Source organism: Anser anser (genome assembly GCF_964211835.1).
Source record: "Anser anser genome assembly, chromosome: 1".
In the NCBI taxonomy this organism is placed as follows: domain Eukaryota; kingdom Metazoa; phylum Chordata; class Aves; order Anseriformes; family Anatidae; genus Anser; species Anser anser.
In genome coordinates this window covers 128,542,412-128,648,190 of record NC_139720.1, presented here as the reverse complement: position 1 = coordinate 128,648,190, position 105,779 = coordinate 128,542,412, and the positions used below count along the sequence as shown (strand labels likewise).

Genomic DNA, 105,779 nt, shown 5'->3' with positions numbered 1-105,779 from the left:
GCCGTTTCCCCGCATGACACGCATTTACTCCCTCTCCTTAAAGCAGCTCAAAGCAGCCACTGGAACTCATTTTCAGTGGACAGTCTCATGGCACAGGCACAAACCTGGGAGCTGTCTGGAAGGAGACTACCAGGGAGCCCATCCCTAACCATGACTGACAAATGTGCCTTTAAAGAAAAAAAATAATAATAACAAAAGGAAAAAAAAAGGAAGAAAAAAAAAAGAGAAAAACATCAAAGCCTTCCATAAACTCGCCCTGCGCTGGAAGGGTGGCAATTATGCCATTCTCAACTCCGAGGCTATTTGCAAGGGAAAGGATCAGGAGACTTGGGAAGGGTGCTCGGGTGGCTGAGGTTTATCTTTCTCCGTTCAGAGAAAAGGATTACAGGCATAAAACTGTCTGTCACCTTGGAGAAGCCAGAGTCTTGAGATTTTCCTGCGAGGCCCTGGGGATGCCGGGAAGGAAGCAACTTTGTTCAGATTAAAGAGAGAGGCAGCTTCCTGAGCAAGGCTATCATCTCAAATTAGTGGATATTGTAAGACATTTGTCTCTACTGCACTAGCCCTGCACTAACTAGGTGCAAACGAGATGAGAATCAGGGTAAAAGTGTATTAAAAATACCACCTGGTTACCTCCAGTTATTCCTATTCCTCTAATTTACATTTCCCTGGATGTTTCACACTGCATTAGTGATTCACAATGACGACATACATTTAGAGTGCCGGGGAAAAATTAATGAATTCCATCACTTCCCTTGTTTGGGAGACTTTGCCTGAGATAGAGCTCCCTCATTTTATTATGCCTTTTGATCTCCACAGAGTAATCTGTTTTCCCCTTGGCAGAGCTGTATAATTCTTGCTAATTTAATATGAATTACATTTATGCACTTTGGGCAGAATGAGCTTCATTATTTGTTATTTCTCACACCCTCCCTTAAAAGTAGGCCACATTCCACCTACCTGTCCCCCGCAGGCAGGCATGCACATAACATGATGACTCGCGTAAAGTGCTGAGGTAGTGTATGGCACACAACATACATGCAGCAACTAAACAAGAGGTTCAAGGCAGCGAAACGGGGAGAAAAAGCTTCCTAGCCTTTTCTCCCTCATGAGACACTGCTTATTGCATCACACAGCCTGTGCTAGGCAGGAAATCCTGTAAATAAATAATTATGGCTTTTGTTAGGTATGTCATAGTCCCATAGGCCCCGCTTGGAGCACTGTCGTAAAAAAAGTGGCAAATTCCTGTGGCTATGTCTTTCTCCAAGATACCACCAGTAGCTCCAAATGATTTCTGAAAAGACACACACAAAAAAAAAGAAGTAGGGAACGTTAGGCATTTATGCTTATGTATTGGGGAAAAAAAACGAAAAGGCCTCATGATGATTTTACATTTGTGTTGAACGCTGAAAGCAAGCCTCTGTTCCCTCATTAAAACCCTTACTGGGATTGTTACAAGATACACATGACTTAGTTGGATCGGCCTAAGTAAACAAGGGACATCTAGCTTCACAAATTTTGTCATTTTTTTTAATACTTAAATAGCGATGATTTTAACGCTTCACACTCTGCTTTCACAATACTGTTCTATAATTTGGTAGAGCTGCATGCAACTAACCTGGACGTGAACTTGGTCTCTGCCTTACTGTCTGGCGTGTACACAGTGTGGTCTCTGAGCTGTTCTGTTTCTGGCAGCTGTACCCGCACAGCTTTTCCTGACTTTCTGCTGATAGAGGACTGAATGCTTCTTCTCAGAGTGGCTTGTGCAGTGCTTTGGTAAAGCGAAAGTTCTCTTCAATCTGCCCACTTATTTCAGAGCTTGTTAGCAGCTATGATTTTGTCCCCACTAAATCTCCCACAATTCTTAAATTAGTTTTCCAAATATATTTCCAGAAGACTGTGAGGTGATTTGGTTCTCCTTCGTAGGGGCATAAGGAAAAAATCATATTCTCTACACACCAAAGAAGGATCGGGGGTAGATTTCAAACGCGAAGGCTTCCCTCCACTGCCCCTTGGACGCACTCACCAGTTCCTGCAGAAAGAGGTCGTTGGCCATGTGCACTATTCGATCCACGTGGATGATTCCCCCGATGCTGTTCACCTCGATGTCGGACAGGAAGGTAAGAACGAGAATAGCTTCCACCAGGAGCTGCCGGTACTCAGGCTGGGGTACGTGGTTCAGCACCGACTCCACGTGCACAGCAAACTTGATTTCGCACGGGGTCATCTGGCGAGTGAGAGTGGAAATGGAAATTAAAAACCGACAAATCCAAAAGACCAGGCACTTAAATATACGCTCCTCTCTTCACGTGGGGGCAGCCTGACTGAGGTGAACGAGACGTTTGTATGGCTTTAGCACTGACAGAAAGTTTTTGTGTCGCTAGGCCCTGATCCTGCACACAGTTATGCAACTTCCAGAGAACTGCTCCAGCCCTGCAACCCATCACACACACATTTTAATTGCACACAGGACTGCAGATAGCGAGCTTGCAAATTAACTCCCTGCTTCTAATGCGCCAGTCTCGGGCATTCTGCCTTCCGAGTACCCTTCTGGCATTGCAGGTTAGTCGCAAAACTGAAATGACTGTAGAGATTTAAAAATAGCCACCTGCTTAGCATGAATGTGCTTCCACACAAGCAAATACCTATATTGTTTGTAGAGCAGCCTAAATCTCGCTGGCAGAGCTGTATGGATGTCATGTGAAATGCTGACACCCTAGGAGGTTTGTGCTTATTTAGTTTGATTCCTTTAAACAGCAAAATTAGATACTGTCTAGGTCTGACAGGCTAAAAATATAAGCTTATTTATCTACACAATAGGAATAAATAAAGCTCTCCATTCTGCAAAAGAAGGTTTAAATTTGGCAGAAAATTCCAGCTCTTCTCTTCAGCTGTTACCACCACCCCTCAGAAAAGAAGAAAGCCAGAGACAAATCGGGTGCAACCTGACATGAAAAAAGTCTCAGGCATGCAAGTATCTCTCTTCTGCTGAGAGACCTCTGTTCACAAGAGTTGTTTGTTTCATATTTGTGAATTTAAAACTTGCCAGAGTGCCTAAAGGCAGAGTGGCAATCCAATGGAGGAAAAAAAAAAAAAAGTATAAAGAAAGGTTAAGGTTATGGATTTAACGAGTGAAAGCTTTGGTGAGAAACAATCATCCTCAACTGGTGTTTACTCTTGAGGCTGTGATGCCAAAATACATTGGCTGCAGTGGCAGCATTTGAAAAAAATGGGGGAGGAACAAGCAATGTGTCTACTTTATTCCAACAAAGCTGAGCTTTTTCATCACTCTGCCTGAATGACTGTAACCAGCCACCCCCTTTTCAAGCAGTGCTCTGTGGGTGCAGCAAACTACTGCCATGGAAGCGTACAGAAAGCAGGAGCAGCAAAGGGGCAAACCTAACACAAAACCCACCCACTCCCAGGCCTGGCTGGCAGAAAAACTCATCTGCACAGCCCCGGTGAAGCTGGCAGGGGTGGTGGAGGGAAGATCCAGACCTCAGCTCCCTCCTGGAGTAGCAGCCACTTCTGTTTTTAAAAAAGGTACTGCAGCATTGGCCCTGCTCTGCCTCTTAAGCTGTGAAACCAAATGTTCAGTCATATGGCTAGAAAGTCCTCGGCGTTTTACTGTACCTCTCTGGTGGTTGAAGAAGGAAGGACGTAACCATCAATGGACAAACCATGACACTGAAACAAAAAACATTTTGACAGTGAACAGAAATTATAGTTCTTGCAAGTAAATCTGAGTGAACTCTGATCCAAGCCAATATGTAAAACCTTTCAGTTAAACAAACAAAAACACCAAAAAACCACCACCAAATCTACCACAAAAAAGAAAACCTGTTAAAAATATTATTTCACCTTTACTCAAGAGGTTATTATGTAGCCTGCCAAATGTTAGAAATAACCTTACGTGACACTTGCATAGTGTCCTGTAGTCCATTTTAGCTATTGAATGGGAGGAAAGAACTTGGAGAGCCTCTACAGGAAGGGGCAGACAAAGGACCAAACCAAATCAATGAGAAACTTCTGTGGAAAGGATGTAGAAATAAAAGCTAATGCAAGAACACGACAACAAACCATGAAAATGAGAACCTTTATTTCCCATTTTCACTAAAACAACATTTAGTTAAGTGTTGCAAAACCAGGGCACCTCAACTCAAGCATGTCATGGTGCTTGGAAACGGGCCACAACCAGTGGTGGAGAGGTGGTGTTAGAAATAGCAAGTGGTATAAAAGAGAAGGGTGACAAAACATAAATGGTGAGAAGGCAGGCTAAGGAATGACATATCTGGGTACCTGAGGTTATAAAAAATAAAAAATAAAGAAAAGGGCACATCGAGACGAGTGCTTTTGTGAACAGTCCATAGTGTAAGAAATATTTAAATAACTTTAAATAAGCATAATTAATTTTAATAGCCAGAAAACCATTAAATACTCCCAGCTACTACAGTAGGTCAGGACAGAAGTGATGTTCACTGTTGAACGTATGTTGAACATACTAGAAGATTCCATCAGTAAATCTAGTGGTCATATATGACTCATCTTGGCTGATACCAGCTTCAGAATAACTGATTTTAGGACAACCAAGAGTGCTCTAAGCTGGTGATGCACATCTTTGCAAGGGTGTAGGCTTGAACAGCTCAGTTTTGCAAGCTGCCAAATGCTGTCTGTCATCCAGCAAAGGAGAACAGGTGCATCACTTTGAAGTAAACAGAAATTCTGAATTCCCCTCTTTTCCTTCCTGGAGATCTGTTTCAGTATATTTCCATACCCCTGATCTCCAAGTTGCTACACAAGCACAGTAAACAAAAAGGTATCAAGAATAGCATGCAGCTCGGAAGAGCCAGCAAGAGATCTCAAGACATTCTGGAAGACTGTGAAGTTTCCAACCTCATTCCCTGCAGCCTTTTTCAGCTGGAGCACATGAAGCGTGCTGCATTACAGTGCCCCGCAGTGGCAGTGACCACAACTTGCGTAAGGCCAGGAACAATGCACAACAGTGGTGAAAAAGAATTGTTCAGCCAAAATGCGGTGCCTGGTGTTTTCAGAGAAAAATGCACTTTCAGACTAACGTGTGGAGTTGCATTAATGGAGCCTTTATATGTTCGAGAGACACGTTCCTACTCACAACTCTAGTTTCCACTAGTCTTCCAGCTGAAGACCAACTTTAACCAGCACCACAATATCTCTGAAGCACCACCTTCCCATGTTCCCATACATATTTTTTGCTTCCTGCCTTCCATAATTGTCAACCTACCTTCTGAAGGATCTTCCACACCTTCTCATAAAAGCCAACAGGAACTCTGTTAATGGCACCATCAAGCCTCCTCCTGCGCAGCCACTGCCCTTTGCGGTCCCCCCAGCTGATGTCTCTGTCAGAGCCAGTAGGAGAAGTGCTGGTGGGAGATGGTGGAGTGCTGCCCCTCTGTCAGAAACATTAAAGCTTTTGTTAGTTTCCTTCTACCATCAGAAGTGCTTCTGCTTGTGAACACATTGTTCTGTTAAAACGCTAGCTGAGGACCAGGAAAAAAAAAACAAAACAACACAGGCCAGGACATCATACAAGGTGCTGGAGCAGGACTGATCCCTCTCTCTACCTTTCATAACAAGCTTCACTTCTCCAGCACTTCAGTCGTTTCTCAACAAAATAAGCAAGCAGTTCACCAAGGGATAAGTCAGTAAACTTCACTGCTTGGTTCAATACAAGGCACGACTGCTTTGGCAAGTACAAGTTGGCTGGCAGGGCAGTGTCACTGCTCCACCAGATGGTGGAATTTACTGGCTGGTCTGATTTGGACTTCAGGCTCAGGGATGTGAGGGAATCAATGGGTCCATGATGCCAGCAAGAGAGGTCCTCCATGCAAATAGCTCCATTAATGTATGTTGATTAAAAACTGACTTTATGTGGTCATTTAATTACCATGCCCACCTCTCTGTAAGTAGCCACCTCGTTTCCTTTACTGTCACTATTGTTCTATTATTTCACTCTACCAAACTTGGAGACTAAATTAGGCAGCAAATCTTCTTCCAAGTTGTGGCACTATCAGCACATTCTCACTGTCACTTCCACACCAGGGTATGTGCAGTCTGCCTAGTCCTTGCACTTCCAGACACTGTGTTATTCGGTACCCTCGTTCCTTTTTGCACACCCATTACTTTCAGCCCAGAGAGGACTTCACTGACAGCCCGTTCTCAAATCCCATGCTCTCTTGAGCAAGGAACTGCCTAAACAAAGTACTGGGGAAAATGCGAAATAAGACCAAAAACTGCATGTTTGCAAAGGAGAGGCTCAGGGACCCCACACAGCCAAGCTCTGCAAAAAGAAAATGAAAACAAAGTCCATTTTCACTCCTGTTGGTGTCAGTGAGACATGAGTGGCGTTCCCTTGATGGTCTGATGCACCCTATTCCTTTACTGCATGCTGACTCTGATAGTCAGAATTTCCTCCACACTGTTAGCAGAGCGAGGGGATGCAGGAGGGTCAGTGCCAAAGCAGAGAAATCCACCTGCACACAGTAATTACTCTGGCTACTCAGGTAGTTCAGAGAGGCAAGGATCTCCTTCAACAGTTCTGTGCATTTGAGTCAAACACGATTCAATTCTGCCTTTCTGCACTGGGATGTGGGAAGAGTGAGGCAGCAGCAACCTGGCAGTTGTCAGGCCAGGCCACGGGGCTAGGGGAATGTGCACCTGGGGGTGCTCTGTAATTGTGTATTTAGGGCACCTCAGTGGTGTGCCAGTGACAGCAAGTCTCCAGGCGCAGAGATCCTCTCATCACAGCTGCCAGTTCAAGGTGCAGGCGTAGCTGCAAGCCTTCTGTCTCCTGATGACAGATTCGGAGCCTCAGACTTTAAACTGCTGAGGTTTCTGCTGGTAAAATATTTAAACAATTGTCTCTTTTCTTAACAGCGAAAGCTGAAGAAGGGCTACAATTCTCTGCCTTGAAAGAACATGACAGCCCGAGGAGACACCCAGGCCTGTAAAACCCCTGCCTCAGCAATCTGAAGCAGTGCTGGTTTCATTACTGTCCAGAGACTGCCAGCAAAAACGGTACATTACATTACTTTTAAATACTGATGACACCTGTAATATAATCAAGCAACTAAATCTGCAACAGTGCTTTATCTGCTATGACTACTTAACCTTCAGAAGAACTAAGTGGATCTAAATGAGACTATTAAAAGATTACTGATGAGAACGGGCTCCCAGTGAAGATGAGCTAAATGGAGAGGTAGGGTTTTACAACAGGCTTTCACACAGAAGAAGCTGCAGGTGTTCAGAGCCGAGATTCCTGCACACGCATACACACAGAGCTGCAGGCAGTGTTTTACCGTGGAAGCGAACATGCTGCTTGACATGGAGTGGCCCTCATGAAAGAACTACAAAACAAAAACAGACACCAGCAGGTCAGATAGATGGCCACGACAGAACAGGACGCAAACAAGGTTAAGTAACCCATCTGTGCAAAGACGAGGAGCATGGAATAAGCTCAGGTAATCAGGGGAAAACCATGGCAGACTCTGGCTCCTGCAGCGCTGCACTTCAGCTGACTTTGGGACAGCCACGTCCGATGGCCAGGGTCACCACGGCATGGCAAACACAAACCACCCCAGTTAAGGAGCATGCTGACGTTTTTCTGCAATTCAGGGTCAGAAAAAACAAAACAAAACAAAACAAAACAAAACAAAACAAAAGAACCCAAGCTCCCCACTTCCATTCTCCCCTCGTTATGTCAGCTTCTTCTCTTTGCAGTGGAAGGCCATCGTGATGCAGAAAGCCTGCAGGATGCCAGAGGGGTTGGCAGTGCTGAGCGAACAGCTGCAAAGCAAAGCTTTCACAGAAACACGGATGCACCCCTTTCCACACTGAGCACTCTTCTGTAGCTGTCCCCTCCCAAGCCATGCCCTTTAAGTAGTGTTAATGGTTCAGACCTAGGCAAAGTCTTGGGTTTCAGACTCCAGAAACATCTGCAGTAAACAAGAGAGCTGCAGCTGCTCAGCACACAAGCTCTGGTGTAAAGAAATGTTGGTGCAAGTACTACAAGTGTCCTTCCTGACACAAAGCTGATGGTTCTCACCCCAACCCAGTATGACATAAAATCGGAATTTGGCAAGTTGTTTAGAGAGTGCAGTGAGAGCAGGCAGGAAGCACCATGAACGGACAGGTGGGGGGAATAAAAGTAAGAACAGCCCATTCTTCATCTGTGCAAAAAATGTTTCCATCTAATGCAAAAGCAATGCAAGGAAATACCTTTTCAGCCTTAACAAACTGCACAGGGATTCGGCTCAGGTCCACCTGTGTATTTAAATAAAATAATGCTGCCGCCTAGTGCCCAGTCCCCCTTCCTTCTGGGAAAGGCTCTGAAGTCAGACATCCACGGTCAGCTGTAAGACCAACAGCCACGCTCAAACTGAGTTACTAAGGTCACTTTGGAGCCTGCATTAAGCACCTAACAGCGTTTTCATAGACACAGCTGTACCAACGGTGGGGACAAGGCAAGCTCGGCCACAGTAACACCAAGGCACCAGCACGGCGCAAACACAGCGACCAGATCTCACGAGACACAAACCGCACGTTTCGCAGGCACCTTTGCTTCCCTGATTGATTGTATAACAAAAACAATTATTAACTGATCTTTATGTCAGCATCAAATACCTTATGTCAAGCTCATACAGAAATTCCACTCCTCTCCAAAAGCTTAACAAGCAAACTTGTTTCATACAATCAAGGTGAACACCACATACTTTCTTAGAAACTTAGAGATAGCCTCAGAGTAAATGCAAGACTTGCTTATTAAGCCCTCAGCAGAGAGGGTAATTTTGAAATGTTTGAGATTTCTTACATAAAATACTTCATTCTCATAAATGCCTTTTATCTGATCACTATCTTCCTGTTTATCTACAGCAAAAGAAAATTACTGATAGAAACACAAAAAAGAGAAATCAAAAACACTTGTAGTAAAACCATCAGTCACAAGAAATTCAGAACACTTTGTGTGTGTTTTCTATCACGTCTCTTCATATGTTCAGTTGCTGTGCTATTTAAAATACTGGACATATATATATACATATATATATATATATATATATATATTCTAGCAGTAGTCATTCTCAGTTCCTGAAGAAACAACACAGGAAAAAAAAACAAACCAAGATTTCTCTTCCAAGTGTATCTTTTTTCCCCAAAGGCACATAGACCATATTAGAAACCCGTGCAGAGTACAAGAATGACAATGCATGAAAGCTTTGTACATCTGACTTTGCCTTAGCTAAAAAATTATAAAAATGCTGTTTTAAAGTCGATGCCATGAATGCATTACAGTTTGCTCAAGTTCTTCTATATGCAGCATGTGAAAAAGAACAAAAAAGGAACTACAGGTTGGGAGGAAACATCCCCTTTGTGCTTTCTATCAGCTTTAAATCAAAGGATGTTTGGAAACTTCTGTGATTTACCATGGGCTTATTCAGCATTAAAAACAGTCTCCCAAAATGCATACACAAAAATCTGACTTAACACAGCTCCAAAACAGCTGCATTTTCTGATGAGCACTGACAGAAAAACCTCACCTGCTTCATCTCGCTCTTTAATTTAGTAATACCACTTCTTCCTGTTTTGGTTGCTCCTGAATGCCCCATTTCATGAATAGAAATTGCAGGGCTAGATGAAGAGGAATCCACAGGTCGCACTAGAAGAAGCAAATGGACATTTTAAAAATTATACAGGTAGGAAAACATACAAAATTGTATCTAGAAGTGGCAGATAAAAGCAAGTCCTTTCACAAGCATACAATGCTCTTTTTGACAGCATCCTTTCAAATCACATCAGTAGTTCAAGCCTGACTGCATCAAGCCAGGGTGTAGATCCACAGTTGGATATCAGGGCCTGATATTCCAAGACACTGAACAATCACAGCATCAAAAGACACTGGAGTTGCAATGAGTCTGTGAGGGCTTAAGAATGAACCCGGAAACCTGCTAAAGGGCCAGCTGGGAATTCTGAGGATCACAGACACACTCCTTGAAGGCAGGCTGGATACGCCCTTTTTATGGTCTTTGTTCTGGTCACATAAAATTTCTTCATTTTAAAAGTTTGCCTGATACAATCTTGATACAAGTGCAGGATAGTTTCCATCATGTGTGGTTTTTTTATCCCTCAGCAGCTAATATACACAAGTACTGGCAATCTATGTTTAATACATTACCAGTACTTCTGTTTTACATGCATTGAGAGTACAATCCTGCTTATATGATGATCTAACTCTATATTTACAGTACTCACTTAACATATGGACCACTTACAGCTTCTTTCCACACCAAACTCTTTTCCACTGAGAATATGATGTAGGAGATTTTTCATATCAAAGGGGCTTAGATTCATCAAACTCTCTGAAGCTTCTTCACCTAGTGTAAACACAACCATCAACAAACATCACTATAAGCTGGTTTACAAATTGTTTTCCTAACTGAACTGCTGGCTGGCTGGTGTTCCACCACATTTATTTTTGTAGCTAATGCTTCCTTTTAAAAAAAATTAATATGTTGTCATTTCAAAGAAAATACATTTCAAGACTAAACAACAAACACTGCATGGAGATGACTCTATTTGCATTACTGAACAGCCTGTGCAGGTTGTGTGAAATCTCACTGAAGCTGATGATGAGAAAGCAGTTGCTCCTTCACGGAGCAAGATTGCTTGAAAAATCACTACAGCCATCTCCCAAAAGCAGACCACATAGATCTAAATTACAGAGCCAGAGTTATTCCGTAAAGAACAGCATGCAAATGGAAGGCTTGTGTTTTATTTGATTAAAGGATTGTGCTCGTAAGTGAGAGAGAAGCACATACATACACATGAGCGCACATGTGCACGCAGACAAATCTCTCAAAGGAGAGGATGGAAAAGGCAGCAATGAAGCTGAGAGCAGTGTGCAAAGAAATAACGAAAGGAGCACTGCAAAAAGAGGCTTTGAAGTATGAATGAAGCAGCTTCTGGTTCTCAGCTTCAGCTTTGGGGGAAATACGGTTTTCTGTGCACTCCTCATAGAGAAACAGGATTATCACAGAAAATTACTTAGCTGCATTTATCTACTTCTCCTAAGAGACAAACCTGCCGCTTCCTCAAAGGCAGGTATCCACCTAATTTTCATAGAAACATAGAATCATTTAGGTTGGAAAAGACCTCTAAAATCATCTGGTCCAACCTTTTGTCAAAGAGAGCAGCAGTGTCCAAAGTGGGGACCCTTTAAAATATGATTCATGAAGTTTTCCCCTTTGAGGTGTACTAGTACATTAGAAACAGCGATGAGCTAAGCCACAAAAATATGGTCCAGACCATGCCCCTAAACGTCAGCATTTGAGACTGTATTTTCATCACATTAATTTGATCACTTCTGATGATGGTTTCTTCTTGACTTTTGACCCCTTTGAACTCCTCTGATGTGGAAAAATCTTCAATGTTTTTTCAGATATTTCATCAGTCATTCTTCATTCAGAAGATCCTAATCCAGGGTCCTAATCCTCATTGCAGTTAATAGCACTGGGTCCCTAAATACACACGCGTACAATTTGATGATCAGCACCTCAAACACTTAGTGAAAGTCAGGGGACTTAAGTACTTACTGTCTACTTCAGACTGACAACGTAGGGGGAGAAGAGAGGCAGGGATCTTTCATTAAGTGAAAAAGGGAAGTTATTTTCAAAGTTACTAATTGTATATGTTGAATGAAGAATTTAACAAGTAAATGAAAAAACAATGACTAAGGTGAAGCAGAAATAATGCCACAAGTATCTCCTATGATAAAATTACACTTACCTGAGCATTTCAGACTCCGAGCCAGCTCAGTGGCCATCACCTGAATTATCAGACCGATGCGAAGCCTGAGCATCTCCATGAAAAGACTAGGCTGTGATCGAACGTACATTGCCAAGTACATAATTATTTCCTGTAAGGACAGATCCATAAAGGCACCTATTCAAAGTGGGTCATCTTAGGTTTCCCAGTCACAGCAGGAACACTGGCATCATACTGGGCACAGCTTAAAGAACCCTTTTTTTCCCCATGTTGCTTACCTGTGTCAGGACAGCAATACTGATGTCTTGGCCACTGGCTTCATAAATAAGATCTATGAGCTCCTCAGGTGGCAGGGGGCTGTAAGAAGGCAAACCACAGTTAGCAGTTAGCTCAGGCACTTGCTGTTGACTTCTTGAACGTGTACTGGAACCAAGTCACCCAGAAACATCTTTGCACTACAAGCTTTTCTGTCTTGGTGGCTGCAATCCTTTCTAAGGTTGAGCAACAACTTTTAAAACAAGATGATAGTAGCAGGATGGTACCAGCAAGATGCAGAAAGGCAGGCTGCTTCTACTGAGACTGAGCTCCAACTTACGTGGTAATGATTTTCTCGCGGGGTTCTGGTGGCAGGCCCACAGTAAGTTGCTTGTGGTGGGACAGGAGGTCTGTGCATGCCTATCATGATGTGACAGAAAACAACAGACCTTTCTCTGAGTCATGCAAAAGTGATACAGCTTTTAATTCTGGAAAATTAAGCATTTCTTTAGCAATTTTAAGTGCATTTCTATTAATTACCAGACGTGCAGATCCAGCAAAATGCTGTTAAGCAGTTGCCGAAGATCCCCTGATATCAGCAGGGCTATGAGTCTGCCTAGCATGAAAGCTCACACTGAAATCAGCAGAATAATGTTTATGTACTCCATTGGGGCTGGAAGATCAATAAAGGACTTTACCGTAAGATAAACATTTGATTTTTATTTAAGACAAAAAAATATATATATTAATGGAAAGCTTGGAAGTATTAGCTAAAAAAATGTATCCTGTATACTAGTATCTCTCTTTAAAATAAAATAAATAATAAAAAAAAAAATTACATCGCATTCCCAAATTATGTACCCTGAAATAGGTGCTTCCTCCAGTACCAGCGTTTTACTCTTCTATATGTACTTCCTACAAAAGAGGGTGTTTAACTTACCTGTTTTAGCATCCTCAAACACAGACCTCACTGACCTACATTCCTCTGATTTCTTTAGGAGTTTATTTTCCTTCCCTCACCGTGGAACAAAATCACTACTACAAATCACCCCTACTCTCATCCTCCCCAGTTCTTTGCCAACATCTTTGAAATTTAACATACACAGCTTTCTGTGAGCATGTCTTTACTGCTCATCCATAACGTCTTGAGGATAGAAAAGGTACCTAGTGAAGTACCATGCAGGGTGACTATCAAAAATTGCTCCCTGCAAATATGACTGTCAGTAGAACAGGTCATTCTAGGCGTGACTATCAAAGCTTTGAAAATGGCCAGGAATTAGAGAAAAAGTTATTTGGAAAAATGCAGCGCTACGTACAAACTGCTGTACTTAGAACAGCAGAGAGGAAATGTTTTTGTAATGTTCAAAATGAAATCTGTGCCCTTAAAATGGATCTTCCTTGCTAATCTTGAGTAGTCCCAGATATCCTAATGCCTCTGTACACCTGCAGCCACTCACACTACAGATTGCCTGCCCAATGGGACAGGAATTGCCTGATCATGTTTTTGCATAATCTCTAGCACCACATCACACTGGTGCTCCAAAAGTGTTTATGCTACGACAATAGCAACAAGCGATTGCCAGCGACCACTACAACTTTCAAAGCACATAATTAAGCTTCTCGGAAAAACAGAGATTAAACAAAGCCTTCACAATCATTTGCAGTTTGACAATCTCAATCCATTCCAACACTAGCACAGTTCTCAGTACGGATGAAAGGTAAAGATGCTGCAGTAAGATTTTAGATCAGAAAAACAACCAACGTTTACTGAAAATTGCTGCACTAGGTATGTTGTGAAGACCAGAAGAAGGCAAGCACAAGCCCCACAGGCACTTGTGCCACCCATTGGTAGCCTTATCTCTGTTTCCAGGCAGGAAACTGAACCAGCACTATTTGTATTTCATACCTCTGCCAGGACTTCCACTCGCTTTTTAAGTATACCAGAAATATAACGGATTAATCCCCACTCCTGATTGAGGCCTGCCTTTCTGTAGAGCTCGTTGAGCAGGCAATGAACAGTGACGCCATATTGTCCGTTCAGCTCTGTATCCCAGTCAGGGCCTCTGCCGGAAAACAGAAGATAATTTTCATTAGAGAAAAAAACAAGCAGATCTCTAAGGGCTCTTCTATGAAGGACAGAGAGAGAAAACAGGAAACTCACAATACTACATCGCTTAATCTTACCACAGAATGAGCAGCCTGATTTTGATTGAATTGCTCATTTTGGTGACAGACTTAAGTACACGGGACATGGGGGCCCCTTCACCAGAGATCAGGTGACATCTTGTGACAGCAACTCTCATATTAACTAGAACACTTAGTTAGCCATAAGACCGTGACCCATGGAATTTCCCATCAGACTTCAAACTGAACATGCACGCAGATAGTTTGCTAGAGGAAAGCTCCATATGTTGCTCTTTAAGAGCAAAATTCAGCACTTTCTTCAGTACTGCTGAAGACTGCACCCATTTTTTCACACGCTTCAGGGACCTCTGAGTTTTTGTGCCCTGCCTCTTTCTTACCTACTAATTAGATTTCCACACTGCTTATGCCATTACTGATAAATCAAAGGAGATTTCTGTTCTTCTCCTGGTTTTAAAATTCACTGCATTATGGAAAAAAAAAAGGCACTTCTTGTTGTCAATGTTTTGAAGCACCACAGAATGACCTTTCAGCTCCTGTTAGAGGGACAGAGTTCACCAGAGCCCAAGAGAGATATCAGTGGTTAAACAAATCTAGAACAGGAAATTAAACGTGTTTTACGTAGTTAAACAAAAAAAATGGTAATTTTTCAGGATCTCCTTTAATCTTTAATAGAGGCTGCTAAACATTTTGCTTAGGAAAACAAGATCAAAGAAGAGGCCCTCACAGGAGAAAGACTAAAATAAACAAAAACGCCATCTCTGTAACACTACGGAAGACCATCTGTGATCAATAAATGCATGTCTTTGCACCCTTAAGCTATCTTTCTGCCAGATTCTAGCTGTATTCCCCTGCATAGGAAAAAAAAAAAGCCCAGTAAGAATATGACTGTTGGTCTGTATTTGCATTTTGTTCTCATCAAACTTATTTAATGAGCAGCTGTTTACTAACCCCAGTAGCTTGGGTTAAACTGTTCCCAGAAACACTTTAAAGAGCACTGAGTTTTAGCCAATGATGTACTTAAGCACGCAAGGATTAGAGGAAAAAATAGTGACTACTCATTAAAGTTGCATCTGTGCTTTAGTTAGAAAATGACAAGATTAAGTATCCCTCCACTTCCCTCCTTGTGTATAAAAATCACACCAAATCTTTGTGAACTTAATAAAGTGCCACAAATACAGCAAGGGGTGTTCTTATTCATGTAAAGGATTTATACGTTTCACGGGAGTGCTTGAAAGCCTGTATGTATGTGCAATTGTGTGCCGATCAACTTTGAAATTTGCACAAGCATTTTTGTATTTATGCTAATTATTTATGTAGTCAAGATAACTGAAAATATTCCTGTTAAAGCAAAAAGTGTTTTAACCTGTCCCCTCCAAACACAACCCTGAACACTGGCAAGCTTTTGCACAAGAATAATCAAATACTGGGGCCTGGGCCAACCTGATCTAGTGGGTGGTATCCCTGCCCATGGCAGGGGGGTTGGAACTTAAAGAGTTCTTTAAGATCTCTTCCAACCCAAGCCATTCTATAGTTCTATGAAATAGCTGCGACCAAACTTAAAGAAGCTGAAGTTTATATTTGGATAACTCACTTGACTATATGCAAGATATATAAGATATCTGCTTGATCATGGAGCGTTGGGCATTCGTTCAGGTGCTCAACAAGTTTCCTGCAATCCAAATCACCATGAGCATCTTTAGGTAAGTTCAAAACATTTTCAGAGTCCTAATAACAAAGAAGGATGAAAATCAAGTAAGAGACATTGAAAAAAGTAGCAGATCAAATTCAAACTGTAGTTTTCCATTAAAGAACACAACAAACATGCAACATAACTCTGCACTTGAAATATAGACGTATCATGTAGTTCTTGTCAGATTACTGCAGGCATGAAGAGGAGGCTGATCCCCAGAAACAAAACACCCAGAATGGAACTTTTGTCTCTAGTTTTGGTTGACTCAACAAGAAAAGCTATTTTTTCGACAAAACAAACAAATACTTCATAAAAGAAAGAAACAAAATTATTTGCATGCTTTTCCTGTCTTTTTCTTGTCATACACTGCTACTTGCAAAGACACAAAAGCAGAATGATACTACTTTTATTTTTGGTTGAAATCATTTGAAGTTCTGTCTCTAATCAGTATATATGTGGTGCTTTAGGAATGCAGATGTTGCCATCATAAATTTTCCAAGCTTTTGAAACTAGCATGTTAACTAGTCAGATGATGCAATACAGCAGTGAGTTCTTAGATGAAGAGAAGTTTCATTTAACAAGCTATCAGCAGTATGTATGGCCCTAAAATACCATTTCCACAGACACAGCCTATAGAGCAGAGTCCTTCAGCAGGCTGGATACAACCTCACGTAACTGCTTTCAGCCCCTGGTCACATACTAGGAGAGATCAAACGCCCAGCACAAACCCATCCTTCACGGCTTCCAGTGGTATTTGACCGGTGTCTTAGGACATCAGGGGTTGGAATTAGGTGATCTTTAAGGTCCCTTCCAACCCAAACCATTCTATGATTCTACGATCTGTCCTTTCACATACTATCCTACTGAACAGAAATCCCTATAAGTGCCATTTCTTGAAGAATAATTCTAAAGGCTATGAATATCCTACTTTTCCCTTTGTGAGTTCAGCTAGGACCAAAGACGATGATATAAACCTTAGCCAGTAAAAACGAGCACTTATTATTTTGTTTTGTACACACTATTAAAATATTCCACGCGATAATGTCTATTTAACAAAAAACAAAAACAAACAAGCAAACAAAAAAATCCCAGCAAAAACACAACCACCACAAAACAAACAAACAAACCAACAAACTGATGGAGTTAACTTTTCATTGCCCCAGACAGAATGGGTTGGCTGTCAAGGTAACAAAAATGACAACTAGCATACGGCTTGGCTAGTAATGACAGGGAAGGTCACAGTATTAAGTGTTAAAAACACAAACAGCATAAAAAATCCCACAGTTTACCTTTCTGTCAAAGGAAAGGGGAGTATCAACAAGATTCAGAGACTTCCGGTGCGTGTTCAGAACTTTAGTCGGAAGAGACATGGAAACAGCTGGAAAGCAAAGCCAACGACAACAACAATGAAAAATCGCCCATTTCAGTAACACGAAAAGTAAAAACACCTACATAAAGTAATTGTACTAGGAAAAAACAACAGAAACAAAAAAGCTTGAAGGTTTATTAATATACACTAAAGTTAAGGGAAGCCTTGCCTTAACCCTGGGCAAGGCTTACCTTAACCAGGGCATTGGACACTACGTACCTACATGTAAAACACTGTATGCTGGAATCCACTTACAAATTCAGTCAAGGAATTATTTGTGTGAAATTCCTCTCATCGGTCTATCAGTAATGTAACATTATAAGGAATACTGTCTTCCCTCTCTACACGATATATTCTTACGGATGTAGAGAGTACATCTGTATACTTATGTTTTCTGCCACTGAAACATTTCATTTCACCACAGCTTCACTAAAATAAGAATGTGTGTTTTGCCTGTCTTTGTACAATAGCAAAAAAAAAAGAGAATTCACTGACTCAGGTTCTAAAATTCTATCCAATCAACTAGTTTTCATAACATTAACTTTGAATCACTGCAAGTTATTTATACACACGCCGTGGCATGGAATACTGTGGGAACACTACACAGCAACAACTTCAGACTCATTTTTATTTCTTGATAACTGCAATACAACTTGTGTCACTACCTTTTTTCGAATAGCAGAATTTGGAAATACTTGAGTTTACCCCTTTTAGCACCCAAAACCAGTATTAGGGAGAAATACCTGGAATCTCCAAGCCCTTTGCCTTGGCCATTATTGACAGTATCTCTTGTGTGGAATGGTTTGCACTGAACACGGGTGGTTGATTAGCAGTCTTGGAAGTTGGAGGCAGGTATGACTTCAGTGCTGTACTCTGCAGGATATCATTTATATACTGATCCAGCTCATCCTGGCTTTCTAGTGAGAAATACATAAAAGAAAAGGAGCATTAAATATAAGAAAACATATAAATTATCAGTGCTTTCTTTTTCATTACACACCATTCTATTCTTGTTTATACAGAAAGGCATGCAAAAATATAAGAATATCATAAGCAAGAGACTCTTAAGCTGAAAAAAAATGAAAGAAAATAAAAATTAAACAGTTTTTGATACTTTTTAAACAGTTAAATTTTGAAATTGTCTTTCCCTTTGAAAAGGATCAGAATGGTTTTTCTCTTGCTGGTAGTCCAAAGATCAGCTCTTCCATACAAACCCATATGACTCCTCACACTCTCTACCTCTCTCTAGCATCTTTCACACAAACCCAATGTGCTGATTCCTCTGACTCGGTTTTACCACAGCGGTTACCAGTCAATGCCACACCAAGAACACGGGAAGAATATACACAAACTCCTTCTCCAAACTAAGTCATGCACGTACTGTTCTCAGACTGAAGCATGAGAAACCTGAATGACTATCAACTGTGCACAAATTAGATTCTGCATAGTAGGGCAAACCCAGGCTCTAACTGACAGAACATTATAGAGGAAAAGAAAAAAAAAAGTAAGAAAACTACTACCTTTTTCACAGAAATCTGCTGGATAGCCTCCATATTCACTGTCAGGGCTACAACGGCCTTCATTAGGGTCATCAAACAGTTTTACATCACAGTCTGGATCCAGAAAGCTCAGATGCGTATGAAAAGAGGTGGTAAGAAATTCTGATAGCTTGCCTATCTTCACCCTGCAAACAGGAAAGCATGCCAGAGGGAGCTAACAGACATCATTTTGATACTGGTTAATGCTCACTGAGCTTTCAACAACTCCAAAGTCTATAAGACATAGCTGTCAAATCCACCTTGGGTAAGTATGAAGAAGTAAATAACCAATATGGAGAAAAACAAGTACAAAATATCAGTTGCGGATCCAGCTGGGTACTGCTCTATCTACTAATTGCACTTAACTGTGCCATGGTAACACTCACAGGTCTAACCCAACACCAAATTATGCAAGGTGCTGTATGTATATATGAGGAGAGGTCCCAAAGAAAGATCTAAACTCCGAGAACTATGCAAGACATAATCAGTCTGAGAAGTCCCCAATGACAGCAGTATCTTTTTACAGAACTGCAGTGCTGCTAGAACAACAGAAAGTACATCTGATTGTCAAAGAAAGACACTGACTGAGGGAGGGCAAGCATAATGACAATAGGGAGATGCTGTGCCATCATATTAAATCACTTTTATAGGTAGATAAGTGGAATACACAATCTTACAAATCGTAATTTGTATTTAAAACAGGTCCAATAATTTTGAAAGATAATTACTTCTTAAAAACGAAAGCCCAGCCAAGACCAAGGTTTTGTATTTCCAAATTTTTAGAATAGAATAGTTTCAGTTGGAAGGGACCTACAAAGATCATCAAATCCAACTGTCAACACTACTTCGGGGCTGATCCAAAGTTAAAATATATCATTAAGAACGTTATCCAAATGACTTTTAGACATGGACATGCATGGGGCACCAATCACCTCTCTAGGAAGCCTGTTCTAGTGTCTAACTACCTTCTTGATAAGAGGTTTTTCCTAATCTCTACTTTGAAACTCACCTCATGCAGCTTCAAGCCATTTCCATGCACCCTGTTACTAGATACCAGAAAAGAAAAAGACAACCACCTCCCACTCCATTTCCCCTCCTCAGGAAGCTGCAGAGGGCAATGAGGTCACTTCTTGACCTCCTCTTTCCCAAGCTCGATAAACCCAGTGTCCTCAGCCTCTCCTCACATGACATGCCTTGAAGCCCTTTTACCAGCTTTGGTGCCCTCCTCTGGATGCTTTCTAGCACCTTAACATCCTTTTTGTGTTGTGGAACAGAACTGCACAGAGTATTCAAGGTGAGGCAACACTAAATACAGCAGGAGAATCACCATTTTTGACCAGCTGTCTGTGCTGTGTTTAACACACCCCAAAATGGAGTTTGGCTTCTTAGCTACCAGGGCACAGTGCTGGCTCATGCTGAGCCTGCTGTTGACCAGCACCCCCAAGTCCCTTTCTGCTGAAGTGCTCCAAAGCCACTCAACTTCCCATGTGTACTTCTGTCCAGTATTACTCTGTCCCAACTGCAGAATCCGTCATTCTTTCTTGTTACATTTCATGCTGGAGCACTGGGACATCATCAACAATCTATCTAGATCCCTCTGCAAGGCCTCCTATCCCTTCAGTGGGTCAGCAGCACTTCCCTCCACAACCATCAGCAAGCTTGCTGAGGATGCACTCCACTCCTGCATCCAGATAACTGAAAAAAATGTTGAACAGGACTGGCCCTAGAACAGAGCCCTGGGGAACATAACTAGTGACCAGCCACCAGCCAGATGTAGGTCCATTCACCATGGCCCTTCGAGCTCTGTTGAGCCAGTTCATCACTTAATGTAGCATGAACCTCTTCACCTGACAACTGTGGACTTTGTCCAAAAGGATACTGTGAGGGACAGTACCAGAAATCTTGCTAAAATCCAGAAAAACTACATCCACCACCTTCCCCTCATCCACTAAGCGGATGACCTGATTATAGAAGGATATGGAGTTAGTGAGACAGGACTTTCATTTTGTGAACCCTTGTTGGCTGGGCCCGATGACTGTGTTATCATTTCAGTGCCTTTCTGTGGCACCCAGCATAATCTTCTCCATAAATTTTCCAGGTACTCAAGTTGAACTAACAGGTCTATAATTTCCAGAGTCTTCTCTCACGCCATTCTTGTAAAATGGGATAGTGTTGGCTAGTTTTCAGTCAGCGGTGACCTCCCCAGATTCCCCAGACCTTCTGTAGGTAACTGAGAGGGGTCCTGCTATAACATGGGAGAGGTGTTGGAACTAGATGATCTTTGAGGTCCCTTCCAACCCAAGTCATTCTATGATTCTATGAACATCCACTAGCTCCCTCAGTACTCTGGGATGAATCCCATCAGACCCAGTAGACTTATAAACATTCAACTGATGCAACCAGTTCCTTACAATTTCAGTATTAACAAATGGGAAGTTGCTGCTCCCCCAGCCATGGTCCTCCACTTGAAGACAGGGCAACCCAAGGCCTATCATAAACCTTAAAGACTGAGGCAAAAAAAAGGCATTAAATGCCTCTGCGTTAATCAGCTATCAATGGCAGTGAGAGATGGTGCACCTCTTGGGAAATGGATTTTTCCTACTGCATTTGAGGTCCAGCTACCATCTGACTCACACATAACCATTAAAGCTGCTCTCTGTCTCGAGTTCCAGCACGAGATCTACGCAATACCACAGGTTCAAACCTGAGGCTTATATATGATTTAATTAAAAATTCACAGAGAGAATCATTTGGTGGTTATGGCAGTACCTTGCACCTCCAAAATAACCATCCTCTAATTTTCGTATGGTGGCGAGAACTGCTGGATGAATGTCAGTACCATCGTCAACTGAAAAAGAACAATAGAAGAGTCTGAAGCTTACCAACACATTCTTAAATTATCATGTCCAAGTGGATTACCAGGTGTTCTCTACAAAGTAAACTAAATTTAAAACAGAACCCACAAGTGCTATCAATACCAGATTATTAAAAAAAAATAATCAAAACAATCAAAACAATCCCAAGTGCCTCCACCCATGACAAGTTCCAACAGGCCTTCTATAGAATTTCTTTGGACAGAAATAGTATGGAGATGGTGAGGAGATGCAAGGATATTAAGGAGTAAAAAAAAAATAAATAAATAAAAATATTACACATCATCCAAGTTCAGCATAGACTCGAGAAAGTTTAACCATACTTTTGATGTTAAAACTCAGATGTTGAAACAGTCATACCATCTGTCTCTGCTCAAGCCTACCCTCATCCTACTCCCCCACAATAATTATTCTGCTTGCAATCGAGAAAATCAGCTTTACCAAGCATCGTGTGGGTGATGGGAAACGTCAGGGTTGGTCTCCCTGTCATCCTCCAACAAGAAGTGAGGTAAGCCAGCTCTGTCTTGAGCATCTCCACAATCATCTGATTGTCTAGAGCCAGATAGAAGTGATGCTGGTCAGTAAACTAGAGAACAGAGAAATATGGTATATAAGTACTTGTCAGTGCTCTCCTCTATTTTTTTTCCCAATCAAAAAAAACCTGACTTTTTTGGTTGAATTAACCAAACAAGGCATGCTATTGGGAAAAAAAAAGACCCATGCTTGCGCAGAACATGCTTTTTCTTACATTTATAGGTTGACAGTGAAAAAAGGAAGCTATACAAATAAAAAGTAGATGATGACCCCCATGAAGTAGAATTCTCCCAGTGATAAATTACAGTAACCTATGATCTGCAAGATCAAAGTAGCATAAATGTGGGAGAAAATACAGCAGCAGCAATACAAACAATAAACAGGCTTAAGTGCGTGCTGGGGACTGGAAACTAGTAACCATATATCTCTTGGGAACAACCTAAAACACAAGCAGAATAGGAACAGCTGACAGTTACTGTGGAAAAAAAAGGTATATTAAATGTACAGTGGTAAAGGGTGGTGTTCTCTCTATAAAGGAAGGCCAAGAACCACAGTAAGAGACTATTATGGCTACATCTTAAGCTGGAAAAACAGTGAAAAGTATGTCAAATCAGCCACAACAAAAGTTAAAAGCACACAAGCATTAGGGAGGGGTTGAAAAGGGAAAAGGCTGGGATGTAAAATAAACATCAATTAGTAAGACATAATGGACACGGAGAAAACCTTCTGTAAACACATCAAAGGTAACAGGAAAACACAGAAACTGTGGACCTGTTAATGAAGAGAGGAAGAGGATAGGAAGAGAGGACACAGACAAGCTGAAACATTTAGTGCCACCTTTACTGACAGATGACCTGTAATACTACTTTGAGAAGAGAGACAGGAGTTCAGCCTGAGCTTGGGAAGAAAAGGTTAAAAAGCACATAAATTCGAGCTGGCAAAGACATCGTGTCTTTAGAAAGGAAGGGCCAGAATAATGTAGACCAGACAACCCCATTTCAGTGCCTGAAGTCAATTTGAGAGTGCCAAGAGAATTACAAAATGATAAAGTGAGATGGCCAAATGGTCATATCAAAAATAATCTCTGCAAATCAGTCTAATTTCCTTCTTTGGGAGCAACTAGATGGTACACACAAAGAAGTGGCAGACAAATCTTGACATTTGCAAAGCCTTTCACACTAGCAAGCTGAAGAAAAAACATTTGAAAAGTCGAACCACTTCAAAATTGCGTTCAAACAGTAGTTATAAACCATTTTCTCGAACTGAGAGGGTATCTAACTGGGGTCAGCCTTTGTCCCATCTCTAATCAATGTTTTCATTAGAGAACTGGATGAAATACAAACTATGAAACCACAAAATCTGTGGACATTACTCAAGATCAACAAAGACGAGTTAATTGCTAACCATAGGAAGGTGAAATTAAACATAAATTCCACTCCATCAGAAAAAGGGGTGGGGGGAATGTTTGCCTAAGAAGTACAACGGAAAATGTTATAGAGCTTTGTCAAATAAGGAAAGTGTGTTGCTGATGCAAAGATAAATGCCATTTTGGAAAATATTAGTAGGTATGTCCATACTTGACACGTGCCAAGGTTTCAGCTGGAATACAGGGTCCTCCTATATGTATAGCAAGATGTGGACAAAGAGATATTTAAATAGTAGTCACAACTCTGAGGAATTTTTCCCTAATTTGCAAAAGTGGATATTGGTGTGGTGAAACAACACGACACAATAACCAATCTTCTCATGCACAAAATATCTTGTATAAAGCCTGTTGTGATCAATTGACCTGGGCAAGAATAGAAACGGATCCACACTACTTGCAGTAAAACTGATGAAGTTTGGTCATTAAGCAGCACTACAGAAGCCATCTGTGGAATCCACTGAATCTATTCCACTGGAATTTAAAGATTTTAATAATCAAACATATTTAGGAGGGTGTGAGCATTCTTCACCCTGCTCCAGTTGCACGTTTGGTGTAGATGACCCCTTGAACTTCTAGTATAAACGGTTACAATAAGGCTACAAGAAGTGTGTACTACTTCTTTACGTGTACAAAAAAAACACAACAACAAACAATTAACTGTAGGAGGATCCAAACTTCTACCTACATTGAAAAAGCCACTAAACAGAAAACAAAGATAGAACATCGTTTTCTCAGCACTATTGATCCTTTCCACAATGAAAAGATTATGACTTAGTGTCTTGGGGGTTATAGTATTTGGCACACTTAAGTGAAACTACATTTTCCATTTAAGAAATCAGAAGAAAGAAAATATTAATGGATCTATTTTTGAATAAATTATTTAATTAGCTAGAATGTTGGTTCAGGCAGCGATCGGTAACAACTTTGCACTATTGATTTGCTGTGGCCTTCTGAGCCAAAAGCCAAAGAAGCCAGACTCTGTATGACAGAAGAGACATTTTTCAGTATGCCTACTACCTTGATCATCCAACGATCCTAAAAACCCCACAAAGCAAAGTATGTCTGCTTTATTAGCCCTGCTCTATCTAAAGTGGAGTGACAGCACATGAAAGCAAAGTTCTTCATTAATGATTAGCCATTAAGTACACAGGGATTCCCCTGCCAGCTTTACGTGCTCACCTGAGGGGTGAAGGCAAAAATTTGATTTCTTATCACGTACAGCTTGGAGGTACCCAGCACTCCAATGTGTCTATGTGGACGTCCACTTAATTTCATGTTCTCATTCCTACCTGTAAAGAAAAGAGGAAAAAAAGTCACCTAACACTTGCTCTTTGGTTTTCCTTAACAACCATTTTAGGCCAAGAGATCTACTTCATTCGTATCAGCAGAGCAAAAGATAGATAAGAGTGAGATGCTACAGACTGGTGTGCTTTGTATCAATATAGATCAAATTTTAAATCAATATAATAGCCAGGGTTCTTCAAAGGCCTGATTCAAAATCAAGATTTTGGCTTCACCAACCACGGAATTAGGTCTTTTATTTGTATTCATTTCTCAGCCCACAAAACTTCACCACAAAGAACAAGAGGTATGCCCTTTCAAAAAACAGGCCATCAACATGTAACAGAAATTTCAGTGCCTTTCACTGCAGAACCTTAAAAGTTCTTGACCTTAAAAGGCTAAAGCACACCTCAATACAGAGAGGGATTTTCTTTTCATGGGGGTAATAAAAACCAATTTTCTCAGTGGGGCTTATTAGCTGATGTTCTGCACTGCACCCTTTGCTCCAGCACCCAGAAGCTGACTTGAATCCGTCTGACAAGGAGAATAAGCCAAACAACTATGTGCCTGAAAAGAAATCCCTGTGAACATTACTAAAAAAGTCACTGTTAAAAACAGTACACCGATGTGTCAAAGCAGCCTACTCACCCCCACTAGTGAAAGAAAGCTATTTCAAACTATTACAAAACAACTGCAAACTTCAGCAAAGCCCGGAAAATGTTTCATTTGTTAGAAGTCCTTTGCAAAAAGACAAATTCTTTTTAAAAAAAAAAAAATCAGCATAAGGAATTTTCCTTCTTCACATAAAAAGCACGATCTCTAAGATTTATTTGAAGGCTGTTACTTTGGATGTTTCAAAGCTTCCAAAAAACCTCCTATTAAAAACAAACAAACAAAAAAAACATAACAATGAGGAACAAACAAAAATATGAACAGTCTCATACTTTCTTCCACATTATCCATTAACCATATTGGCATGGGAACATGCTCCAGATAGACAGAGAAGCATGGTATAGCTCCTCTTATCCATGCTGAAAAAGAAATCTACCAATGTTGATCCACCTCATCAATTTTACTTTGTAGTAACATCCATAGTTTTGAGTCATGAATTTTTGGCATGCTTGAAGTTGTAAAAGTAAGTTCAATTAGGAATACATGTAATAAATTTTCACCAAGACCCCTAGAGCCAGTGGTGGTTGAAGGCTTATCTGATTTTCAGCTTAACTATAATCAGTTTGAGGTTTTGTGCATTTATTTAATCCAATTGTCAGGCTCAGAGGGACAACAGGCCTCTAGGGCCACTGCTGAGGAATTGGAACTTCATTTAAAGTCTTCAGGTTAGAAAAGCCCTAAAGGCTTCTGGGTTTGCAGCAGAAACAGAAGGCTTCAGCAGCCCCACTCAGCTCAGGGTTGGAAGGAACATTAGCAAGAACCTGACAGGCCAGAGTTGCTCTGCTAACAGCATAGCTTCCCTGGTTTGGAACAGAAAACTTCCCAGAGAGTCTGCTAGTACAATGGCAATCATACTGCAAGGTCTCCAGACCAAAGAACGAAGTATTCTGACTTCTGAAAAGTGAAATATTGCTTTTTCTACATTTTTTCGAGGCTTTTTTTTTTTTAAGCCACTTTTTCTCTTTGGAAGTAGCTCCTGCAGAACAAAGAGTCAGTGCTTGCCTAACCCTTTCACAACTGGGCACAGAGAAACTTGTATTTTGGCCATTTTTCTAATGAGGCAGTTTTTTTTCCCTATTGGAGACCCTTATTTAAGACTAAAGTTGTAATCTTGATAACCTGCCTTACACAAGGAAGGTGGTTGATGTTGATAACCTTCCTTACACAAGGAAGGTGTGGGAAGGTGGGAGGTTATTTGTGGTTTTGGGGTTTTGTTTTTTGCTTTTTTGTTTGTTTTGGTTTTTGAAGTCAAATAAATTGAGACAGTAGGAAGGAAAAAAACAAAACAAAACTAAAAATACGTTGTACAGCAATCACCTACCCAACTTGGTGTAGAGATTACTCAGGATGCGAGCTGGCTGCACTCTCAGTGGATGGATATCAGCAATGCTCTGAACATCGATTCCATGGTCTTGCAATAGATTCTTAATTTGATTAGATTCTGCCAGAATAGTTACTGCATAACAGAAAACAGAAACACTAGTAAGAACCAAAGTTCTTCTCTTTTTTAACTGGCTGCCTTTATTGTCACCTCTCAGCTACCGTGTAATTGACTAAAAATGCACAAAGACCTTACTTCTTTCTTAATTTATGACTCCATGAGATCTAAGGGGATTACAAGGGGATTTGAGAGATCTTTAGGTTCTCTGCTCCTCAGGACATCTTGTCATTCTTTTCTACTCTGGATCGTAAAGTAATTCAAATTGGAAGGGACCTCACAAGGCCTCTACTCCAACCTCCTGCTCAAAGCAGGGCCAGCTATGAGGTTAGACCAGCTTGCTTGGGGCTTTATCATTTTCTTCTGATCTTTTTCAGTACTGCAAGTTCGGACTGTGCAGTCTCTTTCAGGAGACAGGGCTTTGCTCCTGCAAGTAGTTTTTCCCCTGATTTTGAAAATATTTGTTGTTTTAGTATGGCACATCATATCAACATAGTCAGGTCAATGGCAAACAGGTGCTGTTATTTGTATAGCAGTAAATGTTACAGCAGCTGTAAAATGGCAGAGGTAGAAAAAATAAAAAAAACCCAAATTGGAGGAATTTACAATCCAGGGTCTGATTCTACCTCTTGTCCTGCATGAGGTTTTGCCCATGCCAACTGGGTTATTGGTTTGGGGCTAACGACTCAGTATTCTTCTTTGCATTATAAATAGTTGTCAAAGAATGCTAAAAGTAAGAGTGCATTTATATTTCTGTGAGAAATCAAGCACTTCAGAGTAAAAAAACACCACCACTGTGATACACCAAGAGGGGGTAAACAAGCACCTGTCCAGGTCAAAATACCACTGATGAAGACTGCTTCTGCTAAATGTGCCATTCTGGAAAAGCAACCAGGTCAGACCCTGGAAAAGGCTTTATCCCTGATCAGTTGGTGTTTGCCCTCCACTTAATTACTGGGTTTGGCTGTTCCTGAACTGATGAATGAAGCTACTCCCTGAAGCAGACAAAAGGCAGCTCTAAGTCTGGCTGCTTTCTGCTCTCTAGCTTGCTCCTCACCTCCAGGAACAGAGATCCACTCCACTCATTGCTCTTCTGCTTCCCCTGAAAAGGGGCTGCACAAAAACCTGACTGAACTGACCGGTCTCCTGTCAGTCCTGCTCTTTTCCGCTAGTATCTGCCATGACCTTTCTTTTCAATTTAAGATTGAGTCTGCCACTCTCCAGTCCCCAGTCTTAAAATTTTAAGAAGTATTTTTAAGAGGTTTGTTAAAACTGATCTTCTCTTATGGAAAAAAGCAGCCAGAGAAACACCCCTCTTCTCATTCTCACAGTATCACCAAAGCATCCATGCACCATGTGAAAACCCACATCATTTTAAAACATGTCTTTCTTCATTCCCATGCATACGGACTTCACTGTCACATACTCCAATTTACCCAGAATGTTTCAAAAAAAAAATCCCTGACCTTGTACCACAACATCAGGTTTAAATCCAGTGGAAAATCTTCTGTTTAAGGGATCAATTTCACCTGCAGCCAGAAATCCCTAGAATAAATACAAAAGAAAGAAAAAAGAAAGGACACAATTAAAAAAATTAATAATAGGCTCTTGATGACATCTACAAGCTATCTTAACCAATGTTCATTTTTAATGGGAAAGCGAGACTTAAAGTCTGGTTTCCCCATCCCGTCCCCTAAGTAGTATATTCAATAAAAACAGTGGCTGCAACATTTTTCAGAACAACAAGAAAATGGTTATGACTGACACAATCTGCATATCCTTATTTCCTATTTTAGAGTTGCAACAAGTGAAGCAATTTTGCCAGGTCAGTGATTTTTCTGCAGCTCTGCAGAGATATTCAGTTGTTCCTTTAACAAGCCCATGACCAATACTGGACACTTCTACAGGCATTTTATGCCACGGAATAAGGCACAACCCTCTGGAGCTGAAACAGTGCAGAATCTTAGCTCTGAAGCAGCCAAGTCAGCTTGGACTTCATATTCCTCTAGCCTAACCATATATCCAGTCCATCTGGCAACTTACTCAGCTTGGTAAGAAACAGACAATTTAGTATCTACCTATATATATATTAAAAAAATAAAAAAGCTCCTGAAAGCTCAGTCATCCCCTCATCATCCGTGTGCATATTCTGGAAAACACAGTGTCCCCTGCCTGACAATCAAATTTTACTTAAAGCCTAACCCAACTCAAAGCAAAATGAAATACAAACTCCCCTACTATACAAGAAATAATTACCTCTGCTAATAAGCAGCTAAGGACGTACATTGACTGGCCCCAAAGGTGAGGCAGCTTTCCCATCGGGGCACGATCCACTGAGTGAGGATTTTCATACTCCTCATCCACCTGACAACAAAAGCACAAACAAGAAAATTACCTTAAAGTTCTGAAGAACAATCAATAACGCGGATTTGAAAATACAAAGTCTATCATCTAACCACTCTAATCTGTTATTATTATTATTACTGACATCTCTTGATTTTACTTTTGAGACTGCATGCTCTCTAGGACAAGAACTATGCTTCCTTAATGTAGACCACCCCGATCTTCAAAGCTGGAGCTTGAATGGGGACTCTGCATGCAACTAGAGCTTTGGTGTTAGCACCTCCCCTTTCTTCTCAGCATCCCTTCGCTGCCTTCCCTCTGGCAGCTTGTAGGGAATTGTGTCTGCCTTCCAACTCCTTTGACAATGACGCCTGACCTTCACTGATGACCATCTAGCTTCCTGAAAGTTCACATGAAGGTGCTTTCCAAAAATGAAGGCTATTCCACATTTCTTGAGTTAGCAAGAATGTTCAATGGAAAAATGAAGACATTCAGGAAAAACAAACAAAAAAAAAACAAAAACAAAAAACAAGACCCTGCAACAATAACAACAACAAACTGACTTGATTTTGCAGCATACAGATCTTTTGAGGGAAGGGGATAAAACCTCCTGGATAACATCTTTATCCATCTTCAAGCCATTTAAAAATATATAAATAGCAGGCAAAAACTACCCCATTTGTTTGTCGTGTTCATCACATCATCATCACATCAAAATTCACAAGAAGACTGAACTCTTACACGCTTGTTCCCACTAGGCAGATAACTCAGAGCTTCAGCCTCAGATGTCTGAGCAAAACATCAGCCTTCGACATTCCTTCCCTTAACTCAGACCAAGCCAGAAGGCTCCACACCCTTAGTGCGTGAGGGCTGAGAAGTCTGGAGTGGGAGGAGAAGTGGGCAGGGAGAGATACAAAAGCAAATACCATGGAAGAGCACACAATGTTGTCTGAATTTCTGTCACAATGGGAGAAACAGTTAAAACAGTGAAAGCAAAAATGGGAAAAACAAAAAACAAACTCACAAAAAAAAAATCTAACAAATGCCAATTCATCTGAAACCTGCATTTATCTTAAATGCAAGCTCTAGAAGAAAAAGAGCACAAACTATTGACAGAATAGGCAGGCAGGAGAGTCTATATTTATTTCTTCTTTGAGCTTCAGTTTGTAAATCAGCAACAGCGCTTCTTAGATATGCCTTATTATAAGAACTTAAAAAAATTTTAGATCTGCTCTAGAACTTCCCTAGGCACTCAAGATTCCCAGCTCCAAGATTCGATCATCTGGAAGCCTAAAGTTTACCATTTCTTGGCAAGAGCCATGAGAGGTCTGTTAGTTTTTAATAATGCATAGTGGTTTTGTTTTTTTTTTGCATTGCTAGTCTTGATTTATCAGCTAGAGGAAAATTACTGAACTGACACTGATTTTGTTATCTATACTTCACATACAGAAGTGGATGCTTCATTTTCACAATACCTTTTCTGGAGGGACTGCGTACAGTTCAGGCATTAGAACTATTCCATTCTTTTCTCTAATAAGTATTCCTTCCAAAGCCTCTCTGTACTCTTCTACCTGGAAATATTTACAGAAGGGAGAACTGACAATACATTCAGCAAAACAGAAACAGTAAAAGTTAAAATTTCAGTAATTTTCTGTTGAAAATTAGTAATAAATAAACAACAAGGGTGGTGGTAGGGTGGATCACGACTTGCTGATGGAAGAAAAGGCTTCAAATTCTCAGATATTGTTCCAGCATCTCAATATTATCAGCCTCCAAAACATGAGCACACATCTTTAACCAGCAACAAACTACTGAAGCACTAAACATACTACAACTGAGAAGCTACTGGAACAAATTCTGCACGCAATTTGATGATGATGATGCAGTGACATGGAAGACGTCAGGACTGACAATATCCATGAGAAGTGTAAGGTGTGTGAATTATTAGCTTTCTACCAAGCACATTTGTCTATGATTTTCTGAATCCTGCTTTACAGGATTGGGAATTCAGTTTCTCTTAAAAATTCACCCTGGGGAAAAATTAAAATAGATGTAAACTGATTAAAAATACCTAAGTTAACCAAATGGAAAATCCTCTTGTTCTTGTGTTGCTAGACAACATATTACAAACAGGAATACCAGGCTGATACAGAATGAAAAACATTCAATATTCTTTTTGCCAGATTCCTTATTTTGACCCATTTCTTAACTATCGCATTCCAAGCTTTTACTTACAGGGAAGCTGTCTTCCAGCACTACCAGAACTTGATTTTGAAGTCCTATTTCTGCTATACCTTTCTGAGGAAGTAGCTATAGTCTACAGCACAAGTTAAGGTACCCACATGTTCTGTCATGGTACACTAGTATTTTCAGTACTCTATCCACTCTGAGTCCTCAGGATGCTTATTTTCCTAACAAGTGCTGCCACTGCAACTACATGTTTCCCACAGTAACTGGAAGACTAGACACTTACCTGAGTGTCTCAAGTCTCTCACACAGCTATGTTTAAACTGTGGGAACTGAGGGCAATTGTCCACTCTGAGCACACCCTAGCACAGACCATCTACATACCATAAAGATAATCAGGTACAGACTGTCCTAGATCACCTAACTAAATTCTGGAGACTGCTTTCTGAAGAGATAGTTTATTGCCTTGACTAAAGTTTCAGTAAACTCTGACTTTTCTCCTCATGAAACAATGCCTTATCTCTCCCCACCAGACTACTTCTGCTTTGTTCAACAAACCAACTCATATTTCTCATAAATATCTCACTTGATTTATTACATCTGGTACAGAAAGGTTTTTTGGTCTGAAATTGCCTCCTTTGTTTCTGATGGTATTTTATTTTTAAGGGATTATATTTAGCAATCTCCAGTCCCTCTGCATACTGGGCAATTTTAGATCACATGTATTCGTTACTTCCTTCTGCACCAATCTGCAGAACTCTTGGTGTGAACACATTTAGTCCTTGTTACTTACTGCTCTTTTTTACGTTATTTAGCTCCCATGACCACTGAATGCTTGACACAGCAAAGGCATGAAGTAACTTAGGGAATCAGCAATTAACTTATGAAATCAGTGAAAATGAAATGGCTCCTCATAAGGGTCTAATCCACCCCAAATCTCCCTTGAATGTATGAAAGTGAATTCTTGTGAATCCCAGTAAATTCCCAGTAGTGTTTGATGCCAACAGAGCATCAAAATTGCACGAGATTCAAATAGTAACACCCATCACACCACAGCCCCAGAGCAGCATGCAAGACCAGAGGCTGCATGTCCTCACTCAGCTACTGATATCTGCAGTACGTGATCCATCTACACAAATACATAATTTGTCTACACCAATATTGCACACGGTGAAGGATCTGCCTTCTGCTGGGATCTACTACAGGAACGGGTCATTGGGACTTCCATGGAGACAACCGATAAGCAAAATAAACATAGAGCAAAGCTACAAAATACTTCTTTGCATTTCTATTCAAAGGCGTTTCCTTTTTCCTCACCTGAATTTTGTCCTCATTAAATACTCCGTCAATTAGGAAGTACGTCCAGAACACCGGCCACTCACATTCAATATTCTCAAACAGCTTGAGCTCAGCAGGATCGTAGTGCAGCCTGCTTGGATCCTGGAAATTCAATCATGTTCATTTAGTCACAGTGCTAAATTAGTCACTCAAACTCCATACATAATGGAAGCCTATTTTATACAAGTAATTAAAACCAAGAAACCAATAAAAACACAGGAACCAGTTTCCACGCAGCCTCTTGATTTCTTTCTCACATTCAGTCCCAGGCTCATTTAATCTGTTTCCAGACAAATCAACCCTTCCCAGGCTTAGAATCTAGGTGTCACCCAATAATTTGTCTCTGCCCTAGTTCAAAGACACCCCGGGGCACCTCAAACACATTGCTTCCCCTTAGGCACCATAAGCATGTCACTCCTTGTAGAATGATGAATTAACTTCTCTCAGTAATAAGTGGTTTTCAGACCATTAGTCTCCTTCAGACATGAGTCATTCCCAGGGCGGACGCCTGGATTACTACCAAAGATGTCACCACTAAGATGTCTTAACAATGATGCAGAACTTCACCCTTCATGTACATAAGACGAAAAAATTGTCCATAAACAAGAGATAATATTCTTCCTAATGTCTACTGAAAATACACATCAGAAATACCTCTCTGGGTGTCTTGTAGCCATCCCGGAGAAAACGACAGCAGCCATAGCGGCCCTATAAAAACAGACAAAATTACAGAAAACTTCTCATACCATTCTTCCTCATAGACTGACATCTGTGTATAAGCAGTGTGTTTTCAATGCCACTTAGGGGTTTTCTTCCCTCTGTTCCATGCACAGACCCACCAAGTCTGGCAATCTGTTTAATTAGGATTTTCAGTTAAGAAAGGAAGTTCTGCTTCTCTTTCTCTCTGAAAAAATAAAAATAAAGGAAATCCTTACCTGCAGTTTGGATATGATTTCGCTCTTGGTTACATTAACAAGGTTTATATCCTCCACTGCAAAAGCCGGGTAAGAAATAATAGAGAGAAGGCCAGCATCTATCTCCTTTGACGTGGATGCCCTCGGCAACATGGAGTAAAGTATAGACTGAGCAAAACAGGAACAAAGAGAGGGATGTAAAATAATTTGTCTTGTTCAAAAGACTATGTAAAATGCAAATGGAATATACTGTTTGCCAACTGAGAAAGAATTCACTGCATAATTATTTTAGCTAGGTGAACAGGAGAACACACTTGTATGTGATCTACTATAAACAAGGTGAACAGCGCAGTCTGAAGTCATCCTTATTAAGTTTTCAGCTCAGTTAATCATCATTAAATTTAACAACAAAAGGGAAGGGGAAAGGGACATGGGTTTTCTCCTAGCAAAGGAAACAGAAAACTAGTTTTTACCTGACAATGTTCTACTTCATCAGGAAGAACATGAATCACTGATTTGTGCCCTCCGTGAGCTCCAAAAAGATCTAGCTCATCTATTGCTTCCAAAGCAGCCTTCAAAACAAACAAACAAACACACACACCCCCAAAGTAAAACAAACATTAAATAACTTTTAAGTCAAGTATACACCCTAGCACATGTACTTTTCTTCAGAATGAGATTAGGTTAGAGAGGTTTGCTCCACAGACATGTTTTCAACTTCAATGGGAAGCACTGAAGTATTTTAGAAAAAATAAATATTTTTGCCTTTCCACTGGAAGGATACAGGACTGATGTGCTGGTGACCCTTCTCACAGTTAAAATGCAATGCAAAGCAATGGGCAGCGCTGCTTCTGCTGAGATAATACCTAAATAGTATTTAGTAATAAATTTTTCTGTCCCACAGCCAAAATAACTCCTCCATTTAGTAGCCTTTCAATCCTCCTTCCTGCAGGGCTATTCACAGAGAAAGGCTTGCTCAACATGCCCAGGACCATCGGAGGCCGGTTCCTGGAGAAGAGAGCACTGCCATCTACTTCTCTTACTGATACCAGCACTTCCCGAGGGAAAGAGAGATGAGATGTCTGCTCTCTGCACTCCTAATGGCCAACCAGACACATCATGCCCTGTCTCGGCAGGTGAATCAGCATGTCTTGTACCTCTCAGCCATAATGCGTATGCCTAGGGAAGACATTAGCAGCCCAACCACTTTGTTTGAGCATCCCTACTTTAACCCAGAAGGCTACAAAACCCTGGCTTTGCTGATGTGGGGTTTGCGGTGCTACCCAGGGACTGGGGCAGGAAGAGAGCAAGGACTGGGCTACCAGAGCCAGCTTAGCAGAGCTTTCCCCTGAAACTCCAGTTCGCAGGGCTGTGGCCACACTGAGTGCAGCTCCGTGTCCATTTGTATCCTGCAGCTTCACCCTAATGCAAATCCCTGACCAAGGGAGTAGAGCAGAGAGCAGCTTGCCTGATCTCCGCTGAGAGGCAACATCAGTTCCCTGGCTCTACAAAGGCTCTCTCTCTAGCAGACCAATAGAGCAGCAGATGTTTCTGCTAACAGCAGAAAGTTTCACTGAGGAATTTACAGCCAGGACCACAAGCAGCCTTAATGGTGAACACAAGACACTTGGATCCATTCAAGGAAACACATTCTCTGCTGTACTGCTGCCACGGATTGCAACAAAACAGATACAAGAGACAAGTGTTAAGGGGGAGAAATCCCAAAACATATTAAGAAAACAGGATCAACCTCTGCAGCAGGGTATTCAGACCACAGCAACCCCCACCAGACTGTTCAAGACAAAAACCTCACACTGAGGCACCCCCACTGAAGCTGCCTTGTCACTCTTTGACTCAACCGCAGCCAACACCAGCAGCTTCTCCCTCTTGCAGCCAGCCACGCAAGATCTTGGTTACTGATAAATCATGCTGAAATGCAACTGCACCTTTGATGTTACTAATACTCGGTTTGTGTCAGTCCCCCAGACACTATGTAAAAAGGGAGTCGGAAACTACACTATACATTTATGGCCTTTAGAGCTTCATTGAATATCTCTGTGACCTTGCAATACAGAGGAACCAGAAATACTTGCTTTCTTTTAAATAGATCTTTACTCATTTTTCTGCCTATTTTAGTTGTGAATAATTTCTGTGGTTGATATCCTGCTGTTTTCCAGAATTTACATCCGACTCAACCTTAACATGAAAACATCCTGTATAATACTGAAGGTAGATAATTAAAAAGGAGGGATTAAAAAAAAAAAAAAAAAAAGAGGCCACTTCATAAGACTGCACCTCACTGAACCTATCAGATTCATGCCTCAATGACCCTGCTAGATATTTTGCAGTCCTTGGAACAACTGTATTAAGGTCCTTCAATGCTAGCCATTATCACAAGGATTTGGCACTGAATACTCAACTCACACCCAAACAAAAATTCTTATACAATCAGTTAACAGCTGCAGGGGCCAAGAAGGCTATGCAAAGGAAGCTATCGGGTTCACTAGAGCCATTTAGAGTAACAGAACAGCCAAGAAGGAGGAGTCAGGAAGACGTTCTCACTTTGGCCATCCCCACGGAGCTTGCATTCAGTTCAGGGATGCCCTGGTTTGTCTTATCACCACGTTCCCAAATGCCATAATCCTGCAAGAATAACATAAAAAAAAAAATGGCATGGTTACCTAGAAAACTATTTCCCTCCCTTGCCTCCACATGCACAGCCCCACCACAAAACCGGACCCTAGTATGAAACTTGTCTATTGGCCTTAAAAAATGAAATAACAAAAAATTCCCCAAGTCTCTGAAGAGCTCCCCCTCATGTCTGAAGAGCAGTACAAAGAGATATATCCCAGCAGGATGAGGTCTGTAAGCATGAACCACTTTCTGCACTGACCACACAAAGCCCTTTATCCTGCACGCTTCTCCCTCTACCTCTTCAACTTCATTACTTTCCAAAAACGTTTGATAACACTTTGCTCTTTTTAGAAAGGCCCATAAGATGAAACATCAAGAGTTATTATTTATTATCCATAAAGATCAAAATAATAATTTAAGAAAACCTATTATGATGATAGAACAAATATACCTCACCCAGGCAGCAGTAAATCCCTCCACAGCCCTCCCACCATCTCCAAAGATGCTGCTCACAACATAAAGTACTGACAGATTCTGACATCCTCTCATGGAAAACGAAGCCCATGTTTTCATTCACCATCAATAAATATTTTTCCACCCATATCTGAGCAGTGTTCAGACGTTTAACACTTAAATAAGTACTTACAGCAACTTTGTAGGCAGCTTCTATGTAAAAAACAAGATTCTGAATAAAAGCAACTTCATCAAGGGTAAAGATGATACGTAATCCTGATTAGAAGAGGGGAAGAAAGTAATTACACATATTAAAACAGAAATATTTACTTTTCAATGAGTTTCAAGCTTTTGCCTATTTGCTACAAAATACTGTCCACAGAAACCAATGGAAAGACTCACGCTGATTTCAAAAGAAGCAGCAGCAAGCCTCAATATTTGCTGCTGATAAACTATTTCAAATGCCACCAATACACATCACCTGTTTCAAAGACCAGCCAAAAAAACACCCTCAGCAGGAGAGTGGCATTCATCCCCAGAGGGTACAGAGCAGAGATGCCTGGGCCAGCTCTCGCTCTCAAGAACCGCATGGCGCAACTCCAGCAGCAGCCCCACCCCACCATCTGCTTCTCGCTCTGCCAGGAGATCACCAGGATAAGAGCCTTATCCTCTCAGGAAGAGCACAGGTGAGAAGAGCACAAAGTAAAACAGCGCCAGCAAGAAAAGGAACACAGATAGGCTTAGTGGCACCTGACTCAATGTGGTCACTCTCGGAAGAAACCTGTTTGTTCATCAGCACAACCCATGTAGTCTTCAAACACAGCTCTTCTCTGATGCGACTCTGTGTAGCTTGTGTATTTGTATGCCAACAAACTTTAAGGGAATGGACGCTGCCTGGGCAGTTACTGTGTGTATGTCCCAGTTTCACATCCACATCTCTTCCACAGAAACATTATTTTCTGAGTAATAACTACGCAAAGATCTTTGAAGCTAGTTACAACTCTCTTCCATTTAAATGAAAGCTGGAATACAAAGACTGCAACAATAGCCAAGGCTAACATAACTTCTGCTTACCTGATGCAGTCATCTGTGCCAAGAAGAGCAGGTAAAGCGAAGTTGCATCTACTTGCAGATGTCCCCACTGGTCATCTCCAACCACGGTGGCACAAGTAGCTGAGTTATACTTGGCATGCAGGCAGTCTTTGGTACTCTGTGTGCATTTGAACTTCTCTACCTTATCTACCTGAAAAACACCAGAGATTTAGAATATGAATAATGTTGGAAGAAATTCTCCAAGTAACTTCAAAACAAGCACCTTGTCTTAGGCAAGGTGAAACACAAGGTCCTAATTTTTGTTACCTCAGTTTGATAACAAACGAGAGAACAAAAACGAGATAACAAAAGAGAGAAAGTGCTTCAACTTCAGACTCTAGCTAAATCCATGTCTGTTTGGGAAAAAGTAAATTTAAACCACCTCAGATCTCTGTTACGGGTATGCATGTTTGTGAAAATCAGTTTGCAATGGCTAGACTGTGATTTGCTACAAGCCTGATCTCAAAAAGGTGCAAGTAGGATCAGTTTTGCTCAAAGAAACTACAGAACTTTAAAAAGACTTCCCATACCACCTTGTACAAGTGCACAAACACACAATCATTCTGCAGAAAAAAAAAAAAAAAAGGAAAAAAAACCACAAGGAGTCTCTGCTTCAAATGAAATGCTTTGTATTTACAGCACATGCTAGTTCAACTCATACCGACGCCAAAAATTTTTCAACCCCCGCTGGCAACAAACACACAAGTGGAAGTCAATCAAACCATTCACTGCTACTTGCCTGCAAGTCTGTGGTACTACGCTACTGCCAGATGGACACTTGCCATACAGTAATGGCTTGGAGAGCTAAGGCTCTTCATTCTGGGCACACGCATTTTCCAGAATACTTTCCTTCTCTCCCTCCACCTACAGCCCTGCATCTCACCTTGCTGCTACCCGCAGTAGATGTTGCTGGGTTATAACATACCTGTCTCATCATGCACTGCAAGAGCCCCCGCATCAGCTTCACAACGTTCTGCAAGAACAAAACAAACCAGTGACACTTGTGCATCGCCAGCCTTATCAGATGTTACAAACATTCAAAAGCCACGAAGTTCACACTCCCTGCTAATGTCCTCCCAAAGACAGGAAATTGTATTAGACTTAAATGCTTTAAATGCCTTTTTTTTTTCTTTTTTAATTTGGTTGATCCCTATCTAGGAGAATAAATCTTTTCCCACGGGTCCTCTCTAAATAGTGGAGCAACCCTCTGTGGTCTTTCTATCTGGCTAAGAAAGAGTAATGTCACATGTTGTAAGAACAGTAATAATGGTTTGTGGAGCACCAGATCCAGGGAACACTGGTAAATAACTGCAAGGCATTGACACAGTAACCTGTGGAGTCTCTTCATCTCTTTATACAGCACAACGGCAAACAGATGACTAATGTAAAGAAAGGGACTTTAGTGTGCACAAAGAGAAGCACAAGATCTAGTCTGAAATGAAGAAATAAAACCCATTTTTATCTGTGACTAAAACTAACTGTGTGAGCTACCTCCCCTTTCAGTTCCCTCCCAGTCTGGAGATCTGTGCCTTTGTTTCTGACCAAACATGTCTATACACCATGTATGACTTTCATGAGACTACACACATGCACATTTCAAAGACAGCTACTTTAAAGGGCATGTTTCTCCTTAAGGGAAAGGACAGTTTAGCAGATAAAATGATATCCTAGGATTCAAGCAACCTAAACTTGATTTTCTGCTCCAAAATATACCTCATGAGGGATCTCAAGGTTTAATCAAAGAGGCTTGTCAATCTGGGTATAACATCTCTCGGAAGCCTAGTTTTCAACAATCTGCCATGCAATGGAAGTTTGACTCCTACCAGTTTGTGTTTTGTTTACATTTTAATTCAGATGTTAGCCTGTCTGTTGTTCAGTTCTCCAAATCTTACCTCCTGGGAGGCAGCTGGAAATACAGGCCACCTTGTGGCACACAGACACTACTGCCAAGGGAACAAAACATATTCCATGCTGGGAAAACTGTGCCAGATCCTAGACACAGCAGCAATGCAAGCACACCATTCACAACCACCCCCCTAGGAAACAAGAAAACAAACAAACAAACAAACCAACAGCATAGCTGGTTTATGCCAAAAACTTTGACGTACCTGCTCAAGCTCGTAGGCTTTGGCCTTATCCTCGTCCCGGTCTGCATTCTTTCGGTAAGCCATCCCGAGCCCCCACACCGCCAGGATGCTGTAGACGTTGTCCCGTACCCAAGCATCCTTATGGTCTGTACCAGCTGAAAGCAGCCCTGTTACTGGATTCTAAGCAGAGCAGAAAGAGTACAGAACAAACATCATTACCTGAAATCCCATCTATCAATATGAACTGATTCTTTCCTTATTAAAAGAGAAAGAAACAGAAACAAAAGACAGAGCAAGGATGATTTCACACTGGTTGCACACAGTGGCTGTCAGAGTTTTACAATAAAAGAGAGGCCCAGTCCTTTCCCAAACTCGCACAAGTGAAACACAAAATTTCTTTCAACACTTCAGGATGTAATTTACAACACCTAGCTGGGCATCCTCATCCACCCAGGATGATTAGCTAAGTCACTAGGTGAAATCTGAAATACACTGAGGAAATATGAACTTAAATTTTGCATATTTGGAAGGAAAACGGGGTACTGAGTTAACACTAGAAACTAAGTTTGGGATCTGTTCTTGCGTGTGGCATGACCTCAGTCTGTGGTATGACCTCGAGGAAGTTAAAGAAATACTACTTCCCTTCTAGGAGGTGAAAAAAAGTATTTGTTTATTTAGCTACATGGTTTATGAAAGCTAAAACACGAATGCATGCAAAGTCTTTTTATACCCTCCAATGTACAGAATGGCAAATTCTGACGGTGCTTAATAGCAGCGCTGCCTGAAAACCAGCACACCGACTCCTGCGTTCCAAACACTCCATTAAATTTTTCATTTAATCGCTGATTCCCATCACTTCATTACCATCAATTTTTAAGACTCTCTTTGTCAGCTTTGTGTGTTCAAACAGAGAGGCTGGGACGGATGTAAGACCAATTGCTGCTAGTGAGATGTCTGACCGCTGGCGTATCGGACACGTTTTCCTCACGGCCAAACGCCCGCGCCCAGGCCGCGCCCTGTCCCGGCCGTGCCGCTGGGAGCACGGGCTCAGTGCCCGCCGTCACCGCACGCCAGCTCGCGTGCCAACTCTACACGTCTGGCACGCTCATGGATGCAAGGTACAAGGTCAGTCGCGTATCGAGCCCGTGCGACCTCAGCAGCATCTTAAACCCGTGGCGGGGGGTTGGAAGCGGATGGTCTCTGAGGTGCCTTCCAACCCGAGCCAGTCCGTTTCTACACGCCTCCTGCTCGTGGCCAAGCAGGTGGCTCAGGCTTGCCCTGGCTCGCTGCTCCAGCCTAGAAACCCATCCCGCAGCATCTCTCTAGGCCCTCCTGAGCTGCCTGCCTTGCTGCGACCCGGCGGCTCGCTCTGCACGCCCGAACCAGAACCGATCCGTGTCACGCATCGAGGCAGCCCAAGGTTGCCCCCCCGCCTCCCCTTAAGCGGCTGCGGAGCCCCCCCCCCCAGCGGCTCCCCCCCGGCTCCGCACGGCTCGGCTCGGCTCGAATCCCCCTCACCTGGTGGCAGAGGATGGTCCGCTGGACCAGGCGGGCGTAGCCGTCCAGGCGTACCCCCGAGTTGCTGCGGCTCCTCATGGCCGCTCCCGGCCGCCCTCAGCCCCCGGCCGCGCTCGGCGCGGCGGCAGCAGGAGATGGCGGCGGCCGCGGGCGGGGCCCGGAGCCACCTCCCCTCGGCGCCCGGGGCGGGGGCAGCGCCGAGGCCCAGAGGGGCGGCACGGCTCTACCTGACCACGGAAACAGTCCTGTCGGGAGAGCTGCTGGCTCTCTTGCGGCTCTCAGACAGCAGTTGTGTACGAACTGCACAGCAGGAGCGGGGGCAGGGCTCTCCTCACAAGTTCGTTAACTCCCTCAGTCACAGCCGTGCAGCTGTAGTTCAGTGAAGGTTTCACAATCCCAGAAGAGCAGCCAGTTCTTTCTCCCATAAATCTGCACGTTTACCGCTTCAGGGCATCACTTTCTACCATAGAAGTCAACAAAGATTGCAGACACCCAGGGAATAGGTTTGCTCTCCGAGATGGTGCCAGCTGCACGCCGGGTGCTGCTGTTTACCTAAGCCTAAACTCCAAATCTCTTGACACGCGTCCTGGGCTTAGCTCCGCAGCCACAAGTTGATGCGCAGTCTTCCACTCCGCTTTCTCCCAGAAAAGGGGTTGCAGCTTTCAGCAGGCTCTGAGCTGCCATGGCTACACCGCTAGCAGTGCACAAAGGAACAAGTGCCAAGAGGACATGTAGTCTGTAGGCCATAATATGGCTTAGTTGCAAAGCTTTAAGTGAACTACTGGGACCTGGAAGCCACAGAGCTGTGTTAATCACAGCATGCCAACTTGTTTAATTGCATGCATTTTTTGCCTTTTTTTTTTTTTCCGCAAAATTAAAAACAAATGAAGACTCCAAGCAGTGACAGTGGAGGTCCTTTTTACTGTGGAATTTAATCACTGAAGCCAAACTCAGCTATGTGCTTTTGCTCACAACATTCTGATGGAAGACTTTCAGCAGACTTGAGGACAAGCATTGAGCAGACAGACACATCAGACCTTTTCTCTGCTACAAACAGATCTGCCAGAACCATGAAACGTGAAATATGATGTAGGAAAAAAAAAATAAATGCAAGGGCAAGGTCAGCATTTTCTCCAGCTCATGTCATCTGAAGAATTGTAACACAATCCCATATAACGACACATTTATCTAAAAGACAAAGTTTATGTATTTTATGTGTTTACTTGCTGTAAATTTATTATTTTTTACAGTTGAAAATATAAATACAAGAACATTAAATAAATTTACAAGAAACAGTGCAAAGGCAATTCACCAATAGTTAAAGCATTCACAGAAATGCATTCCAGCTACTAGCATTCCAGTACCGTCTTTTATTAACATGCAGTTAAAACCTCGTGGATAAATACAACAAATACTTTAAGTTCGCACTTCAAAAGCATATTCAAAGTAGTCTCAGACACAGGTGACCAAAAGAACCCAGGCATTGCATATAGGACCACAAGAGGGTTTGAGTAATGAAGAGGTTCAATTGCTGAACTACAAGAGAGACCCAGAAAGGAGTTGTTTAACTGATGGATTTGGTTGAGAAGAGCGTTTCCAGGGCTCCCTACTGAGTCCTCTGGGAAAGCAAAGTACTCTTTCCCCTGCAGCGTATGCCTGCCTCAAAAAATTCCCCTTCCAGGGTCCATCAGTCTGCAGTGTGGCACTAAGTTTGTTCTAGCTCTTGCTCTGGCAGCATCCAACCTTTCTCCAAGAACACACCGAGCAGAAGAAATGGCCGCAGCTGCACACCTGTGTAAGAAGTAGGCACAACCAGGGCTCCCGCTAATTTCTCTTCAAAAATCTTCACGATGTTGGATGGGTTCTATTTTCGTTCAGCTGTTTCACACGAAGAGCCCAAATCCATCTTTTCCAAACAAATAACACAAAGAAAATGAAACTTTGCTTCATGAACTACTGAGCTAGAGCCTCAGGATTTGGTTTGCCAAAAAAGGAACAAAGTACAAACAGAAATACATTGTAACTGCTCAAGAGCTGCCCCTTAAAAACAGCCACACGACAAAACGAACAATTTACTAGACTACTAAATACAGCAGCTAGCATTTATTTTGTGTATTTATTTTTTTAATTCAAAAAATAACACTTTGCTACTTTATCGTTGCAGATGAGAAATGCCAGTGTGTTTAATCTCTGGAACCCACACTCAAGATAAACTATTGACCCTGCTGAAATCAATGGCAAAAGCTTCCATTGACTTACTCAAGCCACTAAGATAACTTAGCTGTATTTAATAACCTACTGGCTACTTTACTTATCAATCCCTCATTCTTGGCACTCTCCTTTGAAGACACCCAGTTTCTTACCGCTCTCTGTTGTAATAAGAGGTCGCTAAAGGTTAAAGACCAATAGTGTTTGTATTTACAGTCCTGTATCTGGTGAATGAATTTAAACCACTGTAAGTGATTTCACTTACTGAACAAATTAGCTTCTGTATCATTCTATGTTAAAGTAAATTATTTCAATTAAAGACAAATACAAAGTACAACAAAAGTTAAAACAAAACAGCAATTATTTTTCTATACAAAGGAATGTTTAAATTTACAAGAAATAAATACAAAAGTATCACTAAGATGCTTAAAAGCAGACATTTTCCTGCTTATGTACAGCGCTATAGCCTGCAACTACAACATACAAAAGTTGAAGACAGTATAGCTAACATTTTTAAAGATATCATTTGTATGCAGAAGTTGTATTTTCCTACATTTATACAATACTACTATGCATTATAATTATATCCAGATAAACTTAGATGTAATGAAAAAAGCTCTAAACAAAACTTTCCTTTAAATGTAAAAACCCTCAAAAAACCTCTAATGAAGATTCAAAATGGGAACATACCAGCTGTAATTCAACATCTGAAATACCTTGTCAAAACAGTAGCTCCCTCCCCACTTCTTTTTTTTTTTTTTTTAATTAGTAATTGTCCTTGTCAATACATTACATGCTGCCTTGAAGTTTCAGTACCATATATTAAATAAAATCAGTTTTTGGTCTTCTCACATTATGTAAAAACTGTTGAAGTAAATCTCTACTTCACACTGTACAACAATGTTCTGTTTAAAAGGAAATCACATTTTCTCAATGAAAGTTAGGCTTCCCCTCTTTGAAGTCCTTCTGAGTGAGATACGGCTATTTTGGCTGCCTGTATCATCCTTTTCTTGGAATACAAGTTGTTTGCCTGAAAAGTCATGAAGACACACATCACCGTTCTGTACGCTGAAAGAAACACCATTCTTCTCACTGGAAATATGGCCTGTAGAAACAAAAAAATGCATTCCCTATCAGAAAAGTAGGAATTACATATTTTCAATAGTGAAAGTCACAATTCTCCGAATACAGACTTTGACTTCGAATAAATATCACTAGGTAATATGCAAAATAATTCTAATTCTAGTTTTGCATTAACTAGTTAAAAAAAGGTTTCTTAGTTTTGCTATGTATATGAAACAAGAAACTGTTGGACTAAACGTGATATTTTTTTTCCTTTGAAGCGCACTCATCTTGCAACATTTATTTCTGGAGAACAATCAGAATATGGCCTAGCTCCAAATATTTTTCTAAGCCATATTTAGATTGAGAATCTTAAACACTTGGGTAACCCTACAGTGAACATGTGTCATACCACTGCTGATTGCTGCCTACTAATGCAATGGAACACCAGCTCCACAAATGCTTGATTCTCTGGATAGAATCTCCTATGTCTAGATAATTTTGCTGTGAATTAGGATTTTTTATTGTATTTGTGCAAACACTTCCAGTTGGATTTTATTCTTTTTTATTATTATTATTTTTTCAGAAAGCATATAAATTTAAAGGATGTGCCATGATCCTGATACCATATGTATCATAGGAGTAGGACTAAATTGTAAGGAATATCAGGACAGGAAAACCCCCAAACAGAGCTGGTATTTCTTCCGGGAGACAATCATTTTGTTAAACATAAAAAGTAAGCTCATAAACACCGATGCAAAACTGTCGTTTATACCAGAAACAGCAAAATAATAATAAAAAATGTTTAATAAAAACACAAAACATCAGCTTTTGCTGTTTGTGTTAATATAACACTTCACAAACAAACATCATCAGAACTGGCTAACGTTAACTCTACTGAAAAGACACAACAATCAATGAAGAAACCGCTTGCCACTTATGGTTTTGAGAAGAGTAAAAGTACTGGTGAGAAACACTGAGACAGTGAAAGATGAGCCTGTTACAGGGATCGAGATCTGATCTTCTCTAGTACACCTGGCTTCAGTTCATCAAATACCTCGAGTATCCTGGAGCAGAATCCTGCTATAGCTCTGCCCTCCCCTTTCACTTTCCTGCTGCCTTGGGCTTCTGAACAACCCTCACAGAAGCAAGTGCTGGGCCTGTGCAGGGCCACATCACCCTGTGCAGGGCCACATTACAGGATGGCTTTTAACTAGTTCTTGTTGAGGTCTCCAGGGGGAGAAGTATGTGGTGACATTCTTCCCCTGCACTTAACCCTTCCTGCAGAAAGGATTCAGCTGCTTGAGTGACTGGCCTGGACTGCTCTTCTCTCTTCTGCTTTAGCCAGGGCCCCCAGGCACACAGCTTTAGTATCACTCTACCCAAACAGTTCCTCTACAGCATAAGCATTCACTTCAGGCAAACTGCATACCTTTCAGCAGTTAGCCTACTCACTCAAGCACTCAAGCATATGTCAGTGTATCAGCTGCAAAGTCTCATTTCTAAACTTTTCTTTGGAATGAGACAGCATTTTTAAAATAAGATGTGAACATGTGTAGGTTTCTAGTTAATAAATCTTCCTAGCAGTTTGAAAATGTAATGCATATACAACTAAATCTAAACATTTCAGAATGAGAGTTTAAGGAGGTGAGCTTATAATGATGGCTGTCAAATAAAAATTACAAATTCCTTGCCAAACTACTGAGGTGGCACTGGACCTGCGAAAAGGAAACAACGTCTCAACAGATTATACAAAACCTCTTATAAATATAAGTTGATGTTTAATGATTAATTTAAAAGGTCATCAAGCACTAAAACATACACAAAAGTAAAGAGGGTAATATGAGCAGAAGAGCTTTCTTAATCAACTCAATTCAGATAAAGACTGAAATGGCAGAAAATAACCACAATTGCTGACATTGTAATTGTGCAAAAATACAGGTTTAGCCCCCTGCCTGACTGCCACTGATTTATTTTAGAAGCAGTGTTCTAAGCAGCTACGCCCTAACGTTAGTGCAAAATCTGAGGAGAAAAGGCTATTTATTCAATGAACAAATTCAGAAAGGTTGTTTCTGTTCCTCAGAGAGGCAATTTGCAGGTTCAGTCATGTGATACCTATCGGGAGTTTCCCAAACATGCAAATCTGTAATAGAAAAACAGAAAACGAGGAAATATTAATATGCGATGAAAAGATGAAGTTACATAATCCCACAGGCAAGCAAAACCACATTCTGCATAGACAACCCAAATATACCATGGCAAGTCATTCAATCCTGCATCTGGACTAACATTTCTGTGGAAGTAGTAGGGCCAAAACCATTAAGTGTTTATAACTTAGTATATTTATGACATAGGTCTCAATTTGCAGAATTGCTTTGTTTGTTTTTTGTTGTTGTTGTTTTTTTTTTTTTGAGCTCATTTTTAAAAATAAAAGTATTACAAGATTATTTTGCAGTTCTAGCTGCGAGAGCAGGAAAATCAGGTATAGCAGATTTTTCAGAAGGTTCTGTGTTCCTACCCAGCACTGGTCAACTACCTTCTGGAGGCATTTGTCTACCTCTTCTGAGACACAATTGCCCCATATTTAGAAGATTAAGTGTAAGGAATTGTCTCAAAGAGCTTTGCCAGGAAGATGAACTTAAATTTAGACTCTTTTTGTAGAAGTCCTACAGACCCAGAAGAGTCAATCAAACCATACAGGCAAGGTTTCATAAAATCCTTCTGATATAAACGGAGGATGTGGTACTGGGTTCACAGCATTCGAAACATACAGTAAAGTGGAAGAGGAGAGGAGATGGGTCATCTGAGACATCTGTGTTTACAGGTGTATACAAAGTTATAACAAAATTCTTTCAACTGCTTTGTCTGAGATACTTATGGCTCAGGCCATGAAGATTCTTACACTGGAAAGATTAATCAAGTAAATAAACTAGGACACAACAGGAGCATGTCACATAAAATTGGCATCCCTCAATGATTTAGACCTTCAACTTTGCACCTTGTTCTAAAACACTACCCAAATCAACAGTAACTTGTTATGGAAAGCCACAACAGAACCACGCAGTTGCTATAAAACCCAAGTTCTATAAAATATTTGTTAATCTTTCTTTCTGTTGAGAAAAGTAGCCAAAATGCATTTGTAGTTGTGTATAAGCACATCAAATGTTGCAGGGGCAGATATCATTCATCAGAGTAACTAACGTAGCTAGACAAAATGCTACAAGATGTGTAGGCTTTTGCACCTGAAAATCTCTCTCATTTTGAAAGATACTACTTTCAACTAAAAATATTGCCTTGCTTTGTATTTGATGACAGCGAGAGTCTCTCAACTGGCCTGTTAGATGGAAAGTATGTTAATTATTGCATTGTGTGGTATCCAAACAGAGGTTTTACAAAGGGATGGCAAAAAGCAAGGAACTAATTTTACAGAGTGAACATGGAAAGCTATTGAGAGCATGTCCAAATGACACTTGCTGAAGTCTTGTGATTTCTTTACAATATGCAGCTCACACATCCAAATGCACAGTGTAACACATTAAGGGGGAAGCATATATGAATTCCATAGCTTTTACTCTGTACATCTGAGAGATTATAGTGTTTTCCAGTTGACTATCTGCTTTCTTCTGACAGCATGTGCCAGGAAATGAGGACAACCTAACCTTTGTAAGCATATTCTACAACTTCATACTAAACAATCTAGCTGATGGCATGACTTCTTAGCCTCAACTCTTGATCAGTTGGGAAAAATACCTTAGGCCCACAAATAATTTTACTTCAGAACAACTGTTTCCTGCAACAAAGGTATATTTCCGTCAGCAAAAAATATCCTTAGCACAGTGAATATAAAGAGCTATGGAGCAATTTGGCTTCAATACTTACTCTGTAGCCAAGAGTGAGGCACACCTCTCAACAGTGCTCTCTTCACTGAGGTGGTTTTACAGGTCACATTCTCCATTTCTCTCACTTTTCTCCTCCTCTCATAAGCAGCTTCCATGTGAGTGTTCCATTAATGTTAGCAGGAGTTCTTCATATTATCTCCTACATCCTTTCTTTCATACTGTCAAAACATCTTCATGGGGTACCCTACATTTCTTTCTTCTTCAGTTTATGTTTATTTTTATAAGTTTTAAAATATGAACTGTTTTTAAACATTCTTTAAGCTTATTTTCGTATCTTCAAGTGACAAGTAAGGTGTTAACAGCAGCTTTGGGTAAATAATAGCTTTGTAAGGAATATTACCTACCGTTTCATACATAAATCAGTAGTTCCTACTGAGTAGGATAAATTGGTATTGTAAAACTTTGTGTACAATCCCCTAAAATAGATGTGTGGTATTATTTGTGAGGACATCGGGAAATATTCTGACCCTGTATTTATAAATAATAATTGGTCAGCAATTCATTTTAAGTCAGTATGAAAGAGCATAGCACTGTATGATACATACCATTTCCATTTGCGTGCACTGAATAATCATTATTCATTAGCAATGTTGTAGAATTAGTGGAGTTACTGTTTGATTGTAAGGAATTGGAAGAACTGGATACACCTTGATTTACAGTCTGCTTCTTCAAACCATTAGTAGCAGTTCTACTCCAGTCTACAACAGATACATGTTACAGAAAATTGTGCAACTCAGACAAGCAAAACATATAGTTAATAATGCAACTAAATTAACATAAAAAACAAGGCTTTACCCACTCTCCTCACAGTATTCTAAACAGATTAATATTCTCCAACAAATATCATGTTTCTTGATGTTTACAATTTTTGTATGTAGTTCCTTTTTCCTCTTTGGCCCTTTTTAATACAAGACAACTGTCTTAGTTTTATGACTGCAGACAGATCAGAATTTTCCAGCAACTAAAGTACAGTTGATCATCTAAGTTGAAGCGTATAAACAGTATATATATAGCTTTATGAGAAGTCAACCACTGAATAACAAATAACATAAACCTATTTCTAGATTTTTTGGTTTAAAGTATGTTTCACCTTGCTTTTGTTGAAGTAATTAACAAAACTACACTTGATATAGAAGCTAGAACCAATCTTACAGGTTCTTAATGATGATCAAATCTTCTGCAAAGACATGCCCATACACTGCAATGGAAGAGATCAACTGCAGTTAACACCTTAACGTGACAGCATGCAAGAACTGCATCAATTGCCACCTTTAAAGAGCATAATTTCAGAGGTTTTAGCATATTACAAAATACTAGGAACTTAACACTGAGTATAAGTATTAAGAAGTAAAAATAAAAAAAAAAGTTTCCATATTTACCAGAGTTTTCAGCCAGCCTGAATTTCCCACAACAAAGGTATCTTCTCCACTGTTTACGGACATTTTCCTTTGTTACACAATAGAAGATAAAAATGAAGAATCCTGCAAAGCAATGATTGACTTTTACTACTTCTTAATAAACAATGTTTTGTTTTTCCTTCATTTGTTTTTAATTTCTAATCAAAAGGGATGACACCTTTCTTTGGTGAAAAAGTTGAGATCTCTGAATGCTGGAGAATACTTTTCCATTGAACGTAGATGAAAGGAATCATACACACAAATGCATGAAGAACAAACATAACCAAATCCACAAAGTTCAAGAAGTTTCTACTTTCAAATAGGAAGGGAAAAATTCTGTGGATTCTGAAATTTACTTAGCACTTTTGGAAAAGAATTCAAAGCAATGTCAATTCAAAGCAATGTATCAGGGCACAATACAACATTGTCCGGCTACACAGCTCTCAACAAATGTCATGACATTGCCACAGCTTTTATTAGCAGATGACCTGTTACCACCAACTGTAATAGAACCAGTAGTGAAAAAAAAAGTTTTTAATTCTTGTATTCCTAGCTCCTGAAGCACCATTATTGAACTTTCCACAGATTCAAGGAGCAATTAATTGGACACAAAATCATAGCTATGTCATTTAGAGCATCATACAAAGAAAATAACTCATATCTAAAATATTAACAAATGGTGCCCCCTTTACCACAACTTTAAAACCTAACATTTTCTAGAAGGGATAGGGCTCATCCCTTGCCAGCTTTGCCATACAGACATTACCTGCTTCACATTCACTTCTACTGACACACAATGGTATGTAACTCTTCCTGCTTATAAAAGCCCGCCCTCCTACTTTAAGGAAAAGTGGCACTTGGTCTTTGCAGTTTTCCAGCTGCAATGTGTCCTCGAGAACATCAGTGATAGGTTTATAATGAATGGAAAAGAACAAGAAGGAAAACTAAATGTTCAGGCTGGCACAGACTCACAAGTATGTTACGTTCACTCTACTTTTAAGGTCAGTTAAACACGTAAATTCCTACTAGGAGAGATTACTTACATCTTTGGTAGCTTAAATAACTTCTTAACTTTGGCTTTCAGGATGAATATTTGAATGTAACTACATGTTGCTCTACTCATGGTTCTAATATCACTTTCAAATTCAGTTTTGAAGCACTGGCATAAGCTTAAAGTCAACACAATTTATGCATCCTATATTACTTTTAATTTCAGGATTTGTCCAGCATCTAAGTTAAAGCTGAGCAGAAGTGGAACTTAGCCTCACATAACAGAGTTCTTTTACCACACAGAATCTACAGTCCTGAGTTGGTTTTACACAGTTCTATGTGAGACCTGTGAGCATAAGGGTTCCTCCCCCCTGTTAACCAAATAATAAGGTACTCAAAAATCAAGAAACTGATGGGAGCAGCCATAAAGGCAACCTGACCATGAGGAAAATACTGACAGAAAATGTCTGCTAAAATATTGACAGGTCTGCCAGCCTGAGAACTACTAGCTTGAGAACTAGACCTGTGAACCAGAAGCATCCTTGAGAAGCGCAGCTGACCTCTTTGAAGGGCAGTTGAGTACCTAAGAACCAGAGACATCCTGGAGATGTTAATAATAACAGCAAAACCAAGGAACAGTAACCGCAAATTATCTGGAAAGGGTGAAAAATGCTCTGGAACGAAAGTAAAACACTCTGAGAAGGTTGGAATCAGTAACTGCTACTGGCTGTTTTAGTCAAAAGAAGTCAAGTAGTCTGGGAAAAGTAAAATTGTGTCTGGAAGAATAGAAACTGAATGATCAGCATCATCTATTGGCTGCTCTAACCGGTGGTGTCCTACACTGTCTTATGTCTCTGTGATATAAAAATGACTTGTTTTCCATGCAAAATGGAATTTCTCTCTCCGAGAACTTCCTGTGCACAGACTTTTCCTACAAGATTTACTCGCTGGGGACACCTGGCTGACTCCAAACTCCATGATGATGATCATCTTCAAAGTGAAACTCTGTCTGTTGTCACTTCTGGGATCAGTCCTGCTTCTGGGATCAGTTAGATGAGCACTCGGTACAGGTAATGTTTTGAATATATATGTGTATACATACGTATGCATGTGTATATGGAACTAATTGTGAGCATATTCACTACTTTACTAGTGCTAAGTTTGTAGTAACCTGTAGTAACCTCTCTTTTGATACACTTGCTGCTGCTATTGATTGCAGCTATATATATATATATACTGCTTTTTTGTAATAGCTTGATATATACTTAATTAATCATAGCTACACTTGCTATTACACTTGCTAGAGGTGATTTATGTTAATCTGTATTAAAGTAAACAAATGTATGAAATAAAGCCTTTGTGTCCTTGTGTACTGTGGAAGCCTGCAAATCCACTGTCATGATCTCTATGCACCCAAAGGCCGGGGAACCATTTAAGCTGTGTCCCATACTAAATAGGGGAGTGGTATATACACTGAATTGCAATTTTAATTGCTTAAGCCTCTCTGGAAAATTATTCAGCTAGTCACCTAAAATGCCATTTAAGCAGAAGTTTGTATTCAAAGTGCAACAGGACAACTCAGGTACATCCAGATAACTGTAGGCAACTACGGTACCTCATGTTTATATGAAAGCTTTTGAAGCTTCTGAAATCTGCTTTTGGATATATCCAGTAGCATCCTGGCCTCTGCAAAGCTGCATGCCTTCTACGTACTAAAGGCTATGCTCAGGAGTTGGACCACTAACTTTACATGTTGCAGCCTTGCCTGTCTCAATGGCCCTTTGGTGAATGTCACCCCTCACCCCTCTGGCTTAGAGGTAAGCAGAGAAATAACGCAGTTTTCACTACATTAATTGCATTATTATGTGAGCACTTACAGTAACTGAGTATTTACAAGTAATCTATTGACTAGAGAAAGACAGTCACTTCCACTGGTGTCTGGTTTGCCTACATTTAAATTCTAATATTTATAGGTATAAATATATTATACATATAATTAGTAGATAGCTTTTCTGCACCTTATGGTAACATAACAGTAACATAAGATTAGAGTAAAGCAGTATCATATCAAATTTAAGTAACATCTTAAAGAATGTATCAAAATTACATTTTTGTTGCTAAATCAAGAAAGTGCCATTTTCATATGTTTTGTTCATTATAGCATAGGCAGCAGGCTGACACACAAAACATGAACTTACCTTGCAATGTGTTAAAAATGGTAAAGAGGTAAGTAAACACATCATTTACTGTGAAGAATGCAAATCCCCAAGTAATTCCCAACAAGAACGTGAGGCCAGCAACACTCCTGAGGTCTTGAATACTTGTTTTTCTTTGAGCACCAAGTTGTTTTTTCTTTTTAATGCGACAGAGCTGAATCAGCACAACAATGAACATGCTGATATTGATCAGGAATATCACACAAAAGTATCCCACAGCAGTAATATAGAAGACAATTCTGTTTTTAATCCAGCAGCTAGAACACAAAAATAAAGTTTGTCAGCTACTATCAGAAAAAGACATTAAGTAAAATAAGTATGAGATAAAGCCATACTTTGTTGTAAATACAAACCATTTTTGTCTCTTCTTTAAAAACTTGTATGTTTTTGCCAAAGGGTAAGAGCGTTCACGTAGGCAGATACCACAAAGCACACAAAATGCTGTAGAGCCATACCATTTCAAAGCTCTCTCATTGCTTCCTTCCCTCCCCCACCTGTACTTTGAAGAAAAGCAATTTGGTAGGACCTTCACCTCCCAAAAAAAAGTGCCTCCTTGCAACTTACAATTCATCAGGTCTTGTTTTTGAAACCTTTCCAGTGGATATAAATCCATAATTATCTGGTGATACCGCCAACACAATGGCAACAACTACTGCTGGTAACCCTAGAAGATTATGAGAAAACACGTAAACGGAAATCTTGACAAAGACAGTACTATGATAATTTGAAATTACTATATTTATCAGTGAAATCTAGATTCTGAAATTTGCCTGTTGAATTATGTTGACTACTAGCTGTCTGAAAAAAAATAATAAAAACTGGGGCATTCAAACGAGCACAACTTGGAAAGAAACCAGAGTTCTCCTCAGCTAACTCCAAATCTTTCTCAATTAGGCAACAAATAATATCACATCAAACTTATTTAAGACATCAAATACGGCATACACAATTTTCTTTCTTACACCTGTTCAAAGAAAACGATCATATTGATTTTAGTGCCTTCACTTGTGTTTACTCAAGTGGCCAGAGACAATAATGAGGTCTAGAATCTCTCTGTCCTTTAACTAGTTATATCTATTTCGACACTTTTTGTTATAAACAGTGCTATTGCAGGAATGTAATGTATATATTTCATGGCATTTATTTTCAAAACAGAACTGATGCCATCTGTCTGGTAAATGGAAATGGAAGTAAGCACATTAAAAATTGGTTCTATTATACTTGCACAAGGAAAATCCATTATCCATTTGCATTGAGGTAGCCTAAGTTTTTCACTTTGCGATCTAAAAAAATCTGCACTTAGGGAGAAGTTCACTATCTCAAATGTGAATATGAATTTGGAATTCATACAATCAGATTTACTGATAATGAATACTTCATCACTGACAGGTCATAGCATTTAATGACTGCTTCATTTGCACTTCTGAACTGTGTCACATTCACTGAAATACTTGGTAAGATGATGCATCTATTTAGCATCCAAAAAAACAAAAATACATACATACCCCAACCAACAATGCAAAATTTAAGAATGTACTTCCGCACATAGGTATTAAAGACTTTCACGAGGGCAAGATACATGTGGAAAGCTTCTAGGCCCATCCAGGTGAAGGAAACCAAGAGGAAATAGTGAAGAAATACAGCAATTGCAATGCATAGGCCTTGTGTATCATACAACGCAATCCATGAGTCAAGGAGGAAAACTAGGTTGAGTAGAAGTAATGCAGCACACAGCTGGATTAAGATTTTGGAGGGGTAGTCTCTCCGGATTTTCCTAAAAGGTAAAATTAGTGAGATGACATCAATAGTCCCTGGATCCCTGGCTTACTTTCTCTCTTGTATTTGTCAGTGCACAAATGTGAAAATGTATTTTTATATTTTCATTCATATATAATGATTCTTATATTGCATTTATACATGGGACAGTGTTTTATAAAACATTTCCAAATTAATGGTCTGTATGCATAAAGTTTGTTATATTAAGATTACATAAATATGAACAACAGCTTGGATTCCTAGGTATCAGTACCATAATTTTTTTACATTGTATGTTGGGCTTCTCCTTTTTGGAGTATTTCCAAAAAACAAAATGTGAGTGTTCTTTAATGCTAGTCTAGATTAGGCTTTCTACTGGGCTTCTAAAACTGTGATAGAGCCAAATAATTCCTTAACGATAGGATAGAGTAAACGGGTGACAAATCATTTCTGGAAGGATTTCCAAAACATACTGTAGAAGATTTAATAGTTAAGCCCCAATCATCTTAAGAAAATGTTCAAAAAAAGAAAAAAACAACAAAGAAAGTTAGTATGCCATAATTGCACTTCATTAGAGAATACAAATGATTTCAAAATGCTATAATTCAGAAATGCTCTCTGTATGGTCTATCAAACACATTCCTTCACTCTTCTTCTATGATAATATACTGTAAAACACTTTAAAGTATTACATCATCACTTCTTACTGCATAAAGCCTCATGATTAATTCACCTCTCTATAAGATTAACCCTTGAGCAAGACTGAATCAACCCCTTCCAAATTTGTACACTATTAACTGAGACAGAATCTATAACTACTGGATAGGACTTTGCAGTGGAGGTTAAAAGCTATCATCACTGAAGAACAATGCAGCTTTGTTGAACAGGTACTTACTCGAAGGCTATGTAGGTCACAAGAGTGATAGAAAGAAAAATTGCAGAGAGGCCACAGCCTATATAGGATATAAAAGTCTGTACCAATTCTTGTGTGGGACTTAAAGGAGTATTTCCATACAAGTTCTAAAATGGAAACAAATAGAAGTTAATGTCAGAGAGCGTGCTTATTAAATAAAAAAACGCATAACAACCAAAAAAAACCTTCCCTCCTGCATTAAAAAATACATTTTTTTAATAAAAAGAACTTGTTAAATGTTAATGAAAAACAGAAATGCCAATCTAATTGAGAAATCCCATCTGATTAAAACACCGTTTTAAATTTGATTTATACTAATTTCCCTTTTCTACAGAAAAAACAACTGCCTAAATATATAAGGTGTGGTATAATAAGCAGTTAAGCGATTTTGACTTCAGTGGAACTCATGGGCCCCAGTTCAACAAGCAGCTTAAGTACATCACTAATTTTATTGCTCTACATACTAACACTGAAGTGAATAGAACCTGATTAGTATTTAATAGATCATATGTGCTCACTGAATCCTCATTTGCTGAATATGACACATGCTTTAACATTTTCTTGAATCAGGGTAAGACTATAATTTTTGAAATACTTACCATCAAAACTGCAAAGCTTGTGAGGTGGTTGCATGAACAGACTGTTTCATTTACTCTACTTTCTTTAACAATGCAACCTTCATACGACCAGCCTCCATGTCCACCTGTTAAAGAAAAGAGCTTTGTTATTCGTTAAAGCATGTCTTTATATTATTAACATGAGTTAGAATACCTAAAACAACAAGATTATCTTGGGTGATATCAAGTACTCACCATTTTTATTAAAGTCCCAAAAAACACATCTAACTGTTGAATTATCCTGTTTGGGAGTTTAAAAAAAAAAAAGAATAAAAAGATGTTTTACTAAACAGTGAGTTAATGATAAATATATATTTACTTTAATTAAATGCAAAATGAATTTAAGTGTCAATGTCATTGCAGTATCTCCCTAGCAACCCCCACTGTCAGGCTTTTATCTAAAAGGTTTATGCTTTGGAGAATAAAACAGAAGCATAGGTAGGAAGGATAAAACTTCATGGATGAGTGATAGAGCAAAATTAAATTACATCAAATCATTAGAGAATAAAAATTAATACCAATGATAAATAAGCAAAGATGAGTGATTCTGAAGGTCTAGTTAGAAATGAATTGTGCACACTATTAAAGCAGAACCAACTGATCTGTATTTTTGGTACAGTATTTCTTCTACAACAACTGCAGTGGAGGCAACAAAACTACACTTTGTCTGCCAAAACATAAATCATACCTGATTAGGTCTGATATTCTGTAAAGTGACGGTAACATTTGCCTTTAAGTTTTTAATTGTGAGGTTAGCAACACTTGATGATATAACATTGCTGATTAAAGATGCGTTCTTCAAGGATGGATCCTGGAATGACAAAAAGTAATCAGATTTTAAAAATAAAAGAAAATGATGCAGAGTACAGCACGCACAAGTTCAGGTATTATGAGGAGTGAGTATCCAAAAAAAATAATTACTTTTTAAATCGGGAAGTTTTAAAATGTGTTTTATGGGAAAAAAGTCTGTATTTGATTTTGCTCTATTCTTGAGTTTAAAACCCTTATGAACAAAGAAAGGATTAAAAAGATACCTGGAACACAGCAGTCTTTTTAAAGAAATTGAATATAATTCTAGAAGCCAAGCCCAGCTCTTCAAGAGGTAAATTTGTCAGCAATGATGAAGGAAGTGTAATTGATCCAAGATTATTTAAGTCTTGAAGTGCATTAATGCCGAGAGAGATCTGAAAAATAAATGCACAGATTATACTTGATTTCTGTCACTAAAGAAAAAAATAAATTATACCTTATTTTCAGTTTAGAATTTTGAAATACGTATCTAAGGACTGCCAGGAACTTATTCCTGTTCTCTCATTCCCCTCATGTGCCAAGGAACAAATAGCATCTGCAGGCCTGAAAATAGCACAACTTATTTCAGCTCTGCCTATCATTGAAAATACTCTGTCTTTACCCATTTTTGTACAGGGGCAGAACATCACTGTGGTGGGTAATATTGATTTGAAAACAATGATAAGCAACAGTCTGGCTAGGTCTATGTAACTGTGTAGGGTGATTAACATTTCACAGCACAGAAACCTGCAAAACAAAGAATTTTTATACCCCATGTGAAAAAAGTATATAATTTGTAGATGATTTACTAAGAAATTTAGGTTTTATACTCATGGTACCTACCTATTTCTACATTAAACATGCCATGACCATTTTTAATTCCTTGGCTAATTTCAACTAAACTTGAAAGAAGAAAGGCAGATAAAACAGATTTTTAAGCTGTGGCTGACAAAAAGAAAAGAATCCTACTGTTCCTTGAGGTAAGCCTTACTTCTCCATTCGTTGTTGGAATTCCTGATTGATCTATCACCATATGTAGAGCTCCAGAATGACCCCAGAAGGTACTGCCTCTTGCCCAACCAGAAGGCCTAGCAAAAGTAGGCCAGAGACAAGGGAGGAGCAAGCAATAGGAAGGAAATGAGAGTATCAGGCAGCAAAGAGTCGTAGTGGACATGGAAGGGTGGTACCATAAAGGGACCATAAAGGTGGTACCATAAAGGGACTACGCCAGCTGACAGAGTTACAAGGTAGGGAGAGAAGACGTCTGGAATCTAAATGAAGAATCAGGATAATGAACGCAAAGGCTGTAGGAAAAGTATAGGAGAACTAAGGGTCCTGAAGTGGGAGAAGCGGGATTTTTGTACCAGTACAGGAGCAAAGAACAAACCCACAGGCAGACTTCACTAGTGCCTCTGCTCAGGGATTATAATTGCAATTAAGATTGAACCTTTTAAAAATGAATCCAGAAAACTCTAAGTTTTTAAGTACAGTGTTAAGCGGAACCTAGGGCTATAAAACCTCAATTCATGTTCATCTGCTAGAAATGGCAAAAATAATCTGGATAAACTACAATTCAGATATCTCAAGAGCTAAATGATCTAGCATGGTAAAGGAATATCTCAACTTTCCCCCAGTTTTCTGTGCTGCATTTATATGACAAAGAGCTTTGTTTACTACAGAAACTATTTTTTTCTTGAAAAAGTCTATTAAGTTAAATTTGTGTTTCTTGTAGCACGTTAGTCATCTTACATAGAAATATCTCAGAGTTCACAGGAGATGTGAAACAGTAGCAGAACTGAAGAGAGAAATTATCTGTGTTTTCAAAGAATGTTTGTAACAGAAACAACAACGTGAGCACTCCTCAGTGACCTACCAATATGGTTTAACTCTTCTGTTTAGACCAGTGGTTTCCAAACTTCTTTTGACCGCACACCCGTTAGTAAAATTTTTTTGAGTATCCACCCCAAAATATATATATATGTTTTTTTTTATACTTTACATACATGTACTACTCCACTAATTTATTATGTGCATTGTAAAACATACACAAAAATAGAAATCAAAAAAGGATGAGATAAAGATTAAATAATAATTATTTATATAAGTTTCATTTATTAATGGTAGAAAAATATTTTCTTCCTGCTCCACAATGGATTCTGTGCACCCCTGCAGCACCCACATCCCACTTTGGAGACCACTGGTTCAGACAGCCACCAATGAAATTCCAAATCAATTCCACAAAAGCATTCCCATTGTTCTGTTTTGAACTCGATGATATTTGTTGATGATTCTCTGTATTTCATTGCCAGTGCCATCAGATTTCCAGAAGATCATTACTTAGCAATTATCTGTTTTTCAGCACTACCACCTCCAAGAGTCATCTTAGACTCATGCACTACATATTGCTAGGAAAACAGAAAACAACTCAAATGTTACAATTTCGTATAATTTTCAGTTTTTCAGTATCACAGAACAGTTCCAGTACTACTAATGGTTCATGCTAGCTTAATCTGTCTCCTTCTCCAAGAGGACAGAGTGTGCCAGGATCTGTCCAGAACTTTCCATCTCTTCTCACTTAAGCCTCCATGAACTGGTGGTATTGTCCAAATTAGAATTTCCTCAACCAGGAGGGAAGGTTTTGAGTGAGACAAACTGGATCCAAACTTTCTAAGCACTTTTTTCTTGGCAAGACCAACTAATCATGAGTGACAAATATAAGAATGTTATTATACAAGCAACATAATAGTTCTTTCCTGGCACCTGCAGTTTCCTGCAATTAATTTCCTTCTAACATATGAAGCCATCTGGCAACACTCCTTGACAAATTTCAGCACTGTCAGGGTGGGTAATTAAGTGACTCATGATTCAGGGTTCTTGAGGCAAAATTATTCAGCCAAGCAGTCTATCCATTGTGGTGTTCTGGCTGTACCCTGTAAAAGCTTATTAGTTGAATGCCAGTTTCTGCTGTGTCCCTTATTTACTCCATAACAGAAAACAAAAGGAAAAACTCTGGAAGGCTTCAAAAAGCAAAGTCTTTTTCTCTGAAAATAACATGAACAAAAGATCCTGAAAAAATATGTTTTAAATATAAACATTAAAACAAATATTTTAAACATTAACATTTAAAAATTCATAAAATTTAGAATTATCAGTGTTCTACCTGGAGATTGGATGAGTCCTGGACAGCAAAAGACATTTGGTTGGAGCGGATGCTATTGGTTTTGACAACTGCCAGAGCCAAGGATGGGGAGGAAAAATCAGCAGATGTTGTTGAAAAGTTCAGTTTTAAGCCCATATAATCCACCAGTTTTATAATTCTGTTAAGGAAAAGAGATATTCAGTACTACCAAGCACATACCCTTAAAGTTCTCAGGCAAGCTGTGGCTGTGGAGCAGCAATCCATCCAAGCACAGTAAAAAGTATGGCTTACTCTGCTCACTTACTGTGGTTTCAACACAAAAAGATACACTGTTTTCCATGGCATTATATTACAGTAGAGCGAGTAACACTATACTACTACTCCCTTTCCATATAAGTACACTAAAGAACAAGTAACATTCTTTTGGATTATGATTCTGAAAAAATGAAACTTGCTAAAGGTGATTTACCAAGACAGTCAATACAACATACCTTTAATCTATTGCCAGAATGACCTACCTGTTAGAAATTTGGGATGATAATGGTTGAGAAGCAGTCAGGACTTTGCTAACCTCACTAACCATCCTTTCTACGTAATTTGGCTCTACTTTTCCAGCTGCTAGATCACCTTCTATTTTGGACACGATTTGCTCAGGTGTGGTGATATTGACGGCGGTATATATGGAAGTTGTGTACGTAGTAGCTGACAGTATCTTTCCTGTGACAAAAGAAGAGTTGTGAATTTATAAGTATTGTGCTCAACAAATCAAGTAAGCCCTGAGAACCAGAAAAATTACGCAGTTCTCTTGAATGAAAAACCTTACCACAAGTGTAAGGTTTATCAGCATGTTACATGAAAGAGAATGATTTTTTCTCCCTATTAGATACTTTGCAGATAGCAATATTTTAAGTCTTCGGAAAATATAGAGCAAGGTTTCAAAGGGCCACTGTTGACTCCACTTTATTTGATTATAAAGGTCCTCTCATGAGACTATTAGTGATGTTTAATAACTTATTATTTTGGATTTTTTGGCACTGAATGCCTGAAAGTAGAATAAAATCAGGATAAAACCAGCAATTTGAAAAGAAGCTTGTGAAGATGCATAAAATCTTCATAGGAAAATACATAGTCATTAAAAATATTCCTAATCAATTAGAATATTTTAAGGAAAATCAAACTTTGATTTTCAGTATTTTAAATACTGATTTGGCAAAATAAAGTTACCTAACTGTCTCTGTGACTTTATTTTTTTCTACCAAATATACCTGTTGGGAGCTTAGCACACAGTACTTAACTACCACAGTTACCAAAAAATTGTATAGTGAGGTACCACTCGTCATGGCCAGAGGCATCAGAACATGTTCTAAAATGAGTATACAGCTTTTGAAAGTTGTGTCAGACTTGTCACAGTAATTGGAAGGTGATAGCTCAGATACATAACTAAAATCTTGTTAATAAATTTTAAAAGCAAATTCAGTATATGGCATTCAAGTTAAAAATATTTTATCTGTCATATTTACCTGTGCTTCCATTAGGCAGGCTACCATGGCCATCAGCAGTAGAATGAGGATGAGAAGCTGAGACAGAATGTTTGCCAGGACTAACACTAGGGGCCAAAGTTATTGTAAAAGGAGTAAAAGGAAGAGTAGGTGCTGAAGTAATGTTTTTGTCACCAGTAATAGGTTGGGTTGAATCTGTAGCAAGAGGAATTTGTGCAACAGATTTGGTGGTAGTCTCAGTAGGTGGAATTGCTATAGGAGGTCTGGGAGGAAGCTTAGAAGAGGAAACTGCAGTAGGTTTAGTGAGACCTACAGCAGGAGAAATAATTGTGATAGGCTTACTAAGGTATGTAGCATCAGATTTAATTGAGAGAGCAACATTAGCGACAGATTTTGTTGCAGTTGTGGAAGGCAGAGCTGTAGTGATAGATTTATTAGAAGCTATAGAAGGAAAAGTTGGCCCAGTAGATTGAGCAAGGGACTCAGAAGTGGAAAGAGTAGTGGTATCAGTGGTAGAAGATGAAGAAGCTGCAGTAGTAGATGTGGCAGAAGTCTCAGATAGAGGAGATGTGGAGAGAGTTCCCGAAAAAGAAATTTCCGTGAATGGTGGGATCAGTGGTCTAACTGTGGGGCTTTGTTTTACAGAAAGCACAGTGGGGGAAAGAAAAGCATTAGATTTGAAGGAAGAGACTGCAGGCTTTTTAGGGGGAGAAGAAGAATGAAAGAAAGGAACCCATATGGGATGAGGCGGCACTTCTATAGTACTGTAAGAAAAAAAAGCACAGAAATGCATGTTAAATGTAACATTATTTATATTTTAAAGAAAATGAGTTAGAAGAATCTGTATGAATGATATGGACATACTATTAATAGTGCATATTTTGAAATTTATCAGATCAGGTGTTCCATGCTCTACTGACAAATACTAATTCTGTAGCATTTTGAGGGTTCATGCATTCTATTTTGCTGTAGTTGTTAACTAGCAAATCCATAAATACTACCACCCCATTTGTTGTCTGCTTTGGACGTGACCTGATTCAGAACACAGAAGCTACCTGCATCAGGGAGAAAAAAAAAAAAAAGGAAAAAGAAAGAAAGAAAGGGAGTGGTAGGGAGGAAAGGGAAAGGAGCTATACAGGCAGATGTCTGTCAGTTCGTGTTTATGGAGTCCTTCCTAGCTATCCTACAGCACCGTGGAAGTTCACTCTACTTATGTGTTACAAAGATTAAGAAATAAGCATGTCAACCTTTTTGTATTTATACTTACTACATTTTTAATTCTTCAGCAGTCAAGGAACAATACTTCAGTGATGAGCAGCAGCACTGTTCTGAGATGACAAAGAAGCATTAACCTAGTTTGTCCTGAAGCATAAAAATTGCTAATACCATTAAGTAAGGTCTTCAAACAACTGTATGCTTTACTTTTTTTTTTTTTAAACAATAGTGCATCTCGTATAATTGGTTTTGATTTTCTTCTGAAACAACATTTGCAAAACTGATCTTGATATGTCAAAATAAATACCCCCAGATTTTTGCTCAGTGCCCAAGAAGCACAGCTTTCTCTTTTTAGTATGGTAAACAAACTAGAATGCAAAGGTACATGCTTTTAAACAAAGAGACAAATGGCATGAGCCGCCACTCCACACTATCACAATATCACTAAGAAAACTTGACTACATTATAAACTTGTCAATTCAGGCCACCATTTCAGAAATACATTTGTGTTTTCAAGCTATGTTTCAGCTCATCCTTTCAAAATCTGCTCTATTGATGTATGCAGCAATTTTATACAACATATTTTAAACATATACATATCTCCCTCTCCCCACCCAAAAATCAGAAAGGCTGCATTTTTGGTGCATGTATATTGTTCAACAAAAATGTATTTTTATTTAAAATTAAGTAAGACTTCTCTTTTATCTACTTGGAGGTCACCTGTAAAAACATGACATCTATAAAAACATCTGAAAGGGTAACTGTGATGAGACTGTTTAAAGCACAACTTACCAATTTTGCTTACTTCTGCTCTGTCTCTTAAACTGCTTATATTCTCTTTCTTAGCCAGCTTTATTATGAAATTGCAGTGTATACTATAACGAGAAGAAAAAGAAAAAGAAAAAGAGACTCAAGAAACAGATATGCCTTGTCTTTACAATGGATGAAATTAATGACAAATACTAAGTCAGAGAAAGCACTTTTTTCCTAGGCTTTTTCAAACATGAGAATATTTCCGATGTATGTAAAACACTACATCAAGCTAAAAAGAAGAATAATATATCAGTTTGTGGCAGCTTATTTTCTGTTTTCTCTACAGACACTGTTGATTCTTAAATGGGATCCTCCCTAACCAATGCTAGCCTTTAAACAGTTGGTAATTTTGTAAAGGTAATAACAATCTCCATTGTTACTGTAGAGAAACCCCAGAGAGGAACAAGCAAGTGTCCTGGATCGCTATGTTAGTGTATACAAAATCTCCATCACCCTGGGGAAAAATCTAGTGTTCTCTCTCACTTTAGAGGGAGCTTAAATGACTCACTTAAACACAGAACTATGCTTTTTACAATTATGTTCGATGACATGAAACCCTGTCTAAACTAGCAAACACACAGTCAGTATTCTTCATATTCAGCAAACTCAAACACATAGGTGAATGAAAAGACAACATATAAAAGATAACGTGAAACTTCTTTCCAGCTCACAAGAATGAAGAGTACCCTAACTACTGCCAATAGACGACATGAAGGTGTGATCTGACTTTCTGTCCATTATTATTGAGGGGGTTGGGACTTTTGCTTCATCCTAAACCAGGAAGATAAACCCCAAAACTCAAGTATCTGGGGAAATGAAGTTCCAGATTATGTTTTAGAATATAGTGTTTCCATCTGATCTGTTTAAAGCACCATCAGCTTAGCTGTGCATAGCAATTAAGTTGAGAGACATGATCTACATTTCAGGGTTTCCAGGATCACCTGCTGTGGAGCAGCCTTGCCATTCTGATACTCCATGGCTTCCTGACTCTAAACTAGTTTACCTTCTCAGGCTTTCCCTATCCTGAGTATGACTGGTTTCCCAATCTGAAACACCTAAGCAATCACCTCAGAAACACTGCACTGCAGAATTGCATTCAAAAGCTCTGGAGTTTGGTGATCCCGAATCTTACAGCCTTAGTGGCTAAGCTGCTGTCTGACTCTGCTAATGTGATGATGCAGAAGAACTATGGCAGGCAAGACCATGCTTCACCAGACTAATTAAACCAGTTTGTTTAAAAAACAAACAAACAAACAAAAAAATATAAAATAAATCACTAATGCTAGGAGACTAACAGGATCAGATTTCTTTCCTCGTTAGCCTGCATGTATTTCTCCACCCTGTTTCTCAGACTTAACTTCCTTGATAGCTTTTCTCCTGTTACATAGCCATTCATACCACGGACAATATATGAGCTCTTAAATATAAAACTTTAAAAAAAATTAACAACAAACCTCTGGTTTTCTGCAGTGCATTCCATAACAGAGGACTGTAACAACAAGGGAAAAAAGAATAAAATTGTTCTGTCAGGAGAAAGCAGGACTTATACTTAGGTAATGACATTATCAGAAATAAGCCAAAAAAAAGTTTTCTAAACAGTAACAACAATTAGTCATCTTACCTCACTTACTTCTTGCAAGGTTTTGTTGAACTCTGAAATTCTTTAAAATAAAAAGTGACAATCATGGAGGATTTCTAATTATGTTTCTAAAGACAATTATAGCAGTACTATGAAAAGAACAAGCAATTGCCAAGGAAAAAAAAATCCAGTTGATTGCTGATTTTTTAAAACTACACCAGTTCTAATATTTCAAAAACACTTTTCAAAGGATTGAACGTGTCAATAGTTGCCTTTTATTAGTCACTTGACAAACTAAGTTTAAACCTCTGTCATCACATGTTTTAACAACAATCCACTTATTTAAAGCTTACTTAAAAGAGCAAAAGATAAATCTTAATGTTGCCTTTTGGCAAGCAAGCATTAGGAACAGAATTCTAAACTTATACTCAAAGCCACAAAATGAAAATGAGTAAGAGATACATATTTCTTCAAAAACAAGACCTGCTGGCCAACTGTTTGTTTTTGATTTTCAGAGGGAGGTTGGGAATAGCATTAAACACAGACATTCAAACCTCTCTGGAGAGCAGTATGAATATGAAACGTGCTAGAAAGAGAAAGGTAAGCAGACCTATGGCTGGGGACACAACCTAGGCAAAAGCTTTGATGCTTCTGGAAAGAGGAAAGAGCACATCTCAGAAAGATTGTGAAGGAAGAAGTTATACAAAACTAAAAATACAGATATGACTCCATGAATCAATAAAACCTACAGCCATGAAAGTTCACTTAGTAATTTCCTAAGAGACAGACCAAATCCCTGAAACTATGACAGACATTTATCCATGAAGAGCAAAAGCCAAACTGGCATTCTCAACAATCCATAGTTCACATCCTCAAGTATTATTGTCATTATTATTAAGATCATCAGCATATAAACAACAAGGTACTCAGGCCTTGTTAAACCCCAAGGAAACTGAAGGACCTACAATGATATCAGCAAGTGTACCATTTGTTAAAACAAACTCCAGTGGTAACTAGAACAAAACTAAGACTACTCTAACCAATATGAACTTTATGTTTAAGAAAAACAGTTCGCAATTCCTGAAGTTTTTTAATTCTGAAGTGCAGAAATAATGCAAAGTGGAGAGTCTGCTAACCGCATGAAAGGGTTGCTTGCTTCATCTTTTTCAAATACTGCAAAGATTTCAATCCTTATTCAAAATTACTTACCTCAGTTCTTGTAGGGTTGCTGTTGAAATTGGAATTAAGGTTGCAACTTGATTGTTGATGGTTACGTTATTAATCTGTTAGAAACAAAGATTCCACTGCTAAATAAAACAAGTGATTTTTAGCATTAAAAGAAACTTAGGTTTATTTCACACATTTTAACAGTCTGAAATTCCAAAGATAATCAGCATGCTTTCTCATGAATACACTTCAACAGATATTTATGATGACTTTGTTGTCACAACTGAAGGAATTGGCTTATCCAGGATAGACCTAATAACACGATCTGACTTCTGAAAAATATAGGAAACATGATAGTGATTTCACACTGTCTTATGCTGGAAAAATAGGAAACTGGCTCAATCTGCAACAGATATCTTAAGCCAGACATGGAAAAAAACTTTCTAACTGCAATGATAGCACAGCAATGGAACAAACTACACAACTGACATAAATAATAGAATCCTGGGAGTTAGAAGTCAAGAACTGAGGTGAAACACATAATATGAGTGATCTAAATATATCTGATCTAGCCTCAGGGCTGAGGGGTGTACTAAGGTTTTTCTAAAGGTCCTTTACAGACCTGCATTCTTATGCTCTAGTTTCCACCATTACCTGTTATTTTTACATTTCAAGCAGTGAGTATCTTGATGAAAACATCATCCGACATATATGGTACTTTACACCACCATAGAAATATTCTGCTAAAAAGTGAGACAGTTTCAAGAGACATGAAACCTATTTTTTCTAATAGCTGCGAGCATGAAGTTAATACAGCAGGATGGTTTCAGGAGGCATTATTACCGTGGAAATGCAACACAGTGCAGAGGTGGCTCTTGCTTTTGGGATACTCAGGCCTACCCCTGCCCAAAGTCAGTGCTCAGTGTGCTCCTCTGCAGTAGCTCTCTGTGGCGATTTTGCTGACTACCCTCAGGCTTGCAGAAGTCAGTATGAGAAATCTCAGACTGAGCGTAGACAGTGATGGGTAGGAGAAAGGTACAAGGACCACTAACAAGCTAATGTCCTTTTCTCTTCTTGTCTCTTCTTTTCTTCAGTTTTCCATTTACAACTAAATATTCTTATCCTGCTGCACAGAATGATGCCCTGTTTAGGAGAGTCTCAACATAGATTATTCTCAGGATGCAATGCAACCTAATTTATGCCCAAACTGCCAGCACTTTGATGCCAGCCTCCTCAAGTGTCTACATTCATCTCCAAAGGAAGATTCTGTATGCCTAAAATTTAGACTCATAATTAGGCAGTTCATACTTCTCTCTGCAGACTTTCCAGGGTTACCTTCCCCTTTTCAGTGGCTATACAGAGAATAATGGCCCTTGCCATAGGAACTTCACTTAATTGGACTTCTAAAATTTAGCCACACAGCAGTTATTTAGGAGAGAGAGAAGATCCATCTCCTGCAAATATTAACTAGCACTGCAAACTGTACTTGAAGTAAAATAAAAGCATAAAAAAAACATAAGAATCATGTTAGGGTATCAGCATTTTAAGTGTAGACAAAGAAACTGATTTCAACCTTCCTTACAACAAAGGTTTTAAAAGAGAGAACACTTACTATTTCTACATTTAATGATGTGTTACTTTCTTCTCTTGCCTGAAGTTTTACCTTGCCCACATAGAACACTAAAACCAAAAGGCAAAAAAAGTTGAAGAAAATCAAAACTTAACATGATGCAACTTTACTTGATGTAAAATAATTTGAGAATTAAAAAAAAAAATCACTGTCTTTTGTTAAAATGCAAGGGAAATAAGAACACTTAAACTAGTTTTTCTGATCATTCACTATTTTTGCAACTGTTTTTCCATCTTTTCAATTACAATTTCCACAAATGAATTAGCCTTATAGTTTCATTGTTTTTCACATACTCATTTTTGCAGGCTATCTCTAAATTCTTCCTAGTTCTTTTTTTTTTTCCTATACAACTCCAAATCCCGTTATGAGCATGAAATGTGAATACATTTTATACACACAGAATTACACTCAACATTGTATACACTAATAGCATACTATTCTCTTCTTTTCTCAGGTCTGTAATTCTATATATTTTGATAAGAAACCAAAGATCAAAAATCTTATAGACTGAACAGTACTTTTAAATTAAAAGGCACATTTTACATCAATTTTTAAAAAGCTACACACAAACTCGCAAATTACCAAGAAAATTTAATAGAGAGCTAGCTTTTATATAGTAACTAAAGGTTGCCTCATTACTCAGAAAATAGCTGAACATGACTTTTATACGAAGAGTGGAAAAAGAAAATCACTGACCTGAAAAATTGCAGACAGATGATGTGTTGCATAAAATGGTTTCTCCTGCTATATTTTTTTGGGAAAAAAAATCTAGTGAGTAAAAGAGTTGAACTTAAACCCAGTACTGGCAAACACACATACTTACAATCATTTCCTTGTTTAAATGTAAAGGTCTCAACATTTCATATACTGCCTAGGCTTCGCTTCTCTAAGTGAAGTCTCTCATTATCTAAGACCTGGTGTTCAAAATGAGACAGACTGGCTTTGATCAGTTCATTTTGAATAATTTTCTGTACGAGTTTCCACAGAATATCTACACACAAGTGGTATATGCTTTTTTTAAAAGCCAGCTTGGTGGGAAGCAAAGTAGCATTTAGCCACATTAGAACACAGTTGTATCTAAGACAATATGCAACATACTTAAATAAGTTGTTAATATATAGGTAGGACTGTGCTCTAGTGGCAATACACGTCTGCTTTTTAGTAATTGTGTTGGGTGGCTATTTTCTAAACTTAATATTAGCAACTAACTCTAATGAATACAACTGAGACAGTCAAGTCCTGAACTCTCACTGCAACTTTCTAGGTGCAAGCAAGTTCTGATGTAAAGGGCTCTTTGTTGAGATTATCAAAAATAAGATGACATTTGTAAAAACCACTGAGACAGTAAACTCTTCCTATACAATCAAGATAAAATAGAAATCAGCAGAAGTCCCTCAAATATTAGAGTATTCAAATGTTACATAGCACATTATCTGTTTCTGAGGATCCTAATACAGCTAATTATGATAGCATGAAACTAAAATTATTCCACCTGATAGAATTCAAACTATGATGCTAGAAAACGTATTCTCTCATCTAGTAGAACATGCCTTTAGTTAGTTACAATAAGCCTTTGGCTACTACAGCTTTTTTAACACTACGTATACTGGAAAGAAATAACACTGATCCAAATCAAGCGTACTGCGAACAGATGGCTCTGATGTATAAAACCAAAGTAAAGGACCAGAAAGGTATCTGCATCCAAGACAAACTCCTGCACCTGTTCACAGAAACAATGTGGCAGCTTAACTTCATTTCCTTAAACAGATGACTTAATTATGTTGAGGAACAGCAAAATGGTTCAAAATAAGCACCATATTTTGGAATGAGAATATAGATTGGCCTCCATTAACAGAAAAAAAAATGCTGTTTTCTCTGTTGTTATCATTGCCTAGTACCAAATGAGATGGGAAATCTTTCTTTCCTTTCTTTCTTTTTAAACTTTTTCTGTGGCCCAAACATTTGCCTGTTATAGCCTGATATTTCTTCAGTTTTATCACCATCAACAAACAGCCACCAGGTATGGACTGCAAGCTGCTGGCAATATTTAAAATATTAGAAAAAAAATTATTAGCAATATAAATTTGCCTTTACTTTTGTACTGTCAGTTGTCAGTAAACTAGTAATGAAAACTGTATCAGCACTTTTATTTAAAAAAATCCTTACAGAAATAAAACATTCATAAATAACTAAATTTGTCCAAATTAATTACACAAAGAAGAATAATATTTATAAAAACCCAACACGCAAACAGGAGCACTACAAAAATAAACAGTAAAGTCAGCCTGTTTATGTTTACACAGCACCTCCTAATCTTGCTCAGGATCTCTACAAGTCAACAAAATGCACAAAATCAAATACGCTACATGAGGATAAAAAGCTGATCAGAAGTGACTACAGCTTCCAGTCCTCAATGATCATCAGATGATAACGGTTGCAAATTTCTTGCAGGTCACATTCACACAGTCAAATTATACTAGCCAGTATGGCTCCAAGTCAATTATTCTACCACCTACTCTGATTAAGTGCAAACATATTTTAGTTAGTCTACTAGACTCCTATACAGAAAATAAATAAAAAAAAAAACACAACTCAGCCTACTCCTATAGACTGGATTTGCCCTGAGAACATCATGCCTGGGTTCAGTCTGCTTCAATCTACTTAAAAGCATGAGAATTTAATTTTTCTCATAGTAAACATGGTTTCTGAGACTGCTTCTTACATCTTCGTGCTGCTTGACACTCTGCTGCTCTGACTTACAAGATAAGCAAACCTTTCCATATGTGGCTGTCTAGGCAAGCACAAGCAATTCTAAGAAGGATAAGAGTATCAGCAGATCATTGGTGATCTACGAATCCTACCTGGTGTTGCGGTGGAGTAATAGTCAGTGATGTTAAGAGTTTCTGTTCAAAAGAGAAAATAAAACAAATGTTTTAAAATTAAGTTTTCACATTTTAATTTAAAAAGACCATGAAATATGGATCATAAAAAGAAGATTCCCAATTTCCACTTTAGACTCTGTCTTCCCAGAAGTGTAAATACATGACCTTTTGTAAGGGAATTAAGTTACTTTCTGCGTGGGAAAGGAAAAAGCACTGTTCTGAGTAAGATCCACCCAATCAAATATTTATATCCACCTCTGAGCCAGTTACTCTAGCCTCTCTGTTATTCCGTTGAAAAGAAGTTGCTTTTAAGGCATGATTCCCATTTGACCTACATGGGTACTTCAGTGTAAAATGAGTCACAGTGTAAAAATGTCTCTTTCTCCCCATCAGCTATGAAGAATAGCAGGACATCTAGCTCAGATACAGACGTGCAGGCATCTGTACTGATACGGGATGAATCTACTCCTTCTCTTCAAATGTATACATCAGGAAAAAAGGTGTAGACTGTTCTCCTGAAGGAGACGTTACTGATCCTATCTGGCAACTCACTGCAAGAACATATATCATGTCAGTGTGTTTACGGAATGCTGTCCAGATTCAAGTTTTGCAAAATATTTTAAATACTATTACAAAATATAGAAAACATTCTATCTATGTATATATACCAAAAACCTCCATACGTGCTAGAAGTAAATATGTCCAGTTTGGGCTTTGGTAAGCAATGCAACATTTCACCTAAAAAAGAAAGGCTAACAGCTTACTGTTAGCATAATGCACTTCAAAACCCTATTACCCGTGGAGACTTAAAATAGAGATTGGAGACAAATTCAATTTAAATATAACGTAAGAAAAGAATTTGAACTAAACAAAACCCAATTTAAAAAAAAAAAGAATAGCAAACTTTTATGAATGCAACACACGTTCCCTTTCAGATACAACTACCCTCATGCTAATTCTCACCTGCAGTTTTTGCAGTATCATCTGAAGACATCTCTGAAGGAGAAAAATTAGTAACGGTAAAAACAATACAAATAAAAATCTAAAAATCTAAAAAAATCTAAATCTAATAAAATCTAAATCTAAAAAATCCTAAATCTAAATCTAACTAAATCAGAATAAGAGAAACGTTAATAAAATCTTGCCTGATGGACTAATAGGATAGGTGATAAAAGTAACAATAGAGGATTCTGGAACAAAAAAGATAAAAGAAACAGAAAAGGTATTAATGTAATCTTTTATTTCTGTGAATTTTAGAGAAAGAAGATTAAGCATGCAACACTTCCATCAGGAACTGAATTTTAATGATCAAAGTTCAATTTTGGAACAACTTTAGAGCTCATTAAGAACTTTAATTCAAAAATCTGAGTAGGTATCTGAATGCAAACAGCTGGTAATTGAGTTCCTTCAGATAATTTCCTTTTATTGGTTTAATTCTTTTGTAAGAGGTTGATGAATTTCCCCTATTCAACTGCTCAGCCCCAAGGCCCTTTTTGTGCATGAACTAACACCACTCACAAGCAGAGATGACACACTTGGCTTGGCAAACTGCTTCTCCAAAAAAGCTATTTTTGCCAGAAACTGTATATAAATACAATGGAGGGAGGGGAGGGAAGGAGAGGGGAGGGAAGTTTAAAGGTTGCTCAGAAAATAAGTGCTGAGTAAGCACATTTTAAGTGTCAGCACAGCAATGTGAAGTAGTTTGAGGACCACTTTGCATCACTCCAATATGACAACTTAGTGACTTTTTAAAAACAGGTCAGAGCAGCTTCATAACAGCCAAACGTTATGCTTTCAAAATTTCACTGCTGAAAGCATCACTGACATCACTAAAATCAGTATCTTAAATATAATTAAAAAACAAGTTGGCTACTCTGCATAAAGATGCTGCACATCAAGAGAAAAAGCAATCTAATTGGGAAGGGAGCTTTTCTTTTTATTTATTTCCACCAAATTACCCATTTAGAGCCTTTTCAGAAGTGCCTTCTTAATTCCATACCCAGAATAAAGCTAAGCATATTTTGTTTTTAACTAACAGTCCTGAAGACAACTGATTTTCTACAGCAACTTAAAAGCTGCCAAAATATGAGAAATCTGAGTGAAAGCTAAACGCTGACTTCATCTGCATTATTTCACTTGGTACAACAAATATTGAATTGTCTGCAGTTGTTAAACATGAACCATTCCCAGAGAATGACTGTATCTGTAAAAGAACAAAAGTGTGTGTGTTGTTGTGTCTGTGTTACTTCTTTTCTCTGGAGCACAGTATGTCAGCATACATTGACCAAGAAGGCAATTGACTCTTCCCATGTGTATACAGCCTTTGTTTTTCCCACATTTTTTTCTATTAAAAATGCTGTGATAGATGTTCATCACCTCTGGTTCTGCAAGTTAAATGTCATACACACATCGAGGCCCTGGGCAACCTGCTCTAGTGGGTGGCATCGCTGCCCATGGCACAGGGTTGGAACTAGATGATCTCTGAGGTCCCTTCCAACCCAAACCATTCTGTGATTCTGTGATCTACTAAGGTGGGAGGAGATGTATGGGAGCTGGACTTCCTATAGTGTTCCCCCTCTGTCATCTCTGCAAACTGTTCACTGTTCATGTTACTGGACAAAAGGCTCCTGATCAAGCAATTTGCACCTATGTCATCCTCAGTCATCACTGACAAAATCCATGAATGATCCTATAAGTTACGCTATTTCAGTAAAAGTCAAATGAAGAAAATGAAGGGGAAAAAAAAAAACACTAAATGTTGGAATTCATTTACACTACAATTCTTCTGCATTACCTCACAGAAAAGCAGGCAGAGTTTCATCTAATGGGAAATAACAGACACTGTAGTAGAGGAAGAGATTTATCTAACGGGAAATAACAGACACTGTAGTATAGTAAAATCCTGATTTTCTTACCAGAAACGGTTGTTGCAGCTGATGCTCCTGAATTTGCAGCTTTTGTTTAAGATGTAAAAAAAAAGGAAGAAAACAAAAAGAATATAGATTAGTAAATGATGTTTCAGATACACACATACCCATGCTCAGCAGCCTTTCCACGTATTATCAAAGTTAACTGCATTCACCAGAAGAGGGCGACACGTGCTTATCAAAAGAACATTTCCAGATTTGGAAAAAACAGACATAAAAATCTGATTAAATAACCTTACAACTTCTATGAATTTAACTAGAATTCAAATAAATATTATTTATCTCCAGTAAATATTGGGCAGTTTGCATTGTATAATGTTAAGAAAACAAAGATCTCTGTCCCAAGATACATGAAAATTGACAGCTAGCCTGAAAGCCACAGGCCTACCCTGAGTGTCTTGCCAATTCTGGAAATGAGAATCAAATGTATACAAGATCGCTGGACTTGGCTTATGAAGAACTCTTCTCAGACTCTGCATAATAACACTGAGACTTGCCATTTAAATTTTATCCCACACATACCCATTCTCTTTTCTATCCAGCAACAAGCAGCATTACAAAAAAATAATTCTTTTCAAGCTTGAACCTCTGATCTTGATGGGAGCCAGCCAACTATTTATACAGCAAACACTAGCTACCAAATCTTTGATGTTGTTACAGTGAGCATTCGGATCAAAAAGAAATCAGGTAATTTGATATCTGGTTCACACAGCAACTTCAAAGCTCTTTCATTCACTGAATGATTTTTGAGGGAGCCATGGGGAAGTAAAATCACAGTTGTCACAGAAATATAATGTAAAGAGCAGCTGGCAGCAAATAGAATCACAGAATGCTTTGGGTTGGTAGGGACCTTAAAGATATCTAATTCCACCCCCCAACAGGAAACACTATTAAAAAAATTGTACTTAAGATATTTCAACATGTTCTCCGCAAACTCAAAAGCTATCCTATAAAGTTACTAACAAAACACTAATTATACTGTGAAACAAATACTGTTGTGGTAGAAAAGTAAGATACCAAAGGCCTCTGTGGAAAATCAGATTTTTTTTTTGTTAAACATAATAAACACAGAGCTTCTGAAATGCTAATCCCTCACATGATTCCTTGCTTAGACTATTTCGTTTGCCTTACTTAAAACTAGTAACAGCTTCTTTCCAAAGAATAAACCTAAATATAATCTCTGCAATGGAAGGAGAATCAGAGTCATCTCAGTGACTTTTCTTGGAAAAATTACTGAAGCTATTTGCACCATGAAATACAAAATAAACAAAGAGAATGGTCTGGATAATTAATTTTCAAATATTTACGTATTCTTAATTATCTCCATGAATTAAAAAGTAACAGCAGCAGCAATTTTCCTACACACTTTCTAAAATGCTAGAACAAAGAAAAAAATGACACAGAACTTTCATACACCTGTTATCTGTTTTCTTTCAGGCAACCTAATAGCAGTTCCAATTAAAAAGGAAAAAGGTTTCTAGGAGCAGAAGTTTTTATATATATTTATACGCATACATACAGACAGATTTTTTTTAACACAACCATTTTAGATATGCTAGTATGCTTGGAGTTCTTTTACAATAACTTTTTATTTTGTGCTGTCAAAATGTTCATTGCTGTGAAAATAAATTGCTTGGAAAGTACTTGAAGTTTGTTACAGTAGAACTGAAAATATGAGTTTGAATTTGAGCAAACACAGCTTTACTGGACAGGCCAGTATTTCACCTGCCTTCAGTCAGTGTGACTAATCCTGCTGGTTTTATTTGTACAAACCAATCACCTGCAGGCCTGGTGGTTTCTTCTGTATCTGACAAAAGAATGAAAAGAATAGCAACAATTAGGTCATAGATCTAAGACTAGAGAATTTTGTAACAGAAAACAAAATTAAATAAAAAATATGCCCCTCCTCAAAAAAATCAACCCTAAAACCCACAAAGTAATAAAAGGTAACAGAAGAAACCCAACATAGTCAAAACAAAGCAGAAGACATTTAGCATATTAATTCTCCCTAAGAATTTCAGGGCCAGGCGTTCAAATTATGGTTTAGTCTTAATAAACCAGAACAGTGTACTAAGAACTTCAGAAAACCAAAAATTAGAAGAAAGGACAGACGTTAACACTCATCAGCAATGGGTGAAACTCACCTAGAGCACTTACTGTCAACCAGTAAAGCCTTGACACTATCATTCACTCACTAACCATTGCTACCTATTTTGGGAGGACTGAATGTAATCCTCCTATTTCCCAGTATGGCCCCCTGTTTTCTAACGGGACACAACACCTTTCTTCGTGCACGTAAAAAGAACTATTGAGATGGGATTTTCTCTTCTAGTCAGAGGTCAGAAACTCTACCTGACTTTTTTCTTTGTCTCCTTAGAGATCTTTCCCTAAATCTACCTTCATTTCATCAAGTAAACAGTCACTAACAAAATCATAAGAGACTATTTTTACTTAGTTAAGGAGGTCTTTGAGCTGCAGCAGGAGAATTAAAATCCCTCAACTGCCCCTGCTACTCTGTTTGGCAGACAGAAATTCCCTGCTCTAAAAGAAGAAAGTGCTGAGGACAATGTCTCAGGACAGATCATGTGCTCATCCTGCTCTCATCAGGCTTAGTCCCCCCTAAGAAGAGTCTCTGAAATGGCCACTTCTAAATGGCAAAGAAAGATAGGAGTGAAAATACCATGTTTTCCTTCTACACTACTCATCTATTTCCTAGTTCATTCTTACCTCAGGGATACCTTTTTCTGGCCTTTGGGAACTTGCTAACTTCCTGTCATTAAACAAAGCCTCTCACTTCCAGCTGAGAGGTTCACAAAACTATTTTGCATCCATTGGGAAATTTGTGGAGTCTGTTTTAAAGGTTGGATGTTGAACTATTTTTTTTTCTTGTTCATCTCTTTTGTGCTTATGGAAGGCACAGATTAGTCTGTGAACTTTCCCACTGCCCCTCCACTTCTAATGTCTTCAAAAATCTTTTCAGCACACTTGCTTGAGTGAAGATGAAGTAGACCAAATGTCTGCAACCAAAAGTGTAACAGGTACACACAACTGTGCTTTCACACAGACTTTTTTTTTTGTAAAATGTGGGGAAATGAAATGCAGATTGGTTATTCACAAAACGAAATTTTCCTAATGCAGGGAGAAGCAGAGAAATAAAGCAGGGGTGGGAGGGGTGAGTAAGACAGGGATGCTTTATTCCACACTTACTTATAAAATACACGTAATGTACTTTGAAAGCACACCTGCATCTTGATATGCATCTACATCTTGTAGATGCTCACACAGCCAAGAGCTACACCACTAAGAACATCTAAACAATAAGCAGGTAGACCATGCTGCCAGAACTGAAGAGGCTCAGATGAACCTCTCCTGCATGACATCCTTATCTATAAAATGGAGAGATGTAGATTTGATGGATGGACCACTCAGACGATAAGGAATTGGCTGCATGGTCGCATTCAAAGACTTGCTGTCAACGGCTCCATGTCCATGACCAGTGATGACGAGTGGTGTCCCACAAGGTACTCTGTTGGCACTGGCCCTATTTAGCATCTGTATCAGCAACACAGACAGGGGGGTTGAGTATACCCTTGCTAAGTTTGCAGATGACACCCAGCTGAACAGGGCAGGTGATGTGCTGGAGGGAAGGGATGCCATCCACAGGGACCCTGACAGGCTTGAGAGATGGGCCTCTGCTAACCTCGTGAGGTTCAACAAGGCCAAGTGCAATGTCCTGGACCTGGGTTGGGGCAATCTCAAACATGAATACGGGCTGGGAGGAGAATGGATGGAGAGCAGCCCTGAGGAGGAGGACTTCTGGGGTTTGGTGGACGAAATACTGAATATGAGCCATCAATGTGCGCTTGCAGCCCAGGCTAATGAACCCACCTCTTGAAGTATGAAGCATCTGACAGGACACCGCAGTGTTTCTGCCCACTAAAAAAAATAATCTACCCAGGAAATCTGACCTTAAGGTCATTCTCAGATACTTTTGAGCAGTTAGTGCAGATATACTCACTGTAGACACACTGCTTTTCCCATCTTCTATATCTCTTCAACCCATTTTGTGAATTTTTGAGAGCACAAGTAGTATCCTGAGGTAGGTAAGAAACCATGCCCAATGACACGTTTAGTACTGTACGTTAGTCAGTAAGAAGACAGCAAACTCTAAAAATACCAAAAGCTTATAGTCATAAATTCAGCAGTACGGGGAACAAAACAAGCTAAAGACAAGCCATGAATCTGGAGCCAGCAAACTCAGCAAGTGATGGTGGCATGCATAGCTGTGGAGCCCTTTTTCCTGGATCAGATATCTGATCATGACTTTTTACATCACAGCATTCACATGCCTATTGTTGTTAGAAATTATCTGTAAGAAAGAGACTTTTCACTGACCAAGGTGCAGCAGTAAGTTCACTAACCAAGTATTTGACCAGAATCACCTTTGCATACAGAAAGGTGGGAGGAGGAGAGGCTGTCATACATGATTCAGTTCCACTTACATTTGCCAACCCTCCTTCTCTGCTGTATTGAAGAGCTAGAAAAGAATGTGAATACAGTGTATTTGGAGAAGGATTAAAGTCCAATCCAAAATATCCCTACAGTTGACATGCAGAAAGGAAAGTAAAATAATCAAAGGTGTGCTAGCCACAAGCACACAGAACATTCATTTTCCTTGGGCTCTATGGATAAGAGCAAGAAAATCTTTACGCACGTGAGACCTGTTTTTATTTGCCTTGTGCATTTTTATGTGCAACACTGTTTATTTGCAGCAGAATAGTTTCTCTTGCACAAGAAGGGGGTGTTTCTCAAGGAAAAGGCAACTCCATTCAATGAGATAAGCACCAGTTTCTGTTCCTAACCCACATCATTAGAAGTGAAAGCAGCAAATCCCTTACCATCTTCACACCACTTAGCACTGTTCTAACATAAACAGCTGGCTAAGTCAAGATTTGCGAATCACGTCTATATAGGCAGAGGAAACTGCTCCAGTGGTATGAAACCAGTTTAGCAACTCTTGCCATTGCTCCATACCACAGCTGTAAAAAGCTTACCCGGGAACCAGTATTCTTTGCATGGTAACAACCCTCATTTCCCATAATCACTTCTTTAAGACAATGGGAATCAGCATAGCCTTAGCAGCTCCGGTCTGTTAGGACACTAAATCCATCAATAACAGGACTTAAGGCTAGGTCCACAAACCAACGTAGCTCTGACAGCACCCAACCTGTGAGCATTAGGACCTCTGAACTTCATCTCTAAGTTAAGTATTGCAGACAACCCCAGGAGAGAGGCATTTCAGGGTAATGTTCACAACAGCCTGTAACCTGTAGTCCTTTTTTGGAGATGAAGTGTCTGCCTTTGGGTTATAGGCTCCAACTCTACAGCATTCCTTAGCACGAGAGATCGTAACTATCAGTATACTGGCTCCTTTAGGATGGGACAGTCTCCATATGACCCCCTGTGCTTTCTGCCAAACAATGCAGAATTCAAAAATGAATTCAGCCAAAGGGAAAGAAAGAGAGAAGAAGGCTTTGTAAACAGTGGTCAAGATAGGAAAGGTAAGATTTGGGTTCTGGTCCCTGCGCCAAAGGCATGGTCTCTCACAGCACGCTCTTTGTTCAGTAACTATTAGAAACAGGATACAGACAAAGCCCTTAAAGCATGAACAGCGTAAAATCATCCACCTACAACAGGAAGAATGAAAAACATCCTTTTCTTCTCCCTACATTAACCTACCTTATGGTCAGTACGCTCCTCCTTTAAATTTTTGGAAAGGCAACACCCTCTCTGATTCACCTGTCTTCAGGCAGCCCCCTCTGCCAGGAGGAGCTCAGTTTTTCCAGGGTAGAGGAGTGAGAAGCAGCTAGAACCTGGCTGCAGATAACATCCTGCGAGTACTAACCTACTGGCGGCTGCTTCTTGCTCACCTATCTCAGGGAAATGGTGTTGCTGCTGACTAATATTGTAATATTGTTGTACCTGACACTTCATGGTCTCCATTAAACTTTTGCAGAAACCATTCTCTGAGCAAACCTGAGACAGCAGCTTGAGTGTTTTCATAGGAGAAGGAGAAGAGAATCTGAACTGCCATGAACCAGAGCCTGCACCTGGACACTCACTGTGTCCCTTCTGCGTTGCACAGAAGGTAGGGGACAGAAGAGCACGAAGGGTCTACATCTCTCAGGAAACCTGGTAAGAGAATGTAAGAGACTCTTCTTTCCCATCAGGTCCAGACGTGAAATAGGCACTGAACCCTTCCTCAGCAGCAACAGACCTGGACATCTGTAGAAGCACGGATCGTATCGCTGGCAGAAACACGTACATCTATGGACTTCAGTGTTCTGGGGCCTAGCTGGCAGGTTTATGAAATAAAGTACCTAGAATTTTACTTGGATTAAATGAAAAGCATGCCAAAAATGAGAACAGCTTATACCATCTCCCAGGACTATTATTCCAAGCCAAAGGCATGTCAGATCTCACAAGGAGATCACAAGCAGAATGTGAATGGAAAGGCACCATGGGGCACCTTGGTGGCTAAGCAGTAACGTCTCCCCGGGCTGACACCACAGAATGGCATTAGATGACCAAGACTATGTATTTCTGAGACAATCAGTTTTGACTTACAAATACACACAAAGATACCAGGAATTAGAAAAAATTAGATTCTTGAAACAAGAAGTGGTATCAAACTTAGTGCTGAAAGTTTTTCCACTAAAAGATTCCATTGATTCAGGCAGGGAAAATGATTTGCATTGCAAATTCCGATCAGAAATGGGAAAGCCAAAATTAAAGTTTTTGTTTTGAACAGATATATCGGATCCCCTTCTGGCTCAAAAAAAAAGTAATTTAAGACATTGTACAAGGAAAAGTGAATTCCATGCTCTATTTTTAATCCTTTCCAAACCCTCTTCTAAACATTCTCATAGGCAACAGCTCTCAGTACGTACGGCATTAGTCACCAGCACCGTGCAGCAATTACCCTCCATTTGTATTCAGTGTTACTAAGATACAGCGGTGTGGAAATGCCCCTCATGAACTTGCTCAAGAACAAAACTGAGAAGTTTGACCAGCAAAACGTCAAAGTGCTGATGTTCTACAATCCATCTATTTACCAATTTACCCATCTATGTGCACCCAGAGTAGTACACACCATTCTCATCTTCAAATTAAATCTCTGCTTTCTATTAAGAGATTGGGTCCCATTAACATTTGATGAACTCCGCCAAATGAATCATCCTATCGTGCAAGGCATCAGCAACAGCAGCATGTAAAAATCTTCCCCAGTCATTCCACTGTAGACATATTGACCCCTATTGACTTTCTGTGCAAAGTAGATTTTGAGACATGCCTATAGGATAAAACTAAAGGCAATCTTAATTCCACATGCTATGCCTCTCATGAGGTAAGGTCTCTCTGACTCTCAGAGGTGGCAGTATGGAAGAAATGATGGGTTATCACTGCTGGTCGGACAGAAGCGAAGGGAACAGTGAAAGTGCTTGTTCACACTGTCACTTTGGCCAGTTCATTTTAAGAAACCTTAACAGAAAATTTAGGTGCGCTATTTTTAACTCAGTTTTGATGCTAAACAAGTTATTTTGGAAATTTGCTTACCAATACAGGTTTTATCAAGCTCTGTTTGTTTAAAGATGTACATCAGAGGCTAAGGTGAATCAAGTCACCTCTTCCCTTGTAGGCTGATTTCCAAAAAAATATTTCTTTGGTACCGCAGAAGACAGAGCCAGTGAAAACAAAGAAATGGAAGGTCAAACATGCATTCTGTTAATAGGTACAAAGTAGAGCTGTACATGACTCATCAAACAGGCACTCCAGAGTTATGTATTTTTCCCCGTCACATCTATTTACTTCCTTCAAGAGCTTCTAGAGATTTCTATAGCACTGTGTCCTTACAGTTCTAAAAAGAAAATGGTACTGGGGCAAATAATTTCTTTTTTTAACCTCCAGCTTTCATAACCCACTCAGTGAACACAGCAATACAGCCCGAAGTTTGGTACCCAACAGGCTGCAATGCAGACTGGACAAGCGGCAGCTACATTTCAACCTTCTGCCTGAGCAGGTAAAGCCCTGGGACTTCAGCCTGGCTTCCTGGAAAGCTGATTCTGTCATCAGAAACATAAACAGTTCACAAAATCTTTAAAAGGGATTACATGAGCCTAAGTCACACCTCCTATTGCTCATGCCTCCAAACCAGAGCTGTAGCTCACGCTGAAATTTTCCTCACCCTTGAGCATTCAAGGGCAAAAGAGTCACATGGGGCTCCGGCGACTTCCCATCAATATTATTTTGTTCCCACAAGCCTGGAAACCTCCTCCAGCAACATCAGTAACAGGTTCATCCACATGGGGAGTAAAAAGGACACATGGAAAAAAAGGAACACCACCTTAATCTTCAAGGTTGGGTAGGGCAGTTTAGAAAAATTAAAATGTCGCAATCCAACATTGAATTGTATTTAAGCAAAAAATGCAACCAAAGGCAATAGACCTTGGAATCCTGTTAAATATTAGGGCACCGATCCCACAAATGAGGTGACGGCTTCACCTCCAGTGACGCTACTTTTAATTACGCCCCAAGTCGTGTATCTCATTTATTCCTTGAAGTCTGTAAAAGATACCCTGTCATCTCTGTGCTCCTTGCATAAATACACAGTGTAACAGTTTGGATATTTATATTTGGGTTAAGAATGTTACTGTTTAATATGTAACTGAAATGATTAATGTTTAAACAGTAAACTTCTTCCAGTTGTCAAGTTACTACTAAAGGTGAGTTGCAAATATCCCATGCAAAAAATGACACCAACAATTGTTGCTCACAAATGACGAAAATTTCTTTGCAAGCATTTAGCGTTTTAAACTCACCCATTTTCCTATGTCATCCTAAATCACCCAGAGCTTTATATTTCTTAGTACCCTTTTTTTCTTGGATTATGGAGAGACTCTCGTGTTATCACTCACGTTGTCCACATTAAGGTCTGTAGCTAAACAGGTATTATTAATCAAGTAATAAGATAAATTATTTTCCAAATTTGGCATGTGGAACAGCGAGCACCTCCCTCTTTGGCCCTCCATGAAGTACTTACACCTGCTCAGCTTGCAAAGGCTGAACACCAAGCAGAAGTGACCCCTCTTGGTCTTAGGACTTCTGGAAGAAGCAAGAGTTGCAGCTTTAACTCCAACCTAAGAGTTTTCTATTGCTGGCTCCATTAATCCAAGAAACGTGATCGGCCCCTCATCACAAACCAGGAAGCAGTCAGGTATGTCCTTTCTTGCAGATCTTCAGACGTGTAAAATGCATGGCCACTGCAAAGGTAATCCATCCACTTTTGGAAAGCAAGGTACTTTGCTAAAGTTCAGCATGTCTTTTGAGCGTTAATCATGTGCGTAAATCTTACCAGAATCAGGACTCTGGTCCTTCTAAGACCTAACATGGATAAGAAGAAGCTAGGCAAATTCTTGGTACTCTGAATAATTATTACAAAAATACATAAGACCGAAAGAAAAAGGTATACAGAGTCAACAAAAGGAAAGGCAGAAAAAAAGGAGGTAAAGAAACATAAGCTAATAATGTGACACTAGGTAAATCTAAACTTATTAATGGAGTGAGTCAGTGCTTATGAGACACCAAGTAGATAATGGCTCACACTGCACGAAGATCTTGAGAAATCACAGAAATCATCGTAACCCTTGACATGGTAACATTGACAACTGTTGCTTTATGTAGGCACAAAAAGCCCACTGGATCATGACAGAATTCTGAAACTTGTCCTCTGGCACAATTATGACTGCAATCAATCACTTCCTTTTCACTTCGTCTGTCTACACAGGAAGCACAGCCCTTGCCAGTTATGTTCTTTGCAGCTGCAAAATTAGATCTTCCAGAATACTTACTATTCTTAGTCCTGCTGTTTTAACAACAGCAGACAAGTCCCACAAACCAGTTAATTTTTACACAGGAAGACCGAAGAACTTTTAGAAAGTAATCCAATTGTAAGGATTGGACCTACTAGGACCATCAATTCAAGTTGCCTTACACTATTATAGACTCCTCCTGTCAATATTTCTTTTTTGTTTAACCGTTGTACTGATATTTACTAAGTATGTGCCTTTCACAGGCTGACTTTTTCTGGAGGGAGGGGAGGCAATCGGCAAAAATGCATCTATTCCTGACAACAGGCAAATACACTGTTAAAAAAAAAAATCCAGTGAACTTTTATTTGAAAAGCTGTTATTCTTCCAAGTTACCTAGAGGAGATAACTTAAATTTGGCAGCAGAGATTGCCTCTTGTACTGAAACAGACCTCTGCCAGCAGAATTGAAGTTCAGTTTGGCTAGGCAACAAGAGCTTTGGAAACCTTACGCAGTCACTAGAGAGCTCCAGCAGTTAGACAAAGGATTCCACAACCCGAGAAATGACTTATTCTAAAATCACTAAGCATTTGTGGCTGGGGCTGGATGTTGCCTAACCTAGATGTCCTGAGATGGTCAAGGATGCTTTGCATTCGGGGCAGAATGTGCTAGAACCGGAAGCAAGAAGTTTGCCCTTTCTGTGCCTCAGTGAAAAGTAACCAGACGCACCACTCTGACCAGGATTTAGTCTGCTATCTGGAAGGATCTCTCTCAAACCTTCCTCGTACCAGCCTTTTTGTCTGGCAGCCAGAATGTTCTCCCTCTCAGTCCTTGGGCTGCATTCCTCCAAACACAATAAGATGAGAGCAAAAGACAGACATCCTTTCTTCAGTTCCTCTCTCAAATCACATAACCCAACAGAGAAGATGTGCAGAAGTCCAGCGGAAGCATTTCATTCGTTACGTGACCCGATGTTAAAGGCATCCACCGTGGGGCCTGGTTTGTCTGAGGGTTTTCTTTCTCTCCCAGAAAAAGAAGTCTGCACACCCTATTTTAATGCCCTTCCTACAACAATTGAAATATACCCAGTCAGGGAGTGATTTTAATATTACATAGTTAAATAGTATTTGTTGGTTTTCACAAGATGGGTAGGTACAGTTTGTAAGGACAGAGATGATGAAGACTAAAACTGGTGCCACAGTCTGACTGAAGCACCTATGCTATGTAAGAGTTTTAGGAATCAAGTGAGCTAATCACATTAAAAACTCTGAAGGCCTTGGGGGTAATACCATTTACTGTAGTTGATAAACGGGATCCTACCCAAACTTGACTTAAGTTTGTCTTTTATATCAATAGAAAGGATAGCAAAAGCTAGAAAGAAGATTATTCTCTTGCTTTTACTCCATTTCAAGTCTATTAAAACTCAATTTCTCTGACAGTAAAATTTTGTTTTGTTTTAAAGGTTTTCATGGTTCTTTTTCAGGCCAGAGAGGACTTTTGAGAATGGTATGAGAAACCATTTGGTCATTTTAATAAAGGAAGACATCACTGATACAGAAACAAGTAGAAATCGGAGCCTCCAATAAACTTTAAAGATGTAGACCATACCATGTGCCAATGAAGAAGTGAAAATTTGCACTCGTTGAAGTCCTCACCCTGCAAATGTGCAAAATGAGGACAAGCAATGCTTCCCCTCTGTATTTATTCCCAGAACAGAAGGTGTATGAATGAATTAAGATGGCATTGACAGAAAGCCCTAATACTCCATGGAGTTTCAGTTGGATGCATCCTGCTCTCATTGCCATTACATGGATAGCAGACAGACACAAACGTTGGAGGAAGTTGAAAGTCTTCAAAAAGCATGACAGCAACCGTCTAAATCTGTACAAAAGCTGTCGAGAGCTGCAGATCCCCACGTTTTTTTTAAGCATTTAGTTAGAAATTACCAGTGGACAAAGACTTTGCAAAACACGGAATAGAAATATTAGAAACATTGAGATAAACTTTTCACAAAAACTATTTTAAAAACAGGCGTGATGGTACTTACCACACGGCAAAGAGTTATCCTCTTCTATTGTCTTATTATAGACCCAATCCTCCTTTCTCCAGCGCACAACACTACCATCTCTGCAGTCCTTGGCAAGTTTTATATTTGCTTTATCCCACATTCTGAACATGTACAGCTCCCCAGCCATACCCAGGTTAGGTGACGTCGCTGTACCTGGCAGCCTTGCACAGCCAAGTAAAAACTGCCCTTTTCCAGGGAGATACATTTTTCCAGGTAGTTTTTTGTTTCCTTTTTTTGTTCCATTTATGAATAACTTCACCTCCTCGTCTTCACTTTTCCACTGGGTACATATTTGATGCCAGGTATTTTCATGGAGCACTGCTGTCATATTTATTTGATTTCCAAACAACCATATCCCCAATTTACCATTATCTCCGGTAAGTCCAAGATCATACTTATTTGCAGAGAGATTGCTGTTAGGTGTTTCTTGATTGTACACATATGCTGTCCAGGGACTACTCAAGGAATTTAGCTTGAGGTGCACACAGACAGTGAATTCTTTCAAGGAAAGCAGAGAAATTCTTGGTGACATAATCCAAGGATCTTCACATTCGGTCTTAAAGACTGCTTTGTATCGTCCTAGGAAATCCTCGTGATCTAAATAAAGAAAAGGTGATTTGTAAAATTACTTCTTTTTCAAAAGGATCTTCTATATGAATGTTATTCAATCATGTAGTACCTTTCCTAGGTATTTACCTAAGAGTTTTCAAATCACATATTATCAAACAACTTCATATCCTTCTTGTAAGTTATTTTTTGGCAGTAGGGAAGCAACAAATTTGGAGGCAGTTAATCAATCCTAGCTGCTCAAGAAGGCTTTGAGATAAAACTCATGCACGAGATGAAGTACGATCATGTAGCTCCCTAACAAGGCACTCAAACTACAAGCAGGAGGCAAAGACAGAATCACGTTCTGGTTCCTATTGCCAAGATCACACAGGTATTTTGCATTTAATAGACACTGGATAAAACATAGACACAGAGCTAGAAGAAGGGACTATAAGCCTTACTGCCTTCTCGTCTCCCAGACTTGCACGCTGCTTTTCTGAAAAATGTTGTGCTCCTTCATGCTTTAAAAACAAACAAACAAACAAACAAAAACCACCCTGAGATATTGGCACAGCTTCAGCAGGAAAGGTAGAAAATAGCCATACTCTAGAAGAGAATGAGCTTGGGTAAATTTCAGGAAATGTGGTTTGGAGTCACTGCTTTATTTTAAATTTAATCCCATCCAGCCCCCATTCCCAGTTCTCTAACAGAGCATTTACTTGCAGAGATATCCAGCCTAAGAATCCCACATCTGCTTAGGCAGAGATGGCAACCTGGAGTTTAACCGTGAAAATAAACAGAATTTTAGGTGCAGAATTTACTAGTGAAAGAATAGAATTTGAATTTACAGAATTTACTGGCGAAAGCAAAGTGTCAGGCTATGTCAACATTGGTAAAACAAGCAGTGCCATGGAATACCTGAACTACTAGAACCTGATCTTAATTGTTAAGCTCTTGTTGATGCCTCGTTTCCTCCTTTGTCCCACTACAGGTAAGTACAGGCTTTTGTGGCTGTAGATGTAAGCTCTCTGGAGCGGGGACTGATTCTTCATTTTTGAAAAAATGCACATTCCAGCTATACAATCATTATCATGATTGCTTGCTTTATTGTGCACCCATCGGCAATAAAATGAATCCAAACAAAAAAACCCTCCCGTGGGATGTGTAATGGAATTATGGGAAAACAAAACAGCGTGGTAGATGCTCAAGCGGTATAAAAGAATGCATTACTGATAGCTTTAGGAAGGCATTCAGTTATCAATATACGCAGAGATTTTATGTACCCTACAGAAAAGGTTTGTGAGTAATCATGATTGGTCAGGCTTGGATAGCAGAGTAAGCTCGGTCAATATACAAAGTTTTTTTCATTAGCTCCCCTGTGAAAAGACAAACCTTGAGGCAATTGGGATCCAGGTTTTCTTTTCAAGAAGTGTCCCATTCATAGTCCTAGCTAGCTGTCAGGGTCACTGCCTGCTCTTCTCTCATCATCTCAGCCCGCCAGCTTTCCTCAGGCCAATTCTGAACCAGGAATTTGCTCAAATTTTGTCCCTCGACCCTGGGGCTGTCAAACTTCTTTTTCAATAGCAATCAAAAACAGGAAAATGTTCCTAATAGTGGCAAGTCCAGCTTGATAGATACAAGCTACCAGAAAAAGTTTGAAACACAATATTTGTTGATCCATTTTCATGGAAAGTCACTGATAACTGCTCTTGTGGCATACTAGAGCTCGGAGATTCCCTTTGTGACGTTAATTAGCAGAAGCTTGTAGGCATCTTTCACAACCCTGAATCATTCCTAAAGTTCAGCATACATCATGGTAGTACCATGCAAGGCTAGAGACCAAGCGGACCTGAAGAACCCTGAGGGTTCAGGCCAAATGAGGTGAAATTCCTAATTAGGGGAGAGTGGATTTTTAATGGTGAGATTATACTTCGCGTTGTTCCACACATCCTGGCAATGGATAAGTGAAACACACTTGTTCTAACAGCAAGCAATAGAACTACTTACCCCCTCCACCACACCCTAAAGCATGAATTCACTCATTCACTTTGGCCATTTGTCAGAGTGCATCAGGCAAAATCTGGTATGCTCAGCAAAGAACAGTTCAGCATGGAAAACTGGTTTTTAAAATGTGACTTAAAAGCTGGGGTGAGGGAGATTGGGTGGGGAAAAGTGTCCCAGAAGTAGAGTTTTTTGGATACAGACTCAAATGTACCCTTTTTAGTAAAAGGCTGACTGCAATTAAAATCAATCTTTTACTTTCCAGTTTGGACAGATCATGATGAAACTGACTATATAAAGGAAGCAGAGACCTAGATGCATGGTCATATGCTAACACTTGTGACGTAGGCCCCCTAAAGAAAAATAATTGCTTAACTTTTTCACTTATAAGTAGGAAGGTTTTAAGGTGGAGGTTTTGAAAGATTTTATGCAGCTGCTGTTCCTCATAGTGCGTATGTCAGCAATTTATTTGCATGAATCAAATGCCCTCCAAAATTCCTGTAAGCAATGTTGAATATACAAAGATGGCCAGAGTGACTGGTGAAGGAAGTCTCCTGACACAGCTTCAAAAACTGAAGTCACTGTTAACAATCCAGGATCCCTTTATCTTTCAAAAACTGTAAGTCCATTTCTGAGCAGAAATGCTAATCAAAACTTGAGATATCAACAGCAGACCTGATTTTGGAAGTGAACAAATTCTGAGAGAGGCTTGATTTCATGTTAGGCATTAAATCAGGGTTTAAGTGAAAACAGTGAATTAATTACAGGGCTGCAAAATCATAGTACATTCTTTACAGGTGCTTGCACTATGAAGTTGTCAAGGGAGCCAAAGTGCAAGCCAGACATACGCAAGCAGTTTGGAGACACATGAGGCTTCAAAGAGGACGTGAACTTGCAGGTAACCAACAGAAATGGAGCAAAATGAGATCAATCCTGCTGATGATTCTCCTACACTGCTTTGTGTCGTTCAGGAAGACTGTCATCAATCAGTACGCAAGGCCTGATGAATTAGTTTAAATGAACAAAAGAGTTTACTTAGAGAGGTCTACCTTTCACTATTTAAAGCATTTAAGAAACTGGGATGTCTGGACCACTTTGTCCCAAACAGTTTGTAAAAAAAAAAAAAGTGCCAAGAAGTGGTGCCAAAGCTAGAGAACTGATACTAATCTTGTTTGAATTGTTAGAGGAAAGGCTTGAAAAACTTCATGTGGACAGTCTATCCAAAGAACGCTGAAAAAGCACGTAAAAGATCATAACCACAATCAGCAAATGCATTTCAGTGGTCCAAGTGGAACACACAGCACAGCACTAAATTAGTTAGAAATTAATTATCAACATCATCTTAGCTAGGTCTGTTAGATATGTGGGTGGATGCAGTACAAGAAGATAACATTACTTCAAAGCCCTGGAAGTTCTGTTAATGATCGTTTATTTTCTCTGGTACTTTTGGGCTGTGGCCCACCCTTGACCCACGAAGGGTGGAGCTGGAATTGGCTGTCCTTTGCCAGGGGCGTTCTGAGCTTACAATTAGTTCCTGTGGGTCCAGACAATACAAATCATGTTCGGAAACCTGCCCGTCGAATGTACCTTTATCACCACTGCACAGAAAACATCGCATGGGAGAAAGAACATTCCAAACATCTCCAGATTAAGAAAAATAAGCACAAACCACCAGATGGAGTCAAGGAAACTCCATTCAGTAGGAACTGGGGTCTGACATTTCATTGGCATTTGCTGTACTCACACACTTAACCTCTTTCAGAAATGCAAATTGTTGCATTTCACCTCTAACAGGTTGTAATAACTGCTATCTCTAGAAGAGATGGTCAACCATTGGTAATAAGAGTTAGATCTGTAGGATTCTTTCAGTACATTAACAACTATTTTTATAGGTTTTTATATAACTATTTTTTTAATGTAAGGAAAACGACTGTTTTCCTTACATTACTAATAGCTACTATATGAGTATAATTGAGCATTCAGTTCAGTTGCATCTTCCCTTCAATCTAAACAGCCATGTGTTTATGCAAATGCATAATCTGGCTTTTAACCAGTAACAATATCCATTAATTTCTGTACATGTGTTTGCCACCTGTAACACATTTGGCTTGTTACAGTCCATTAAAATGACATCATAAAAATCCTGATGTATTCCATCTAGAGCTGATAACTGTTCTTAATAACAAGTTTAAAACTAAATTTTCTACATATGGGTCATTTGATTCTGCTAAACATCTTGGAAATCCAAAGCTAACATCTGTTTCCTCAAAACAAATTTTGTCCCTCCTTTTCATTCACAGTTGTATATAGTTGTATATATGGGGATAAACTACGTCATATTATCCAGTGTCCTATACATCAGAGAGAACACAGGCAGTTCTTCCCTCTTGTTATTTCCTGGAGAACACAAACGTACTTTGTCACCTTAGTTGAGAAAAGAACTGAATAAAGATGCAGCTGACAATGCTAACAGCCTAAAAACAAAACAAAACAACAAACAAGAGTATGGAACCATAAATAAACCCTTGTATCAGTTTAGGTCTTCTTGAAGGATTACTGTCTGGCAAGTCACGCCTAGGTGAAAGACAAATTCCCTCTTTGCTTGCTTCCTCAAAGCTAGTGGTTGAACTGCTAGAAACTCCAACCTTCTAGTGTACGATAACATGCACAACACAGGAGGCAGCTCTAAAACTAACCGTTAAGTAAGGGACAAAAATCTCCTCTAATTTTGTAATATTCCATGCCCAACACTAGCACAATTAATGCATTAAACACTATCAATGCAAGAAGTTTTACAAATGACATGCACTGTTTTCTGTATCGGTTGAGGTTCAGAGTGGTGAGACTTGCACCTGCCAGCTTAAAGAACAACAATAAACAGAACACAGATTTGTTGCTTCTACTGTACCTCATACACAAACATCACCATACCAGTTATTCAATTCCTACTAGAAATGACAAGAACTATTTATTTTTCATTTACTGTTATATACAAAGCATACACGGTAAATTTGAAGAAGTATTTATTTTTCATTTACTATTATATAAAAAGCATACACGGTCAAATTTGAATACATCATTTCTGTTACATGTTTTGGACCTTGTTATCTTTTCCATAGCCATATTCAGATCCACTGTCAGAAACAATGCGGAAGCTTGTTTATGTTCATATCTGCACTATGTACAGTGAATCTAAAAGGATCTTGACATGTTCGTGAAAGAGAAGTATAAAAGATTTAAGAGAGGCTCTGTAATGGTAACAATTCCATTTCAAAAAATTGCAGGAAAGTAATTTGTCTTGTTACCATGTATTGTATTTATATTCTTTCCTCATCCATAGACCAAAATAAGTTACTACTGATGAATTTTTGTGAAAACAAATACTGTGAACTTAGGGTTTGTATATCCAAAGCGAGCACTGTTTTAGTTCTTGTTTATGACAATTATTCCCTTTGATTTCAACAGAGCAGAAACTTGCCTGTTCAGAATATATCCAAAAGTCCCACTCACCAAGACTAACATTGCTCATTTGGAATACCAACACTAGATGGATCAGGAAAAATGTGTCTTACCTTTGCCTGCTGTAGCCAGGAACAAATGAAGTAAAAGGACTGCTAGAGCAATCCTGAATCTCAATAAAATGTGCTGTATTCTGCCAACACAGCAGTGCTGTTTTCCCCAGGCAACCATTCTAGAAGAAAAAAAAATAAATAAATAAAGCATAGTGACTACAAAAAACATAGGTGTGCAAGTATGATGAATGATTCCTGGTTTCCAACCCAGGAGTGCAACCTTTTCAGCGCTGTTATACCATTGGGTATATATTGCACACAAATTCACAAACACTCTGTAGAGTACTGGCAAGTCACCAAGAATGAAATAGCTGCTTGCTGGAGGAAAAAAACAAAACAAAACACTCAAGCTCTAATTCTCTGAAGAATCTCAAATACATCAGATCACAACCATGAGTCCTTCCACAAGTAATGCTTTCAACATTTGAAAAGCAAAAAAACAAAAAACACAAACAAAACAAAACAAAACAAACACACAAGAAATAGCCTGAGGAGCTTTTCCAAAAGCTTTGTTAATCTCAAAAAGTATATGGAAAGCATGTCTTTGGTTCCCCACCCACAGGTTCTATCATCTGACACTTTAATAGCAAAAGTGTGAATCCCTAAGGAATACACAAGAATTTGATCCCCAATCCTCATCTCATCCTCGAAGTAAAAAGTTACTGCAAAGCTCAAAAAAATTAAAAATGTCACAAGTCACTGCGTGCAGAGAGTTCCTGGAGTGTATCATCAAAACCCGATTCCTCCACATCTCTTCCAAGTGATGCCTGCCTCAGGTGAGCAGTGGGACATGGTGCTGAGCCTGCCTCCTACTATAAGATACAACACTCTATGAAATGATACATTTTTAATCAGATCCTTGCAAAAAAGGTACATTTTCTGGATATTTCGCATGCTGAAAGAACCATTAAGTGAAACATTCGTGTGGTTTTTGAATGCATTAGCTCTTTAATGAAGAATTTTAGAGATTCATAGTACAAGTGATGCAATAGTTGATTCTTAAGATAAATGCAAGGCAGTAAACTTTATATATTTATTATATATCTTTGATGTATCAGCTTTATGGAAGATCAGAGCATTCTGCATGACACCAGAAGTTTAATTCGGCCATCGCGAGTTTAGTGGATTTATGAGTGTATTGATTAGCACTGAAAAAATTTGCAGTCATACTACCTGTAAGCTTTACTGCACTTTTGTACATGCTACATCAGGCTTCAACAGGTTTCTTTCTTTTTGGGAACCGTAAACTGTGAATTCCTTCAGGTGTTGTAAATTCATGCTAAGGTTGGAGCTAAAATGATTTTTTTGCAAGCTTTCATATGAATGTAAATATTTATTAGCCTAAAATGGTTACTATGGGCTGAACACTCCAAGTAAAGTGCCTTGGGAATAAACTGAGAAATAAATGAGTGAGTGAAATTGCTAGGTAATCAACACTTTGGAAATTGATTAAAATTACATGCAAATGAATTACACAAATATAACAGCGTAGCACAGAAAACAAAGTAAAGGCTTTATAAAAATTAGAACTGTGCAATATTATTGCCAGCCAGTGTTTCCACCAGTTACACAGTATGTGATATTTCTAGCAGAAAAATAAGACCATACTGATTGGATTGAAGCAGACTGATCTAGATGGTGACCATAATGTTTCCATTTTGCAGATGCTGGATGCCACACTTAAAACTGAAATACTCTAAGGAAATAAGTCAAATTGTGGCAATACCATGAATGATATTTGCATGGGTGCTGCAGATGTTAATAAGCAGGAAGAAAGGCTCTTGATAAAAGGAAAACAAAGATCAAGCATACTAAAACTGAGAGAAAACATGTGGTATGCTAAAATAATGGACACAGCTAATGTACACAATCCTATGCAGGAATGGACCAAACCAGACAAAAACAAACAAACAAGAAAAACAAGAAACTTCAGAGGCCAACTGGCTTTCTAAAGATTCGCAGGAAACATATCCTATCAGGCATTTCCCAAACCAGTCTTCACCTTGTCCTGAACACCTAAATATCATCTATTAATAAAGCTCTTCTGTCCCATTCACATTGCAATTCTTCATTTCTCAGTAGTAGAAACAAGGGACACTAGAATTGGTGTTTAGTTTGTTGTCCTACCATATCACCATGAACAGATAGTTACCGTACTACAGAAGAGATTTCCCCGTAAAGTGAAGGGATAGATGGGCAGCTTGGCTTTGCTTGAAAGTGACCTAATTTGAGATGAGAATTGGAAGCAGGAGTAAACACAGAAAGCAAACACAGCTTTTGGTTGTGCATTTCTTTTAACACTCGTAAATTGTATCGTTGGTGGACCATCCTTGAAGTTGTCAGTCAAAAACACTTGAAACCTACAAATGTTAAAGCATGACATTTTTTATCATCAGGTTTTAAGGATAATTAGTGTAATTCTGCTACTTAATTTACTGACTGCAGAGCCCAAAAATACTCAGTGTATAATATTCAGCACCTACGAGATTAGTCACTGGTGCTGGTAAGTACCGAAGCAAAGCTCTTGCCCCGTGTCCCACATAATCCTGATTCAGAATGCCACTACAGTCTCTGCACCTCTTTTCTTCCTCAAGCCTCAGGTCTGCAAAGAGATGTACATGAAATTAGATGACTAGGACAAAGGTTTACTCCCACGCCATCAAGCACGCCCTCTGTTTGGTCTGGCAGACCTCCTTAGACAATCCCATTAGTGCCTCACCCACTACATAGGACAACTGCATTTTAAGCATCCAAATTTGAGGGTAGGAGCCAAGAAATCCCTGCTTCTAATTCCAGATCTGCCCTGAGTGCTCCATAGCCCTTAGGAGTTTGAACAGACCTTACTCTAACTCAGGCATCCCACAGTGAACTTTGCTAATATTTGTCCAGTGATTAAATGAAAGGATGTAATAAATACTTTCTGCACATTTAGATTTTTATCCCCCTTGTTGGGTTTATTTTTTCTGGACACTGTTCTCACTTCCTGAGATGGGCCTGGCAAAGATAAATGAGGACAGAGGCACAGCTTCTTGTTGACAGAATACAGATATATCAAGAATTCTGAAGCTATTCAAAGTTATGAATGCAAATTAATGTTCTCAGGGAAAGCTATAAAAGCCAGATAGGAGCAAAGTGAATAAATATGTAAAGAGAAATCCTGACATGGTCACCGCTTGGTTGACTTTTTGCAAGACCTTCAGCATTTGTGCTAGCTCATTATTCGTTCCACTGTCTAATGAAAATTACTACAAAAAAAGTTAGGAAATGACATTAGTGCTTCTTTCTTTTTTGCAACAATCTTGTTCATACACTATCAAAGAAAAAGATCCTACTCGCTTTGAGATTTTTTTTTTAAAGCAAGATGTGAAATATGATTTCACCACATCTATTGAAATGAAGATCATGCAATACATTCAAAAATGTTTGGACATCATGTTTCTATTAAACCTATTTGCATCCCCTCTTTGTACAGGGATTCTAAAGATCTTCTCTTATTAATTCTAAAAAGTAATTTCATTGTAAATATACATTTGTGAACATTATAGACAGGTGTAAGTGAAATCTTTCATTCATTCGTATAACCAAACAATTTCATTGTTCATTACAATAGATTGATAGAGTATGACTCAGTAAGCCCAGCATGAATCTGCCTAGTTTTTGCAGCAGGAAGAAAAATTTTCACTTGGAAATCAAGCAAATCTAATCAAGTGCAACAGCTCCTGGGTGTAACTACTGAACCACCCACATGTGGGAAAGAATTCTACACACAGACCACAGGTAAAGATGTTGTCATAACCTTCTGGTTGTCATAACTTTCTCACTTGCTATTCTCAAACAACAACTAAGCAACTTTTATTTACAAGGAGCTAACTGCCTGAAGTAGAAGAGAATATTCAATGACTTGCAGAAATTCAGAAAGCAGGAAATAAGAACTGAGGCATAAATCTGTTGTATCCTGTTTCCTCTCCATTAAAAGTTCTGTATTTTGACCAGCGACAGGCTTGTAGCCTTGGTACCCAGGTTTCAGACTACTTATCATAGCTTGTCATTAATTTGAAAGTGACACCAGAATTGGAGGAACTTTCCTAAAAATAAATGAGTAAACACACTTTGAAAAATTAGAGGGTTGTTATGCATGTTGTGTTACAAGTTGTAGTTCTGCATTAACATCACATTCTCCAGAACTTAAAGAGGTTACTGGAAACAGCCAGCAAGATGTCTACAGAGGAGTCTGTATTCTTACCATTCCTGTTAGCTGCCTTATGCCATGCTATTTTATTAGTTTTCTGATGGAACTGTCCTTCAACATGATGGGAGTTTTGCCTGCCTAAGGAGCACAGTTTCTGCAGGAGATGCTACTGAAATCTAACAGACTGAGCAGGACAAACACTGTGTCAGGGAGCCTGCTGCAGAAGGACAGGCAAAATGGGGCCATGAAGGTCAGTAAGCTAAGGGCAACTTAACTTAAACTAAGAGCAGGCAAAGAAAATTGCTAAAACCAAGACGCATAAGGCATTACTCTGCTGTACCCAGCTTTTTATCTCTGAAAGGTAGGGAGCATTACTTGTAGTTGATGTTTTTCAAGCACTTCAGCTCGCCAGTCGGTCACAGGCACGCACCTCGAAGAGGGCTCAGAGGTGCCCCAGGAAAGCAGGTGAGTACTGCGAGCCCAGCGGGAAGGCAGAGGAGATGGGGGCCGAGCATCTGCAACAAGCCTCCAGGGTGGCTGCCTGGCGCAGCTCCACTCAGCGTGCAGCAGGAGAAACTTGGGCTCCTTTCCAAGCGACCTGTCGGGATACCCAGCCTTCCTTCAGCCACTTCTTGCCTTGTGTTAGGTTTTCAGTAGGCTTAAAGCCACGAAAATACAGCTGCCTGTGCCGTATTGTACTTCGTTAAACCAGCTTTTGAAAATGACATTCACATTTTACACTGCTTGATGAATACATCTATTTACTGGGAGTTGTTAAAATGTAATAAACTGTTAGTTCTCTCGTGCTGAGCTTTAGCCAGAGCAGGTTCTCACAGCCAATGCATAAACTGTTGGTAACAACAACTCATGTTGGAAATTATAGCCCAAAGCAATCAGTCATTTACTTCGGACTAGGCTGCCTACCTCAGGCTGTTTTGTTCAAATCACACTTATATCATCCATAGTCACTGGGGCCCAATTTGCCTACTTTCATAGATACCTTCTATTAAGATCTTGGATTTTAAAAAAATGAATTTACCGAAAAGAAATTTCTGTTGAGGAGGAGGCTGAAAGAATTGAGGTTGTTCAGCCTGGAGAAGAGAAGGCTCCAGAAAGGCCTTACAGCGGCCTTCCAGTGCCTAAAGGGGGCTACAGGAAAGCTGGGGAGGGACTCTGTGTCAAGGAGTGTAGGGATAGGACAAGGAGTAACGGCTTTAAATTAAAGAGGGTAGGTTTACATTAGATATAAGAAATTCTTCACTCAGAGGGTGGTGAGGCCCTGGCACAGGCTGCCCAGAGAAGCTGTGGATGCCCCACCCCTGGAGGTGCTCAAGGCCAGGCTGGATGGGGCTTTGGGCAACCTGGTCTGGTGGGAGGTGTCCCTGCCCAGGGCAGGGGGGTTGGAATTAGGTGGTCTTTAAGGTCCCTTCCAACCCAAACCGTTCTGTGATACACTAATAATCAATGTTAATATTCTGCCTGTTGTTTTGACAGTCTGCATTATTCAAATCTTTACCAGGTGATAAAAGGCAGAAAAGAGCCAAAGAAACATCATATTACCCAGGTCTGAGAACTTCTTAGTGCCTTTAATTACTTTCAGAAACAGAAGACTACAGACTTCTTCCATCAACCCCTTATACTTTCCAGACTGGAACCAAAATGTAGTAAAGTTTCTATGTTATTTTTGAATTTTGGCAGAGGCAAGTTAGATGTAATAGGGAGGACGCTATGTTGGAAAGTCTTATGTCACTGTGAATTTTGGCACATATAGCATCCACCAACTTAGGAGCAGAAGTAGCACCATTGATTTAAAAATGTAGTTCCAGGTGTTTGCTTTTTTTTTTTTTTTAAATGCATTTTTCCAGAAGACAGTAATAGGATTATTACTGTCTGACAATAGTTTGTTTTTCACTAATTCTCTTCAGTATTTACAAAAGGCTATAAAATCAGGCATATTGTGTTCTATGAAATCCAAACGCTTTGTTCAGAACATCAGCTTTTTCTAAAACTGCAATGGTAATGAGAAGAGACAGCTCAAGGAATCTCCAAACGAGTCCTCATGACACAAATCTTTACTACTTTCAAATGTATTTAATCTTTTACTTTTTCATAAGTTGGCTTACAGAGCGCAGCAAACTGTTTGGTTACACACACTGGTCCTCTGTAAAACTTGTAACTCATTAGTTCACTTCTTAACAGAAATACATGGGAGGAAAAACTCTTGGAGAAATCCACTCTTTTATTTAGTCTTTGCACTACTGCAGGATATTGGTATTAGAAAGATTTTATTTATTTATTTATTTTACAAATACAAAGCTGTGTAAGCCAAAGTCTGCCCCCAGTTACACTCAGAGTTCTCCCCTTATACTTGTGTAAAAGTGTAAGCTTAATCATTACATTTTTTATAAGTGGATTCATGAGTGTAACACCCTATGGATGGCTCTCCATGATGGCACTCAGTGCCATAAAGCATTTTAGGTCCTTAATTGTCTCTTACATTAACTTGTCTCATCGTATATAGTGCAAAAATGGATCAGGGGACAACTTCAAGCAACTGCGTTGCTCTCTCTTACCCAGTGTGGCAATGTTTCATTTCCTCATATCCTGCAGATATGCAAGAGGCCTCTTTCTAGCTCATATAAAAGTTCTGCACTCTCCAGGAAATCCTCTTCTACATTGTGTACTCCCTCAAGAGAACAGTATTATCCATGCAGTCTATTAAACCTACTAGAGCAAATGAAAAAGCCCTTCAGTGACAATACCTAAGCAGGTTTCTACTTCAAAGAGTTTACAAAGTACGGATGAAGTATGACAAGCAGAGATGTAATAAAGTAGTTAATTTGTCACAGGTCCGGTTACTTCAACTACAGGCAAGTTAAGTTTACATTTCATTAGTAATACATTGCAGTATGGAGTACAGTATATAGGTTTCATGGGAAAAAAAAAAAAAAGTGTTCTGCAGAGTAAAAGACTGAAAGTACAACAAAGCAGGCTAGAAAAGTTGTAAAAAAATTACAAGGCTATGTTTAAATTGGCACACAGAAAAAGATCAAAGGAATGCTAGAGATACACTCTGAGCCACGCAGGTAAAAGGGATGAGGAAGAGTGTACAAAGATCTCGGCATTGAAAACAAGACAAATATAGTTTTGCAAAACCTTCATATTCAGTAACAGGACTTGAATTTGATGGAAGGAAAAGAGGGAAGGACAAAGACTTTTCTAAAGCCGGAATATTCAAGCCACTGAACAAAGCAAGCAGACCGTAAGGAGTCAAGTGAGGGCCAGGGATGACAGGAAGATGACTCTTCAGCTCATGCTTTCAACTTTCCTACTCTTAGAAAATGAAACCTGAAAGCTTCTTTCAGATAACTGTAAGTGGGGGAAAAGAAATGAAACAGTTGTTTCTGCTGAGTTTACACACTTTCCTTCCTTACTCTCCTTGCCATGTTCTACTGGCCTGCACAACAGCATCACCCCTCAAAAAAAGTCCAATAAAGAAATGAGATTGTGATTTCATCCTGAACTTTACTTTATTGACTTAACAGGCCTCTTGGATCATGCCATTGGAGCTGTTAAAATCTCTTTGGAAGCTAAGGAGCACAATACTTGGTGAAGGGTTTTTGTTCTTTTTTTGTTTGTTTTATTCTGCTTTGTGTTGTTGTTTCTTATTTTCTTTTATGCTTTTATTTTTCCTAAAATAAATAGCCATTCTCAGCCTGTTTTAATCAACAGCTCAATGGCCAAAATGCATTGTTTGTACCAAAGACAAAGCTCAACATTTCTTAAAGATGGATGCACTGAAGCAAGTATCTTCCAGAGCCCTACTACAACTCTGCTTAGGACTATGGCATCAGTACCCTGTGCAGCACAAGGAACTTTGGCACCTCTTTCTTCACATGGGGTAAATATTTTGGGGTCCTCTATCAAGAGATTCTATGAAATGTTAAGCCAGAACACCTCAGGCTCCTCCTTAGGGTACCATGTAAGTCTAGAGAGCTCAGAGCCCTGTGATTGTTCCCTTCGGGAACAAAAGGGAGGCCAAGTTCAGACTGGAGCCCAGGTTAGGCCAATACAGCTGATACAAGTTAGCCAATACTAATCAACTCCTGAAGACTTGAAAGCAGTCAGACAACAGAAGTTGTTGATTTCAAAGAGACTTCAAAATGATTTAAACCAGCACCGTTTCTGTCTTCAGCCCCCACTTAGATATCAGCTTCGAAAATTTACTTTTGTACACTCCACATGGCTTCTTTCACCGTCACCACTTCTATAAAAATGCGATTAGCCTTCTCACAAATAAACCACCCTAACCACAATGCTGACTTGCTGAAACACAGATAAGAAAAAAAATGCAATTTTAAATTCAAGTTATATGAGTACTTGGACTATGCTATGAATAAGTAATGAAGGAACAAAGTCCCCTAGACTTCAAAACTTGATGTATTGTAGTGTATTATCAGAAACCCATTCAGTCAACTTATGTCCATATAATTAATTTGGTGCAAAAGAAACAAAGATATTCAAAGTCTGGTGGGGAAGTCAAAAATTAAATGTGGAACTTGGCAACTTTCACAATCAGGCATGCCCAGAAGTCTAATAAATCCAGACAACCACAGTGATTTATTCTCTAAAAGTATAAAAGAGATTTTTAAGAGAACATCTAAAACACTAAAACATCAGGAAAAAGATGTTGGGTTTTGTAACACGTGCACAATAACGTTTCTATAATCAGAACACCTACACTGCTCATTTTCTCACTACTTGTACTGTTTCTGAATGTCTCTTATCTTGTCAAACGTGACAGCTTCTGGCAAACCTACTGACGTATCTTCTGGCCTTAAATCTTCAATGACTCTTTTAAGGAATGCCATAAATGAGAACATATACAATGCTTCCGTTGCGAGTGGCTGTTCTCTTTTGGCAACTAAGGCGTCAACAGACATACTCATGCAAACTTCAGAAAACAGAAATAATGTGATAAATTCTAATAATTTTCTCTAAATTCTATGGAGTGAAAAAGTATTTTAAACAGATTAGAGAACTTCATAAGCTATTTCTTTTCCATACGTTGTCTCATCTAGTATAACTGACTTTCTACTTTTTTCTGTTAAAACGAATAAAAATATGTAAATTGTGTCCCAAACTAGTTTCTTTTTTCTCTGTGATATATTGAGAACACTATTTCAACAGTCTGCAGAAGGGAACCTAGAATGGAAGAACAAGAACCACTGCGTTAATAAGGCACTGGCTGAAAAACAGCTGCTACATCAAACAGCAAACTGATTTCTAGGCTCTACCACCCATGGATAAGAGGAAAACAGAAAAGACTGAGGCTGGAACTTAAGCTACCACATACACTTGCAAAATCTTGTGTTAGTTCCACTACATATTACCTGAAATGAAACTGTCCTGAGGCCGATGTAAGTAACACTCAGAGCTTGCACACCTGTAGCATATACACCGTGTTCAAGTCACAGCTGGAGACAGATCCATGTGACTCATGCAGGGAGGAGGCTGAGATCCCTTTTTTTGGGTCTTTGACTTAATGGCAACTACAAAGGGTTCTTTATCCACCCTGAACAACAATAAATTTCAAAGATATTTTGGCACAAAAGGAATGCAAGACTCCTAAGCAATTGATTCCTACTAATTACCATATAATTTATATAAGTCTGTCTTTTCACACAGCAAATACAGATCCTTTCCAAACTGCTATTCCACCAGGAACGTATCACTGGAAAGAATAAGACCTGCATAGTCATGAGCACCTATCTGATAAACCTGAAATGTTTCACTTCACTCTCTTCTTGTTCACAAGATGAGTAGTACCCACCAGCGTTCTGCAACAAATTACTATTCTCTAAATCAACATGAGCCAGCAGTGTGCCCTGCCAGACAGAGGGCAAACCCCATTTTGGGGTGCATTACACACAGCACAGCCAGCTGGTCAAAAGAGGGGATTCTCCTGCTGTATTCAGTGTTGGTGAGGCCTCACCCCGAGTACTGTGTGCAGTTCTGGGCTCCACAGCACAGAAAGGCTGCTGAGGTCCCTGAAAGCGCCCAGAGGAGGCCAGCACAGCAGGTGGCAGGGCTGGAAGGCATGTGCTGTGAGGGGAGGCTGGGGACACTTGGGCTGCCCAGCCTGGAGGAGAGGAGGCCCAGAGGCGACCTCGCTGCTCTCCGCAGCCTCCCGAGGAGGGGAAGCGCAGGGGGAGGCGCCGGCCTCCGCTCCTGGGACCCGCTGGCAGGGCACGGGCACGGCACAGAGCTGCGCCGGGGAGTTCAGGCTGGGCATCAGGAAACGTTTCTTTGCCGTGAGGGCGGTCACACACCGCAACAGGCTTCCTGGGGAGCTGGGTGCTGCCCCGTGCCCGTCAGTGCTCAAGGGGCATTTGGGCAATGCCCTCAGTGATGTGCCCTAACTGCTGGTCAGCCCTGAAGTGATCAGACTAGTTGATTTCGGAAGGTCCCTTCCAACAGAACTATTCTAAAACAAATAAATCCACACATCTGAGAAAACAGCAAAGCTTTTAATTGCACCTAGCCATAACAAAACTACTGGACTTACCATTTACCAGAAAGCTCACAGCTCAGGCCAAATATAGCATGCCCTATTCATTCCAATTCTTCAGTTGAAGTCATTGAGACTAAGTCTATCATCTATCCTGATTTTGGCCTTCAATTAACTAATCTAGTATTCCATTGAAAATATAAAATTCAAAACTCACACATAGCAATTGGTTTTAAAGTCATGCTCTGTTTGTCAAGGGCACTGATCATATTACATATTTAGAACTAAAAACTGTCAAAATTTAACGACAGTTATTCTCTCATGGAGTCCAAATCTTTCCTGAATCCACCAATACTCTACTGTTATTAGTGGATGACCTGACTAAAAGTATTCACTGCCCTAACTGTATAAACTGAGCAATTAACTTGAGAATTAGAATTTAGTCCTTTGTTTCTCTCCAACTGGCTCTAATTACAGACAATTTCTGTTGATATATTAGGAATACAGGTTTAACATTAAATTTGGATGGCACTGAAGAGAAGAAAAATCTTGCTCACAAATGCCATCTGATCTGTGGAATTACCTTAAGACATTAAACTAAGATACTACTAGCATTAGTTTGCTTGATTTTTGACTGCCACTGTAGAAATAATACTACTAACTTGTAGCATAAGTTGAAAATTGCAGCGGCACTACTTCATGTCTGAGCAGAAACCCTTTACACCCAATTTCTGTCCTGCATCTTCTTTCAAAGCATTTCACATTTGAGTTTGCTTTTATTGACAAGTTATGCATGCTTCCTCAGTGAAGACAAGCACTTAGAGACCCTCCTAAGCAGAGAGATGTTTCCTGTTCTTTAGTTTAATTCAACAAACACATTTCCAGGTCACCCCCCAGAGGACCAAATCCTGCTCATTCCACTCATGTGGACATTTATAGAAGTATACTTTCCATCTTCAGGAAGAAATGGCTGAAGCCATAAATTGAAAGCTTAAGAACAGGAAGATCAACTTGAGCAGCTGTCTTGTAATGATGATGTACACTGTTAGCCTATGCCAGCAAAAGGATGAAACGTACTTTGAGTAGAGATGTGCAACGCCAACAATCCGCACAAGTGACAGAGCTAAAGACCCACGTAATTTGCCTTGGGGCTGAATAACACTTAAACCTGCATGCCAAAGGTTGTAAACTCTCCTCTGGCCCGCGTGGAAGCTCATTCTACCATGTCTTCAGCATGACTATTACTGATCCAACCTAAGTCCAGACGAGCCCAGGCTTGCTCAATCACACTTTTGATGTGCTGGACAGGCATGCCATCAGAGGGCTAGTGAATTAGTTTACAAACACTTCTTCAGCGCCTTCACGTAAATCAATGAAAAGCAATCAGGCGGTAAAAGCAGCAGCCTTTGGTGCTGTTATAAACACCGCCCATGAGTGACAAAACCTATACGTTCGCAAAGCAAAGCGAAAACTGATGCAGCCAGGAAAGGACGCTACCAGCACACTGATCATTCCTCACTCAGCCAGTCTAAATGGACAAAAAAAAAAGAGCTAAAAAAGGGCTGTTGTGCGCAACAGGTGCCTCTGAAAGCACGACCCAGCCTAGAAACGCAGCCCCTTAGGGGGGCTCTTTACCACAAACCACACTCAAACCCTACCGAGGTGCCAGCCCAAATGACCGGCTTTGGGGCTCACGCAAATGCATCGCCGGTCTCCATCTCCACCGATCTCTTCGGTGCGTTAAATTTTGGGCTGGGGAGCAGGCGGGAGCCATCCTGCCACCACCTGCTAACCCGAACCCTCCCCGCACCCTCACGGCCCCAACGACTCCCAACGTTCCCCAAACGTTCCCAATGGCCCCAACGTTCCCCAAATGTCCCACAACGTTTCCCAAATGGCCCCCAACGATCCCCAAATGGCCCCCAACGATCCCCAAATGGCCCCCAGTGCTCCCCCAATGACCCCAACCCGTCTCCCCTCAGGGCGGCGCGACCCCCACCCTCGCAGCCGCCGCTCTGCCGGTCCCGCCTGGCCCCGAGCAGCCGAGCCGAGCCGAGCTCACCTGGCCCCGGGCGACCGCCCGTCCCGTCCCGTGTCGTGTCGTCCTGTGGTGTGGTGTCCCGTCCTCTGGTGCCCCGTCCTGTGGTGTCCTGTCCTGTGGTGTCCCGTCCCGTCCCGTCCCGCCGCGCAGCGCCGCCGCCCTGCCCGCTCGGCTCCCGGCGCTAGAGGCGCCGCGGCCGGCCCCGGCAGCTTGGGGCAGCCGCTGGACGCGGCCGGGGGGCGGAGGCAGGCGAGGGAGGTGCTGAGAGAGGCCGGGAGGGAGCCGGGGAGCCCGGCCCGGCACGGCCCGGCACGGCACGTAGCTCAGGGGAGGTGGCGGGGATACGGCGCGGCTCCACAGCCAGCCCCGTGAGGGGAGGACATAGGTTGCCCCTCAGGTTAAACTGCGCCACGTTCCCCGGTGGGCAGCGGCGTTAGCTGTGGCGCTCCTCTTCCCTCTTCTTATTTTTGGGGTGAAGCACATGGTGAAAAGGCAGCATTCACAGTGACTTGTTTCTTTTTTTTTTTTTTTTTTTTCCCGATCCCTCTCATTGTAAAACTGTTTTCTTAAGAAGAAATTTCATGTTGCTTGAGTTCGTGCCCGTTGCCTCTAGTCCTGGCAGTGGGCATCACGGAGAAAAGCCTGGCTCACACTGCACGTTTTTAGGGAAAGGCTGGAGCTTTAGGCAACAAGTTCTTATTCAGTGTT

The 105,779-nt window shown here is 39.6% G+C and overlaps 2 protein-coding genes across 9 annotated transcripts; both read right to left on the bottom strand.

Moving 5' to 3' along the window:
- Window positions 1-755: 755 nt before the first annotated feature.
- PHKA2 (phosphorylase kinase regulatory subunit alpha 2) lies at window positions 756-41,764 on the bottom strand. 2 transcript variants are annotated; one of them, XM_083850605.1, is made up of 32 exons: window positions 41,581-41,764; window positions 40,084-40,242; window positions 38,901-38,948; window positions 37,958-38,126; window positions 37,077-37,159; window positions 36,359-36,439; window positions 34,270-34,368; window positions 33,818-33,964; window positions 33,537-33,590; window positions 32,862-32,984; window positions 30,833-30,928; window positions 29,271-29,378; window positions 28,481-28,559; window positions 26,898-27,032; window positions 24,803-24,912; window positions 22,105-22,249; window positions 21,560-21,638; window positions 18,773-18,936; window positions 17,996-18,169; window positions 17,173-17,261; window positions 15,785-15,918; window positions 13,955-14,111; window positions 12,389-12,468; window positions 12,072-12,150; window positions 11,815-11,944; window positions 10,302-10,403; window positions 9,570-9,688; window positions 7,335-7,382; window positions 5,261-5,428; window positions 3,634-3,687; window positions 2,027-2,227; window positions 756-1,294 (listed from the first exon to the last, which is right to left on the bottom strand). In XM_083850605.1, the coding sequence occupies exons 1-32, from the start codon at window positions 41,656-41,658 to the stop codon at window positions 1,121-1,123; spliced, it is 3,666 nt and encodes a 1,221-aa protein (XP_083706731.1). In that variant the 5' UTR covers window positions 41,659-41,764; the 3' UTR covers window positions 756-1,120. The 2 variants fall into 2 exon arrangements, with proteins under 2 accessions (XP_083706731.1, XP_083706732.1); XM_083850606.1 differs by lacking the exon at window positions 7,335-7,382 and having other exon boundaries at window positions 987-1,294.
- A 1,017-nt stretch (window positions 41,765-42,781) lies between these two features.
- ADGRG2 (adhesion G protein-coupled receptor G2) lies at window positions 42,782-105,356 on the bottom strand. 7 transcript variants are annotated; one of them, XM_083850544.1, is made up of 28 exons: window positions 105,093-105,356; window positions 92,331-92,449; window positions 86,188-86,805; window positions 76,007-76,084; window positions 74,266-74,304; window positions 72,314-72,346; window positions 71,330-71,371; window positions 69,165-69,212; window positions 68,451-68,518; window positions 66,881-66,954; window positions 65,714-65,753; window positions 65,547-65,581; window positions 64,072-64,154; window positions 63,332-63,392; window positions 62,086-62,828; window positions 61,084-61,282; window positions 60,587-60,743; window positions 57,672-57,821; window positions 57,326-57,448; window positions 56,833-56,878; window positions 56,620-56,723; window positions 56,003-56,127; window positions 54,858-55,126; window positions 53,917-54,016; window positions 53,335-53,609; window positions 50,129-50,230; window positions 49,295-49,447; window positions 42,782-44,893 (listed from the first exon to the last, which is right to left on the bottom strand). In XM_083850544.1, the coding sequence occupies exons 2-28, from the start codon at window positions 92,446-92,448 to the stop codon at window positions 44,709-44,711; spliced, it is 4,068 nt and encodes a 1,355-aa protein (XP_083706670.1). In that variant the 5' UTR covers window position 92,449; window positions 105,093-105,356; the 3' UTR covers window positions 42,782-44,708. The 7 variants fall into 7 exon arrangements, with proteins under 7 accessions (XP_083706670.1, XP_083706665.1, XP_083706664.1 ...); XM_083850539.1 differs by having other exon boundaries at window positions 76,058-76,084; window positions 105,093-105,293; XM_083850541.1 differs by lacking the exon at window positions 42,782-44,893 and adding an exon at window positions 46,615-46,993 and having other exon boundaries at window positions 105,093-105,293.
- Between the last annotated feature and the right edge of the window lie 423 nt (window positions 105,357-105,779).

Coding starts and splice junctions, on each gene's coding strand:
- PHKA2 (XM_083850605.1), bottom strand. CDS start 41,658: ATGAGGAGCCGCAGCAACTCGGGGGTACGCCTGGACGGCTACGCCCGC. Junction 34,369..36,358: donor GCTCCGTGGGGATGGCCAAA/GTGAGAACGTCT, acceptor TTTGTTTTGAAG/GCTGCTTTGGAAGCAATAGA. Junction 27,033..28,480: donor ACCTGATGTTGTGGTACAAG/GTCAGGGATTTT, acceptor TCTGTTATGCAG/TAACTATTCTGGCAGAATCT.
- ADGRG2 (XM_083850544.1), bottom strand. CDS start 92,448: ATGGTTGCCTGGGGAAAACAGCACTGCTGTGTTGGCAGAATACAGCAC. Junction 68,519..69,164: donor ATCTGTCTGCAATTTTTCAG/GTCAGTGATTTT, acceptor TTTTGGTTTTAG/TGTTCTATGTGGGCAAGGTA. Junction 56,724..56,832: donor TTGGGACTTTAATAAAAATG/GTGAGTACTTGA, acceptor TTTCTTTAACAG/GTGGACATGGAGGCTGGTCG.